The sequence below is a fragment of the Lathamus discolor genome, chromosome 2 (genome assembly GCF_037157495.1).
Source record: "Lathamus discolor isolate bLatDis1 chromosome 2, bLatDis1.hap1, whole genome shotgun sequence".
NCBI lineage: Eukaryota > Metazoa > Chordata > Aves > Psittaciformes > Psittacidae > Lathamus > Lathamus discolor.
The window spans coordinates 55,450,292-55,594,470 of record NC_088885.1 but is presented as its reverse complement, the minus strand read 5'-3'; the positions used below and the strand labels follow the sequence as shown (position 1 = coordinate 55,594,470).

General features: G+C 41.9%; 1 protein-coding gene and 1 long non-coding RNA gene across 8 annotated transcripts; one reads left to right on the top strand and one right to left on the bottom strand.

The window, feature by feature from the left end:
• Positions 1-26,199: 26,199 nt before the first annotated feature.
• LOC136009207 (uncharacterized) lies at positions 26,200-44,521 on the bottom strand. 2 transcript variants are annotated; one of them, XR_010610395.1, is made up of 3 exons: positions 44,343-44,521; positions 29,937-30,037; positions 26,200-26,486 (listed from the first exon to the last, which is right to left on the bottom strand). It is a non-coding gene; the product is annotated as an uncharacterized LOC136009207 (long non-coding RNA). The 2 variants fall into 2 exon arrangements; XR_010610396.1 differs by lacking the exon at positions 44,343-44,521 and adding an exon at positions 31,520-31,571.
• Positions 44,522-63,474: 18,953 nt separating this feature from the next.
• Positions 63,475-143,008, top strand: CTDSPL (CTD small phosphatase like). 6 transcript variants are annotated; one of them, XM_065666896.1, is made up of 10 exons: positions 63,875-63,953; positions 99,991-100,092; positions 113,332-113,486; positions 120,574-120,606; positions 123,994-124,047; positions 127,267-127,368; positions 131,725-131,781; positions 138,762-138,854; positions 140,514-140,699; positions 142,786-143,008. In XM_065666896.1, exons 2-10 carry the CDS (start codon positions 100,086-100,088, stop codon positions 142,909-142,911), a joined length of 813 nt encoding a protein of 270 aa, XP_065522968.1. In that variant the 5' UTR covers positions 63,875-63,953; positions 99,991-100,085; the 3' UTR covers positions 142,912-143,008. The 6 variants fall into 6 exon arrangements, with proteins under 6 accessions (XP_065522965.1, XP_065522966.1, XP_065522967.1 ...); XM_065666893.1 differs by lacking the exon at positions 99,991-100,092 and having other exon boundaries at positions 63,475-63,953; XM_065666897.1 differs by lacking the exons at positions 63,875-63,953; positions 99,991-100,092 and adding an exon at positions 77,804-78,083.
• The last annotated feature ends 1,171 nt before the right edge of the window (positions 143,009-144,179 follow it).

Genomic DNA, 144,179 nt, shown 5'->3' with positions numbered 1-144,179 from the left:
GGGCTCAGCACCAGATCCGTGTGGAGGAGCCAGGCTTTGAGCAGCACCACCAAAACTGCAGTGTCGGTGAAGTCTGCAGCCCATGCTCCTGCAGCTCCCATACAACCCACAATGAGCCCTGGTCTGCTGATGCTAAGTCTTGTGGAAGTCAGGCAGCGAGGAGCCTTCCAAGGTAGCCATGAGGGCATGCCCACACAACAACCTTGAGGAACTTTCCAAAGGCCACAGCCAGAGAGCACAGCACAGAAATGTTTAGTCTGTGCTGGATGACCTTGCTCTCTGGATGGCATCAGCAGCAGAGGAGTGAACTGCTTTGCTGCGGCTTGTATCCCTTGGGTCTCCACACATCAAGCTAATTTCTCTCTGTTGGTACTGCCCTCTGGGCTTGCGCAGGGATCTTTGCACGGTGTGATGCCATCAGTCCTGCCATGTGTCAGGCACATCTGGCTGCTCAGGCTGCCTGCCAGGGAGTTAGGACTGCACAGCACTAGCTTTCGTGTGAGCACACACGGTTTTGAATGCCCTGCTTCATGTGAACCTAGACATGGTCTCTGACCACTGGGCAAATGCTTTAGAGGGGATGCTCTATGTGATAACAGCTAGATCCTATCCGTGCTGTTGTGGGAAGGATTTAGGACTCAGCTGGACCGGAGCAATTCATTTTGTAAAAGCACACTGAACGGAAAGTAGGTACCATGGTGCTTCTTCATTGTCTCGTGAAAGGAAATTTATATCATGCCCCAGGAGGAGCTAATGCCCTTCTGGTACACATTTGCACAAGTCTGTATGGGCTTCTGCATACATATGGAGCAATCTGGGCTCACATGGAGTGTATCTCTGCTCTGCCATGGCAGCTTGGTTTTGGCTTTCACAGATGCCCAGCCAAACAGTGTAAGATGGTCCTCACCTGGTATCATGCTCCCCAGCTGCAAAAACCTCCTCTGGATTTCAGAGGCTACAGAAATGTCAGTCTCTGATCCAACCATGTTTGTTTTCTTTCGGTCCTTCTCCCTAACTAATTAGCCGTTGTATTTACTGGAAATAAGAGACACATTCCTGACAAATGTGGAGGTGCTGTGTTCAATGGAGCCTCTCAAGGAGGTTAGAGTGGGAGCATTTCTTGAACAAACAAGTTTCACGCTGCACCATAATCTTCAAGCTAAAGTGAACCACTGGCTCCAAATAGCAGTGGGGATTGTGACATGCGTAATTTGCATAAGACCTTCACTAAATAATCATTAGGAGGCCAATGAATATAATAGGGGCTTGGCTCTTATCAGCTTTGATCTCAGAAGTGCTCACAGAAAAAAAATCCACGTGAGCAAAACTCTTTGTCTCTTCAGTTCAATTGCTACTTTCATTTGTCTTTAATAATATGGTATTTGCTCACTCTTAGACAGCCGTTTGCAAGGCTGTTCGGATCCAAGGCTAATTTGCTCAGACACTTGGCTCTCCCAAACTGATCACTAAAACTCCTGGTACACAGAGTACTTTTCTTGAATGTTAAAGCATTTAAAGCTTTTTTTCTTTCCTTTTTTTTTTTTTTCCTGGTCCATGCTTTGAGTCAGTATTTGCACCTATTCAGAGACAGCTAAAAACAAGCTAATGCTTCCACTGGGGAATGTTTTACACCTCCTTACACAGGTGGAAATGGCACAGGGGTAGCTGGGCCACGCTATTTCCAGTAGGTCATTTTCTTGTTCTGGTCAGTGCTCAATTTAGGCCAGCCCTGCCCAGCAGAGGTATGTGCAACCACGCCACTGGTTCTTGCCTTCTGTTTCTGGGGGCTGCTTCTGGATTTGCAAAGCCTGGAGCTATTTTTGATCTGGTTTTGGCAGCAGAGTAAAGGCAAGGGCTCGTCATGCATGGCCTCTTACGGGTGCACCAGCTTGGAAACCCCAGATCTCACAAGGGAGTCAAGGGCTTGTCTGACCTGAAATCACCCACAGTACAATGAAGGCTTGCCTGGTATTCACTGTGTCTCAGCACACAAAGGAGAAAATCAGCCACTGTCATGTCCCACCACACGTGATTCCTTGGGCACCAGCCCTTCGAACATCATCAGCATCCATAGCTGCAGATGAGACTTGTTGGGGTTTTTTTTTGCCAGAGGGCATGAGACTGCTTCTGAATGGTAAATCTGTGTTTTGGGTTGTGGCTACTGAACAGCAGATCTCTTTGTTCTTGCCTTGCTGTGAACGGTGAGAAAGCCTCAAGCCAGAAGAGATCATTACATTTTCTCCTTCAAGCTCCAGGATACAGCAGACCGCATCTGTTTGAGATCCAGCACCCAGGAACTGATGGCATCGTTAGACAATGATCTGCCTGGATCCAAGGAGATGGAGCGTGGTCCCCTCCCTAGAGCAGTTGCTTACCTTCACAGTTAAGGGGAAAACAAAACCCCTTTTTCCTGGCTGGAGTTTGCCTGGCCTTGCCCTCCAGCGCCAGTTGCTATGCCTTGCGCTGATAGATTAAAGACCCCTTTATAAACCGGGTTTGGTTGTGGGTTTTCTTTTCAGGAGAAGGTACTTATGTGCTATAATGTCCTTTCAATATTCTTTCCGATAAGCTAAACAGCACAAGCTGTGTAAGCCATTCCTTCCATCCCATGTATCATTTTTGTGGCTGTTTTTGGCAACTTCCTCAATTTTTCAACTTCCTTCTGAAAACGTGGGCATCAGAACAGTACTCCGTGTTCCAGCATTGGGCTCGTCAGCTCAGACGCTGTCTAATCAGCAGGACCGTTTCCAGTGTCAGTGTCTTGGAGAAGGGAGAGGGGGAGGGAGGAGGAATCCCTGGCAGCGAGCTATGCTTCATCAAGGGCCCTCTGCTTTGGGATTCGTGCTCATTTTCCATCTACAAAACCCAGCCTCTGTCAGAGCACATCTGGTTTCACAAGCCGTCTTGCACAGAAGGGCAAGAAGAACCTCCAGGACTCCTGTTTGGGCTGCCCTGGGCTTCAGCTGGTGTTATGTTTTCTTCTGCATCATGCAAATACGCATACAGAAGGCCTGACAGCCACATTTCATAAGCCTTAAAAATCAATTGTCTGGCCTAATCCTGCTCTCCTCTCCCCCCTGGCTCTGTAAGAGGTAAGCCTGAACAACTGTAAGTCTCACGATGCTGTCCTTAGGCAAATTTCTGCCTGTCTGTATAGGGCTGCACAACTTACAACTGAACAAGAAGTTATTTATGGCAATTCCCATGTCCTCAGCAGCTCTTTCATTTGTGGATAGTGTCACCATTGCTTTACTGCCCCTGTAATCACACCAGGCCTGAGCAATTACTCTGGTTTGCAAGCCATCTGGGTGCAACCCAAGCAGCGTAGGAACAGATGACTGTGGTTGTTGGCGTCCCTATATGCAGCAGGGAGGCAGGGACTGCAAAGGTGCCATTGAAAGCTGACTGCTGCGATGTCCTCTCCATTTCTTACTGCTCAAGCAGGGTATCTCATTGCAAATAAAAAAAAGCACAAGGTCCTGTGCTTTGCTTTTGGCCCTGCTGCACTTCTGCGGCTTCTCCCAAACTCTCACATTCAATCACTTCACCAGTAGTCCTGATAAAACAGATGTCACCGATAAAGGCTCTTCTTATTCCCTGGACCTAAGACTTCCAGGATACCATGAAAAAGTCAGGCTCTTCACAGTGCTGCATGTTTAATCAGTTCATGAAGAGACAGCCTATCCAGAATGACAACCAGATAAGTCCTCCCAATACCATGCTAGCAGTTGCACGCACAAGCAAGACTGTATGGCTTTGCAAAGCACTAGATTACACCAGCAAAGTAAGTGAAGTAATATCATATTACAAGATTCAGGCTTTTCCAGTGCTTTCCTAGAATGGAAAACACTTTCAAATTTAGTTTCATGAACACCACCCTATTCACTGGTAAAGTCATGGATCACCTTCTCCTACCCACCATCAGACAGCCCCTTTTCCTTAAAAGCTCTTTTTTTCATGGTGGTCTTATTCTTTCAATGTAGAAATAAGGCCTAAAATAGGATGTTTTGGAATATGTTCTCTTCCCAATTATATCAAGGTAAACTTGACACCTTTGCTATTGAGTCTGGGTTTGCAATGGAGCAACCAAACCATATGGGGGCTCATACCCAGGCCTGCATAAACTTAAAGCTGTTGCTGAGACCTGTCAAGAAAGCCACACACTTCAGTGGTTGCTAATCGTGGAACAAATGAGTGAATTCTTCAGATCTAGCCAGCTACCAGCATGGTCACCAAAGGAAACACTGAAGAAATGTTTGAAGACCATTCTTCCATTGAAGACCAAAGTGGAAAAAAAAAGTGGAAAAAATCTTTGGAAGTGAATCCAGATTTTAGTGCAGGTTTGATGTACGTAGCTGTGAGTGCAGGCTCTGGCTCTACCTGTTGGAGCAACGTGAGATTTTATTTTTTCTCTCATTTTCTCCATCTTTATGGAGCTGAGGATTACAAAGCTTAGTGCACACAGGTGCTCTGGGAACAATAGCAGCCTGGGCTAAATTCAAGATATGCTCCAAAAAACATAACTCATCCCTGCCAGACGTATTTATGGACCTCCTCGATATATCCCTTGAGTGTCTTACAAATATTTAACATACAAATCCTCATGCTTCCTTCCTCTAAGAGGCTGTTATTGCCTAGACTTCGAAAGTAAGGAAGCTAAGACCGAGAGGTGAATAAACTGGCCAAGATCACATAGGAAATGTATAATCCTTGTGGTCCGGACACCCTTGACCAACAAAACCTTAACTTGGCTTCTTGCCCATGGCAAATAAGAAAGCGGAAAAGTTAGAGTCATGCCTTTAATGGATAGTTTCCACCATGTCATGGAGGAGCAGCTTTGCTGGCCCATGCATGGAGCGGCACAGGACTGGTGTGTCACCATCCCTATAGTGTGAAATAAATCCCATGGACACGCAGCAGGATGACAGTTTTCCCCATGCAGGAGTCCCAGTGCAATTGTCCTAGGAGTATGGTGGAGCCTTCTGCACATTAATTTTATTTTTATGAGGACTATTACAAAGATGGGTGCTTTTGTCCCTTCCTATCCATCCGGGTAAAAGGGCAACCTAATAAACCCCTCTGCATGCCTACAATGGCTTTGCTCTGTTTAAAACTGGCACTGGTTTAAAGTTCACTATCTCAACTTCTTCTCCGAGATGACAGGGAAAATGGCAGCGCTTGGAGGCATTAGTGGCTGGAGCACAAACTCGGGCTGTCTGATTTTCATTAGCACTAACAAGCGTCAAGCAGCTGACGTCCTGCTTAGGAAAATGACTGTACCTCTAAGTATTCATCCCAAATGGATGCTCTAGCGGAACAACAGGCTCTGCAGCCTTGGCTTTCCCAGCTCTGCAAAGGGACTTAACTCTCCCGGTTTTTTTCTCCTTTTGGTCTGTTTTGGAGAAGATGACATTCAATAACGAGCCCATGGATGATTTAGAGTCTGCTTTCCCAGCTCCCCCAGTCAGGTCAGAAATCTATTTACTTCTTTATTTAAACCAACCCATGGCTCCTGGAGCTCTAAACTGTATGCAAATTCTCTCTCTTTTTTTTTAAGATGACTTTTATGAGTCTCTTATCACTGCAAGGACCACTGAAAAAGCAAAAGACGCTCCAGCCCTATGTAGTGCAGCCACCCAGGAAAAGTACCCCTCATATGTTTGTCTTAAAAATACTCGGAGATGTTTTTCCCCCTTGTTAATCTCAAGATGCTGTGGGGTCTGATTTACAATGTTTGGGTGTTTTAGAACTTCTGGGAGGAGGAAGACAACAAGAGGCTTGTGAACTGGCTTCTAGTGAAGTTGGGGAGATGACAAAAAGATGCTAAAATTAAATGCCAGCAGCTCAGGCAGGTCCCTGGTGCTGCAGCAGGAGCTGTTGCTCTGCCTGCAGAGGAAGAGCTGGGTACCTGCCCTCACCCCTCAGCTGAGACAATGGTGCTTTACTGACCCTGCACCTCTGGGCTATCTGCCCCCCTACTTCTGCACAGAAAAGCCTGTGTGTGGTGCCCCATGGAGCAAAGCCCTTGGGGGAGTCACTGCCTGCAGCCTGGCTGACATATTCCCCTCTTTGTAAGTGGAGGTGCCAAGGAGATAACTGGAACAAGTGGGAGAGAAAGGGAGGTGGGTCTATCTTCTGCTGTAGTCCCACTTTGACCACTATGTTTGGTCCACCGAGCTTGCACCCTCAGCTGCATGCACTCAGGGGTCCTAGAAAGTTGTTAATTGAGCTGAATGGAGAGAATTTATTACTGCAGACCAGTGAAAATCAAAGAACTGCTTAACAGAAAGCTGTGTGAGCTCTCACCCTGCTTTTCAGTCAGCAGCTGTGGCAGAATTTCCCCCTGAGGCTGCTGCCCGTCCCACCATCACCATCAGCACTTGCCTCACCTCCTGGTGAGGGGTGATTTATGGTCTCCACCATGCACCATCACCACTAGATCTCCAGGGCAAACCTGCTGAGCTCTGCAGGTCTGGCACAGTTCATGTTCGTAGCTCATCTCTGCCAGCGGTCGCTGACATTAGTTTTCACTGGCAGCCATAGCTCACACTGGAGTGCAGAGAAATGAGGCCATTGCACCTTTCAAAGCAGTGTGGTAAGTGCAGGGACAGTTTTATTCTCTCTGAAGCCAAGCGAGCAAGAGGCAATAAATAACATCTCCATCCAGGGGAAAGGCAGATGTTACATGTAACGGGGGAATCTAGCCATGGTGGTGAGTAGCCGGACTGGCTTCCAAGAATAGGCTGGAGAGATGAATAATAACACATATATCTTAGCTAACTGGCAGCCATGAGAGGCAGCACTTGGATCTATATGTTTTTCAAGAGCATATCCTTAGATGAAGAATATTTAGTGACAGTCCAAGGGGACAGCAGGCAAGAAACTGATGGTTTTTCAATATCTCTTTGTAAGAAAAATAGAGTCCATGTAGATATACTGGAAGTGATAAATGCCAAGTAAGGAAATGCCTGAAGAGTGAACACAAAGGAGCCAGGATGGAAACAGTAAGTTTGCCTTTGTGGTGAGTGGCAGGAGATGGCTTATCAAAGGGCTTTAATCATTCATGTTGAAGTAGTACCAAAGAAACAATCAAAGACCAGAGTACCAGGCTGTATACATCCTGCGAGATCTTCCCTGCACTAAAAGTTGGTGGTTTAAGGTAGCAAATGAGAGGTGAGGGATAGAGACAGGAAGACACTAGGGTCTAACAAGGGAGGAGCTGGTAGCTCCTGCACTGTAGCACACATTTTGCTGTCAAGCCCTGGGCTTACAGAGGGCAAAAGTAATTTGCTTGTGCAGATCTCCTTCCTCCTGACAGTGAGAGGGAACAGGGAAGATATTTGTGTGATGATGTAAGAAGGAAGGACCAGCATGCCCATTGCAGTGACATACCTACACCATACCCTCTCCGTAAGGGCTCCACTCCTCCTCTTGCAGAACTCAGTGAATGGCATGGGATGAGCTAGCACTCATCTAGGCTGGAGGAGAGAGACCAACAGCCCTAGTCCTGGGGGCATCCAGGCACAGCCCACTTCTCTGGATGCTTTCTTCCATATTCAGGACAATCTTGGGAGCTTATGATAGGTTGAGAGGCCACGTTTGAAACCAAGTTGGTTTAGGCAATAGTAAGAGATCCATTCACATCAGATGTAAGTGCTGGTAAGGAAAGATGAAGGGGAGAAGCCACTCAGAAGCTTGCAACTCTCTTAAAGAGAGAGGAGGAGCACAGTAAAAGGAAAAGAGCTTAGCAGTGAGATGTGCTCTCTCCCTGTCTGCTGGCAGGACCCATGGTGCTGAGTGATGCAACCAACACATCCTGCTATCTGCCAAACTTCCTCCCTAAGGAGCTCCTATTGAGCTGCTTTTCCCTTGGAGATGTCCGTGAGCCACGTCAGCATTGATCCTGCATGAATCTGCAGGTGACAATGACCAGGCAAAATATCCTTGGGATGTTAAAGCCCTAGGCTTTAACAGTGTGTGGATACTGACCTGCCTCTGGAGCAGCTTGTGTTGCTCCTTTGTGTTATCCACCCTGCTTAGAAGAAGAGGACACAGTCCTGCTGGGATGTTTCCAGGATCATCCTCTGACACTGCCACCAGCTGCTCTCCGTGTCCCACAGGCTCTTCCAGGCTCCTGTGTCTGTGGATTCTGAACCACACACTCATTTGACAAGACATCAAGTTGGACACTGCCATTTTGGTTGTTGCACTAAGAGAATATTATCATCCTTAGAGATGAATACCCGCATCCCAAGTTCAGTTTGTATCAGAGGGCATAGTCCAAAGAACCAGGGTGAAAGTATCCCTATTTCCAGCTGTGCTGCCAACATGTTACATGCCCTTGGTCTATTCATTCAAATTCTTCATTTTCCCCATGTATATTGGGGGGTAAGGATGCCACCTCCCCTGAAACTCTGCAGAAACAGGGTCTATACCATGTAAAACACACTATGGTGGAATGCAAGCTGAAATGCTTCTCTGCATATGTCTCCATTCGCACCAGGGCTCACTTGGAGAAGGCAAAATCATAAAGCAGCCAGTATGGAAGAGAGAGAAATCTAATATAACACATTTTTTAAGACAAGTATCTGACTTCTAGAAGCCAACAAAGGATGTTTAATGACAGACTGAACATGTCCTCTGTCCCATGCTGATCAAAGAAAAGGCTGAAAAAGCTCTAATCAAATACTCGTGAGCACTCTTTTCCTACTGTAAAAATGGAATTTAATTAAAAATGGAAAGGCAGAGACTCAGCTGACTCAGTGGGACTTTGGCCCCCTCCTCCCAGAGCACTTGAGAGCATGTTTTAAGTCCCAGCTGATGGCTCTTGGAGTATCAGCTACTGGCTGGCTCCAGAGTAGATTGCCCACCATGTTTAAGTGCTGTGCTGCTGAGGGATGGATTATGCTTAATATTAAGCATGTGCCAGGTATCTTGCCAATTCAGGGCTTTTCTGAGGAGGTGCTGGTGTCATTGTTTCTCTTTGGAGCCTGTCCCTGTGCACATGTGAGCAGACATATCACAGCAGTCTGGAAGAGCAAAGCGTTTTGCAGTGTTTTTCCAGACAGTAAATTCAGGACAAACTTATTTGGTTTGAATGTTTTGGCACTTGAGAATGTAAAATTCTCCTGTTTCCATTTTCCTCTGCTTTCCATTTAGAATAATACCAATATCGAACTGCCTGTGGACTGAGCTCTCCTGCCTTTGGGGAAAATAAGTCTATAAGTGGGCAAAGGCATTTGCAAGAGCCCAGTGCAGCTGTAACACATCTATAGCTGCATTGCTTCCGGACCATCCTGGCTCCAAATTGTCCCCATGTATCCAGTGCACCAGCCCTGGGATAACAGAGGCTTATAGTAGAGGTTCCTGTGTTCATTCTGCTGCTGAAACACCTCTTCTCAGACCCTTAATGGCTCATGCCTGTCAGAGAGGACTTCCAACCACCAAGGAGACAAATGGAATTAACAACTTGGACTCAGTCTCATGAGCAAAGGCCCAGCTGCACAGTCATGCAAGAGAAGACCTGTGGGAGCCTGCAGCAGGACAGACAACCTATACGACAGATGGCAAAAGCACCAAAGAGCCTGCAGAGATTCCTCCCCAGGGTGATGGTACTGGTTGCCCGGAAGGATGCTCTACTCCATTTTCCTGTCCTGGGGTGATTTCAAGCCAGCTATTGTCCGTGTGCAGAAGATGTGTTTAAATCCCAGTTGAAGGTGCTAAGATAGCAGGTAACCAGTGGCTGTGGGTTCCAGGGTGGGATAACAGCCTGCATCTGAGGGGTCTAACTAGCAAATCAGACCGTCCTTCCCATGCTTTCTGCCTGCCCAGCTTGATAGCGCTCCCTTCATGACCTGTGCTGCTGCTGAGCCAAACGCTCAGAGTCAAACCCCAACACCACTGTCTGTCCTTGAGGGACACTGGAACAACCTGCTTGATGTGGAACGTCAAAATTAACACTGCCTGTATGCTGCTGAAATGTTAACGCTTCTATTAACACACTTTATTGACTTGCTTTTAACACCACAGGTGGCTTTTCAAGAGCTCAGGCGTGAAATCACATCCACTGCTTAGTGCTTTAATTATGGAAATGGCCAGAGCAAGGGAGCACATTTCTGGAGCCACACTCTCATGAAAAGCAGGAGGAAGGCAAAGCTGCATGGTTTTGTTTTCTGAGCGTGCATATGGAGATCACGAACAAGAATGGGAGTGGATGCCTCCCCACAACCTGGCTCAGATTTTCCCCAAAATTTCATTCCCATGGATTATCAGCATAAATGGACCCCATCATCCCCATGCAAGAGGATGTGATTCTCCTACCCCTCGGTGCCTGTGGGGTTGCATCCAAGCCTTGGTTTCCATTACACAGCATCCAACATCGCTCTTTCTGTGTACCTCCTACTGCCTGCTCCAGAGGCATTTCACAGTTTCTCCTGAGCCTTCCGCAGGCACATTCCCCTCCGTCCCCCTTTTTCTCTTCCGCCAGCACTCAGCCTCTGAGGGAAAGCTTTTCTCCTGTGTTTTTATCTGCATACCATTCATCGCACTCAGCCCTTGTGCTGTCATGCAAAACTGCGAGGAATGAACCAAGTGATAAAACATCCAGAGCCAAAGCATGGAGGCTACAAACCCCCTGGTTATATTTCAAAGCCATAAATTACACCTTCATCAATGGGTTAAGTAGGTCATTAAATAGTGAAAACACTGGAAAAAATGTTCAAAAAGCAGCACCCCTTCCCCTCCCTCCTGCAAGGGACCTAAATCACAACCACGTTACCTGTGTGCTGGGACGTGGTCATTTATGCCAGGTATTTTTGGCATTGCCTCAGCTATGGTTGTAAATCTGCATTACTCTGGCTAAACTGACACCCTGCCAGAAGTTTGTTATGGGATAAACTGAGTTTCCCTGCTGTGAGGATGTGGGGTGGATGGCTGGTACGTGGCGGGGAGGGTGGCAGGGGTTGTATGCGTCATATTGGCTTGAGTTGGAAAGTATCCATGTCGTCTTGGATCCATTTCCATAGCTACTGTCAAGCTCAGGTGCTGCTTGACTCGGGAAAGTACTGTCCCCTGAGCACAAATGTGGGAGGAAGAGGTGATGAGCATGTCCTGTGAGTTAACACAGGTAAGGACCAGGAAAAATTGGTCCGTGGGTACAGCCTGGTACTTTCCAGTAAGTTAGAGCTTATAAATCATTTTGACAAAATAATTAAGGCATGTATGTGCTGTAATTTATAATTCTGCCTCTCGATATTAATACCCTAGACCACAGTGCCTCCGGATATAGTGATGTATAAAACCAAGGGAAAACCAGTTTGAGATACATCTGAAAAGACTGCTTTTGCCCTTGCAACATAAAACCCCAAACCCAGAACAACTCCAGGTAAAAGTACTACTCTGAGTCAACGCTGCTGTAGGTCGCATGACTCCATTACAGCTGAGGTCTGCTAAGATCAGTCTCCCTCATGAGTCAAAAAGTGGGCCTTTGTTGCCTGACTCCATCCTCTGTGCTACTTCAGTGGGAATCATGAGGAAGACAGAATAAAAATGGACGTCACAAATAACCACCTTCTTAAAACCATACAGTGTTAGACCAGAGAGAAATCCTGCTGCAGAGGAAATTGAACAAATGCACACATGGACTGAGACCTACAGCTTTCAGTGATAGGCAGACATCAGACCATCATCATGTTCATCAAGTTCATCAAACCAGACCCCATTCTGTGAAGGCCAGCTGAAACATCAGAAAGATGTTTACTATTTGGCTTTGCTTAATACAGTCATAAAAGGGAGAAATAAAGCAACTTAGCATCAGACTTTGGGTAGAAGAGCATTTGCCCCGGGGGTTTAACAAGTAGACGACCAAGAGAGTTTGGCCAGAAGGGAATGGCTCCTTGTTAATGTGCAGTGATGAACCACATAGGTCTTCATGAGCTTCTGTTTTTATTGTGGCCCCTCTGAGGGCTAGCTCAAAAATTAGGAATCAAAAATTATTGCTGGAGACTATTTTTCTGTGGAAGGAAGAGGTATATGGGATTCAGACATACCCTCAGATCTTTTCTAAGAGAAAAAGATGCAGTTTCCCAACAGCTTCCTCTAGGTCATCCTTTGAGGATGCACCATATGTACCTTGAGATCCCAGCCTTCTGAACAGCCATGGCAAGAATGGAGGGATGGATTGGTGGTCCCACCTGGGCTGTGCCTTTTCAAGGAAGGCAGAAGGGAGCAGGATAGAAGAGGAAGGGGGGCTCAGCCTGCTGTGAACTCAGGACCCAGCCAGGAGATGACCACCATGTGCCAAACCAGCAATGCAGGCAGAGCAACCCAATAAACTAGGATCTATTTAAGTAGGAAAATGAGACAATCTGGCTCTAAATTATTTAACTGACCCAAATAACAGCAGAAAGACTAGGCTGGGAGCTTCATTTTAAACGTTTCCCCTTTTTCTGGGGCTAGACTTGATCAGTTCTGTAATATACACATTCAGTTTCCTCTCCCCTTCCAAATCATCTGCCAGTGAGTGACATTTCAGTGGAGTGGCATCCTACTGGTACATAAATGAAGCTTTTATACATTCTTGGAAGAGGTAGTCGTCTTCTGAAATTCTTGGAATTCAAGTCAAAGATGAAAAAAACCTTATTTTTTTAAACCTGAAAAACTTTTTTTCCACCTCCTAACAGATGCTCCATGCAAATGTTGAAATAAGTGTATTAATATCAAGCTCAGCCATCTGTTTAAATAATTTCTCAGGGAAAAAAATTGCAGCAAGGGTAACATGAAAAATGAAGCTGGGCAGCAGGTTTCAACAGGGTATGTCCCGTCAGCCTACATGGACTAATGAATGGAGGCAGCTGCTGCATGGAGCAGTCCCACATTCAGTAGAACTGGTGGTTTTCCAGGAACAGCCCCTGATGCTGCACCTTGCACTGCTATCGTTGCAAGATCACCCTCTATCAGTTTTAATTCCTGCAAGGCCAGATGCTATTCAGTTTTCCAGATTATAAAGGGCCTGATCCAGCATCCAAAGACAGTCACCTCACCTCTCCATCCCAGTGTCCCATTGGAACTGATGGAGAGATACAGGCACTTATAGGATATGAACCATCTGCCCTGCTTTGGGATGAGCTGAATAATAACCTGGACCCTTGGGCAGGTGTGCAGGAAAGCTAGAGGGCAAGGGAGGAGGTTCCCAAATATCCTAACCTTGCTGCTAGGTGCGATGGAGGACGTCAGAGCCAGGTAGGCATCATGCAGTGTCCTGGAGGCTGTATAAACATTGTGGAGGTCAAACTTACTCCAAGAGCAAGGCTGGGGGATATGCTCCACTTCGGAGTCCTGCATTCCCATAGGGCACAGCACTGATCTATCCATAACCTGCATATTTTGCCCCCAAACCTGTGGAGTCCCCCCCCCACTGGCTCCCCATGGGTGCTTAGCAGTGCTGGGGAGCGCAGGGTGAGTGAACCTGCCAGGTGGGAGAGTGCTACCGTACTGCCCACGCCATCAATGCCAAACAAACCTCCATCAAGGCAAAGGCTCATTAAAAATAATCAGCATCCCTTTCAGGCTCCAGGAAGCCATGCTGCTGAATGGAGCCGCTCTGAATGTGTGCAGATGAGGGGAGCAGCTGTGCAGTCAGTGCGTGTGCAAGCACGCTGGGGCTGCACATCCCCAGGGCTGGTGCCTGCAGCCCACAGGGGATCTGCTTCCATCTCTACCTCTCCCACCGGCTGTGCCTGGACCTCCCTCTCTGTAAGGCTGAGGTGGACTTCGGTGGACTTCAGTGCACTGATGTCTCCCAATGGGAAGAGCAAGAGGAGAGGTGGCTGTTAAGGTAGCATCACTTTCTTGTTCCCAGTGTGCCTCCATCCACATACTAGGGTTTAGCATCAGGCCCAAGCACTTGACTGAACTCATCCTTGATGGTGCTGAAATGAGGATGGGGAGCAATATATCACCTGAGCTAAGACAGGGAGCTGAACTGACTTCCACAAATCCTCTCTCTCCGGACACAGATGAAAGGAACAAACAAACAAGGAGACTTTCCTCCACACACACCTTCTTCAAAAATTCTCTTATAGAAGATGCTGGGGGCCATATGGTGACCATCAGCAGTATGTGACGTGAAGGGTCTCACCCAGCCTGAGAGACAGGTCCTCAGCCATGGCAGTGGATAATGGGATGAGTCCCACACCTGCAGTACCCCAGCAGACAGATGGCCACGCTCTGCCCGTCACCCCCGCCTCATTGCATTAACCCAGTCCAGACCTAGTCAGCTTATTCCACTTCTTGTTTGGGGCTTTGCTACTATCAAAAGGAAAGTTCACTTGTGAGATGTGTGAATGGAGCTCAGCACCAGTGACTTAGGATGTGGGTGGTGTACACAGGTCCTAGCACAAAGCCAGCCTTGCTGGCCATGTCTCTGCCAGGACTTTCATGGACAGCTATCACTCCAGAGCAGAAATTTTCTGCATGCTTCTGGGCAGATCAGACAAGCATTTGGGAGGCCAATGAGGCATTAAGGAACTCCACTGGGCTTAGCTCCCAGGCTGTTTTTCTAGCTTATTTTTGCCTTGGCTCATAGCTCCCAAAACATCCATCTACCCTCAAAGCCCAGGCAGGTCTGCAGGAGAACGATGCCCTTGGCTTATTTCAGGGAGGGCATTATTCTCCCACATAAAGGTGAGTGCATCCTTAGTCTATATTCAAAAATAAAATGGTGAGGGTTGGCTTTCTGCTCTGCACGGCTCACATCCTCACCTTCTTGCTATCCCAAACAGGGCTGCAGGGTCCTGCCTGTGTGCTGTGAATGAGGCTGGGTACCGTCTGCGGGAGAATTGATTGGTCTGGGGCAATGCACACGGCATGGATCATGCTGTGGATGATCACAGCCCTGGTCTTGCTAGGTTAACAGTCCAGACATAGACAATGTGTTTTTAAGACACGGACAAAAGCCCTTAAAAGCCAATACTAAAAGGCCTTTTCAGGACTCTCCTGCATATTATAATTTAAACTTTAGCCCTTGCATTAGTCCAGCATAGTGTGCTACAGCTTCATCCTCGGCAAAACTGAGCAACAGCTGTTGACCCATCCCTGCTCCGCTCTTCCCGGTGCTGAGGGGCAGAGCAGAGTCACACAGACCTTGCTGAGGCTAGAAGTGGATTTACACTCAGTCTAACCTCCAAGTGGCCATCATGAAGGAACTTCCTTCTAGGGCTCATGGCTCATTTGAGGTACATTTCAGGTACAACCTCCTATAGAAGCATAACCTTCCAAAATCTTTATCAAAAGACCAGAAAAGCTATCTGATTTTTACCTTCCTTCTTCATAAATGTATAGTGGGTTAAATCTGCAAGATGCCAGTGACCCATGTTGGGGAAAACGCATTTGAAGCTGCACGTGAAAGTAGATACATACACAGTATTTCAGTTTGCAAGGATGGGAAACTGTGTCTTTTACATTACTGTCTTTGATCTCCGCGATGGGCTCTCCTTTTGGAAAGCTGAAACATCTGCTTCACTTTCTGGACTGCCTGCCCCATGGTACCAACCTCAGAATAGTGACTGCAGTGGTGTCAGGTAGAAGAAAATGACTGCTAGTTCTGGGGAAACAGTGTTAGTGGGACCTCACATCATGTCTAGAGCAGTATGTCAGGAGAAACGAGGCTTGCACCTGAGGACTTCAGCAGTGCCATTTTGCCCTATGCTGTTGGGAAAAACTGGCCAGTGCTGTTATTTCTGTGCTGTAGGTGTCTTGCACATGTAAAGGAGGTAGGCTACCTTCCAGAGCCACCCCAGACTCTCTCTCTGTGAATGGCCACCCAATGCTGGATCCAGTTTGAAGATCCATATATTCCACCAGCATCTTACGGGTGTCTCTAAACCCAACCCCTAAAACAGAGTCTCAGGTGGGACCTACCCTCAGGTCACCACCCCATGGTGAATCCAACCAGAACAGCAGCAAAGTCCTCCAAACATGAGTAGAAGCCACTCATAGCCATGAGTGTAAACATTTTAACCTTCTCCACCTCCTGTCTAGTTTGGCATTTGAATCTCTCATAACACTGTCTAATGACACTGCTTGAGTAAGGCCAGTGCATCACCACAGAGGACCCAAGGCAGGGAGATTGGAGCAATGCAGCAGCATATCAGCCCCATTGGTAGCAGCACCACGTGTGGGGCCATGCGATTTTCAGAAGAGTAGGGGCACCTTCCCAGCTAACATTCAGGAGAGCTGGCTTGCCAAGGGAGAGCTTGGCCAAACCTTTGGGGCCCAGAGGAGCCATGTTAACACACACACCGCACCATGTCTTCTGCTCTCTCTCTAGGGAAATAGCTGCTAATTACCAAATTCCAAGGCACGGTCCTACCCATGTCTGGGTGACAGTCAGGTAAGATGCTACCCTCCAGAGGGAGATGTCAGTTTCTCTCTCCCAAAGAAAGAAAGAGCAGAGAGGAATGGAGCTTGCACAGAGACCTCAGTGATGTGATTCCAGCCACTTGCAGTGAGTCCAGCACCTGCAATCCAACCCCAGCCAGTGGCTGTCCTCCTGCATTGCATCTGCTCTGAAGAAAGCCCCATTCCATCTTCTTTGCTTTTAGCTGCAGAAGACAGCTCAAACATCTAGTGTGACTCTGGGGCTGAGAAACGCCAGAAATCAGAGAGGTGAGAGAAGCAGTAGGGAGCCGCTTTTATTTGCTGCAGACACAGAGAACTGGGAAAGATGGAGCTTTCCTGCCCAAGGATTCTTTTTTGTTTATTGTTTTTTTTAGATGTAAACTGGACAATTAAAGCATTTCCCACCCTGTTTGCAAAGGAGATGAGCATTTACATCTCGTCCTCTGGTGCACTCCTGCTCAATGCAGGAGAATGCAGTTGCCATTCAAAACCACCCCTGGGGTTTCCCTTGTAGCCAGAGCCCTGTCCTTCATCACAAACTTCTCATTTACGCCAGTACGGACAAGAGTGATTGCTCATGAAATAACAGCATAACCCAAGAGGCTCAGCCTCTGTCTGCAAATGCATGTAAGAAATTTCCCCTGCGCACTGCAGCTAAACCGAATCACTCTGGGCTAAGACAGAACCAGTTTTCATCAAATATTAAGCAAGTGAAGGTTATTCTGTTTTTTGGCTCATTTGGGGCTTTCTTGATCTCTAGCCATACAGGTCTGTTCCCCTTCCATAAAGGTGGACAAGAAGATGCCTAAAATCAGTGCAAGAAAGGTTCCTTCCAGGTGAGAAGTCCTGGGAAGGAGGATTATTTTGGTGCCAAAGCTGCCACTCAGGCTGTCACACACGTTCCTGCTCCTCCCCGAGCTGCCTGCTGCTGATCACAGCCCCACATCCTGGCTGTGAAGTCGCTGGTGTCGCTTGACAGGTCACCAGAGCCTTTACCTCATCACTCCTGTGAGTCATCTTGACTCCTTTTTTATAGAGCAAGGACTGCCAGTCTGGAAGCAGGAGAGCACGCACAGCGATAACAGGACCAAACATCTCCCCTAACATTAACAGCAGGTGATAGATTTTCGGTTGCTACCTTGTTTTCCCCTGCCCCATCACCCCTTTGACAGTGTGCCTCCAGTGCCCTTTGCTTTGTGTTCCATTGCGTGTGGTTGTTGTTTTTTTAAAGCAAATTAAAAAGCACATTTTACACCATTTGCACATGCAAAAATAGCAAAGGGAGCCTTGAACAGAAGCCGCATTATGTTTGGAGCGGATTCCTCCTGCCAGGCATGACGTGACGCTCCTTTCCAAGTCTTGGCGTGTTCCAGAAAGGGTTCATCCTTCCTGCAGGCACTCAGGATGGCCAGGTCCAGAAACCCGACTGCTCCGCTCACACTCCTGTGCAAACCTTGTGGGCAGCCGGCCATGGCATGAATCACAAGCCCCGCTTGCTTTTGCAGGTTCAGGCTTCTGGTGGGATAGAGGCTATTTTTGTCCCCTCTTGGCTAATCCAAGAGAGGTGGGTTGTCCTATAGCCTCTCGTTTAACCTCTTGAGGGTAAATCCCTTTGTCCCAGGTTTCCAAAGCCTATAGAAATTAAAATGTATGGTTTTGTTATTCCAGTAAAGGGTAGATAAAACCAGGCATGTTTAATTTCAGCCCCTCACAAGGAGGTGCCCATGGAGACCAGAAGGAGAGTAAGATATTTACTGCTTCAGGCTCACAGTCCCTAAAGCCCAAAGGTACCACGGGCTGTGACAAGCTGACTGGGTCTGACTGTGAGCACCTACTGTTGAGCCACTGGGTGCTCAGTGTTAAAAACCAGGCCCTCCTGGATGTGTGATTCATCTGGCATATTTTGGACACCTACCTCCTGGCATTCACTAGATCTCCATGGCCTGCAAAAGGAGATCACACAATGAAATCCAGTGCTGTTGGCCATGAAGGGCATCCCACCCTCTGTGCCTGGGAGAAGAAAATAGAGGTGATAAGGAGACACCAGCATGGGAGCTTGGTCCCATCCCCATGCAGGAGACTAGAACAAACCAGTGACAGCATCTACACAGAGCCCAGTGCAAGGGGAAAGGAGACCCAGGCAGCAAAATATCTTAGCAGAGCTCTGGACCTTTGAGCACATGAAATATTAGGATATTCCCTAGCATTGAGTGCATAAATATTAGATAAGCTACAGTGAGGAGCAGAGAGATGTCTTCGCTGTTAGCACCCTGGGGCAGGGAGCAGGAATGGGGCTGTTGTGTATACCCGGATACAGCCTTGTCCCAGGCACAAAAATACCCACAGGCTTGGACAGCATCCCTTGGGGTGTTCTGCCTTAATACAGCAGCTCTTTGATAGAGGCTGGCCCTGAGGTTTCCTGCTTGTTGTCCAAGCTGAGACACTTAACAATTCCCATATAACTAATTACACTCCAGTTCAATGCCTCGTAGCCTCTGGTACCATTTCTTATGGTAATTAGCAGCACCCAGCAGGGAATCACACATCTCAATGCATCTTTCATTCCCCTCACCAGGACTATGAGATGAAGACCGCTGAAGGGAGCTCTCCTCCGTGTCGCATGGAGATGGGAGACAGGAGACATGCTCCACCACACAGCTCAATTTGCTGCAGTCATTTTGTTGTGGTACCAGAAGTAACTGGGTCAGTGGGGTACAAAATGTCATTTGTCCTTGCACATAGCAGGAAAACTCCCAATATGAGTTATGGTGTGAGCTGGTTGCTGAAGGAACAGACGTCCTTTCTCCTTGACCACAGACTTCCAGCCATGTTCCCTATGGTATTACTATGCTTCAGTGTTTCCTGAGCAGCTCATAGCACCTTTGGAGATCTGCCTGTGCACCAATTTAGTCTAGATCCATCTTCTGCTTGTCCTGTGAGGGATGGCTCAGCTGGCAGCACCTGAAGCCCCTTGATGGCACATGAAATCCAAGTAGCACTGATGCACGCACAGGTGGAGACAAGCAGCCGCTGAGTTTGCTGCAAAAGCATCGCATCTTAGCTTCGGTGGAGGAGACTGGAGGCAGAAGATCTCCAGCTGGCATGATCCCAGCAGTTCCTTGGCACTGAGCACACAGCCTGTGGCATTGGCTTGTATACAGCTGCAGCTGTGAAGCAGAGGTGCCTGAAGCCCTGATGGGCTGAAGAGCCAGTGGAGTGAGTGTGGGTCTCAGCGGCTGCAAGGTCATCTGCAGAGATGTCTCCGGCATGGTCAGAAGGAGTTAAATACACCTCATTGGGCACCTGCAGCCAGCACACCTCTTCTTTCAGCCAGGAGATGGTCTCTAAGGCTCACTCCCAGATTTCTTGGCTGGTGATCCCTCAAACCAGATCTTCAGTTCCAGAGAAGAGGACACTGGAACAACCCCATAAGGGCACTAGAGTCCTGGGAGAGGTGGAGGCAACTTGCAGAGTGGCAAACTTGGGTGTAGTGTTGGAATGAAAGCTGGAGAGCACAGAGTAAGGAGCATTGGTCTAGACCTATTCTCTTCTTGAAAGAGGAGAATTTCCTCTTCTCCAGAAACACAACCTCTCAGTAAGTACCTGCAGCAAAGGGGAGCCATGGTCTTTCCCTTCAGACCTCTCCTCCCATGGGGATCTGCAGGGACCTGACCATCTATACCAGCTAAAATCCAGCCAAACTATTGTTGGGGTCCTGGAGAGTGAAAAACCCCCAAACTGCAGCCTGCAGCTAGTTAAAACCCACTGATACGCACAGGCACCCGGAGCACAGGGAGGCCCTGGGATACCCACTCACCAGTGAGGTGGCCGGGTCCTGCCATGGCTCCCTCTCCATCTGGCTTAGAAAGGTGCAGTTGTTCCCTCTCTCCACCCCACCCCAACAATTTTGTTGTTTTCTCCTTGGATTAAACAAACGCTGTGGTGTTTCCAGTGTGACTAATTCCATAATGACAGCAATACCCCCTGCCTCCCGTGCAGCCCAGGAAGGTGCCAAGCGCCATTAACGTGCTGGTACACATTGCTATTGCATAATCAGCTGGATCTTCCCTGGGGAAAATGAGCTGAATTAGTCTCTTTCACTGGAATAGCAGGGACCAACAGGGATTTCCATGAGAGAGATTGTTATAAAAGGAAAATCCATATGATGCCGTCAGAAACAGTCTTGAAAAACTGCTGTTGTCTGGCAAACGCCAAAAAGGAGTCTGTATCTCTAACACACGTTTATGTGGCTGTGGAAGTGGAGGGGCTCTTTTCTTCAGGCCTCCCATGCTTCATACGCTGTTAGTCTTCACACACTGCTGTTCATTTCCTCACTACAGAACTGAACCTACAGCAAAGGGTGCAGTGGGGTTTAGTCAACACCACTTGAGTCAAATTGAGTGGAAATGTGCCCTGTGTATCTGTTCCTCATCCTGGGCTGCTAAAGGAAAGTCTGGACGGCCCTGGAACTGCCCCTGGAGAGGCTGAGCACACCACCACACTCCTTGTAAGGCTTCTGCATGATGCTTTCCTCTTCAGATAACCCATCTCTGCAAGGAGGGGTGGGAATGTGGTGTGATATGTGGCATGTGTCTGTCACATCCAAAGAAAAGGACTGGCTTAATCTTTGTCGCATTATCGCAGAGTGATTTTGGGCAAGTATCTAGGTACAGAACTGAATTAATTATTCTGTTTTGGCAAGGAAGATGCTACACGTGAAGTCTTATTACTGATGCATTGCCATAGAAGTGTGTGGCAGGAGGGAAGAAATCTCACCTGCAATGCTTACTATGTAATATCCTTCCTTGTGCCCGAAAATTGAAAGCCAGTGACTGGAAATGCAGCCGAGAAAGGCTTTAACTTCCAGCCTTAAAGTGTTGAAAACTGACACACCTGATGGTGGATAGTGAAGCATCTCTTTAATTTCATTACAGCTGCCAGCAATAACAGCCTTTGTTGGCTCTGATTTCTGGGCTGGCTCTCCTGAATCAGGGGCAGGCAATTCCCCATCCTTTCCTCCTGGGATTCATGAGGTTCCGGGTACTGTGCTGACGTTCCCATGTACTCCCGCAGTCCCTCTCTGCTCATCTGCTGAATTTCCCTGACTTGGAAGCAGCAGCCCTGTTTATTATTAATAAGCTGCTATACGTGTGTGAAAGTCCCTGCAGCTCCCTGCAAAATGAACCTCCAGATGCAGATTTTATATTGCTTCCCTTGGCCAGCTTTTCCCTCTCTGCAGAGCGCAACAAAACCAGGTTTCCAGCAGCGCATAGAGGCTAAAGAGCAAAGAGGCCCAGATCAGCCTTTGAGATCCTTCTTTGCTTGTGACCAAAGTGATGGCAATCAGTTTGGTCACAAAATTGGATCACTTAATTGGAAGTGGTACATGGATTATTCCGTGCCCACCACAGCTGCTGTTTCACAGCCTGAAGAATGGTTTGCTCACATCAGGTTGATTTGGGAGATGGATGTTGATTAGGATGTCATCCAAGTAAATCCAAACCTCACGTTTAATAAGAGCATTCATTGTTTATCAAATGCTTGTTGAAGAACTTAGCAATGCTTTGTAAGCATGATTATCCCCATCTAACAGAGAGGAGACAGTGAAAGGCAGACCAGAATTGGAACAAGCACAGAGCTGGGACTAGCGCTGAAATCATGACTCCCAGCATGGTGTTTTTCCCTGTGATTCAGGTAGGAAACAGGAGGACAAGAAGGGTTTTAGGTGAATCTTTTTCCTGGGGAAACAACAGCCTTCCCAGGTTATCACCAAGACTTTCATTTTTCATTCTTTTCCAGCTCATCCGGGCTGGATGAATTGTCCTCCAGTGTAAGCACCAGAGCTGCCTCTGATCCTGTGCTTTCACACGGCTTTGATCTACAGCACAGCAGTTGCCCAGGGCTTTTTGTTGAAGCAACTGAGCAGAGAGCACTTAGTTTCCTCTTCCATAAAGAAGTTTTCCCCAGGCTGCAGCATACACACGTCCACAGAGCCATTGCTGTGTGGGACACACACACATTCAAGCTCTGCGCCATGTTCCTGACATCCACTTCCACAGTTCCTGCACTCTGTTTGAGCAGCATTGGGGATGTAAAATCCCCGCTGTGCACAGAAGGACCCTGGGCACGTTTTGCACTCTTTCCTGTTGAAAGGGGAGGGGATGGTTAATACGATGACTGCCTGGACAATGTCAGGTGGCTCACACACACACATACCCCCTTCTTCTCAGAAATGGAATGTTAAAGGAAATCAGATTGACCTGTACTTTATTCATCGCCACCATTGCTTGCTCTGCCTTGTCAGAGATTGATTACTGTTCATAGTATTTTCCCTCCCCGGACCTCAGTCAAGAAATACTATAAGGCCCTGCTGTCTTTTTGGAGACATGCAATCACAGGGATATAGGCAATTAGCCAGACTAATTCCTGATTACAGAACAGAATACATGGCCAGTGATTTCTGAAATCTCACAATCAGCTGTTTCAAGCGGCTGTAAGGTATAATACTGCTCATATAATGACTGAAATCCATCTAAAACACCGGAAGGATCCAATCCCTTCTCTAAGGGATGACTCTCCATTCCACTGACCTTCCTCACAGATCTCTTCCGCACACTCTCCTCCCTGTACCCGGGAGACCTGAAAGCAGCATTCAGGAGCAAATCTTCCAAGCTTTCTGTAAGCATGATAGAAATACTCCCCTGATTTTGAAACCCAGGGTAAACCAGGGTAACTCCAGATTTTCCAGGCATATTTTTCTTCTCTCTTTGCTGACTTTGCCACACTTTGTGGGTATGCTTAGATAAGGCATTAACTGATTGATACAGGGCTGCCTGGGAAAAGTCAAGTGAGAAATGTCTTTCATAGGACATCAAGGTGGATTCAGTACTTGACATCACAGAAGAGCTGTCACAGGACTTATTTGCTTGGTAAACCAAAGGGGAAAAAAAAGAGATGAAGGTGAATACTGAAGTGTAGTGGTTTATACTAGCCAGCCCTGACGATGGGATATCCCCACCAAAGCCCGACGTGTCGATGCTAAGGCTACCTCTGCAACCTGCTCTGTGCTGCTGCACCCCTCAGGGTCCTGAAGCTGCTGCATGAAGCCCTAAAATCTCCCTCAGTGCCTTCTCTTAGGGGCTTTCTCTAGCATGTAGACCTATTCCCAGAGGATTATTTCCCATATCCTCATCCCTATAAGCAGTGCTCCTTACCCATTAGCTCCATGGCGCAGGAGCTGCTACCACCCTAAGCAGCCCACAGTCCTCTCACAGGAGGGATGGTCTCCCTAAAACCATGGCCACCCGCAGCCCCTCTGCATGTGCCGGCACTCTGCCTGCTGCATATCCCCACCGCAGCCATCTGACAGCGTGGCACCGTGCCCGCTCACAAGCACCATGCCAGCATCCCTTGGTCCCCTCTGCCAGCCTGCTCACAGGGGCTCACAGCAGGGGTCCCCTCATGGGGTCACCAGCCCCTCCAGGGAGTCTGCACCCCCAGGTAAGACGCATGCAGGCAGCCAACAGAGGCTTTCCGAGGTCTCTCCTTCCCTTTCAACACCTCTCTTCGCACGAGGGATGCTCGGAGGAGGAAACATATGTGTGTTTTTCCTAGAGAAGCAGCGCACCACGTGGCACCTCTTTTGGACATCTCCGTCACTTGAGACCTTTCCCATCCTTTTTATTCCTGTACACGGTGGAGAGCTAAGCCATTCTGCAAGCGTAGGTTATTTTTAGAAGGCTGCACAGCAGAGACACCCTTTCACTAGCCAAAGAAAGAAGACACCAAATGGTCCTGACCTTTCTTTCCAAGCCCCCATGTCGAGCCTGTGCATTGAGCAGAGTGGAGGGTGGAAGGAGGGAAGGAAGGAATTTGTGTGTATTTGCTTGGCTGACTGCCTTTGCCTGGGGCTTGAGTTTATGTAAAGAAGATGAGGACACCACAAGGGGATGAAGGTTTGTTGGTCACCACAGGGTTCGGAAGCTCAACTGACAAGGTCATGGGCTTAAAAACACTTTCAGACACCTCCCCAACAGGTCTTTAGGAATTGCTTCTCCTCATTTACCCACAGGCCAACCTGAACATGCTCAGTGACTACCTAGAGACTCTGTCCTTACGTCACTCCAGTGCTGTGGCAGGAGCAGCAAGGCCGTTCTGCATGCGTCTTAGCCATCATTTAAAAAACCAGACTAATGCAGAATATCAAGAGGTCAATCTCTGCTTGCGGAGTTCTGAGAGGCAGATAAAAGGAGGCCCTGTGCAGAGCCTGACTTGTCCTTCTCTTTATTTAAATAAAGTCTCATCCTGGCGAGGTGCAGTGTTTATTTCCTCACTATTTCATGTCACTGCTCCCGTAACTGTACACTGCTGTGACCAGCTCCAGCTGGAGAACATCTTGGCTGCTGTTTGCAGGGTGGTGCTTAGCAAGCAGCCCAGCTCCATCACACCAGCCCACCTCCCTTCCCTTCCAGACCCTTGACGGGTGATTGCACAAGGCTGGGCACTGCAGCCAGGGTGGTAGATCCAGACTTGAACTATGAAGGTCTGGTCCCTGCTTTTCTGATGCACTTTGGGAACAAATCACTGCCATCCCCTGTCCCTCAGATTCACAGCTGTAAAATGGGACTGTTTCTGTTAAAATGATGTTCCCTGGGCATGGAGCAGGGTCCTGCAGTATCTGCTGCTACACAGACATAAGAAAGGGAAACTCTGGCTCCAACAAACTTGCAATTTTAGGACAGGCAAGAGCACACCAATGCTCATGGACAGAGTAGCAAGATACCTGCTGTGCCTTTTCCCCCACCTTCATAACGTCCTCGCCCATCAGCACACAGCAGTGAACACAAGGAATCACAGGCACAGCAAAGGACTCGAGCGCGCACCACAACTCAGATAGATAATTAATATCAACAGCCTCTCTCTATCAGCCCCAGACCTTGCTTGGATGTGAAAGCCACGCCAAAGAAGCCTTTAGCATGGCCGGAGCTGCTGCAGACAATGGGGAGGCCAGATCCCCAGGAGGGCAGCAGGAGGAGAGGAGGAGTCGCTGCTCCTCGACTTGTCAGCCCTCCCAAGCATAAGGGCGCCTTTGTTTGCTCCTTCTTCAGCCTTCGGTTACCCAGGGGGGAGAGGCAGGAGATGGCAGAAACCTGGGATTTTCAAACATTTTCTGAGTCAGAGGCAGTGGGAGAGGAGGAGGAAAGATTTCCTGCACCCAGCCAGGATGAAATAAACAGGCTGGAGTGTGTGCAGGACTTGCCTTGGCTCAGAGCAGAAATCTCACCTGATAAACACGGGGTAAACTTGCCTGTGCAAACTTGAGGTTCCCCTTGGTGATCTCCCCCTGAATCCATCACAGGCAGGACCTTGCCTGGAGGCAGCATCAGCCAAAGCCTCATGTTAGCGAGTGTCACAACAGGAGCTGGAACTGTTCCTGCTCACAGGCAGGGATGTGCAAACCAAGTGGCTTCCCACTGGCCCTGGAACAGTCTGCCTCCAAGCCACTCTGAGCTGGGGGTCCCCTCATCCTGCCGTCCCTTCTCCAGGTCCTGCTTGCACCAGGGCTGGAGCAGATGGAAGTTTTCTGGCCTTAGGATATGCTCTGAAGTGGAGCCTCCCCATTTCAGAGGTTTGTCAATTTGGGGATTTTTGTTTTCCCCAGTTATTTGGGAAAGAAGTTTTACCAATTACCTCCTCTGCCCCCTCCTTTTTCTCCTGTGAAACTGTTGCATGGGACTGGAATTTCCTGAATGTTGAGATTTCATCTGAACATCAGGAGGAAGAAGGCAAAAGTGCCATTAATTGTCTCCAATTTCTTTTCTTTATCAGGTATAAAAGAGCAACCAGAAGCTAAACAGACATGTCAGGAAGTATGTTCAAAGGGGCTGCTATCATTTAATGGATGAAATGATACGGAGTTTCAGCATGAGGTTGAATTGAGGATGACGCTGGCAGAGAGCTCCAGGACCCTTTTTCCAGGTCAGAAGGAAAAGCTGAGGATAACTGTGCTGACTTTTGATTCGGTCAAATGTTGCAGTGGCTGTTCCTCACTTGTAGTCAGCTAAAAGGCAGGAAAAGCAGCTCCAAACCTGAAGAAAAAGATCGCGTGCCTGAAATCTTGCCTGATTTTTCCCAACTGTTATCATCTAGTCTAATAAAAGACAATAACTCCTCCTCCCAACCTTGCCTTGCTCAGAGCCTGAAAACACCAGAGCTTCAACAATGCTACTATAACAAAGGGAATGAGTCATTCATCAGAGCAAGCGTTTCTGCTCGAGACCTTCAGAAAAGAAATCTGCATATTCATTTATTCTTGTATTTAGCTGAAAAGATCTCTTACCTGCACCGAATGATATTAAAAAACCAAAACCAAACCACAACTGTGGCTTCTTGAAATTCAAAATCTGGGTGCAAATGACGGAAAGATCTATCTGCACGAATAACACAGTTTTGCAGCCATAAGCAGAACAGTGGGAACAAAGGACTTGCTGAAGGATTATAGCCAGAGCAAGCTTTGGGGAAACCACTTCAACAGATAGATGGACGTAAGGATACCCTAACATCAGGAAATGGCACCCAAAAACTGACAGAGCCCAGTTTTCCTGAGCACACTGGGCAATGAGGAAGCTGCTACAACTTCATACCACAGAAACTGATCGTCTGCAGACAAAGGAAGAAAGCCACATAGCTTGAGGCATTTTCTCAAGTGACAGAGATGTGGTGACCACAAGGTGGGCATGTTGTCAGCTGCAGAAGTTTAACACCACTCCAAAACCCCCTTTAAAAATGGCCTCTAGTCTACAAGGCAAGCAGATGTTCTGGCTTAAAGGCATTTCCTCGGATCTTCATAAAGCTTTTCTTTTTAAAGTGGGATCCATGCTATTTAGTATCACTAAACACTTGGGTATGTTCCCAGGGTCAGCATAGCCTGGAACTGCAGCTCTGCAGAAAGCCACTTCTCCGAGCGGATGCTGCTGCTGTCTGAACAAGGTGTCTTCACCCCAGCACCTGAACAAGCAGTGGTTTTGGGTAGCTTCAGTGAATCTTAATTGCCCCCGTCCAAAAGTAGTGACCTCAGCTCTGCTAACCATAAAACACTGCTCACTTCTTGGGCTTAATGGTGTGTGGCCTGCCAAGGAATCTTTTTTTCTTCCTTTCAGAGACAATCTGTGGGAATTTATTGGCTTTTTAAAGCTGTCTGATCTTTCAGTGAAGGAAACTAATGGAATATCAATGACACCAGGTATTTGTCACAAGTATCATTTGTGCAGGAAATATAGGTCCAGCTCAGGAAAGCTCTCCCGCACATGGTTAACCGATTCCACGTGCAGGTCCAGGCGACAGCTTGAATCAAACCCATGCTTCTCTGCATCTGCAGGCTTATCAGTCTCTACCAAACACAGAAAAGCAAAAAGCATTCCTAATTCAGTTAACTAATTCAATTTAAAACCCCGATGAGGACAAGGCAGCTTGAATTTTCATGGGAGGTTGAATTTAGGACAACACCTTTGCAGCTGGAAAGAAGACTCTGGCTGATTTAAAGCACCTTCTCAAAATAGCAAGTAAAAAAAAATTTTTTAAAAAGATGAAAATATTTATTTTTCTATTTTTTTATTGCCATCTCCTTTTTTTTTTTTCAGCTCTAACTTTTCACTGAACTACAGCCCATTTGGTGAAAGGCCTGCTCTTTCTTAATCCCTTTTTCTGACCAGTTAAGAGTTATCTGAAAGAAAATGCTACCTAAGAAGTGCCGTGATAGATGTGAGGTTTGAACAAAATACAGCTTTATAGACACACTACATGCTTATGGGGTCATCTACCCCATGTGAAGGGCTTGAGCCTACTTTTCTGAAGTCTCACGCCACAGGGCACCATCAGAGCTGTGATCAAGTCCCCAGTGCTGCGATGTGCAAACATCCCACACTCAGGCTCTGGGTTTTGGGACACAGATCTGCTTTCAGGTTTTCCCACAAGCATTAAATCCAGCCTGGGGTTTCAGGAGCCTGCTAAGGACCATGCCCAGCAGTGAGCCTTCCTGCAACATGGTGGAAAAAACTGCTCCCAAAAACATGAAATGTGCCAGAAAGAAATAAACAACATGGCTCATTCCTCGGATTTTTTGGAACAGTGTTTGGATAACAGGGGATGGAGGCAAAAAAAGGCCACTTTTGTACTCAAAGACTGCAGAAATGTTCAAGTACCTGAAGCTTCATGTTAAATTAGTGCAAAACATGGTGATCTGCTGCAGGGTTTTGAATTCAGCTACTGCAAACCTCAGGGGAGACGAGAAAGGGAAAGTGCAGGTTCTCATTTGGACCTATGCCTGAAAACAGTGAATAAATTAAGTCCAGGATCCTCTAACCCCAGGAGTGTGTCAGGAGAAGCCTTCGTATGAAGGCAGCAGGAACTTCCTGCAGAGCTCTGACAGCACCATTAGCAGCAGGTCTTGATCAGGCAGGGAACAAGAAGAGGAGCAGAAGTAGCCAGGAGGGGATTATTTGTTGGCTCACATGAGGCTGAGCTGCAAAAGCCTCTGGCACTTATATTCCCTTAGACCTCACTTAAACCATGACACACTGTCCCCTGAACTGAGCCCCCAGTTTGGTGCATTGATGCCACTGCTTGCATTCATCCACCAGCCCACTGGGGAACTGCCCCTGTCTTGCTCAGTGAGCTCCTAGCACTTGCCTGCCTTCCTAGGGAAAAAGGGCTGTGATGGGAGCAGGGCTGGCCCAACATCCCTTTAATTCCTCCGTTCCTTCAAAGGTACAAAGAAACAAGCCAAAGACCCAAATTATGGTGGAAAGAGGGTTCCAAATGTAAGTTTTTTTCTTGGGTCAGATACTGTGACTGTGTGGTCTGGGGGTTTTATGTATTGATCCTTAAATCAGAGCATGGCAGTGCTGCAGGTTCACATCTGAGCTGTCTCTGGGTTTATCTACAGTAACTGCTGGCAGTTCCTGAAACAGAGAGCAAGACAGAGAGGGAAGGCGAGAGCAAGCAGGAGGGAGATCTGCTACAGATACTTGCACACTAGAACATCACATGAGCATGTTTAGTATTTTTCCAGTATTATCAGGGGAAAATATCATCCAAGAGGCATAATTATATCTTAGGTTCCCTTTTTCTTATAGGGCTTTTTAAGCAGTTGGTTTGTTTCATTCTTCTCCTTTTTCTATTTTTGAATTACAGGGTTTGCAGGAAAAGGAGGAGGATGACAGTTAACACAAGAGAAAAGCCATGGTGCTCGAAAGGAGAGAGAAGGAAAGAGATGCTGCCATTCCCCACCATTTTGGCAGAAACCAGCATGGTTTCAGCCGTGCTGCTCAGGTTTGTCTTGCACCAAGTGTCTTCACTGCTCTCCAGACCCTCCAGTCCAACCTAAAGGTCCAAGATTCAGTTACAGACACCAGGTTCAGGCAACTGAGTTTCTCCTGTAGATGGAGGCTTAGGCAGCTGGCTCACATTAAGACATTGACACAAAAGCAGCTAAATATAGGCCTTATTCTGCAAGCTGACTCCCACCCATGTTAACTTACAAAGGGATTCTTGCCTGATGATCTGTCAAAGGACAAGACCTTGGAAAGTGAGAAACTCTGTGGGTTCCCATTATCCCAGCACATCTGGAGCTCCAGTTTCCCTGCGAACATCCACAAGAAGTTGGTTAAAGCAGCTCTGACAAGTCGGGTATTTTGCAAACCTCCATCCTCACCCACGATCACCACTGGCCCAGGGGACTGCTCTGCCTTTTCCCTATCACCGCTGTAATCATTTTGTGCTGCTTCACTGGCTCAGTGCCGCAGCTGGAAGGCAGCAACCTTTCCAGCTGATGCCAGGGGAGCTGGGAACACAGCACGTTTCCACGAATTAAAGTGCCCAAAGGCACCTAATATTGCACACTCTCTCCTTCTAGGCTGTCACCACAGTAACAGGGGGCTGCCCAAAAATAATCAACAATACAATTAGGAGCCGCTCACTTGTCATCTTGTAATTAGCAACTACTCAACATTTTGGCTGAAAAATTATACCAGCAGGCATTGGTAGTGGGTGTTGCAGAGGACAGTTTTACGTGATACACCTTGTTCTTTGTCACCTGTGGGAATCTGTAGTGCATGGAGGACAGATTCCTTCTCATTGCCACGACGCTTTCTGTCCCAAAGCATGAGATCCAATTACAGCAGAGAACCATGAAAGCTATTATAGGTCATAAAGTCACTGAGGTATGAAAAACTCTTATTTACTGTTTGAGATCCCAGCTCTAGTCATTGCCTCCTGTGGCACAGACACCCTACAACAAGGAATTTCTCACTATTTATTCTCAAGGCATGGAGGGAGTAATGTTTTCAGTGATGTTTTTATTCCTTGTTCCACTGACGAGCTCTGAGAGCGTTAACCTCTTCAGTGTGGATGTGCACTCATCTACCAATATCAGAGGGACGTCACTGAAATTAGCTCTGTTCTTCAGGATTTGTCAAATTGCAATTTTACTAAATGCTTCACTGCTTGCAAAGTGACAGTCCTGACAAAGCTAATGCCATGACCCCATTGGCTTCAAAGCAGCATGAGCAGACCCCTTAGTCCCTTTGTCTCCTCAGAATTTGCATCTGCTGAGATACATGACACAATCATTTTTGGTGCTGTTTTTTTAAAAGAATACTTTGTGTTTTCTGAGAATTTCAGAGCTGTGTCTGGATCATGTTTTCAAAATTTCTTCCATATTTACAAGGTTCAGAAGCCCTTTTTGATGTCTGCACTGATTTACTTCACTAAGCATCAGAAGCAGCACTCAGTTTGGGGGTGGGGAACACATGGACCAGGTATTTCAGGTCTCACAATAAAGCCAGGTGAGACAGCAGTGCAAATAAGCTGCAGGGCTACAGTGAGGACAGAGAGAAAGGACTTCTCATGTCACTCTCTAGAGGGGAAAGAGCCCAGTGAGTGCAGTGGTTTGAGGCCTAGACCTAGCTGGCCTGAGGGCTGAAAGGGTAAGATGCCAGCCAGTCCAGTAAGGATTTAGTAGTATCAGATGTTCTGGTCCTTCCTGTACAGACACCTTGTGCCATCACAGAAGATGGTGCTCAGAGCCTGGAGGAGCTAAGAGAAAATATCCAACTGATCTTACCTCATAAAGCATTTATCCCAGTTCATAAATCCATGTGTCACTGTTAGGCACTGTGAACTGCTAGAAAATACCAGCCCACATGCCCAGCAAAGAGGTGCTGTTTTCCTGTATGATGACAGCCATTCTCAAAGTAGCACCACTGGGACATGACACCACGGAAGCACACCTGGCTGATGAGCCTTCTTGACGAATTAAACACCCACTGTCCTCCTGTTTTCCCCACAGAGGTCCCATTAGGATCTAAGCAACAGTCAGAGTTGAGAATGCAAAGACAGTTATGCACTGGAATTTAAACAAACCATTAATTACAAAGATATTCTGGCAGATGATGGCTCCAACAATGCTTATTACAAGAACCTTCATCAAGTTATCTGCTTTTTCATGTAAGCAGAGGTAACGATCTTAACTCAGACGAGAAAAATAATTAAAACCCATATAACGAGATGTTTTATTAATGACATTCACATCTCCATAGCTCTAAGAAAACTGGGCAAGCTGATCCTGCACCACAGCTCTCCATCTAGGGTTCATATTTACCATCACTTTAATAATGACTTGTTAAAAGTGCTATCTCATTCCCTTGGGTTGGCTTAAAGGAGGAAACAAAGGAAGTATTTGTTTATTAATGGAACCCACTGAGGAGCAGTTCTGTGGCACAAGGTGAGGTAAAAGAGGAAGACAAAAAAAGCACTGCAAAGTGGATCCCTGCTTAGCTCATAGGTCTGTTATTACAGAAGGGCCTCAGCAACACAAATTACTTGAAAAAATAGTTCTCCAGGAAAAATACTTCCTCCTCCTAAAAAACCCACCTTGGTTTCTCTTTACAAACCTAGATCTGTTCTCAGCTAAGCAGTGTCAAAGGTCTCCAGTGGGAGCAGGAGCAGACACATTAGGGAATTTGCAAGGTTCAGTGAACCTGAGTTCAGCGATGGGACTGCAGAGCACAGCCCTGGGACATGAAACTTGCTTTCATTGCCCTTCAGAGAAAGCATGAGGTTGATGTGTCTGAAAATTAAGGTTCTTTCCTGATCTCTGACCAAACCCTTCACAAGACAAGCTTTTCTAGACTGCTCCGCCAGCTCGCCTCGGAGCTGCCTCCAAGGACTGTATAGGGGAGCATCCTCTCCTCCTGTGCTCCTCTCTTCAAATCCTCAGGCTGGCACTGACAGTGAAGCCACCAAGAAGATGACTCACCAAGGTGCGAGCACCTTCACTGAACTCTAATTTACTTAATTACCACAGATTAAAGCATGTCTAACTAAGGATAGGTGTTAGATCTGATGGGGACGCAGTTCTTACCCTGTTCACACACTATGTGGCTGGGCAAGTCCAATGTCCCTCACATAGTTTCAGGCTTTCAAACTGAAATATTTTCTTCCTCTGCCAACAGAAGTTCAAAGCATACATTTCACCTAAAAGATGAGGGTATAGAAAAACACAGTTTTCAGACCCAAAAAAATATTTTAGAGGAAACTTTCTCTCTGTCCCAGGTATTTACATGAATGTGCTGTGTCCCAGCAGAGGTTCAATAGCTGTGCTTACGAGTCTGTTGAAGAAGCAATAAAATATTGTTATGAGGAATACAGAAGGAAGCTCACTTGCCATGAGCTTACTGCCCAGCACAACCATAGCTCTGCATGGAGACCAGGAGGGACCTGGACCCTTCTCTGTAAGGACTGCTTTGCTCCACTCACCTGATCTCTGTTAAATGCACAGCCTCAAGCAGTGTGGACCTAAAATCAGTCCCACATATTGCTGTGTAGCCTTGCCTGAGTCACTTAACCTCCCTCAGATGCACATCATATGGCTAGGAAGGCAGGGATACTCCCTTTCTGCCATTGTTTGGCTGATGGGATTGTAAGGTGTCTAGCAGCATTCATCTACTACTAGGAATGGACACATTTCTGACATTCAAATAAATAATAATAGCTTCTCTAAGGCACTTATCATGAGCAGATCTTGAAGTGCTTTCTAAAAGGTGTAAAGTTCCATTATTTTTGATTGGTAAATGGGGCCTTAACCCTGCCAGAAGTGTTTAGAGACTATTACAGTGCCTTTCATCCATACAGTAAGCAACTGAATTGCCTCATAGGATCATCCAGGGCTGAGGGCCACAAGTGGCTCATGACTCATTCATCAGAGCACTTTCACAGGCATGTCTCCCTGACCTCCAGGAGAGCCATGCGCCTGCTTAGTTTACAAACAAGCTTCAGAAGGCATCTGCTGGGCTGGCACGCTGGAGGAGCTCAAGTTTCGCTTCCTAAAATGATGAAGCGCTTGTTTAAATGCTCATTTGGTTGGATGGTGCTGTGAAGTTGTTTAACCCCACCAAGGTTTCACTATCAGAAAAGACAAAATAGCTTATGGTACAATTTGGTTTGTTGGGTTGTGGGGTGGTGGGTTTTTTGCATTTTTTTGGTAATTCCAACAGCAGAAGCGCTTGCTGAACACTGAGATGAGACGAATCAGGGCATTTACAGGGCTGCGCAGCACAGTGAGCATCACAGGTTGAGTTGGTAGGATGCAGAACAACCCACAGTGTTAGCTTTCTACTTAGAGGAAATGAGAATGCTACAAGGTCAGGCTGGGAAAGCAGGGTGCTGCGAGCACCATCTGTGTTGCAAATGCAGCAATGCTGAGGGAGCAAGAAGCAGTCTATCAGCCAGGAAGAATATGGGGCCAAGGCCAAAAGTGGGGATATCTGCCCAAGAAGCAAGAAATCTCTCCCTCAGCAGACCCTGTGGGCTCAGAGCCTCTAACAGCTGGCAACTGGGATAATGCAGACATGCAGTGCCTGTAGTGCCCTGAGCCATAGTCAGGGAACCATGCAGAGGTGACCACCATGGTACATTCATACCTCCTCAAGGCCCACCAGCCCACACATGCTACAGTGAGACCCCAGCTCTGCGGGTGCTTCATTGGGATGCCAAGCCACACCAAAACTGCATCTTTTCAAATCAGAGAGAGAAAGAGCAGGGAGAGCACGTCTGCATGTGACCTGGGTGACACAAGCCTGCAGGCACAAATTACATACTTTACAAGTGACATTTGCTGTCATGGGGGGAGATTTGAGTGAGGCTGTTTAAAATTCAACTAAACTCTGCCTGGAAAGAGGATGGCGTGTGGTGTTCTTTTCTTTTTCAGTCCCCAGGGTAACACTGTGATGTTTCTAGCAAGGAAATCCCTCTTCTGCTCCCAGATTTGGGGTTCGCCCTAGGGATGGGATTCACGTGTTGCACATGAATCTCTGGCTGCTTTGCAAGCTCCACGCCAGAATCGCTGTCAGTAAGCACCATGGGAATTGATTTATGCCATCAGTGTTAGACAAGCTAAGGTTACAAAGCTCAGGAGTTATTCAGTAGATTTCCCCTACCAGCTCCACTGTGCAGGTGGAGAAACAGAGGCACAGTGATTCATGTGCCTTTCCAGTGCACACAATAGTAACAAGAGGTCATGATAGAGATCTGATCACCTGGTTCACATCATCTGAACGGTGTCCATATCCTACTTTACACTACCTGCAGTGAGAGTGACAAAAGAAATGATAGCCATGCTCAGAGGCTCCACCCGGGATCAGAGGCAGTGAGTAGTGGTGCCTTAGAACTCTGTTCTGTGTTGTCATTAAAATTTTTCTCTTGCTTGATGTGCAATACCCAGCATCAAGGGACTTCTCTCTCCCTTAGCCTCTAATCCTACTGGCTTCAGGTATCCTATATGCCTGTCCTCTTAGCATCAATCCCAAGGGACATGAGGCCAAGATCTTAACCAGTGAAGTTGATCATGGTGTCAGGACCCATTCTGAAGGAGATGAGACCATCTGCTAGCTGCACAATTATATTCAGCCTGCTCTCCTCTGAACTTTCCTCATTGCCTCTTCTAAGCAGTTGCAGTTTCAAAGGGGGAGACAGAGAAGACCCAACATCCTGTTCCAAAATCTAGGATAAAAGAAGGCATTCTGAAGAAAGTAGAATGCTTCAAGAAAGGCATCTCTTCTGGGCTATGCTGAAGCAGTAGTCAAATTTAGAGTTGCTTCCACCAGGAGAAATTGTAGGATCAAGATCTCCACAGTGAAATCATGTTCATTGAGAAAGTCCTTTTTTCCTCTAGAAATGGTGGAAAAGATCTGAAAGCTGTTTCTGAGTTCACAGCTTCAATCCATTTTCCAGGTAACTCAAGAAGTGAAAGTCAAATATATTATCACTCTCCTATTTTCTCAGCAAATGCTAACAGTGTTAATGTGACTACATTCACTGAACATTCTCTCTATAGTTTTCTGGTCTTTCTGACTCTCTTTGGACATATACATAGTGATATACAATTAAACTCTCCCTTCCATAGGTGGTTTGCACATAGTTTTGCTTTGATTTGTCATAGATGACTGTATTGCAGTGATGTTATTAAGTCAGTTATCTCACAATACGGAATTACTTAATAATTTTCCCCATTTGACCTCATTGACAGAAACAATGTGTTCAACCATGTGTTATGTCAGCTCTTAAGAATTTTAAGCAATCTTGCAAGTCCTTGAGCAGCTCCATCTCTTTATTTTGTCAACGGGATGATCAGAATATATGACTCACCACAGTGTTAAAGGATCCTTCAGTCTACTGAAGAGAATCAGGACATAAACTGAAGCCAGAAGTTCAAATCAGGCAAATTCAGATGAGACAATTACCAGTCACAGGAAAAATCTATCAAAGATATTGTGGGACTGCCTATGTCCTGAAGACAGAATTCTTCTGATTAAATGCCAGACTTAATATATCTACAGGGAAAAGCCAATGCTGACTCCTATCTTGCTATGCACCTTTTAGTCCCTGTAGATATCTAGTCTATGTGGTCAGGAGAACCAAAGAGTTATTCTTGTCTTCTTAGAGGACACGTCTAAAACTGGGTAGATGAATCATGCCCTTGGAGTGCACATTTCCTACTACCTATGGTAAAGGCAGCCAGAAGCAGCCACGTTAAACATAACTAGCTATATTATGAATGTCTAGTTAGGAGAGAAAAACTCCAGTTTTAGTGCTCAGCTCCAAACAGACGTGTCTAGCACTCTTTGGATATGTTTGGTATCTGCACGCATATCTGCTGGCAGATATGGTAAAAGACCTATGCAGACTTGCACTTCTCTGGAATTTCATGCCGTCCAGACCTGGGTCTCCTTTAAGTCTTTTGTCTTAATTAAGTCCTAATGTTCGCCACTGCAGATGTCAGGTATCCTGGGTATCAGCTGTTTGGGAAATCTGGAGCATCTTGCATAGCAGTCAACAGAGTTGTTCATCTGACCAATGAATCACTCTCTGGGGTTCACTGATGAATGAACAAGATCTCCACTGACAGCAACTCAGACACTCCATGTGGGCACCATTCTGCAGACACTTGCATCTAGCTGTCATCCTCTGTGAGCTGAATCCTACCCTTTGTATCATGCAGGGAGCTCCACTCTATTGACAACACTTAGATATCTCACACCTCTTGAGAGTCTTGGGGGTATCTTGCCCAACTTCTAGCAGCTGCTCCAAGAGGCGGGGAGCCTGCAGGCCTGCATCATTTCCTACCAGACCTGTGTGGATGCCCCGGATTCCCACAGCATTTCAAAACAAAACCCCACACACCTCCATTTAGGCAACTGAACAGTGCCACGCATGTTTTCCAGGAACAGACACATTACTCACGAATGCATTTCTGGATACAACACGGAAATACGTGGGTGAATATTTATGGCATGTGTACACAAGTGTTCAGATTCAAAGATCAAATGGTGTTTCTGGCCATAAAGTTTCTGAATGCTCCTTACCTATCTTACAGGATGTTTGTTTTGTTCAGTTCATTGGTGTATGGGAGACACTTTTACCGTGCTTTATCACAGCATCTCAAAGTGTAAATGATTTATATGAATACCGATGTTTATTCTACCAATGGGAACACTCAGTGAAGTTAAATAATAGTCAAACAAAATGCACTAGGACAGAAAACCACAAGCTGCATTTCATACATGTCCATAAACAAGCTCATCTTATCAGAAAAAACAGGTCCAAATGTGTAAGGGACCAAAGCAAGCTCTTGATTACACAGCTTCGAGTCCATAGCCAATGTGACTATTAGAGTATTTTCAGATAAGCAAGTTATAATCCCTGTTGGCATGTGTGAAATAAGGAATTGGTGGCACTCATTAAGAAAGAAATGGAAAAACATGAAAAACAATGTAGCTTTATTAGTGCTGCCAGTGTTGAATCATTGGCATTCAGGGTTGTGGCCAGGCTGGGGTGAGAAGGCATCTAATTTGGGTGCCCAACACCGGCAAATCCCACTAGGGAAAAATGTTAACCCTCTTTCCTGGAAGCAAGGGGGAAGGAGGGTTAGAACTCAACTGCTGCAAGGAATTCCCTTTCTCCACACTCCCTGGGAAAGCCATCCCCCTTTCAAGCTCCCCACCCCATGCTGGCCAGGTCATAGCACTCTGCTCTCAACTCCACAGGCTGTCTTCAGCCTTATCCATAAAGGCTGATCTCCTAAGATATTTAACCCCTCCTTTCCCAGGAGGGAGGAAAAATCCTGGCTGTTTGGAATCTGATGACAATATTCTCAGAGACTCGGGGAAAGCAGAAGAGGGCTTCAGCATTTTCCCCGTCTTCTTGTGTCCAAGCCCTTCAGGTGCAGACTGGGATCAAACTCTGGCTCTCCTTGCCAGCAGCAAAAATAGGAGTTTCCAGCAGAATGTATTTGCCCTAATTGTTCCTGGCAGGCATTTCACCGTCCATCTCTCCATAGGCAAACCGGCTACCAGTCCCTCCGCTAAAACCACAGCAAATGAGGTCTGGAGAACGAAACTGGAGATGACAGGGAAAGCCTTAAATGAAAAGGAAGAAAATAAAAACCAAAACCTGTGGCAAGTGCATAATCAAGTGAACCGAAATGCCTGTCCGCACTACCAACAGCAGGGTGACAAATCTGAGAGGCAGAGCAAGGGCCCAGCAAACCGTCTGAAATTCAGCACCCTACGATGAGTTGCTGGGGCCAGGACTCGACTTTGGGGTGGCTGGATGTGGAAAGGACAACCTACTGCCACCTGCAACTCCTGCTTTCTTCCAGGAGATGCCGGTCTCCCGACTGATCCAGCACTAGAGGGTAACAGTGAGTCAGGCTGCTGGCGCTACATGACTGACACAAGTCTTGATGATTGAGACAGAAGGGCTGGAAGTGATGAGAGGTAAGAGAAAATGAAGGGGCAGGTTGCACCCCCTTGCTGCCCTTCTCTGGGGCATTTGTGGGCATGGGCTTCACCAAGATGAGAGAAGCAGGTGCACTGGCAGGGTAGCCCTGTGTGCTACACAGGGAGAAGAAATGAGGCGGCATGAAAATTGGGTCACTGAGCTTCGTGGAAATGCAGGGCCATGGGGTGGGAGCCCAGGGAAGGGGATGAGGAGCCTGGTGGAAGGCGCTTTGTGCCCCACACAGGATAATTTTGGGTCAAGAGCCTACTTACTGCTCTGCTTCTGCACACAGAGCAGGAGGTGTTTTCACATGTTATTCTCAAAGCCTGGGTTGCTTGTATTTAGCAGCTAAATTACACCCTTTTGAACACCTAATGCAACAGAAGCCCAGTGTAAGGTGCAAACCCACAGCTTGCTGCTTCAGTTCAGAACCTCATCTTCTGGACGTGTAAAGCTCTGCCAGCCACCTGAGCTGCCCACAATGGCAGGAGCCAGACCTGCTGCCCATGTCAGTTGGCATCGAGCCTAAGACCTCATGCATATACAGAGCATGCAGCAGATCAGCTCTTCTTGAACAGTGCTTGCATTCCCTGAGGGGCTGTGCCCGCTCATGCATCACTTGGTAAAGTTGTAGTGAATTATTTTTATCTTTAAAGCTCCAATATTTTTTGGAATCTTTAATCAAAATTGTAAAGCCTAAGAGTAGGTTCTCCAGCAATTGATGTTAGGTATCTAGTGGTTAGAAAGAACCAGCAGTCAGGACTCCTGGGTCCCATTTTCAAATCTCCCACTGACTCTTTGAGTGACCTTGAAGAAATCAATTAATTTCTATGTCATTTTCCAGACAGGTAAAAATGAGGAGATAATTCTTCCCCAGCTCGCTGGGGGATTGTGAGACTTAATTGTTTGCAGGGCACTTTGCTATCCTCACATGAGTGTAAAGGACTTTTACTATACTGCAGCTGGAGGACGGCTGAAGCTTAGCACGGAAAGCCATGAGTCCTTCAGGTCTGGATCTGCAGTGCTCAAAGGGCACATGTGTCTGCTGCAAGGAGAAGAACCACTCAACCCCTGTACATAAGGATAGCAACTTTCCAGCAGGGAAAAACAGCAGTGCTCTGCACCAGGAGGTCCGGCTCTCTCCATCAGCTGCCCTAAGGCTTTCATCAGCTCTGGAGGCTGCTGTCTCATTGCAGTCGTGTTATGGGGTCAGAGGAGGAACCAGCTGCTTCCACCCAGAGCCATTCACACACATCCATCGTGCATTCCCCTGGCTCCCAGCTTTGGCACATTTGCCAATCCTCACCAGTAGTGTGCTGATACCTCACCAATAGGGATACATCAGCAGCTGGCAGCCCTTCAGCATCCAGCCACAGCTATCAAGTCCCATCTGGGCTATCAGCTGCTTTGTGAAGATTACCAAAAAATCCTTTAGGGCCTTCACTCTGCTGGAAAATTGAATATTTTCACATACAGAAAGAGGTGATCCTTTCGTTCTATTGCAGCTCTCTCTGTTCCACTGTTGAGGTCAGTGGAGCTGCGTCAGGCCAAGCCAGCCTGCCCTGGGGTATAAATGACTCCTGAAAGAAATGATTTCTGAGTTTATATATGTGTATATACGTGTAAGTTTATTTTTGCCTTGAAGGAAAGCTTGTCACTGCCCTGTCTGCAGAGCTGATCACTGCACAGGTTTCCCCGGGCAGAAGAGAGGAAGAGGAGCTGCCACCAGGGAACCCCATCCAAATTAACCTACTTACCAGGTGACTCTCCTGTCTGCACTGGAGAACGGCTGCTTGTTTGCTTTAGGCCATCTCTGTGTGAGAAGTAACTAGAGATGAGTAAAATTCATAGAATTTCTGCTCCCAGGGGAAATTTCAGCCTTTGGTTGGTTCGCATCCCAAATCAGGCCAGTTCAGCAAAATGAAATTCTGGTTGAACTCACTTGAAACAGTTGGACTATCCCTGGCAAAAAATTGGAATCTTGGGAAAGAAGGGGGGGGGGGCGGAATGGGGGGAAATGTTCTTTTACTTACAGGAAACTTCCCTTTTAGAGAAATTGTATTTTTCACTTGTTCCAACCCCAAACTCCTCCAGAACAAATGCCAGGAATTCTCTCATCTATTTATACTCAGTTTGCTGTCTGGGTCTTATTGTACCTGGCATTTGCTGTGCTATATGACCGTGTTGCAAATAATACCAAGAACATTTACGTCGTGGAAGTATTGTGGAGGGAAGGTTTCCAAGAGCCCTTTGTTAACCTGTTGTCTCCAACCTGCAGGGACTGTTCCACCCTTCCAGCAAGGCCCCAGAGCCCTGTGGCTTTTTGAACACTGCATCTACAACAGCATGTGTATATTTTGGGGGGGCTAAATGCTCTTGCCAGTGGAAAAAAAAAAAAAAAAAAAGAAAGGCAGCAACACTGTGAATTTCTGTCAGTTTTTCCAAATGAATTCATTTAGAATTAAAAAACATACGTTGCTTGAGATAGATTGCACTATGAAATGTCTCTGTGTTCAGAGCTTTCCTTTCACTTTGTTTTCCTTGTTAATGTGAGAAATGCTTAGAAGTGGACTGAAATGTTCTCTGGGATTGAGTGAAACTTCCTTAGTAGAACAGGAACAATATAGATGTGTATAATTATCTTTCACCATTGCCAGCAAGCCATAACATCTCTTACTCACCTCATTGTAATTGAAAGCATCGTGGGACACTCCATTAAAACTGAAGCCGTTTGCGATTGGCTTGAATCCAAACAAATAACTCTTAACTGAAACTCTTGTTTTTACACAAGGAGCCATGAAAACATTACCATCATGAATATCTGTTGGAGCTTACTTTGGGGGACAACTGCCAAATGGTGATTCTGAATCTAATCTCATCAATCCTGCTGTAATCATAGGTAAAATCAGGTCCGTGGACTGCTGTGTTCTTGGTATTAAGCTAATGTCAACATGAGACAGACTAGATCTGGGGTGAGATTCGTCTGACTTCATGTAAATGTCTGTATTTGAGTTCCCTTTGCAGTCACAGAAATCTAGTTATGACAGTCGATGGTGCCTATGGAACAACTTGCCTCCTCCTGAAATAGGTGTCTAAAACAATTTGGCTAAACCACACCTTGAAAATACTTTCGTCTCTACGTTGACTGCAAAAACAGCCCCAGGTCACCTGCTCTGATGGAGATACTGAGGGTGTAAATGTGCAGGAAGGAATGCAGGCGCCTAAATACAGGCATCTCATGCCTTTTCAGATGCCCTGGTGTATCTCACCTGGCTTCCAGTTGCCAGTTCAGAAGGGCACAGGTCTCACACAGGTTCCATCACCTATCTGCCAGCCTCATGCAGATGTCCTGATAACATGGGTGATCTCAAGTGGCACTTAATGGCTGATTCGCTCTCCTGAAGTTGCAGGAGATGAAAATCAGTTCCAGAGTTCTCAGGATAGTCAGACTTGGAAATGCACAATGTGGAAGCTCTCGTGATGGGACCATATTTCCAAAGATGTATCACGTAACAGCAGCCTGCAGCATGACAGTCCTACACAGATTTTTGGGAGGTTACCCAGCCGAGTAATTCAGTCTCTTTACCTTATATAAGACACATGGCGAGAGGAGGAATTGCTGTGGAGACTGTATGATGCTTTCTTGAAAGGTCTCTGAAATAACTTCCAACCTTTTGCTGCCTCCTGTGTAATCACTTCCATGATTTTCCTGCTGACAAGTCACACCTCTTGCTTTGGAGGGGCAGTGCCAGGCCAAACTGCCCTCCCACTTTGCAAGGGCAGAGCTTGCTTGCATCACACTAGGAAGCAGGAGATTTACACCAGTGGGATTGCACAATCACCCCAGATAAGATGAAAGTAACATGTCAGCAGTGTCTATGTCTTTATCTCTGTAGGTAGGACGTATAGGAACACACAGATCTTTGTAGGGTCAATAGAAAAAAATATCTCCCCCTGCAGTTTGTCTGGACATGAGTGGTGTAGAGTGGATAGCACCATTTGACCCTGTGCTGTTTATCTGCTAACAGACCAGAGCTGGCACTGCTTTAAATTACGCATTTCCCTTTCACTGTCATTTATAATCAACAGAGATATTTTATGTTTATATAGCTTCTTTCATCCTAAGGATCTCACGGTGGGTTATAAGGCATGATCTAGATGTGCTCTCCTGTTCTGCAAGTAGACTGGCTCATGAGGACATCATGATGGGCTTCATCCAGGAAGAGCCTGTCTGGGCATTCTTCCCTGGTGGCTTTTTTGCTCAAGGATGTTCTGGTCAGTGGTGGTTTCACAAGTAGTAATGGAAAGAAACACAACCATTACATTCAGATTCCCCTGTTACAAAATACTTCCTAGAGGATGGCTTGTGAGAGAGATATGCCTCGGGGCAAGAAACTCATGAAAGCGTGATTTCTGCGAAGGGTAGGTGTAGGTGTTTTAGGGACCAAATTCAGATCACATCTTGGAAAGAGGACAAATCCATCTCCAGAGATGACTGAATGAAGTGAAAACAGACTAAACAATGGTTTGATTTTAAAACCCTGAGATCCAGTGAAAACTACATTGTAAGTCTGCGGGTCTCTAATAAAATCTGGAGACCTCAATTGTAGATGTCTATTTCTGAACTCATTTGCTAGACTCCACTAGAGTTCATGAAGAAAACCAGGGTCTTATAGGGCATAACCCAATATGGCACATCTTGTAAATGTCTGCTTTCGGATGAGGTAAATTCCTAAACTGAAAAGTGATCCAGGGTGACTACTCAGAAGTAATTGTCTACACTGCAGATGTCTAAAGTGAAGAGATACAAATCTTACCAGTCCGTGCCTTGTAGCAACACCCGTGAGCCCAAAACAGAGCAAGGAATCTAAACAGTAAACAAGAGTCCTTTGATCTTGACCATCACTTTTGTGTCCTATCAGAACAATGGAGGAGATCTAGCAAACAGCACTGGGCTCTTTGTTGCTTTGCATCCATATGACAAGCCAGAGAAACAGGCCTTGCCAGACAATCCCTCTAACAGTAGTCAGAAGGTTGCTTAGTTTAATTACCCAGGCCAGAAGGTGGTATAGAAATCAGCAAGTGCAGAACCACTGATTCACACATACCCAGAAATAACAATCTTGATATTTAGACCACTGAAGTAAAAAGAGTGGGCTGGAGATAGGATGAGAAATCGTAATATTTAAAACATGACCTATTTTAATGTTTCTTATAATGACAATTGTGAAATTACAGGATGAGATGCAAGTTTCCTATTTAGCAAATTAAAGAGAGGTTTCTGGGCTTTCCAGGAGCTTCAGACAGCTTCAAAACCAGCACAGATCAAAACTAAACATCATCCAGACTAATCACAGTCCTGGTCAGAAGAACAGATCTAAGAATACTTTCTCCAAGCAACTGATTCACAATTGATGGGAGTCTTTCCACTGACTTCTCTGGGTTTCGGACCTATGTGGAGCTATTTCCCATTAAACACAGATGATCTTAGCCTGGTGCCTACAGCTGCTAATAGAGGCAGCGTTTGCCTGTCTGCATTCCAGAGCTAATGCACATTCCAGCCCCTGCAGAGGACTTTGCCTCACCTCCGACGCACAAGGTCAACTCACCTTTGATCCTCTGCATTGGTGTAAGGCTATCCGAGGAGGGCTGCATAATGACTCAGCAGCTCGCTGCCTGCTATGTTTCTCTCTTTAACTAGATTTTTTGCTCCAGTGAGGCTGTTCTCAGAATGGCTGAAGCTCACATGCCCAATCTTGAACCTAGCGAGAGCACAGTTACTGAGCAGGTGTAAAGCTGGCTAATACCAGTAGAACGCGTCTCAGGCATGCGTCAGGCAGGCTGATGTGTCGAATGATTGTTGTTGTTGCCACGGGAATGACAACACAGGAGAACATCATCACATAACAGCAAGACAAACTGTCACATGTCAGCAGGGCATCAGCTTTCACCCACTTCACCTCAGCTCTACAAGGGGACCGTGATTTGGAGACACTGTGCACATTTGGGAGAAATTTTCATATCAACTCGATGAGGCCTGTTTGTCCTGCTAAGCCCCAGCAGTGAAAGATACCCCTGAGGTCATGCGACACATACCAGAGTCTTAAGATGGCCAAAAACCACAAGCCAAGTGACCAGTGGAAAGGCAAATTGAGGAGAGGGCCTAAGAAATAGCACATAGACCAGGTATGTCAACTACTTTTTTAGTTCCCCACTACCTCTTGTGGAAAGGAGTCTGGATATCTGTTTTCCTCTCAGGATTGTCTTATGATGTCAGCCTAAGCAACCGTGTCACTTCCACTCTCTCCTCAACTGAAAGTCTAAATCACACAGTTGCCTCAACACCAGCCAAGCCTGAGAGGTCTCCACATAACCTAGACCAGAAGAGATGGACATGAGTCAACATGCAACCTAACAACTCCATGTGGGCCACACTAGAGACCTTAGTAAAAAACTTACCTAGAGTCTTGCAACAATCACTACTGCTAGTAAAGTCCCACTGAACACTGGCCAACATACCACTATGTCACATAGCTCTCTTGAAACACCTTTACGAGGACATAGCTCTGAAGACACCACAAGTACCCCCATCTCACTCGCTGCATTAGTTCTCCCTCAATATGAACCATCATTAAGTACACTAATTAGTGCTGTTGGGAGCTCTTGAGAAAAGCATGGACAAACACTGAGCAAGTACTTAATGCCAAAAAGCCTAAAATATCTTGGCTTTACCTAGTTTGTAGTGTTTTGTAGTACCCAACTTTCAGCACAGGGCACAAAAATAGCTTCCAATGATATTATCACTTCGTTATAATGGGCTAAATTCAGCCCTGAGGGGCTATAGAAATTAATGGACTTTAGCCCAACATGTGGTTAATGAGAATGGTCTATTTCGAGCCCATAAGGTACCATACTTCTGCCACTACAGATTGTCTGGGAATAATTCACCTCTTAGGAGACACTGTATTCACTTCCAGCCCTGGCTATGTTTCCTCTAAATAGAGGCAGCAAAAATAGACATCAAAATGAAAAACATTTCTTTCAAACTCCAAATGCCTCTGGCTCTGATTTTGATCTCTCGTGCGGTAGAAGCTCAAGTGAGTGGAGAGGTTTATTTCTTATTTGTGCCAGTAAAAATGAAATGGGCCCACTATGTTTAACACTGCTTTAGAATGAGGAACATTTAAGACAGTAGCTATGCACTTAGAAAATGTTAACCCTGGTTAAACACGGCTAACCTTTACTTCTTCAGATCTCTTCCTATGGATAATGTCTCTGCATCTTCTGATTTCTGTAACCACCTAGTTTCTAACTTCCCTGCCCATATTGCTAAATCCACCTCCCTAGAAGCCCCATCTCTAGAACTTCAGAATCAAATTCATCCAGCATCAGATTTCTACTTCTGCACAACAATGTCCTCATCTCTAGAAAGCATGTAAGCTCATATTCACCTGTTTAGATGAATATGTGTTTACCTGTAAGAAGAAGTGCATAAGGATGCTTTCTTGGAAATCTTAGTCCTAGCCCCCGATTTGAACTTAGCCTTTATGTCTTTGCTGATGGTGGTCATTTTGAAACAGGGCACAGCCGTAGAGGCTCAAAATACACCCTCAACTCTTGCATCCAAATTCTCCATCATGCCCTCTATTTTCCACAAACATTGAAAACTTCCAAAAAAGCAGAATGCTCCAGGAAGTACTAAACTACAGTTCAAGTGGTGTCAGAGCTTTCAGTCTTGTCATTTTTCATGTGGATGATTTGCATAAAAGATCTCATATATTCCCTCTTCCTCTTAAAACTTTTCTCATCTTATTCTTAGCTGAAGAGGTAACTGAGGAAGGATCTGCCCTGAATATTTGAATGTAACCTAACAAGTTTTAGCTACGCATCTTCTGGTGGATTAAATTTTGCCAGGGAGAATTTTATGTTCCAGACACCAACTATCAAGTCTGTCTGTGCTCATACTATCGAAGTACTTCAGCCTCCAGAAAAGGGTGACCTCATCCAAGCTGCCTATGGGGAAAGCTCCCTCATCCATGTGAACTTCCAGACAGTGACTGCACACTAACAGCACTAAGTGGCCTGGGCCAGGGATCATTCTAACAACCAGGAAAAGTAGAATGCAAATTATAGGTGGTCAACACTTTATTTCACTATTGTAGATGCATTCTTTAAAACCTTCCCATCATCACCAAAAAGCCCACTGGATAAACTATTTCTGGATCACTTGCTTTCAGCTTACAGGTTCTCCTTTTCCTAGAAAGAAAGAAAAATGTTCACTGATGATAAAAGCTGTGCCTAAGTGGAGCACTTCCACATCTTTCCTCTGGGATAAGCTTACAATTTCATTCCTACCACTTATAACCTTAGCCCATCAGACTTGTTGACTTTCAGCAAGATAGCCAAAGGTGGGACTTGGGACTGTTAAGTGTGGACTTGGGTAGACTACAGCTATGTATACTCGGGCTTTCAAAGGAGGCTAAAGAACTAAGTGCCCGGCTTCCTTCAAACTCAAAGACTCTACCTGGTCTTCACTAATACAAACAGTACCTCCCAGCAGACCACTCTATGTCCCAGCAGAGATGGAGGGGAGGACAGCTAAGGTATTATGTTTCATCTTTTACCACCTCCAAGCATACTTCATTAATTACTTGGATCACAATGAAATAAAGAGCTGATTTGAGATTCTCATCTCCTTAGTCATTTGTTGACTTCTGATAAAACCAAGCTTTGTCTTCTTATCTCTCTTTGCCAAACAAAGAGGCCAAGGCCAGCAAGTGAACCTCATCTTTCACACTACTCACCGGATTCAATCAGTCACGTATTGTAGTTGATCATTACATTTTCTAGATAACTACTTGCCCTCTATTCTATGATACAAAAAATGTTTGGTGCACTAACCAGCATTTAATGGGAAGCAGAAGAAAAGACAAAACTCCACTGATGATATATCTTTGTTATCAGTTTCATCAGTATAAAACTGGCAATAATTTCACAATGTGTTTTGAACATAATCAGCAGGAATAACTTGTCTCTCTAGATGAAAACACAACCTTTATCCTCAATATACAGACATTATACTGCACTCTCTATGGAATGTTGTGACATAAAAGTTGCCCAATGAACAGACTTCACCACCTTGTATCGTTATGATTTCTGAATCCTCAAAATATGAATCTATTCTTCCTTCAGGAAGCTTTGAACCCACACTTAATCCATTATACAATTCGTATTAAAGGCCTAGCCCTTCCTCATGGATGCTCTATGTTTCTTGGGAGCTACCTCTCAAATATAACCACTATCAGCTTCACTTTTCTGGCTAACATATCTGCTCATATCTGTCAGGCCTCTCTTTTGGAAGATACTGGACTTGGAAACAGGCTGACATCTTCAGCCTAGTTTTTAAAGTCACAATTCCTAATTAGTCACTAAATCTAAGGGAAAATGGAAACATTAAAGACTTTGAAAATCTACTTTAGAAACCTCATCATCAGTTCTGAAAATCTTAGCTTTGGACTGAAGCCCTCATGATGGAAAGACACCTGTACACATTTGGTAGTAGTGATAAAATTTTGCTCTCATTTATAACAGCATAATTCTGCAAGCAGGTTTAGTTAGTCCCTACAACTATTTCCTTTGGCTAAGTGCAGATTTATACATATGTAACAGATTATGACCATTCTCCCACCCCCTCCAAAGCTTTGGCACCACATGTATTTATAGTATTATGTATACAATGCCAACCTCATGAAATTCAACAAAACAAAGTGTAAGGTCCTGCACCTGAGTTGAGGCAATCCCAAGCACAGATGCAGGCTGGGCAGAGAAGAGATTCAGAGCAGCCCTGTAAAGAAGAACTTGGGGGTGTTGGTCGATGAGAAACTGAACATGAGCCAGCTTCACTGTGCACTTGAGGTTGGCCAGAAAGCCAACCATATCCTGGGCTGCATCAAAAGAAAAGTGACCAGCAGGTCAAAGGAGGTGATCCTGCCCCTCTGCTCTGGTGAGACCCCACTTGGAATACTGTGTGCAGTTCTGGTGTCCTCAACACAAGAAGGACATGGAGCTGTTAGAGCAAGTCCAGAGGAGGGCCATGAAGGTGATCAGGGGGCTAGAGCACCTCCCATGTGAAGACAGGCTGAAAAAGTTGGGGCTGTTTAGCCTGGGGAAAAGAAGGCTGCATGGAGACCTCATAGCAGCCTTCCAGTACCTGAAGGGGGCCTACGAGGATGCTGGGGAGGGACTCTTCGTCAGGGACAGTAGCAACAGGACAAGGGGTAATGGGTTTATACTTAAACAGGGGAAGTTCAAGTTGGATATAAAGAAGAAGTTCTTCACTGTGAGGGTAGTGAGGCACCGGCACAGGTTGCCCAGAGAAGCTGTGGCTGCCTCATCCCTGGCAGTGTTAGAGGCTAGGTTGGGTAGGACTTTGAGCAACTTGGTCAAGTGGAAGGTGTTCCTGCCCATGGCAGAGGGGTTGGAACTAGATGATCCTTAAGGTCCTTTCCAACCCTAACTATTCTATGATTCTATGATACAGTAAGCAACCATCGTGTAAAACAGGAAGGCAAATCCAGAGAACGAATTGTTGCCAATAGCAAAGAACTGGTTAGTTAAAAGGGTGGTTAATGGTCTGAACTGAGTAGTTAACAACATGTCAAGTGGCTTTTGAGAGAATGCTTGTATTTAGTCAGTGGTCAATTATTCACACATAAATTCATTGGTTTCATTTCCTTGTAGTCTATTTCCTCTACTACATATTCATAATTATCTTCTTATAAGTTCTCCTCCTACAGTTACTGATTATTCTCTATGTTCACCACATACCCTTTTGTGCCATATAGATGGTGAATATTAATTCCCATAGAGAAGAGGGTTTTTTTATTAAAACTATGTTCCTTAGAAAAAAAATCACGCAAGAGCCATCAGTTAAATGCAAATGACATCAATCATACTTCCACTGTTCCAAAAGGTTGATTTAATCAGTACAAAGTCCACAGGGTTTCAGCACAGGAACCATTCACACACATTACTCTTTATTTTTCTGGAAGATGCACTTACAATATCTGTATCTGGCAATCAAACAGTATCTCAGCTACTCTGGAAAAAGACGGGCAAAAAGGTGTGCTCCACAGGATGTGCTTCTGAGTAATCAATAGGAAGACATCTCAGACTTTGCATGGTGTCTTCACTCCTCTGCATGAGTAGGATAAGGTACAATGAATGGAAGCATTTGAAAATATGTGAAAAATATGTGAAAATACACCATGAAAAATAGGGGCTTAGATTCTCTGGGGACTCAAAACTATTAACCTCTACAGGAGACAATCAGGTTTCACACCTTTTCAATGAGGATATTTTCCCTTCCTCCCCAACCCCTCCCCCCCCCCCCCCCAAAAAAAAAAAAATGCATTAAGTTTTTAAGCAAAGGGAGTTTTTCTGCATCAACACTTCTCTATTCTGTTTAGTCAAAGTAGCTGAGAGGGAAGGACCTGGTCACCGAGAAACTTGAACCAGATGAAGAAGAGTAGTCTGGTGAGTCTTACAGAATTCAGTATTTTAGATCTTGGTTTCAAGGGAACAGTTTAAGAAACTTGCAACTCCAGAACTGGATATCATCAAATATTCATTGCATACACCTATACGTTACACAAGACTCAGCAGCTACACATGGTCATTCTTACTGTAGTTGCACACTATTGTATGCTTTTTTTTTTTTGTTACGTGCCTCTTGCCAATTGTGTTTTAAATACCTATTTGGCCCTGAGCAAGAGAGGAATAGTAAGTTCTGTGGTAGAGCAGTCTGTTGGTCCAGAAGTTGGATTGTCTCCTAGAGCTATCTCATAGATCTGCTTTCCAGAATATCAGCCAGACACACACAACTCCCATTAAAGTAATTGATTGCTCTGCGAGCTTAATATTTCAATATCCCAGGATCTATAGATTACAATACAATATGCTATATCATAATATATAGCAAATAGCATTGAAGTCATTTGGCATCAGTTAAGTAAAGATCAAACAGAAGATAGATATCAGAGTCCAGAAAGAGGCACAAGGGATATGTTAGAAGCCAGTAGCCAGCAGTTCAGAGTTTAACCCATCTATGATATTTCTGTGAGGGCTGCAAGCAGAAAATCCCATCCCATTATCTCCAGAGAAGGAAGGAGGATTGTGAAGAGAGAAGAGTGAATTATTAAAGGATAGGCCAAGTATGACTGAGAGCTTATTAAAAAGGGAGGAGGATGGGTAAGTGGAGAAACAGCTTGCTAGTCTGGTTCTATTAAAACTGAAGGCCAGATCCTCTGTGTAAATTAGCATAGCCCCATTGACTCTTGTTGACTGGTTGACTTCTCTGGCTTTATGGCAGTTTACTGGCTGACATTTTAGCCCACTAACTTGAAGCACTGCATGTTTTCTTGTGAGCTTGGTGTTTGTTCTGTCCCACATGCTTTTTTTTTTTTTTTTTTCTGACAGAACTGACAAAATTTTGCAGCTGAAACATCTGAGGAATGATATCTCATCAAAGATGGATGTTTCCATGGAAATATCTGTTTCAGATGAAGTTTTTTGAGTCTTTCACAGATAAAATATAAATAACTGGTTGGACAAGTTTTCAATAAATCAAAATAGAAACTTTCCTGGAGAAGCTGAAATGTTGTTTGGGTTGCATTTTTTCCTCTCTTTTCTCTAATGAAGAACATACAATGCCTGAAGAAATGACCAAAATGAAAATCTGCTGAAAACATCCAACAGGAGACAAAACCATGTATCAGGTTATTCCCCCCCAGGTGCCCAGATTTATAGCCCTGAGGGCAGAAAGACATGATGAGGAGCTGGTGGCAGTGAATGCAAGGCAGAGAAGGGACTGATAAGTGCTCCTAGCATCTCTCTAAATGAGGGCCTATTCTTCTTTCTCCCTCTTTTCCCTGCTCCTCCCTTCCCACTCATTGCAGCTAGTGCCTCAGACTGTAATCTGCTGGAAAAAAAACCCAGAGCAAGCTGTGCCTCCCCTGCACCAGCCGTTGCTGATAGAGAGATCCTCTGACATGAATCTAGAAGGCTATTTCTTCCTCATTTTGAGCACTGATTTACCCACATAAATGGACCAACATTTAATCATATGGGAAATATATTCAAGGGGTGAAACTGCTGTGACTGTTTCCCAAAATATGATCCCAAGGAAGAAGAACTGGTTATGGAAAGTTATGCACTGAAAATGATTTTACAAATGAATATGTTAAATAAAATGCAGAGTTGTTCAAATACATAGAGGAGTCTGACCACAACGGAAGTTGGCAACTATATATCTGAGAGCCTTCACTGGGAGTCTCAGCCCACGAATACTAGAGGGAAAAGGAATACATCCAGGATCCTGGACATAACCTACCATGCCCACATCTGTGAGTACTTCCATGCCCCAAAATAGTGCTGGGAAACCACTCTTTGGAGGTCTTACCCAATGTGTGTAATGACAGCCAAGGCTGTGCTTTATAATGCAAAGGTAGTATTGAAGATAAAAGATTCAGTTGAGTATTTCCAGGTCTTTACCTTACCACTACTACCCAGAAAGCTCTCTGTAAATGAAAAGTTTCAACTTAATCCCTGCTTCTGGAAATGCAGTACCAGCTTCCTTGGCACAGTTCAGTATGGAGAAAAATTTAAGATGACTCCTACGACTGGGGAAGAGAGCTACAGCTACCAGCTGCTTTGAACATTTGCAGAAGAATACTTGGGGACTGGGTTGCAAATACATCGATATATTCCAGTTTCCAGGAGCCTGAAGTATGTTTGGCAATATACAGGAGAGAACTGCTGTTGGTGTGAAACCTCAGCTGGGAGGTTGGCTAGAACAGTGCGTAATCCTACACACGGATGAATATGGTCGTGCTATTTTATTGCTGTAGGTAAGGTCCCATAAAGAATACAACACTTGACTTACTTTTCCCATATAAAAAATAAAAGGTATGTTTAAATCTTTGATTAGCTTTAGGCAGCATTTAGCTACTGACCAGTGTGGATATCCCATCTAATGGAGCTGAGGAAAAGACATGCAGATTTATCACCGCTGACAAAGTGGTTTTGTACAGCAAGTGTTAAAACACGAAAAAAACTACTTATTTCAGTGGAGGCAAACTCCAGCTTTTCCTGTGAGCTAGTTAGGTGAGGTCAGCCAGATTAAAAAAAAATAGTTTGTTAAGCCATAAATGCAATTAGAATCAAAGAGACTGCACCAGGGATAGGTGGTATTCAGTGAGTGTGAGGGGTTGCCAAAATCTGACTCTGAATAGTTTTGATTAACGAACCTGAATCTGAATTGCTAGAGAACTGTTCATTTTGTTAAGCCATTATTCATGGCCTGCGACTGGTCATAAGTAATGTTCTGCATCCTGATGAGAGGATTGAAGCTTACATGGGAATGATGAATGCCTGACAGCAGATAATGAATAGTGTACTTCCCTCACAATTCACAAATGCTCTAGGGTTTCTGAATTGTAAACCACCGGGCCAACTCACTGAACAAGTACATTGAAATAACATTCCCAAAAGCAGCAGGATTTCAGCTCTTTCTCTATGGGGTAGAGTTTTATTTCCCTAATCATCAAAGCAGAACGGGTCAAGCAGGTGTCCTAGAGCTGCTTGTTGCTTTTGTCTGAGACCCAGGCAGTCTGCAAATACAACCCAATCCCTCAGCCACAAATTCCTCCCCTGTGAGGTCAAAACCCAACTCTCTCAAAAAGTACTCACTCCATGACCTGGTCGTTTCCACTTATAGTTGGAGATGCATTAATACTTGCAAATAATAACCCACACTAGTACACAAATAGCAGCCAATGGAAGCCAAGTAATTCATTTATCAATATATCAGCCAACAGACTGTCTTAATTATTTAACTATTCTGGTAAAAGCTAATGCATAAAGAACTTAAATGGTGCATGGATCTTGCACAGGGCCTTCAGCCAAGGGGAAATTTCACACAAAACGCCTGGTGGTTCAAAGTCTTCTCTGCATACAAATGGAACAGAGTACGCATCTGCTACATGGACCTGCAGGAGGACTTGCCAGGCCCAAAGCATTGCAAATGATGCTTGGACCAACACATTACAATACTGTTTTCCAGTTTTATCATAGTCTCTAAACACCGGTGTCATTGTTTAAACCCACCTGGTAACTCAGCACCACACAGCCACTCATCCACACCGCCCTTTACTCCCCTCACCCTGGGCGGGATGGCGAGGAGAATCAAAAGAATGTAAACCCCATGGATTGAGATAAGAACAGTTTAATAACTAAAGTACAATATACCACTACTAAGGGAAATAACAAGCAGTGAGAAGATAAAACCAAAGGGGAAAGAGAAACAAAAAACCCCTAAATAATAAACACAAGTGATGCAAAATACAATTGCTCACCACCTGCTGACTGATACCCAGCCCAACCCGAGCAGCAATCAGTCTCCTCCAGGTAATTCCGCACAGTTTATATACTGGACATGATGCGTTGTGGTATGGAATACCCCTTTGGCTAGTTTTGGTCAGGTGTCCTGGCTCTTCTTCCTCCTGGCTTCTTGTGCTACTCCTCACTGGCAGGACATGAGAGACTGAAATGTCCTTGATCAGGGAAAGTGCTACTTAGCAACAACTAAAACATCACTGTGTTATCAGCATTATTTTCAGACTAAAGCCAAAACACAGCACTGCACCAGCTGCTAGGGAGAAAATTAACTGTATCCCAGACAAAACCAGGACAACCAGGATGACTTTTACCCAGTCATATAGATCTCCCCAGCTGAAGCTAATGCAAGCATGTGAGGAAAATGTTTCATTCATTTATTTTATTAAGGGAAAGAGAAATGTAGAATTGCTGTCAAGAGAAGCTTGGAGAAAAACGCCTGAGAACATCAAGATACACGTGTTGCAGCTGAACATTTGATAGTCAATCACATGCAGAACACTTTATCCATGACAGACAAGAAAAAAATTGTTTGGCTTGAAATATTTGTACTTCACAGGCTGATCTTTCAACCAAGCTGAAGAATCAATTAATTGAATTAACATGGCATATCAGTCTCCAGAGCACTCAACATTTTGCAACTATGTGAAGTCTGTTGCTGTGGCAGGCCTGCCTACACATTTTCAGCTAATAGAGCTACAGTCTATGTGCTTCCATTTACAGCTACGTCCTTGCTAGCTGTAAATGGCAGCAATGGCACTCAGTAAGTTGGTGGCTTGGGACAGGCTTCAAGCAGGGAATGGCTCACGGGAGAATCACGGTTCAGCAGTAGCCTGCTGGGATGGCAGCTCCAAAAGTAAACAAGCAGAGGCTTCCTACTGACCCAGCATCAGTGACAGCTTTACATTTTTTTAACAAACGATTGCAGTTTTATGAGGCAATAGTACACACTCTGCAAGTCCTTTGTGTCTGCTCATGGGGCTGAGTTCCTGCATCCCACTGGGCCAGTCGGTGCTTCTGTTTACAGCGGCTGGCTGAGATGACCCGGAATTATGGACTTTGCCTGTCTTCCAGGAGTAGTACACAGCTTATCGCACTACATTCCTTCCTGTGTCTTTACCAGGTTGATTATCAAGATCTTAAAGGACAGCTTTAATCTCAGACTGGACAAGTAGCAGACTGGGTAGCCCCAGTGCTGCCACTGTAACTGCCTATGTAATCTCAGTTGAATTATTCTTATCCTAGATTGGTTTGGGTTGGAAGGGACCTTAAAGCTCATCTAGCTCCAACCCCCCTGCTATGGGCAGGGACACTTTCCACTAGACCAGGTTATTCAAAGCCTCACCCAATCTGGCATTTTCCTACTCTTTCAATCCTTTGGTTTTCCACATGAAATTATATTTCCTTTTACACTTCAACTGTAAATCTTTAGGCTGTGGGTCACTTCCTACCAATTTTGGTACAGAATCCAGCACAACGAGAGTAATTTTGAAAAAATTATTATCTTCGTATCATCATCAAATTTTTTTATTAACCTTGATTTCATCCTGGTTGTACTATATAAGTGCATCTTCCAGATGCTTAGACCATTCTGTTACTTGTAGATATTTATCAAACAACCTGTTACATGGCCCTTTTACTGGAATACAGAATCTACAGTGAAAAGCATAGGATATTACCCCAAACAATTTGTGGATGGCCAGTGTCTCCTGCTTTGGGAGTTGCTAGGAACCAGCCAAGCAGCAGCACCTCCATTAGCTTTGCATATTCAGACAAGCAAAGTTACATGGAGCTCTTAGTGTCCACTGGACTCCTTTTCATTACACAGACAAAGACAGACACAGGCGGCAGAAGGAACAATTAGAGAAAAATACTATTCCCAAGCACAGTCACAGAGTTCATTTAAATTATTTCTTCCTTTACTCAACAAATGCCATCAAGTGTTTTTGCAGCTCTCCAGCAACCAAGTGCTGAAGATCACCCCACATTTGAAATGCCCTGCCAGGAAGTTCTCCAGGGGAAAGCCACTAGGATTGCAAGGCTAAGAGGTTTTAGGAACTTTGTCTGACCACTTCCTCCATCTACCCTTCCCCCTCATAGCTTGTGTATGGAATTCATACATGCCTAAGGCTCCCTTTCATTACATCTGCAGATACTCTCTCCTCACTTTTCCTCACTCACGCTTACCCACTTTGACTCTCATTTCTGTATTTCCAGCCACATGGACCACGCCACCACATGAGAAATGCTCTTTCACATTCTTGATGCTCTCATACTCCACTAACAGCCATGCAAAGAAAATTTTAATCAAACAAGTGGTCAGAGTGGCAAGTAGGCATAGCTCCAAAGACTTCAAAGACAGGTTGTGGTTTTCATGCTAGCATTTTTTGTGGTAGTCATTCACTGCTCGTTAGGTCTAGTATCAGCCTCAACCAATCAAGGAACTTCACTTTCCAAAGCCAGCTCGTAATTAAAAAGGAAGACCAGTAGACTCTCAATGATGATGCAATAATGTGTTTTCAGGTGCACTTCTAGGCATGAGGCCAAAAGCTAAGTTACCATTTATGCCATTTGAAATGAACGGCATAAAATTAGTCACTGACTAGAGCTTCTCATTGCAATTCTTAATAATTTTGACTTTATTTTCCCAACAGCCAGCAGGTTTTTTTCTGAGAAGCCTTTTTTTAAAAAAAAATTAGATGGCTACTTAGCATGACTATCAGTTGACTCAGATGTCAGGACACTGCACTTACAAGTGCAATTTCATGTTCCTTACTCCTCCTTTTCTGTTTCTCAATTAGGCTAAATTCTACTGCCTTTATTCATGCTACTGCTTTATTTCATAGCTCATACTAATGATTTCGGTAGTGACTCCTTACCACTTCAGTGTGTCAAGATGACCTGAAGGCCTTGCTGAAGGCTGTTTCAGGCTTTTGTCATGCCTTTCTTATCCCATTTGATCATCCACAAAGGCAGGACTTTCTCACAGCTCATCAGCTGGTTCCCCCAGAACTGGTAAATAAATACCTTCCCATGGTTACTGTGCTTAATGGGAAAGCATAACTGCATCACTAACATGGCATGCATCTACTGTCGCTCTTACCAGTTTTGCAATCTCATCTCATATCTGTCAGTAAGAGTGGTGTCTTGTCTCAAAAAGACAAGTTTTGTATGTCACAACGGTTGTGTTGGTCAATGCCTCACTGAATCAGGTATTACGCTGGTATTTCGCACATCTGGGGGATAAACCACACACTTTTAAGAATGAGTACCAGCAATTGAAATGATAATTCAGAACAGTTAGATAAGAGTTATTGAAACATTGTGTACCTATCCTATTACCCTCCAGTGGAAGTCCAGCCAATTCAGCAGCTCACTTTTATAGCTGTGAAGATACCCACCTAGGCAGGTGCATGAGGTAGAGGTTAGTTATGGAACCTCTTCTTGGAAATCTGTTAGGACATTTGCAGTATAAGTCATGGGACAAAATCAACTGCTTACCAATTGTGTCTCATAATATCAAGAGTGCAAAGTCAAACCCCCAAAAGACTGTGAATTCCAGAGTTAAGATGATCATGACCTAGCCTGGAAAGGACAAGCTGCTACACTTGATGCTATGTAGCCTTAAGGGAATGTGCAGTAACTGGTTACCCCAGTGCCTTATAAAATCTACTCCCAGGCTTTACACAGTTGCTATTAATAGGAGTTATAAACAGACATGGAACCATAACACAAGATTAGCTGTTATTATTATCTGTTTCACAGATAAACTATCTGACAACCAGTAAAACTGAAATTGAAACCAAGCCTCTACAGACATATTGGTAGGAATGCTACAGCAGGATACTGGAGAACAGAGCGCTCACAATGGGCAACTTGATAAGGGCAAGGCCAAGTTTATCTTATTCTACCGCTATGCTCAAGAGAAACAGAAGCATAATCAAAAGTGAAGTCCTGCTACTGTTGTCATGTCTCCACTGTGGTCCCTTGATGACACAGAGTTCCCATCTCTCATTTCTGACCAACAGCAAGAAGTTCTAGCATTGGATATGGTCTAAGGCTGCAGATAGCCTTGTTGTCTTGTAAACGGTTATTTCGGGGCCTGTGGCATTGCTTCCCTAGCTTGAAAGAATCAGAGTAAGGCATAATCTGGTGTAGGCAAAATTATTTAGCCTAAAGAATTTAAACAGCTGCCTTCAGTCAGCTGGCTTTGACCAAGTGGGAGCTTTCTTGAAAATGTCTCTGCTAGCTCAATTCTGGTGGCAGTTCACTGCCAACTCTGAGATCCTGATGAGCACCTTAGGGAAGTAGATACTGTTTAAACTCAACTGCATGAAGCAGAAGAGGAAACAAGCACACCCAGTGTGGGTGGGAGACTTGGACAGTCTTTGAGAAGGCTGCAACATAATTTGGTTGCTTGCAGGCTCTCTTGCAAAGGTGTATCATTTGCAATTATGGAAGACTTGGAGGTCACAAGGTAATGAGCTCTACAGAGCCTTCCACCTGTTGGGCACCCCCTGAATTCAACTCAGCACCAAAATTACAGCCAGGTATTTTAATAACATGTTCACTTCAGCCAGCGTTGAGCACTTTTCAGGCATTGTTTCTCACGTGGGTGTCTAGCATCCGGCATAATTCAAGCTCATCTTAGTTGGGTTCCTTAATTAAAGTTTCCAGATTAGAAGTCTATAGGAACTTGGGGTCAAACATAAACTCTTAATATGAGAAAAAAAAACCCACACACTTTGGCATTTATTTAACCCAAGCTAAGGACCCACATTTTCTGCCATCATATGCACAGTGAAAAGTCAAGGAGAATTAAAAAACAGCCAACCAGCAACAAAAAACAAACCCAAGAACATAAAATTTGCTGTGTTACTTCTTCCACAAAAATCCTTTTATTGGGGACCAAGAAGGGAGACAATTTATGTTACAGTGTTTGAACAAGGGTTTCATGAATCTTTCTGGGCTTGACAGTAATACCATTTGCTTCCAAACAACACAGCCTGAAACAGACAACTCATAATGTTCAAGTTAGGTATAGTTACAGTTGACTGACAAAAGGACTTAGAATGGAAATTTTTATGCAACTGTTACTTTATGAATTGCTGCCAGATCTGAAGATAATACTAAAAGCAGCCATTTTCTTCTGATTGATTTGGTACTCTTTTATCCTTCTGTGAAATGACAACAGTAACCTCTAAATGAGTTTTCTCATTTCTTTTTGCACAGACAAAAAGAAATAAATACACCGTATTCAAAGGCATAACATCTTTCACAGCACTTGGTGAAACAGAAAGTGATCAAATAAATACAAATGAACTTAATAAATTCTGATGTGTGCATATACCGCAACTGGTATGTTTTACTTCGGTCAAAGCAGAGTCCCAGCACGCTTAATGCTCTGCAGTTTTCTCAGCAAAATCTCTTACGCCATATCAAATAGGTCACTGCGTTGGAATCACTGCTGTATTTTAAGTAGACTGTGTTAACTTTATGAATGCATCGTAAATTGGGAACTCCATAACTTTGTATTGACACTGTTTTACTGTTGCAATTTACCATTGTAATGGCACTATTTAGGAAACAATGAATGAACTGCAATGAGATAATTAATGAATAATCTCCATTACTTCTAAGTATACAAAGCAATAAACAGCTGCCAAACCTGATTAACAGCTGAAGCAAAAACATTTAATCAATCTAATAAACCATTTATTGCAAGAATAAGTGGCTTACACTAACGATGAGACATCTTATTGATACAAACTGCAGTATTTTCCTCCAGGATGCAATATCATGAGGAGACCTTGATTGTTTTTCCATTAAAGTCAAGGATAAAACTCACATCATGGGCCCAGGGTCAAGCCTCCACTGAGCTGATACCAATGAAAATAAATGTTTCTTTTTAATGTAGAACAGTTCTTCTAAAAAACATTCTCCCCCCCCCTCCCCCTTACAAAACATCCTATGGCATTGAAAGGGGGACACATAGTGGCAAGGACAAATGTCATGAGTCATGAGGAAAAACTGGGTCTCCTACTAGCTTGTACTGCAATTTCCTGCAAAGTATTGTTTTGTCTGTGCCTCCACCTCCTATCCGTAACATGGAAATGAAACCATTCACTTGTTCCATGGGATTACTTAGGATTTAGTTTATGTATTATATAAAGAAACATAGACAGAAGATACTATACACACTTCAGAGTGCCTCTAAAGCAAAAGCAGAAATGAAACAACATGGATTGCTCACAATTCTGTTACAACTATCTCATAACTAGTGCAGGAATGTGAGTGAAGAGGGTGGGAGAGTCTGGACTGCACTCTCAGGAGGGACTTGTTTCCCATCTTAACGGTGGTGCTGCCAGTACAAGTACAGCCAAACTTCCTAAACTTCCACTCTCCTTCCCACTGCCCTGCAGGAGCATGGACTTTCTATGTCTCCTAGTGCACTATCAGTCTCCTGCTTTTCTGTTCTCCACTTTACACTGGAGGGGTCGGGAAGCCTGCGTAACAGTAGTAAAGAAATGCACAGGGAGAGAGATTGTCTCCTGACATGTCCTCTCACCCTACTTCCACTTTATGTATTGCCATAAATAGCAGTTCCCCCTCTAAACTGAACCACTAAATTCATTAGCAGGATGAATAAACAGCTAGCAGTTGGACTGAAGTTTTACAATGCCAGTTGCAAAAACATTATTACTAACATTTAAAACATACATAACACATTGGCTCAAGGTGAACACTGTATTTGTCAAGCCTTACAAAATGTGCTTTTCATGAGACATTTATATCTCCTCATCCCTGCATAGAAAAGTCACCAGAGCACATGTTCTTCTACCATGTTATAATTAACTGCCTTTTCCCTGCAAAGAAGTGGAAAAAGGTTTTGGTGCTGGATGATTCTTGAACTTGCTCTGAAGCAACCCTTTTGTCTTAATGCTAGTAGGAAGCTACTTTGACTTTATCCGAATATAAATATTGATATCGAAACTCATACCAAATAATAACAGAGGTATGAATTTATTGTTTCAGCAAGAGCTTCCATGCAAATTAACCCTCAGATAATTAAAAATGCCTGAAGTGCCTGGGCAGGTAAAAGATCAAACACTTGCTGGATTACAACATAACTAGCAGGGCGATAAAGCATCATAATAGCTTAGAAACAGGAGCTCACAACCTTTACAGGTAGCAGGACTAATTCCACCAGCCAACATGTACTAACTCCTATTCATCAGTGCCCGATCTAACCTGTAAGGGACTGTTTGCAACTGCAAGACTCCTGTCTTGAGAAGCAAAAACTAAACAGCAGGTTGAAACTTGCACAATTAGATGCAATGCAAGCAGTGGCATTGCACTCATTCCCTGTGCAAGTGTTTGTCATAGGAGCAGGACGGGCAAACCTAAAATACAAGTCCCAGAAACCTGCAATACTGGTATCTCTGCATGTACTGCTGCTTAGGGAGTGCTAGTTTTGGGAGAGAAAACACAGATAGATTTAGAAAGGCTTTTTCTACATGGAACAAATGCAGTGATTTGGAGACTCACAGCAAAATGTTTAAGTGTGTTGACCGTAGGAACACACTGGGAGTGAAAAAAGGCCCCAGAGCTTTAAGTAACTTTCCCCAGAAACTAGATGGGGCACTACTGCAGGTGAGAAATTCCTCGAGGCTGGGCCCATAGTCTCCTTCTATGGAGGAACAAGAAGAACAGCTGGTTGCTGCCACTGGAATTAAACGCAGTAGTCATTTCCACAACCTAGCGCAGCAGTAGAAGTGCCACGGCTTTGCTACTGTTAAGTAAAACTGATCAGAACCACATAACTACATACATATTTCTGAGGCACACAGGCACTGCCTTTCTCTTTCAGGAAGAAAAAAAAGGAAAAGAAAAAAAAAAAAGACATAGTTGTAACCAATTGAATTACTGCAATTCATGTCACACACCAGCTACGGGAGGATTTTCCCATTAGTTAATGCAATTTAAAATACCTGTCCTTTCGTAGCAAGGATGCAATAGAAACCTCCACGTACATCAGATTTTTACTTTCCTAGGAGAGAAAGGAGGCTGTAATTCCTTATTCACATCAAACACATCACCATGCTTTCTTAAAGGCTTCCTCTTGATTTTACACGCTGACAGCCCCATAGAAGAGCTGTTGTTCTGGGTTTGCTCCCCCACCTACCTTCCCTACATCGTGCCCAACACCCAGGCTAGAGAGCAGCTACTTGAGGAGGGTGGGAGGAGCGGGGCATGCACACTGCAGCCCGTTTCCTCAGGCACCAGCGAATAGCAGCATCGGGAATTCCTGGAGAGTCAGACATGCTTTTTAAGATGCTCTAGGAAAAAAAAAAAGAAAACACAACAGCCTATTTGCTCCCAGAGAGGCTGCCAAGACTGCCCTCGGTACTGTCTAGCTATACGCTTGCCACTGAAAAAACACTTCACAGCCACCTGTAAAAACATCGTGCTCCTCAGCAGCCACATCTCCTCCTCAGTTTATACCCGCTCCTGAGGTAAACCGGCTCGCCCGACCCAGCACTGCTACGGGACAACTCCCAATACGAGACATTCCACCTCAACCCCATCCCACCTCCCGAGGCGCCACAGCCCCGAGGGCCCCCCAAGTGAGCGCTGGCCACGCCCCCTCCCCGTGGCCACGCCCCCTCCTCGCCCTCAGTACGCAATAACAACGCTGCCCTCGTAGCCCCGCCCCGGTGTAGCCCCGCCCCCCGCCGTGGCCCCGCCCCCTTGTTTACCGCGCCGCGGGTCCCGGGCGCTGCCCGCTGCCCGCCTCCATGTTGGAGCGTCCCGCGGCGCGGGGGCGGGGCGGGGCGGGGCGCGGGCCGCGCCGGGCGGGCTGACAGGCTGCGATCGCGGCGGCGGCGCGGACGGCGGCGGAGGGTTGTGGCGCAGCGCGGGGAGCGCGGCCCGGCTCGGCCCCTTTCCCCTCCCTTCCTCCCCTCGCACCGCGCTTCCCTCCTCGGCGGCGCACGGCGGCGGCCCGCGACCCGGGAAAGGGAGGGGGGAGGAGGAAGAGGAGGAGGAGGAGAAGGAGGAGGGGGGGTAGCCCGGCGTCGCTCCGCCGAGCCCGCAGCGCTGCCCGCGGGAAGGGGGTGGGGGGGAGGTGGGAGGGGGGCCGGGGGACGCGGGGATGAGATAAGCGCGGAGGAGGGCGGTGGCGGAGGGGGGTATGTAGGGATCGGGGGCTGTGCCAGGGGACGCGCTCGGGGGAGGCCCCGCGGGGCGGCTCAGCTGGATGCGGGGGGCGGCCTGAGGTGGGGGCTCGCCGCGGGGGGAGGCGCGGCGCGGCGGGCCGGGGGCACTTCCCCGCCTCGGGAGGCGGCGGGGGCTTGGAGGGATCGCTGCCCGGAAGGGAGAATTGGATTAATCGCTGCTTCCTTCTTAAGGGGGGGTTGATTTGCCGCCCCCCTCTTCCGTGAAGAATTGGCGCCTGGAGGAGCGGCGGGGGCTGCTCTACCGGAGGGGCCCCTGTGCGCGGTGCTCCCCCCCCCCCCCCCTCAACCCTCCCCCTTCCCGCTTGGCTTCGCTCCTGGAGGAGTTGGGTTTTTGTTTTTCGTTTTTAAATACAAATCTGCGTATTGATTTTTAAACAAACAAACAACCCCCCCTACACACACGATCCTGCCTCTGGGAGGGAAATAGCCAGGTGGAATCTCACTCTGTTTCCATGGACAACCCGTCCATTATCACCCAGGTGACTAACCCCAAAGAGGAGGAGATCCTGTCCTGCTCTCAGGATAAAGGTGAGCCGCTTTCTCTCCTTCTGCATGTGTTTGCTGGTTTCTTGTTTACTTGTGCTCTTTTTCGGTTTGTTTTTTTTCCTTTCCCTTCTTTTTCTTTTTTTTTTTTCTGGAAATATCAGTTTAAGAATCCACATAGCAGCAAGTTGCATTCTTCAGTGACCGTATAATCCTCTCTAGGCTGCTGGGAATAGAGGAGGGCTTGTTAGGTTTGGGTTGGGTTTTTTTTTCTTGTGGGATGAAGGTATTTGCATGGAGGTCTCCGAAGCTGTTTGCTTCGATACAGCTGGAACTTGTTACAGTGTTAAATACGGAGTTTAATCAGCAGTTGTTATTTAAATGAAATACTCCTGCTCCTTCAGCGGCAGTGAGGTAACTTTGTAAGGTGGTGGTTTTGCAGCTAGTGTTCTGCTTCAGGGAAAGGATACCTGTGCTGCATGTGTTGGAAGGTCTTGAAATCTCAGCTGTAAAGATTTTAATTCCTCCTTGCTTCCCATTCTCTCTCTGCCTCCTCACCTTCCCTCCCCCGCCCCCCCCCCCCCCCGAATTTCTTGGAAAAAGGGTGTTTCCTGATTCCTGTCTCTGCTTTCCTGTATTTCTCCCTGCCTCACATTGAAGAATCTGTGTAGCTTTCAGATTTGTTGTTAGAGGATACTTGTGAAAGGATCTTGGAAAGAAAGGCTATTTCTAAAAGCTGGCGGTATTTACTCTGCAGATAAGTAGTCGTTGCTTGCGTAAGGCATCGCACTTGGGTTGTGTTTTACTCCAAAATAAGATGAATCCAGTCTGGCCAAAGGAGCTGCTTCTAGTCAGTCTAGAACTTGATTGTACTTAACCTTGTTTCCTCTTGGAAGCTTGGAGGGGTCCTTGGGCTTTGAGTGGTTGTGTCCTTGCAGCGGGCAATGAGGAAGGTACAGGTAAGCAGCAGGGTTCAAGTTCTTGGGAGCTGTGGGAGAGGTTTTGTAAGTTATTTGGATGTTGAGTTTATGCTTTGTTGCAGGCAGTGCTGGTGAAGCAGGGAGAAAGGATGGAAATGAGAAGTAGTGTGGCATTGTAGGTCCCTAGTAGGTGTGGTAATAGACCTCCCTATTAGAATAGTCTTCTGAAAATGGTAGATTGATATATCTCCCCACAAAACTGATACTTTCAGAATCCATAAAGCTTCTGGTTTTGTATGGCTTGTCTTATAAACAGCGAGGGGGCCTCTGACATTGGATAAGTTGCTCCCTGTGACTTTCAAATGAAAGGTTGTACGGGACGTTTCCATTCTCTCATCTCGCCGGTGTTGACTGCAGAAGTAGTAAGGAGGTAGATTTAAAAAATAACAAAAAAAGCCATCAGTTTGGGGTGTGTTTGAACCAAAAAACTTTTTTTTTTTTTTTAGTCAAGGAATGCTCTCATAACTCTAATTCGTATCACTTGTGAAGTGATAGTTCCATGGCGAGGCCTTTTTTGCCTCAAGATTTCTGATGTTTTCCTCTGTTTCAGCAGTATTGAGCATGGGGTATCTATAATAAATAAGGTGCTGTTGCTTTGCCTGCAATGTCTCCTATGACCCAGTTTGGAGTAGACATAGGTGACACTGTTCTCAGATGTTGTGGTGGTCTTAATGGGCTATGTGGAATGGAAGAGCTTCATTAATATTGTTAGCAGCTGATTGAAGTTTTAGTGTAAAAAGGCCAGTTGAGACAAGTAGAGGAAAATCTCACAGCTCAAAATAAGAGTAAGCATCCACATCAAACAAGTGTCTTCAGAGTCCTCAGTGTGGTGAGCTACGCTGCATAGCGAAAATATGCATATAACTTGCATAACTATGCAGTAACTTGCATAATATGCATTGTATTCTTGCTGTTGGTTTGTCTTTGGCAGAGTATCATGATGATCTTAATTATGTAGCAGGGGCTGCGTGTTTGCAAGGGTGGGCTGAGTCTAAGGAGGGTAATGAGTTTGAGATGAGAAAACTTCAGGACAATTGTAATGCAGGAGGTGGATTAATTTTTTTTTTCTGGGTTTTTTTGCTGTTTTTTTAAATGTGGTTAAAGTACATGCTTTGGATTGACTGTGTGCTCTGTGGTGAAACTCAAATCATGTCAGAGCAACTTTTGCAGAGAGAGGACTGCAGGTCTGTCTGTTCTGGGCGCTGGGAGGAGAGTGCTGGTTGCTCCTGCCTCTTCCACTACAGGTTTTCCTGCTGCTCGAGGTACGGAGCTTGTGAAAACCCGTTGGGCTACCTGCCTTCCTTGCGTGGTTGCATATCGTGTCACCCAATTTTCTGTTAGATTTCTTAACAGTTTCAGCAAAGTCTTGAGGTCTGGTGAGCTCTGAGAGAGCCCAAAGCTGAGATGAGGAATACAGATAGGTTCCTAGGGGGAGAGTGATGTTTCAAGCGAGTCTTCACTGCTCATTCAGGTTGAACTGACTGTGTTGGTACAAATGGCTAACCAATATGTTAAGGTATAATGAACTAACTCTTTATTTAACGAGTACAAGGATCACTTGAGCCTATCTTCAGAAATTTTGTAATACAGTGAATTGCAACAGCACTGTACTGTGTAAGCAGACTGTCCAGTTTAATGAAAACCTCCTTTTTCCTCCAAGTCTTAACGTTTGGCTGCCAAAATGTGTACCAGGGTACTAAGTGGAGTGTTATAGCTTCAGGAGTCGGGATTTTCTTAGGGGTTTTAGGACCTTCTGTTGGTGTTTCTCATGGAAAAAAAGTATTTTTTTTCTTCTTGTTAGCATGGAGAGAAGCAGTTTTACAGTAGCTAGACAACTGCTAAATAATACATGTGTATATCTTCAAGTGTTTGATTTGTGGTTTTTTTTCCCCCAAGATTTTTTGAAGCTTTTATCAGCTGTGAGTCCAGCATTTAGCTTATTTTTTTCTTTTTTTCTTTTTTTCTTTTTTTTTTTTCCCAAATGTATTTACTTTTAAAAGGAGGACACAGTGCAGTACATGCTTATGCCCAATTTCCCTTCTGCAAGGGAGGACTAATGGCAAAAAGCAGAGCAGTACTCTGGGTGTGGAGTGGTGGTAGGTTTGGGTTTGTTTTTTGTTTTTGTTTTTTTTTGTAAAGTAGATAAAAATGCCAAAATATTTTCTTGCTAATCCAAATGTATTAAAATTAGCTTTGAGATAAGTGTAGCTGTGACAGCTTGTTGAACAGGAGCTTGTTAATGCTAAGATGGAATTGTTAACTTTTTTTTAAACAAATGCTAAAAAATTTCAAAGGTGGAAAAAAACAGACTTGGTACATGAACCATTCCCTAATAAGTTGCCACATGGTGGTGCACTGTATTTAGTTGTCAGAATGAAAGCTGAATGTGGAAAGTTGCCTCAGTCATATTTTTTTTATTATTTTAACGTTTGTTCAGTAACGTTTGTTCTGAAATGCCTGTGGTGTTCATTCTCCTGGAGGATTTGGTCTCTCTCTGTGTCATTAGATTAGTTCCAGCAAATAGAAACTGACATTCTCCCAATTGGAAGGGGTACATAGGTGATTTCAAGTATTTTGAGCACTAAATGGAGAATTTAAGTCCATGTTATTTTTATAAGTAAGAAAAATCATAATTCTTTGCAGAAATGTTTTATGTTGTGGTCTTTTGGCACTTCTGGAAATTGGAAGCATTAACAAGACTTGTAACTTGAAATTAAAATGGAGACTTAAGTATGTCAAAAGGGGTTTATCGCAGATATAACAAACATGAGCAACTAAGAAGCAGCATAACAGCTACAAATTAAAACTGAATATCTGAATCTCTGTATAATAAATTCTACAGATAAAATCACTGTTTATAAGGAACATATTACTACTTACTAGTTAATTGAACAGTGACCTCTAATGTAAAATTCATGCAGTTAAACCTATAGAAAACAGTGCAATGCTGGCAAGTCCTTGCACTGAGTCTAATGCAGAGGGTTTGACTGTGGATGGGCAATAGGCATTCTGTCCAAAAAAGTGAGTTTCCCTTTTTTACCTCCATGATTTAATTTGATCCTAATCAAATAATGCAAATTCCTGTCTGTTTCTATGAGCCAAGTTAAGTAGTAGCGTAATAATAGTCCAGCCCTTCTTCATGTATTACGTTCAGGCTGTGGTGTTGTGTTTTTTTATCTTCAGATACATCTCTTCTGACTTCCATAACATTCGTCTGTCAGCTGAGCATCAATTTTCAATTATTTAGAGTAACTGAATGCTTTAGTGTCCCTACAGAAGTGTATTTTCTTCTGCAGTAAATTATTTCAAAAAGGTTCACAGTGAAACATAAATCATTATAATTTTTTTTTTATGAGCAGTGTAATTCCCTGAGGATGCTTGCACAAACAAGCAGACCTTTTCCCCCTCCTTTCTTTCAAATAACTTTGGGGAAACAACAGCATAGAGACCATTATTCATTATAATTTAAAATAACAAGATCTTAAGTTCTCAAAAGCCCAAATAAGTGTCTTTAATTGTGTCATAAATAAAAGGCATTTTGAAAATATATGGAAAAGTTTTTAATATTCTTTGTTGCCATTACATCAGCAGGAGTCAGAGTACTCAGACCCTGTAACATACTTAAATGTTCCTGAGACGTTGTTTCAACAAATTTTTATAATATTTATGTCAGAATTGTAACTTTCAAGTAGCATTAAAAACACTCCAGCACTACTTTGGAATGAGAATTGCTTGCAGAGGGTAAAATTTTAAATCATTAACTAATGACATAGTTGTTATATGAAACCAGAGTAACCATACAGTAGGTTTTATGTTCCAGGGAGACTGTAGTAACCTGTAGTAACCCAAGATTTGATTTAGGGTAGCAGGTAACAAGCTGAAGTATACTGGCAGTAATGTGAATGATAATTTACATAAATATCCAATATTCAGTCTGTAAGCTGCAGCGTTATCATTTCTTCGTAGCACACATCATCCTTAATTTGTACTTGTTTCAGTGCAGTGATCTAACTAAAGTGTTCAGAAGTTTTAACATGCCTTTAAGAAACTAAAGTTGACCTACATTTTGTCAATTCAGTGTTCAGAAATGCAAATAGCATTTTTGACATAATCAGTAAAATGCAGTGTGATCGATGCTACACTTCAGCTTTCAGAATTTAATCTGAACATTCCAAATAAGCCTCCGGATAATGGCTCCATATTTGTTTCTTTAAAGTGATAGGAAGTGAAATGCTGAGCAAGTGACAGCTAGGAGAAATGAAACTCGCTGATTTGGTCAGTGGGGGTGGAAGACATTGTTTCCATTTGCCTGGTAGATTGGTGTAACTGTGGGAAGCTTCATCATTTGAACATGAAAATGGTTGCAAATTAGTTATAGCCCAAAATTTTTATATATGTTGAATCTTAAATGGAAGCAAGAGTGCCTTTGTTTTCTGTTAAATTTTGAGCTGGAAGAGTTGTTTGCCATGACCACTGTGGTTGGTACTTTTTCATTATTATCCATTAAAATATTACATTTTCCATTAAAAATCCCGTTTCAGGCACTCGTGGACATAGAAATGGTAACTTGAGGAGTGAATTTGTCCATCACTCAATGCTACCCGATGGAGAATTTCAGCTGGATTACTTAGATTTGAAGTGTTTCCATCTGCAAGCGCTAACATTTACCTTTCTTAAAAAATAGGAAAAGCAAAGATAGGTCTAACTCTCTACATTCTTACATTTCTTCCCTGTGAGGCCCTGGCACAGGTTACCCAAAGAAACTGTTGCTGCCCTGTCCCTGGCAGCGTTCGGTGCCAGGCTTGATGGAGCTTGGAGCAACCTGGTCTATTGGAAGGTGTCCCTGCCTGTGATAGGGGGCTTTGAACTAGGTGATTTTTAAGGTCCCTTCCAATCCAAACCATTCTATGGTTCCCTAAATTTTACCCACTGTATAGATCAGTTGGGCAAGATGTGAATAGTCCCTCCTTCTCCCTGCCAGGGAGATATACGCTGACGGGAGGGAAGCAAGGCATATAGATGTGTGTAGGACCAGGAAGAAGAAGAGAGGTGCCAAAGTGCGCTAGCCTATTTCCAGGACAGAGCTGGGGATATGAAGTCCTGGCTTTTGAGAGCTGCTGAGCTCATCTGGGGGTTGATAGTGGGACAGGGAATAGCTTCAGTGTTTACTATGTGCTTCTGACCCTCTGACCCCATCTGTCCTCATACCACTCCTGGGCACTGGGTTCTCTCACAGTGAAGTCCATATGTCTCTGCCCCCCGGCTTGGTGGGTTATGTGTGTTCCGTTATCCCAGTTCATAAGTATATCCAGAAAGGGGAGGAATCTCCCAAGCTGAAATTGAAGAACGACTGACAGAGCTAATGAGCAAGCCTTTAAGATGTTTAAAGACCACATCTGGATTGCGCCTAAGAGTTATATACCATTTTGACTCCTTTTGACAGTGGAGACCAGCTGGAAAATCTCACAAAAGCACTCAGCAGCATCTCCTAATTTTTCATGTGTCTATTCTATTGAAGGATATTGATACAAGCTGTATTGTTAGTGCTCATCTTCCTAGACAGGAGGCTCAAATAGGATGATACGGTATCGGTGGGTTTAAATGCTGTACTGAACTTCCAGAGCTTCTTGTAGGGTCTATGGGCAGGCAGAGGGGAAGGATGTCTTTTGTGTTCTAATGTAGCCAGAGACTTTAAGAGCTTAATATTGGAAGTGTTCATCTTCTATAAATTCTACTTTTGCTGGAGTTTGACAGGAACTCTCTTAATGTTTACTTGGAGAGGTTAAGGCATAAAATGGACATAGATGCAACAAGTGCAGGAGGTGTAAGTAGCATCTAAATAGATCAGAGTAAAAATATATTCCATGTGGTCTACTGTGATATAGTTTGGGCCTTTGTTGTACTTCTAGAATGTTTTCTTTAAGACAAAAAAATTGAAGTGAGTCCTATACAGACCAGTCCTTTCCATACCAGTTACTACTGTATAACATAGATATTAGATGCAAAATTCCAGCTTTAGACAAATGAGCAGGGAAGGTTCTGTGTGTGGTGTTGAGCTTGCATAAAGTTTGTAGGCTTTATTCAGTATGTTATCAAAACGATCACTTGCATAACGGTGCCACATCTTGTTTTCTTTGTACAAGATAATAAAGTATGAGTTGTAAAAAAGAAAATCCCATTATTGGAAGTGATTTGCTGTACTAGATACTAGACTTCTGTTATCTAGAAAAATTATTGTAAGTTAAATCTGAAGAAATATACGGTAGGCTTGGATTCTAAGGATGTCAAGGGTTTTTAAATAAGATTTTTTCCTCATTTCTTTTCGCAAGGAAGAGCCATTACTCTCTTGTGAATACTTATTAGTACCTTTAAAGCATGACAGACAGGAGCAAATAGGGTACTGGAGAATATATTTTGTACTAAAGAGCAACCCCAAATGAAGGATACCTGATCTGTCAAAATGTATGTGTATGTAGCTTTTAAAACTATTTATGAAAATTCAGGACAGTTTTGTAGGAAATATTTCATGAATGTCAGGCTGAAGTTAGAGTTTGTATATTGATGGTTTTATTTAAAGTCATTTAATCTCTGGTGAGTAACTGGGAAGCCAGTTCTCTCAGTTGTTTTCTGCCACTGTTTCAAGACCTCCTTATTTGGTTGGTAGAAAGCGATACATTGATTTTTATTCAGTGCTGTGCTCTTCCCCACCCCCTCAGATCTCTTACTTCCTGAGTTGTCATCCAGGATTCCCAGCAGAATTAGCAGTGAAACTAATCTTGGCTGTTTCCTTTCCTGCCGTAATCAGCAGTAAAAGTTTAAACTTTCTGGTTTATTTGATGATTTGCAAAGCTTGGCCATCTCCTTGGTGTATAGCATTCCTGTCCTCGCCGCTGTGAGTCAGAGGGAGAGATGTGTCTTGAGCACTTGGGGATGAACACACCTAGCCTTGGAAAACATTTTGGGGTGGATGGATCAGTTTCCATCTTCATAGGTGTCAGAAAGAAATTCTGCCACAATGATGCTGTTACAGTGGACATATGTAGAAGAATTCAGACATGTTTCTTTGAAGTAATATTAGTAGGATAATATTTTAAAGGGTGTGATTTTGCACAAAGTTGCTCTGAGCATATGTTTAACAATTTGCATGCTGTGCTGCTTTGTTTTTGTCCACAGAAGCTGTTTTGTGTATACATGCCTGAATATTTACCTATTTGCATTGGTTACCTCTGAAAGGACATACATGTTACTGGGGATCTAATGATCAGAAAGCTTTGGTGAAGTTCCAGATGGTAGGCACAGGTTCTGAAGTTGTTCTGCAGTCTAAGGTTTGCTTGAACTGTGGAGCTGGAAATTCTTCCTACTGGTACTTCAGGTAGAAGTATTCCGCAAAGGTGTGGTTACTAGTGACACATTCATAAAAGATACTTAGTAATATATACTTGCTTCAGCGAAGCACATTGAAAGATGTAATGTTTAACATCTGGGGAAAAACGAACTTTTAAGATTATAAAGGATTTTGGTGAAACTTCACAAAAGCCTTACAAATTCAAAAATACAAGCTTATAAACTAAAATTGGTTAGAAATCGATGTTAATTTGATGAAGCAAGGCATTTTGGGAAAGACAATGTAAGCATGTACTGGAATTTTTGGACTAAAGCCTTTTTTATTCTCTCCCTTGCTATATTTTGCCTTTTTTTCTGCCCACTATAAGTTTCTGGATTTCAACAGCTCCTTCTTTGTCCTGTGATGATGCTGAAGTTTAAGGGGCTCAGAGGTGTTTTCCACCACTGGCTGTGTCCTGGGACAAGTCTGGTATGCAAAGCTGTAGTAGATGTTTGGAGGGTGAGATGGTGCGGTGATGAGGAGCCCTGGACCACGCTGCATGGACAGATCAGCCCTTGACACTTTGGCTAAAATGGTGTAGGAGCTATCCTATAAGGAGAGACCTTCTCTGTTTTTTAACTCCTTGTTAAAATCTAGGAAGAATAGAGGTCTTCATCTTGTGTCTGGTGTAGGATCACTGCCACTGTGTAGCAGCTTTGAGTCTTAAAGCCAAGACATGTATTTCTTCTTCATAGCAATTGGTTGAAAACCTTGAACGTTGTGTTGTGTTTAAAGGGAGGAGGTGCATGAAAAATAACCATGTCATGGCTCTTTCCACAGTACAGCATAGGTTCAGAATTAAAAGCAGAAACGTAGAATCATAGAATGGTTTGAGTTGGAAGGACCTTAAAACTCATCTAGTCCCAACCCCCTGCCATGGGCCGGGACACCTTCCACTAGACCAGGTTGCTCCAGGCCCTGTCCAACCTGGCCTTGAACGCTGCCAGGAGTGGGGCAGCCACAACCTCTCTGAGCAATATCCCATTTGTGAGTATCCCATTTGAGTAAAAAAGGCATTTGCCTAAAACGTTAGTTTAAGAATTAAAGAAAGAAAAGGAATAGAGTACTGGATGCAATCTCCAGTGCAATTCATTTGCTAATTACACATTGACATAAATTGAAAAGTCCCAGAAGGAGGGGGTTTACAACATAACTGTAAAACAATTTGCATCTCTATAGAGGTCTGTGCTTATCCACAAAGGAATGAGATTTTAAGTGGATTTGTTTAATCAGGTTTATTGGGAGTACATAGTTCTGGGACTCCTTCTTCCTCAGATTTCAAAATCTCATGTCTTTCTAGAAGATTCCCTGTTTTGTTGATACTGATGATGTCAAGGAAGCAAGTAGGGTGAAGTTTAATGGAGAATGAAAGTGAAACCTAAAAAAAGTCCAGGAAATGTCCTCCTTACTTTTAGAGTGTATTGAATATTTGAATGTTTCTGGCTCCAGATTATCATGGGCAGTTTAATGCACAGTTTGAAATTGTAAACACTCCAGCAAATTCTTTCTGTCTGTGTTGGAAAGGATGCTGATAACTTAGACACATTAATTAGTATCACTACAAAGAGCATTCACTGTTAGTATTATGATAGTTACGGTTGGGTTTTTTTCCCCTCTAAGTCTTTCAGACTTGTTGGTACCCACGTTACCCTACAGTTGCCATGACATTTTCTTTTCTAAATGTGTCATGATGAGAAAAGGAATAAAAATTTGAAGAAAACCGGAAATCAAACTTGGCAGTTTGAAACAGCCATCTGTTCACGTCTCATTACGGTATTTACTTGTAGTATTGCGCTGCACTTTATTATAAATCACCTGTTCAATATTGTTCTGGCAGGCAAATGAGCTCTGAGAGTGGAGTGTTTTTAAAAATGTCACTACCTCAGTTGTTTTGGCAGTGATGGTTTCTTAATACCTTGAAATCAAACAGTTGTTTGCCTTAGTAACAATATGTAGTTATTATTATCTCATGTATAAACCTGTAATATTATTAGAATGAGAAGAATGAGCTTTCAGACAGAACCTGCCTCAGCTGCAAGAAGCAAGTTTGACAGATTGCTAAGGACCAGGTACGCCTAGATCCATCAGTGTGTCCATGAGATGCAGAGCAGTGCTCAGGAACTGTAATACCCCATCTCAAAAAAATTGATGAGATCAGCAGGAGGTTTTGCTTTAAAACTTCTGTTCAAACTGTCCTTTCAGGAAATGTCCTAAATAGAAATAATGAAGCTCTGCCATTTCGTTTTGCACTGTGTAATATGTTAGATAAGCCCTGAAGTACAAAACTTCACATTGACCTTGTGCTGTTGTAGTTCTGTTCAAATAGAATTTCCACAGTAGCGAATTCCTGTTGCACCAGGCGGTTCTGATTCTTCCCCCCACAACCCAGTAGTGTTTCTTTTACCAAACTGTTCAAGTAACACTTGCAGTCTTCGTAAGTTGTGTATCTAAAAATTTTTACTGGGGCTTTCCGACATAAAAGCTAACTCTCCTGTGGTCCTAAATCCAAGGAAACCAAAAACCAACACACACAGAGAAACAAAAATTAACCCAAACAATAAATTTCCAGTAATATTAGCAGGGATTTAAGTGTGAAAAGGAAACTAATAATGAAAATGTCAGAAAGTAGCTGTTTGATGATGACCAGAAAGGCACAGCAGTACAATTTGTAGCAAGGTAGCCTGGCACTGTACAAAACACTGCCAACACCTCGAGAAAGTGGGACGTTGGTGTACAAGCATATACATTTGTCAGAGTGGTGTTTGTATTAAAACATAGAAACTACATTGGTTTTGTTTTGGAAATGTCTTTGGTGGGTACTGAGGGAATATAAGAGTATAATATGGCTGGGCTGACTCATTGCAGAGTATGCCGAGATAGTCCTAAATCCAGCATGTGGAGGTTAGTATCTGTTTAGTTTAGGCTTTGTTTATCCTTAGTGGTGTGGATGGGGGATGTTAGAATTCACTTTAAATACTTTTAGAAGTCCATAGGTAAAAACTTGTCATTTTTTCAGCAGATAGTAATGCACCTACTTATGAGAGTGCTTGATGGTTTTCTTTTGCTAATGGTGGTCCAGGGTTGAAGTAAAATGTTTCTATTGGCCGCTTTAAATTACCAGATGGAGTCAAAGTGTTTTTAAATTATTTTCAAGTAATTGTCAGCCTCATACATGCTGCTCTTTTTTTTTTCCTTAAAAAAAAAAAAAAACCAAAAAAAAAAACCCCAAAACAACAAACCTCTGTGCATATTTTATTGTAAAGATGATTTCTGAAGTTCCACTGCAGGTGGGCTTTGTATGATAGCCTTCAAGTAATAAATGGCTTTGTCTTCTCTTCTGCTGTAGTAAAGTCAAGAACAATTCCTGTTTTGGATAATAATTACACAGTTTTGAATTCCTCACAATTCTGACTGGAAAACAGGTTCACAGCTCTCAACTCCTTAATACCTGATTAGGTATAGTCAGCTAGCTGGCTGTTACAAGTAGTAACAGGAGTAAACAAGCTTTCATGCTTTAATTAAGAGCATATGTGCATAGCAACTGTGATTGTCTGGGACTCTGTATCCTGTATTTTCAGTTAAATAGCTGATAAAATGTTGCAGTTGTGGAAATGACTACCAAGTCCAGCAGGCAGGTGTCTTTGAAAGCAGTTTTGGTTTTGCTTTCTGTTTCATCATACAAAACAACCAAACATTTCTTATAGTTTGATGGTGTTATGTTTGAACAAAATAAACATTGAATATTTTCCTAATAAGGTTTTTGTTTGTGCCCACTATTCAGAAACATCTTTTCTCAAGTTCACTAAGTGGCAAACCACCTGTAAATTCTTGTTTTTTCTTTGCAAAGTCTGCATGGGTTAACTTCTCTGTAAACAGTTGTTTTGCTGTTAAATAATAGTGAAAACGTATTCAAGAGAGTTGAATATGAGCATGTTAAATTCTTCATATGTGTTCTAATGAAAAGGAGCATCAAGTATTTACTAGGGAAGTTGCTTTTTAATTCTTCTAGATAAAAAGTAAAACCATCTCAACAGAATGGAAGACACTTTTTTGGCCATGTTTGTGTAAAACTGACCACTAACACCCTTCCCTCTGGATCACATCACATCTATTCATATCACTTCCCAGAGGTTAAATGCAGCCCTTGGAACAGTCACAGGAAATAATACCAATGTGCTTCTAAACCATGACCACCTGTTGGTCGAAGTTGCCAAATATGCCACTTTTCTTGATTACTGGGAGAACCACATGTAATTATTCTTGTCCTGTGTGGAGCCAGGAGGTGCTGGGAGGTGCCCACAGCCCCAGCCCTCATTGCCTATCTTGTACTTCCTTCCCTGCTGGCTGTTTTTCTTGCTGTGTTTATTCACAGATACTACCGTGTGTGCATTTCAGCTCTTCCGTCTTTTCTGAGGCAAAGCTGAGCCAGATGTTCTGTTGTCCCTTTGCTGCGGATGCATGACTGAAAGAGATGATGTGCTTGCCCATCTTTGCTGTTAGTTTGGTAATATTTTCTTAAAAACAACACTTTCTGCCATCACTAGTATATTAAGTACAGTCATTTGCCTTGCTTGGAGGAATTCTACGTAACACAGTACTTAAATATCTAGTAGAACTTTTTTGGTCAAGTGCTCAAGCTGTTGCTAGCAATGCTTTACATGTTTTTGCGTCTGAAAAATGGGAATGCTGCTATGCCATACTGGGTGGGCAGGAGCTTTAGCCGATAAAGTTAGAGGTCAGGGCATCTTCCATTTTTTTCAGTGTGTTCGAATATTTTTGTGTTTTTTTTTTTTGGGGGGGGTGGTGCTTGTTAGGAAAAAATCTTTGCTCAATAAAAATTAATGGGCTTTGTAATGTGTGTATGTAAATAATGTGATTTTGCTTTTATAATTGATAGAGGAAGCACAGGCACTCGTAGGATGCAGTTAATTGTACGTCTGTAGTTACCTGCTTTAGGATGACATGAATGCTGTCCTGGGGACTTGGTTAACAATGAAGGAAGTGTGCGCAGTTTTCCGCTGACCTCTATGTGTGGCTCGCAGCAAAGATAGGTGGAATGGAGTTCAAAATCCTGATTTGACAATTTTGTCATCTGCTCTGCATTCTCTATGTGCTGCACTGAAATGTAACCAGGGATACGGACTTGCAGCGTGCCACCATTTATCTGTAGCTTCTCTCCAGAGGAGGAGGAGAAGAAGAGGGAAAACTTGGCAAAAAAAATCTCAGTTGTTGTTGGTGTTCTGCTTCTCTAAGTTTAGCAGCGTTGGGGGTGGTTGTTAAAATGGGCTCTCCAATTTTGAAACCCGCTGTTCTGAGCAGCATTAGGTAATATGATTCTTCAGCCTGCTGGAAGTGCATCCTGTGCTGCAGTTTCCAAACAAAAGACCTGGCTGGATTTAATCAGTAACTTAGTAAAAACTGAAAATATCCTAAAACTTTCCCTGTTGGAACCAAGAACTGCATAGTTTGCTCATTAAATAAAATGCCTGGAGCTTATCAAATTGTGACTTGTGGAAGTTTACGCCATACTGAAATCATGCTTCACTCCACAGAGGCAAACCTGATCTCAGCATGAGCAGGGGCTTGTTGTTTTGCAACTGTAGAGAAGCTTCTCCTTGTCTGTTACGCAGCCAGGAGAACAATATAGAGGGTTATGGAAAAGCTGCGTTATTCCAGGGGCCTTTCTGATGGGTTTCACAGTTTCTATAGGATGTTAACACATCTCCCATTGCAAAAAGCTGCAACTGAATTTGATAAAATATCACCTCATCTAATTCTTTCCCTGATGGATTTTGTCAGCTGGCTTCCTGAGTGAGTATCCACCAACATTTTTATATGCTTACCATTTGGCAGTTCCACAAAATCAGTTTTAATTTTCTGTTTCTGAATTAAATAAGTATACTTGCAATATTGTGATCCTTTGCTTAATTATTTATGAAAAATCTTTGTAAGAAACTTTTCGCTCCCTGATGTTCTGAAGTGAACAGCATCAAAGGGAAATCAGTACTCAGTTATGGAAGGGGAAGGGGATTCATTCATCTGGAATGATAGCTAATGTTGGCTTATAGAAGGATGAGGTGCTGTGGTGGAAGAAAGGGAAGAGATCACACATACATGAGTATTTTGAGTGGATTTTGGCTGGATTTATTGTCTATACTTGTTAATAGTCCAGGGTACTGCTAAGGGGGGGGGAAAAAAAGGACCAAAGTCTGTATCCCATTGGAAGAACTGCTGTACTTTTTTTTTCAGCATTCAGGAAGCATAAATTTGCTGCCCTCATCAAAATGAAATTTTCATAGCTCTTTAAGGCTGTTGATATCTTTTTATAGATTTCATACGACTTTTTCAGTGGTTTGGGTTTTGGCTTCAGGTTGCTCTCATCAGTGGAGGGAATGGCAATGGCAATGGCAATAGAGAAGCCTTCACAGAGGTGTGTGGCCGTGACAGGGATGGGTGGGGTCTGGCCAATAGTCTGCTGGTAGGACTTCCATTTTCTTAGTACCCATCTTCCTTCTCTAGTGAACTTCAAGCTGCAATATTATGGGATCTTGTCTCATCCCACAGGTATGCATGGCTTGGCATCTGTACAGGACTTTGTTTGTGTGAGCTTAAGCTCTAGTTCAAGGGGAGGCATTTTAATGCAGGTCCTTGCTGTGTGTTTCGTGTTGGGAGGCTTGAACTTGCAGCCGACTTTAAACTTCTGTTCTGAAATTCTACTTTAGGACCGGATTAAATAATACTGTAAACTCAGCTTTATGCTCACTGGTATGATTTTAATGGTGCTAGTCTTTGATACTAAGGATAGAATCTAGCTCGCTGCTGGAGCTTGACACAGTAAGATTCATGATGAAAGTTTGTAACTTAAGTGTTTGCAAGGCACTTAGCAATTTGTGAGATGCTAACATTTTTCAGCCTTTTTCTGTGAACCGTGATTAACAAGGTGGTATTTTATTTCTACTAGCAGGCTATGGCATTGCTTGCTCTATACCTCTGTTATTAATGTCCCAGGAAGTGATTTAAAGGAATGAGGATGCCTAAAGAGTGAGGGTCTAGAAAAAGAAGATAGAATGATACTTTGTGGGTAAACAGAAAACTGAGAAAAACGTTTCTAACATAAAACTAGAGGAAAGGTGGATGAAAGCTTTTAAAGAATTCAGTGTGCTCTAAATGTCAGTTTTAAAAAAAATCACCTTTCAGATGTCACACAAGCTCTTTTTAGGTTTTCTTATTTGGCAGTGTAGTGTTTCAAGATAAAAATACTAAGCTTTAATTTTCTGCTACATAAAAGAATTAAAAAGGAAAGGATTATTGTTCATACAAGACTGGCAGACTAATGTTAGAAAGGATTTTTTTTTAACTAGTATTTTTATTAACCCTTTAGTGGTATTTCAGCTGTTGCAAATAGTCATGTATAAATCTTTAAATAACTGGGAGTTAGTTGTTACATGTGTATACAGGAGCATAAACTACACGTAAGTATGTTATTCATCTGTAGGTAACAGGATTTGTTATTGTGAATAGGGGTTGGCCAGTCTCGTACCATCATACCATAATTTAGGTCGGAAGGGATATCTGCAGGGCTGAAGATGCTCTGAGAGTTGTCCAGTCAAGTTTTTAGTATCTCCAAGGATGGAGATTTCACAGCCTGTGTGGGGCCTTCTTCTGTTCTGTGATTCCTAATATTTAGGAGGAATTTATCCTGCTGCAACTTGGACCTGTTGCCTTTTCTACTACTATTCCAGTGAGATGGAGTCTCACTCCATCTTCTCTGGGTAGCTGTGCCTGCTTAAAATGTTAATCTAGATATGCAAAGCAGTAATAAAATGATTGTCCAATGTTTCTCTCTTCCTTAAACATTTCTTTATTCACTTAAATACGATTCTTCTGCAAAAACCTTTCCCTTCCATTATGTTTGCAGTGGTTTTAGTTTAAGGGCATATACTAATCTAAACCATTTTTCAGTTTAGCATAATGATCTCTTGAAGGTACTTCCTCTACTGTGCATGCACAGTTTTTAAAATTCTCTAGAATAAACAAAATCCCACTTTCAACTAAGTTATAGTATGTGTCAAAACCCCCTCAAAATCATTATGTCAAACAGGAAAATGGAAGTTGAGTACATTTGAAAGGGATACTCCTCTTTTCCAGCACTCCCTTGTTAAGGATTTCACATGCTGGTTCTTGAGACACCATACCCAAATTACTAAGTATTTTAGTAAATAACATTCTGTTAATCCATGAACTTTTTTTAATCGCCCTGTAACATATTCAGAAAAACTATTTGGATAAGGGTGAAGACAAAGGCAAAATCAGGCTGGCGAACACTAGTGGTTTTTTTATGCTCATGTGTTGTACAGTGTTGTATGTCTCAGCCATAGTCAATCTCCCTCCTTTACCCCACCAGCCCCCACCCTTTTATTGGGTTAATTTTCTCACAAGAGAAGATGGGAACATATGGCCAGTGGCAGAGAGTTCTGCCAGAAGATTGTGTAACTGTGGTTTTACATCTTGAACATGTTAGATCATTGTGCCTTAGGCTGATAGCTGCAGCATAGAACCACAGAATAGTTCAGGTTGAAAGGGACCTTAAAGCTCATCCAGCTCCAGCACCCCTGCCATGAGCAGGGACACCTTCCCCTAGACCAGGTTGCTGCAAGCCCTGTCCAGCCTTGAACACTGCCAGGGTTGGGGCAGCCACAGCTTCTCTGGGCAACCTGTGCCAGGGCCTTACCATCCTCTCAGGGAAGAACTTCTTCCTCAGATCTCATCCAAATCTCCCCTATGTCGGTGTAGAGCCATTCCCCCTTGTCCTTTCACTACATGCCTGTGGAAGAAGACCCTCTCCAGTTTTCCTACAGTCTCCTGTAGGTATCAGAAGGCTGCTCTAAGTTCTCCCCAGAGCATTTTCCTGGAGTGCTTTTTCAACCCTTTAATTCTGCCTGTTATTTCCTGTGCCGGTTATATCTTATGTTGCCAGGAAGTTCTGTAGGACACAAGAGATGCAAATGTCAGGCTAGAGTCTGTATCCTTCAAAATACTCATCTTTAATAAACTTACTAGTATGTGCAGCTGACATAAGTTGGTACTAAGTTTCCTTGATTTTCCTCATCTGTAAAAATCAGTGGCTGATAGTCGTGTCTGTGCAAAGGTGTAGCCAGAGCAGGGGTTAAAGATTGCAACAAGGGACAACTTACCCCTTGCAAAATGCTCTTCCAAGGTTACAGGAAACAACTGTAAAGACTAAATAGTGATTTTGTTTGGTGGTATTAGTGCTGGGGGTTCTTTGTATTTTTTTTTTTCTAACTGTTGCGGATAAGATGATCTTTTCCCTGCTGCTTGAATTTAACTTTCCCAGGACACGCGGGATGACAGTATTTTTGTGTACTGCATTTTGCCCTAACTTCTTTTAGCACAGAACCTGCAGAAGTAAAATAGTTTAATGCTTCATGCAACATAGATTCCAGAAGAGAATATATACTCTTAAAAATTATCTTAGCATTTCATCAGAATACCATGAACATTAATTTTCAGTACAGAAGATTCAAAAAAAATTACAGAGTAGGTATTCCTGTAGAAAATCTGTACCTCTTTAAAAAAAAAATCCCTCTTGAGTTCTGACTTCAAAGAAGAAGAATATGTAAAATTCATTTTGTATCTCCCCATAAAATTCTTAACATATCCTCTCTTTAGCTTCAGCTTTACCTTTTGCAGTGTCCTTTGTTTTATAGCTTTAATGCAAACTAGTCCATAAGAAGCCAACTCATCCTCTTCTTTAAACTGCATCGTAGTAGCAAGTTGCTTATATTCTGTTAATTCTGTCAAATAAAACAATTTGTGCTAATTACTGCTTTGGTTTCTCACATTATTTGGGCATACAGCTCTATCACACTCAATAGCACATTTTCTGATTGTTAGTTTGTTTTGGTGACAGTATTAGTGTTTCACTTCAGTGTTTTGCTTTAAGATTAACATATCATTAAGCTGCATAATAAGCTACAGTCTTTATTCTCATGCAGTGAAATGACAGGGGAAGGCAGGGCATAGCTTTGCAGTTTATTCAAGAGAAGTAAAAAAAAAAAAACCAACAAGCCAAAACCCAGTAATTTCTGAAAGTGGATTAGCCAATTACTTGGCACTCCATGGAATTGCAAGGCCAAAACTGAAGCATTTACAGTAAAACTCATGCTCATGGAGGTGGATTTTTTTTCCATCTTTGCGAAACACCAAGCATTTGTACAAAAATAATCCACGTAACTAGTTTTGCATAATTTGGGGACTGGTTTACTGGCAGTATTTGGTATATTTTTTATTAATACATTATGCTGTATGTCTCTGGTATGATGACTAGAGGTCTCTTTAATAACTGCTGTTTGGTAGATCAACAGTTAAAAGATTCTTTGCTTTTGGAGGTCTCTTTAATAACTGCTGTTTGGTAGATCAACAGTTAAAAGATTCTTTGCTTTTGGAGGCAAGAAGTTAATCTTTGACAGCATATTTCTGTTGTGTTGCTGAAAATCACTTTGTATGAGAGCTCTGCTACTATTTTCAGTGCTTGTTGTGGGGCTCTCTTCAGTAAAACTGCTGTCAATGATAGCTCTGTGGAAGCAAAAATAGCAGCTAATCAATGTGTGTGTTATCCACAGTGTTAAGCACTTAAAAGGAAAACAGGTTTATAAATAAAAAATATCTCTCCAATGAGATGTGGCAAGCTGCTGCAGCCTCATCTTCTCTTTCTGTGTGCTTGCCTCTGTTTCTGGACATAAGTTTAAAAAGGAGTTGTGTTGGGTAGAAGAAACGCGTGGTCTGGGGTTTTTTTCTTAATGCCCCATAGGGCTTTGCCTTTAAAGTGGAATTCCATGTGGAGTAGATCGTGGTTGTTTCTCTTCTGACCTTTCATCAATGGTGTATTCTCTTCACTTACTATCTTGACTAATACCCCCAAAATCAGGGCACTAGGCTATCTACTGGCAGTTCTCCACATAAAATTTAGTGTAAAAGCATTTGGAAATCTGTACTTGGAAGTATTTCAGAAGAGTTGCTTGAAAAGTTCTTGAAACATAGAAGGTCTCTCTTGGCATGGAGGCTTAGGATGCAGTCCCGGTAGAAGTGCCAACAGGTCTGCCACTGGTAATCTATTGGATTCTTATTTCCTAAAACAAATAGTGTGTTTAGAGTGTGGTTAATTTTTACTTATTACATTGCTGTCCAAAAAACACTGTGTTCTCAATGCACACCTAGTTTTTATTAAAACAAGGTTACAGCCCTGTTTTCTAAAAAAAGGGGTCATCTGGTCAGTTCCTGGAAGTATATCGCGTCTGACCTCTTACTGCCATCTTCATAAATGACAGTGGTTTTCTTTACAATTCATCATTTTCTCATGACTCTGTTTTTAACTTCATGAGCATACTTGTAGAGCCAAATATGCCAAACAGATTGTTAATTATTGCGGTTGCTTTTACTGGAGTGTATAATGAGACATTTCATGATGGAAAGGTGGTTGCATGTGTTTAAAACCTGATAGATGAACATGTCGCCATTGACATGAAGCATTACAAGTGCGCCTGTAGTAATTTCATTCATCACTACAAATGTGATTCTCTTCATCTGCTTGGCATGCATATATATGCAGAGTGGCTGAACAGATTTAAGCATGCCTGTATGTCAAACGATAGCCTAGTTTGAGCACGGTGGTAGAAACATTGATGTTACGAGAGTTTGCTGTACATTTAGGGGCCTCCTCTGTTAGCTGTGCTGAATGGTGACGATGGTTATTGCTTGAAACATGATGGGAGCTTCTTAGTGTCAGTATATGCTGCGAGCATGTTTGGTCTTGAACATTGCGTTTCCTCTTTGATTTGGAGTCCTTGAGCTCTGTAGTTCATTTTTTTTTCTATATATATTTTTAATGTTTAAGCTTCCTGTTACTCTGAACATTTGGACATAAACAAGACTCTTAAGAAGCTGTGCATTTAAAAAGTAAAAATCAACCCGGGACAACCATAATGTAATTTTTATCTGTTCTTGTAAGGATGCTTAATAATAGTTAAAACTGTTGGTGGTCAGTTTATATTCTGCCTATAAGAAAAACTTTAAAGAATTGCGTAGGTGTTTCACTGACCGCTGAGCCTGTGGGCCTGTGTTTTTCCTAATATGCTGCACCATCTTCAAAGATGGATTAAGAAACAGTCAGTACAAAACTGCATGAAGTATTTTGGTTGGTTGGTTGGGCTTTTTTGTTCTCTTCAAGGCATTTGAGTTCAGAATTAATTTAGAAGAAAAGCTTAAAACAAATAAACAGAAAAACCTTCACTAAAAATAAACACACCAAACAAAAATACTTTTATTTCTGTGTGATTAGTCACAGAGTGAAAATGCTGGTCTTGGTGACAGCTTTCATAAAGGGAGCTGGACAGCTTTGCAACTCAGGCAGAAAAGGCTGAAGTCGAGCCCTCATTTTCATCAAAAGGGGAAACATACCCTGTTGTGAGAGGTGCTTATATGGGGATTTGAGCAGAACTACAGATCACTTTGGTGTGTTCCTGCATCTCTAGCGCTTCCTAAACTCTGAAAAAACAGCCTGAAATTGTCTTGGTAAGACAGAAAGATTCATCCCTTAAGGATTAATTTGCACCTCTCTTAAAATGACTTCCATACTTCACGTAGACATGAAGGTTGGTTACAGCAATTATTTTTTAAAAAGATCGGAGTTGTGCAGTAGTGAAAAAGGACTGGTGTGATGTGAAAGCTGTGGCTGTGAAAGGAGGGGATGCAGTTTGGGCAGAGTCCTTCCCCGGTGACAGACCACTTCTTTAAGCCGCACAGGAACTTTGGAGATCTTTGAAGATGCTGGGAAGTGATAGTTTGTGGTTTGCACATACGCATTGTAGGGTGGATTAAGATGTACTTCATATGAACAGGAGCAGTGAAGATTGTAAGTTTAAAATAATGTTTGTGTTTGCTGTTCGGAGGCTGCTGCCCTCTGCTATGGTGCATCATAACAACATACCATCAGTGTTGTCCTTGCTCAGTGTAGCAAGTTGGCTTCAGGAGTGCTCTCTGTTAGGTGGTAAAGCACCCAGAGGCTTTGTGATGAGTCTTTATGACACATTAATTAAATATTTCAACATAATTTATGGAGTTACAAAGAGTGAGATAAAATGTTAGTAATAACAAAACTTACTGTCAAGTAGTAGAACCAGAAAGCTTCTGTAGTGGCCATGTTCTGTAAAAGCATATCTCTTCTGGCTTTAAAGTAACATAGGGGAGATTCAGATTAGTTATAAGGAAAAAATTCTTCACTGCAAGGGTGATGAGACACTCGAGCAGGTTGTCCAGAGAAGCTGTGGCTGCTCTATCCCTGGCAGTGTTCGAGGCCAGGTTTGATGCGGTTTTGAGCCAAGTGGAAGGTGTCCCTGCCCATGGCAGCAGGATTGGAACTAAATGATCTTTGAGGTCCCTTCCAAACCAAAACAGTTCTCTGATTCTATCACTCTTAGCATAATAGGCTGTAAAAGTGAGCACTGCTAGTGGTGTCAGTACAGTTACATTGGGTTAGATAGCTTTTATTGGACATGTTTGCATCCTTACTCTGCTTTTGCTGAAGTACCTGACCACATCTTGCAATTAGCATGTGCCTTATGTTGTGTGAGTCCCAGAGTGATTCAAATCATGGAAGATGGTGTGGAAATTATTTTTGTAGCTAGACCCTTGGGGAAGGAACGCAGCAGAGGACATTGTCCAGCACATCCTCCTAGCTTTCCAACAGGCTTGATATAGGAAAGGCAGACAAGAAATTGTTAAAGATGTGACTTTGAAATCATAGGTAAGGAGGCACCAAAAGTACAGGAGTGGAAGGTGGCTTAGAAAGGGTGACTCTGAAATGGTGACATTCATCAGAGGATTCAAGGGGAGAAGAGAGAGAAAGAGAGCAAAGCCATTAAAATCAGTGAGCTATGAGATGGCAAACCTCAATAAACTCTGAGAAGTAGGAGACATGACTCAGAGTTCTTTCAGATGTAAACCTGAAAGAGAAAGAGGATTTAAGATGAGATGGCAGTTTAACAGAGTTTTTTATTATGAAGACAAGCACAGACTGTCCCAGTTCAAATGAAGGATAGAAGTTATAGTAACTCACAAACTTGGTAAGTTTTTCCAGCACAAGAAGAAAGGAAGGAAGGAAGCCTGCAGAGAGTCTGACCTAGTTTCCAGTAGGGGTGATTTGAGCAGGGCTAAGTATAAAAGATTTTTATTGTTGCTTTTAATTTTTTTCAAATTAATTTTTCGTGTCCTTGTGCCTGCCAGAACATGCACCTAGCAGTGGCCATGGGGAAGACGCAGAATTGTTGAGTATTGTAGTAATGAAAGGAAGAAAAAAGATTTGGTCTTCCTTGCTCAGCAGGAAGAGGAAGTAACCAAGTTCTGACCCTAAAATATTTTATTAAAATGGGGGAAGGGAAGCCTCTATCAGTCTTTGGCTAAGACTTTTATTGAGAGCAGATGGCAAATTAAATCAGTGGATGCTTAGTGGCTGGTGTGAAACTATACAACTTCAGATCTGTGAGCTGTTACCTTTAACACCTTGGGAAAAGTAAATAAGCTTCTAAAAAAACCTCTACAAGAATGAATGTAATACTTAAGCTGCCTTATTCATAATTTCTAATTTTGGTTCTCAGAAAGGACCACAAAAACATAAGCAGCACTGCAAGAAACCAAGGAAACTGATAATATCCAGCAGATTTTTCTTTTCAAAAATAAACCATGTCAAAGAAACTGAACTTATTTCTGTAACTTGGTAACAAGGGAAGGAAAAATTAGTAGATTACCACGAGTTGAAGTGAAGCTTTTAAGACACCAAACTAGAAAAATGTGGTCTGCATATACACTGCTATAAAATGGCTGCAGAAATCTTTGTGTAATGTATAAGTAATTCAGGGCCTTGAAAGGGATAGAGCAGGTCTGTTCTAGGTCTGGCACTGGTCAGTCATTAGCGACCTGGATGATGCAATGGGGAATATACTGAATCCACCAGTACTGAAATAAAAGACGTACTGGGTGTTTCCACTAAAAATAGAGAGCTGGATGAACTAAATGTATATCCAGTGTTTTTCACGTTACTTCATCAGACTATTTCAAGATTTTTGTGGAATAATCCACTGCAAAAACTGACAAGAAAGGAGTTGTGTTGCTAGTCTGTAGAAAATCCTGAGATATTTGTAGTAGTTGGATTTGACACGCAGCAGTAAAAATAAGATATATGCCTGTTTACACATTCCAACATGACAGCTGATTTGTAAGCGTGGTGAAGTCGTCCTTCTGTACCCCGTTTTGGAAAGACTTCTTCTGAGCTGCTGTGTAAAGTTTTGAGCAGTGGATTTGGATTTGAGAGCTTTCCAAGGAGCTGGGAGAAAGAAATCAGAGTAGTAAAGCTGACCTGCAGTGAAAAGCTAAACAGAGAACTTTTTCATCCTGGGGGAGGGGAGGGTGAGTGGGTGGGTGGGTGTCCTGGTTTATTGAGTTATGTATCTTTCCATAGTTTCTGTGACTGCAAAATTTCAGTAGTTAAGTGTGATCTCTGCTGCCAAACTGTGCTGGTATTGACATACATTTTTTAATACAGAAAAGGTGTCCTGGTGTGGTTAATTCTGCATGTAGTTAATCTGTGTAGAATCGCTTCTTTGTTCCCACTTCTCCTTGCTGTTACATTATTAGCCATTATGGAGATCCCACAGCCATTTCTATGTAGTAGAACATGGAAGAAAGGATGAGTGTTCAAAAACATCAGGTTCATTCATACCGCTGGCAACACCTTGAGTCAGGAAGCCGAAGAACCTATAAGAAATCAATTCAGCTGTCACTTAAAGCAGTAGCCCTTCTTCCCTCCCTTTTGAGAAAGTACCTTTTTTCTTAGACATATTAAATGCTTTTTGTGGAATACCTCAAGAGACTGATGGGTCCCTAATACGTCTTCATTTTGTGGTGGCCTTTGCACATCCTGTGGTACTTTTGGTGAGTAGCTGATTTTATAGAGCAGACCACAGTCATTTGGAGATGCTTCAGTTCCTTTTGATGAGGCTCTCAATACAACAATTGGTGTTTAAGTCAACAATAATTGGCTGCTGTGCTGTCTCCATTTTAAATACTATAAAATTATTTAGAGTAAATCCAGTAAAAACTGTATTTTAGTCAGCAACTGAAGGAGTTGTGAGTCTGGAGACTGGATAGTCCTACCCTTCTTAAGTGGCATGTATACATTTAATCAAGTTGCAGATGGTTTTATATATATAGTATAGCAGTTTTACTTAAGGTCAATAATTGAGGAAGCACCAAAATAAATGGAAAGGGTGGCAGTGTCCTGGGTTTAGCAGTAGCAGTCAGTTTTTCTCCTTAGTAGCTGGTGCAGCGCTGTGTTTTGACTTTCAGCCTGGGAGCAGAGCTGATAACACCGATGTTTTTAGTTGTTGCTAAGTAATGTTTACCCTTACTAAGGACTTTGTGAGTCTCATGCTCTGCCAGCAACCAGGGGAGGCCAGGAGGAAGCAGAGACAGGACACCTGACCCAAGCTAGCCAAAGAGGTATTCCATACCACAGCACGTCATGCCCAGGGAGGTAACTGGGAGTTACCCGAAGGGCACGGGCTCTTCGTGGGGGCTGAACTCATTTGGCGGTGGTATTGTATTCTCTTATCCTGTTATTTTCTCTTAGCACTATTATCATTGGTGGTAGCAGTAGTGATTTGTGTTATACCTTAGTTACTGGGCTGTTCTTATCTCAACCCGTGGGAGTTACATTCTCTCAGACCATTTACAGCATCATTTGAGAGTTTTGAAGTTTTTGAATGGCCTTTTAATACTGTTGAGACCTGTTTGCTGATTGCAAAGGCGGGGGGGGGGGGGGGGGCGGGGAGGAATGTCTATTTCACAGGTTGACCACCCGAGAAGGAGAAAAAAGACGTGTAATTGCTAAGCACCTTTATTATATACCTCCCAAAGTATAAAGGTGGTGACCACACTGGGAACATAAGCCAGATCACTTTCATGATCAATGATTCTATTGTATTACAAGTCATTACCATAAAGTACAATGAGACAAGAACCTTAGCCCAAGCCCCACACTTGAAAAACACTACCACAGCAAATACCGGCTCTAAGAAAGGTACGATATACTGAGACTGTGAGATCAAGAGGAACAACTTTGAGAGCCAATAAATCAGCATTGTGACGAGTGACTATTAATCTAAAACAATGAATGCTTATCACAAGTATGGTTAGACACACTCTAGTCAGATCTGTCGTTATCTCAACTCCTCGTGCCCCATGTTGAGTACCAAAAAGAACTGTCGTGGTTCAAACTGAACCACACAGCTCGTCCACTCACTCTCCCCCACACTCCCGGAGGGATGGGGAGGAGGATTGGGAGAATGTAACTCCCACGGGTTGAGATAAGAACAGCCCAGTAACTAAGGTATAACACAAATCACTACTGCTACCACCAATATTAATAATGATAGGAGAAAATAACAAGAGAAGAGAATACGATACCACCACCAAATGAGTTCAGCCCGCACAAAGAGCCCGTGTCCTTCCGGGTAACTCCCAGTTACCTCCCTGGGCATGACGTGCTGTGGTATGGAATACCTCTTTGGCTAGCTTGGGTCAGGTGTCCTGTCTCTGCTTCCTCCTGGCCTCCCCTCGTCGCTGGCAGAGCATGAGACTCATAGTCCTTAGTAAGGGTAAACATTACTTAGCAACAACTAAAAATGTCGGTGCTATCAGCTCTGTTCCCAGGCTGAAAGTCAAAACACAGCGCTGCACCAGCTACTAAGAAGGAGAAAACCTGACCGCAACTGCTAAACCCAGGACAGGCAGGAAGGATTTTTTGCTCTATTTTAGACCATGAAGTTCAGGAGGAAGGAATTGAGGAAGCTGTTGGAAGGGGGCCACAAGGAGAAATAACTTTATTAAACAGTACGTTTTAAGATACAGAAATTTGGTGCTTGGTTGGTTGGGTTTTCTTCTCCTGTCGAACATACTGGGGGGGGGGGGGGGGGGGGTGGATCCTGGCAATGTTGTAATGACCAGGAGAGTGGAAAAGGAGATTCACTCTCTTTGGGTGAGAAAGAACCAAGCTGTTCAGAGGATGAAAAGGTCCAGTGGTAGAGTCCAAGAAACTGCCGTGGACTGAGCAGGTGGAGCAGTAGGAGGCAATAGATTCCTTAGTGCAGAGAAACTCAGCTGCTTTCAGACTAAGAGAAGATAAATCAGAATTGTAGACTCCTTTCTCCCTTTACCCCCTTGATCTATTGCCGTGGGTTCCCAGGCTGCTGTAGCCAGGCTCTTCTGCTTGGAACCACCTCTTCCTTATCTTACCCATCTCCCACAAGTCTGCTATTGCTGCCACTTCCTCAACCCTGCACAAAAGCCAGTGAAAGTGCTTGAGAGCAGCCGTATCTGGCTTACGTGAAGTGACTGAAGTGTAATGCTGAAACGTGAACAAAGATACTTCGATATCCGTGGTTATCTGGTTGTCGTGGTGTTGCAAGGTTTGCTTGTACCTTTAGATTTGGATTATCTGCTCTCTGTCTCGGTGAATAATGTTTAGCTTGTTTGTTCAGCTGCAGGAATTTGTTAATCTTTCTCTCCTTCAGAAAGAAAATTCAGGGAGAATATGTTTGTAGTGGTAGCTGGAAGAGAAAAGATCTGAATGTTGAGGATTAAGCTTGAGGCCCCAGCTTCCTGTATAAGGGGAGAGGAGCTCACGAACCCGAGACGCCAGCCAAAAGGAAAAAGGGTAATGGACAGACGTAGCCCATGCTGTTTGCAGCACTGTGTGCCAGCAGCTGCTGGGTGGACTTCCTGCTGTGGGACGCAAGTGATGTCTGGGGCAGGCACTGCCTAGGCAGAGCTGCCCTTTCACTGTGCTGAACCTGGGAGCTAGATTGAGGGCAGCTCAGCAGATTGGCAATTGGGTTTTATTTCTGAGAGGTTTAGGTAAAAGAGCTCCTCATATGGATTTTATTATTTAAGACTAAAGCAAATGTTGAGAAGTAGGGAAGTAGAAGTTTTTGGAAAAAATAACATGAGGGTTTCAGCACTCTAATTGAAGAGCAGGAGGTTTGCAGGAGGCTGGCTCTTGAGCACACTGCAAAAGTAAGCAACTGGGGATGATGATTCCAAACCTTGCTGGGACCTCACTTCCTTTTGGAAGTTCAGTTAGAAATGTGTTTTTTACAGGGTTTACAGCTCACTTCCACAATTTCTGATGTGGGAGCTCATCACCAAGCAATGTTTGCTAGGTCTGTACAAACCAAGCATTATAGAGTCTTTGTTTCCTGTGTGTTGCACCTTAGATTTGCCTTTTTGTGGGTAAAGTGAAGAGCCATCTGATAATCCAACCCTGAGTGAAATCTTTAAATGCAAATAACTTAATGAGGGTTTTAAAAGGATTTATAGGAAATTAAGTAAAGAATAAAGTTTGTAATTTCTTATTCTCTTGCTGTGATGATGATCAGAGTATCCCAGTTGATGTGGAACATGATACCTTAAAGAGATCTTTTAAGGATAATTTGGCTGATACTGGCTTAAACCTGTGGTTGCAGCCATACAATTTAGTCCATAACATTTCTACCAGTTACCTTAAGAAAAATTACTCTTTATCTCTTCCCCCATTTCTGTTCATCCTTCCGGCAGAGGCGACGCATAAAATTGAAGACAAAGTTTGTATTTGGTGCATTTGTACTTTATTCTGCAGATTTTAGTGCGCATGCTCCTTTCTCAAAGGACACTTTGTCCAGTTCTTCAAGTGTTGTTAACTTGTTGGTCGCTTCCTGGAAATGATACTTGAAGGCTCCAGGGAATTGAACTCTGCGATACTGTGTTCTAACGCAGCCTTGACAGATGCAAACACTTAAAAATACTTCCATGGTAGCAATTTAGTTGGACTCTTGCTTTCTGATTTCTGAAACATCTGGGTTCATATTCCGCAGTTTGTTTATTTTTATAGAAGCCTAGGAAGGACTAGGAAGCCCGATACTGTATTGGAGCCATCAGCCTGCAGTCAAGTTTTAAACGAGCAGCACAAGATCGATGTGGCCACTCTTCTTAGAAGGACTCTTCCTGGAAGTTTCCATCTTTTTAATAGGCAGTTATTTTGCTCCCCCCTGCTCTCTTACATAATTTTTTCTGCTGTAAATGGTTTTGCTTGTGGGATTTGGTTTTATTTACATATGTTATTAGTAATGTGGACTACAGATGCCTACTTGAAATCAGGATTCTCTTGTCTCCTTCATGTAAACAAACTGGTTTTCATGAGTGGCTGAAAAAATCTGTTCCACTTCAGATTATAGCAGTGAGTTATGGATGAAAATGTATTACACTCCTTATTGTGGATATGGTAAGCAATTATCTTTTTTGATGGCAGTTACATCCCTATGCAGTATTGCTTTAGAATTGCTCTGATAAATGGTGAACTATTTTGTTAATATTGCTTAATTATGGAAAACAACAGTTGATAGCTTACCCTTATTTAAAAGTGTGCATGAGCCTTTTCAAAGTAATAGAGCAAATATAGTACTGCTTCTGGAAGCTTAAAAAGATTTGTTCTCTGATATTAAATTTTTAATGTATTATTCATGAGGAAAGCAAAGCTGAAAGCTTTTTTTTTCCCCCTCAGTAGAAATGAACTTGAAGAATACGTTATCTATATAGGAAAAAAGAAATGACGTAATAAAATCTAACTCTTGCTAATACTGGAGTGGTGCATGCAAGTACAATTGGAATTTCCTCAGGGAAAAGAAACCAGAATTTTGTTGAAAATAAGCCGATATGATCGTTGAATAATTCGTACTATATTACTGGAATTCAGTTCCTAAGAGTCAGGGTAATTCTAGCCAGAATGTGCTTTTTAGAATGACAGAATGACTGTATGTTGATGTTACTTTAAACTCTGTGTCTAAGAATTATTACCTCTCTGGTTTGGATACAGGGCTGGGCTGCATATTTTCGTTACCTGTACCACTTTCAAGCTAGTTTTTCCAGGTGTGTGCATATGCATGCCATGTATTCATGCATGTATGTGTATCCTGTTGGTTTATTAAGACAGGCAGAATGTGTGTGAGCTTTTTTATCTATGGGTTGTAAATGGGTTTAAAGAGACATGTAAAGCTTTTTAGCATTATGTAATACAATAAATTTTTTCGATATGGAATATTTTAAGCATGGTACAGACTTAGGTTTATAATTACTTTTTCTGATGTACTAGCACTATAAACAAGTATAAACCAAGTGACATAGTATTTAGTGATCTTTCTCATTTTAACTTTTCAATGTACTTTCTTATTCCTAGATCATGCTTGGTGTAGTTGCCTGAAATGACTCAAGGAGAAAAAATACCCAGTTGCATGTTTAGACAAGAGCTCTTGCTTGAGATACGTTTTTTCCATTGCCTTACTAGACTCTTCTGCAACAATTACTTTATTAATAAGAAAAATATCTGTAATTAGTAATATCCAAACACCAAACACCACAATTGTATTTTGTGGAAAGCATAACTTAAATTGTTACTTAAATGCTAAGGACCTCACCTAGCAGTATTTCCTAGATATGGTTAATGTCATTTCTACACATTGGGTAAAACAGTGCATGATACCACTTCAGGAATGTAAGCTACCTGTGATAAGAGAATAAAGTTAGGCTATTACAAGCTAAGTACTCCTCTAGACCTTACTATTAAATTATATGAGCACCTCTAAATTTTTAATGTATATTATTCAGCCCCAAGCTCCTAGTGAAAGGCTGTTTGTGTGCTCTACCTAAGGATAAAAAACAAAGCAGGAAATGTTGATAGGTGTTTTTTTACCCTGGGTTTAGGAAGTTTTTCTAAAGACAAGGAACCACAAAACATAGAAAGCCGCTTGTGCAACAACAAAAAAAAAACAACATGGGAATTCGTAATGGAGCAGAAAAGTGAATTTAGTTCTCTTTAGACTTCAGCTTGTTGTACTTGGTGGTGTTGACCTTTTCTTCTTTGCTTTGCAGTATAGCTGTACTATTAAAAAGTACAATGCAGTATTGTTTTCTGTCACTTGATCCAGAGTTTAAGGAAACCTCAATTCTGTGTCCCCAGTTGTCACTTGGAGCAGTTAGTACCTTCTGGTATTACTTGTTATTGTCTTTGCTTTTAATGGAAGTATCCAAAACTTTTGGTTGCAAGACTGTGAAATTGCCAGTGACATAAACCACAGACTAATACAGATGTTTGTACTATAACCAGAAGAAAAAGAGGAGTGTCACAGATTTGTAGAACTGGCAGTCTTTTTAATGAAGATGCACCTATCTTTGGGACTCAATAGAAGACTTAAGATTGTGGTGGGAAACTTAAAACCTGTGGCCAGAAAGCAGGCACAAACATTACATGAGTGTTGTAATTACTTCACATTGTTACCGGAGAGTGGTGAAGCGTGTTTTAACATGTGGCTTGTTGAAGGTATTTGGAAATTACCTCGTCCCTCATTAAAGGAGGGGATGAAACAGGCTCTTCAGTGCTTGGGCTCACCTTTAAATGTCCTAGGTGGTTAAATAGATTTTTGAACAGTTGAATTTTTTCAAATCAGAACAAAAAAAAAAAAAACACAAGTGTTGTGAGTAATGTGTTTGCTGAAGTACTTACTGCCTCAGTCAGTGTCCAAGCCATCCTCTGTGTGAAAAAAAAAAACCACCTCTTCACCTCTTAGAATCATAGAATAGTTAGGGTTGGAAAGGACCTCAAGATCATCTAGTTCCAACCCCCCTGCCATGGGCAGGGACACCTCACACTAAACCATCCCACCCAAGGCTTCGTCCAACCTGGCCTTGAACACTGCCAGGGATGGAACATTCACAACCTCCCTGGGCAACCCATTCCAGTGCCTCACCACCCTTTTACAGTAAAGAAATTCTTCCTTATATCCAATCTAAACTTCCCCTGTTTAAGTTTTAACCCATTACCCCTTGTCCTGACGAAGAGTCCCTCCCCAGCATCCCTGTAGGCCCCCTTCAGGTACTGGAAGGCTGCTATGAGGTCTCCATGCAGCCTTCTCTTCTCCAGGCTGAACAGCCCCAACTTTCTCAGCCTGCCTTCATACGGGAGGTGCTCCAGTCCCCTGATCATCCTCGTGGCCCTCCTCTGGACTTGTTCCGAAGGAGGGAGGAAGAGGAGAGAAAAAACTGCTGTGGAGGCTTAGAAGCTTTGTGGTCTTAGAGCTGATACACATATTTGTAGCAAGAAATTTTCCATTAAACGTCATCAGACTTTTCTGTATGATGGCATTTTTATTGCAGCATATTAGGGAGAATTTGTGGGAGTCTGAAGGAATCATGAAAACTGGGGTACACTTGATTGGTGCAGGAGGTTTTATTTGGTGTCCAGTGTTCCTGATTCAGCCTCCTTGAGAAACCTCATGTTAAGTTCTAGTCCTACAATCATAGAATGATTTGGGTTGGAAGGAGCCTTAAAGCTCATCCAGTTCTAACCCCCTGCCATGGGACACTGACACTTGCCACTAGACCAGGTTGCTCCAAGCCGCATCCAACCTGGCCTTGAACACTTCAGTGATGGGGCAGCCACAGCTTCTCTGGGCAACCTGTGCCAATGTCTTGTAACCCTCATAGGAAAGTATTTTTTTCCTAATATCTAATCTAAATCTTGTCTCTTTCAGTTTAAATCCATTCCCCATGTTCTTATCAGTACATGCCCAGAGATCCTCTTCTCCAAGCTGAACAACCCTGACTTGTCTCTACTAAGAGGTGCTCCAGCCCTCAGACCATTTTCATAATCTCCTCTGGACTCACTCCAACAGCTCCACGTCCTTCTTGTACTGGGGGCCCCAGAGCTGGCTGCAGGACTGCAGGGGGGATCTCACCAGATCAGAGTAGAGGGGGAGAATCCCCTCCCTCGACCTGCTGGTCACGCTGCTGGTGATGCAGCCCAGGATACGGTTGGTTTCTGGGCTGAAAGTGCGCACTGGTGGCTCATGGTGAGCTTCTTGTCAACCAACACCCCCAAGTCCTTCTCCTCAGGGCTGCTGTCAGTCTGTTCTCCACCCAGCCTGTAGCTGTGCTTGGGATTGTCCTGTGTTGTGTTTCGTTTTTATGAATGTTTTTCCATTTGTATTTTTGATACGCAGATTAGTAGTTTGGAGTGGTTAGGGGAAATAGTTGCATTGATATTGGTAGAGGAGCAGAAGGCTTAAATGAAGGGGTTATTTTGGACATTTTTAGGATAACAAGCTTGATAGATTGTTTCTGGTCTTGGCCCATTCCACTGACTTACAGGAAAACTAAAGTGATGGTGTTGGGAGATGGTGATCTTTGACCTAACTGTAAATGTCTGCAATATAAACAGCTGAGTATTCATCAGGGACTCTCAGTGGAGATAAGCAAGGGAAAAATTTGGCAGTTTTAGGGTGGATTCTGGTGTAGACAAATCAGATTAATTATACCATATGAGTGCCTATCAGCTTGGCTTTGTGAATGCTGCCTGTGGTCAGCTGGACTGAGAACTGAGCTACCAGGAGGTTAAGGAGAATACCCACAGAAATTACTTCGGCTCTATAATGTTATTAAAACAAAAGAAATAATAGTTCTTTTCAATGTGGAGACTCATGACCACCCAGACACTTCCCACCACCAGTTGTCTGGGTCTTGGCAAGGGATTTTTGGCAATGTGTTTGTTAAACAAAGTAAGGTCTGGTGTGTTTATTTTGTAGGGCTGGAGTTCTTGGCTTGTGTTTGGGCCATGGGAGGAGACTTGTGCCTTCGTTCATGTGCACGTACATGTTGTTGTAGAGCTCCTCAGGAGAAAGGGGGACATCTCTGTAGCATGGCATGGGTTAGCTCCAGATTTTTACTGTTCATCTTTGTTAAATTTTAGTCTGGGAAAATCCGGTTCGGTCATGCATTTTTGTCATGTTTTCCTCTGTCCCCAAGAAAAATTAGATCCAAGAAAGGCGGTAATGAAGCTGATACGCAGCTATTTGTCCTCCTTGTTTTGATTATGTAGGAGTGGAAGAGTTGCCGGGTATTTATCTTGTTTTGCAGCAAGGCATGCAGTCACATACAATATTTTTCTGCTTCAGCTCCATATAGCTTCAGGAAATTAATTCAAATGCAGAAGTTTGTTTAGATTTTAATAATTCGTTGAATAGGCTGGGGCTGGGCAGAAGAAGCTAAATGGGCAGGGAGAGGCTCTGCCTGAACTGATAACACTCAGCCAGCAGCCAGAAGAAAGCTTTTAAAATTGCTTATGCTATTTTGTAGTACAGAACATAATAGTTATTATTTGGGCCAAAAGGGATTTTTAAAGCTGTTAGAATAAACAATGCACAGAGAGGTGGCAGGTGTCTGAGGCAATGCTTTCCACAGTGCAAACATTGCTGCACGCTGCCGGGTATCCCGGAGGTACCCATGCGGCTTTCTGTTAGAAGCTGTTGTTGCCATCCCCCTCTTCCATCTCAATTTGAGTTACGACCCACATCGCAGTAGGGTCTGTTGTATGAACACCTTCATGCAGAGTGGGTGCAGGCATCTTAACCGCAATCCATCGAAGTCCGAGTCAAAGCTGCACAGAGAGCGTAAAATCACTGAAGAGGAGTGATGCGCAGTGTTGGTGATGGCTGGGGCTGTCTAAGGTTAGAGCTTACTATTTCTGGGAGATGGGAAGGGACAAATCCTGAAGATGGCGTTCTAAGTGCTTCAGTAGGTATAGACTTCATATGATTAATATGAAGAGGTATTGACTTAATGCGATTTAACAGTTACGGGCCCATATGCATGGGATTTTCCATCTCAGCTAAGTGCAGCAAATGTAGCAGATTGGTCGTCTGGTTTGGGTTCCTGCATGAGATCAGCAGCTGCTTCTCTTCCCTGAGCCCAACTGGGACCTCTGCTATTAGAAGTGCTGGTAATAAGACAAGAATCTTACCTCTCTACAAGATTAAGAGGAAGAGCTCTGCAAGTCCTAGGTTTTTTAAGTGCCAAGAACAACAGGACAGTAAGATCTGTTTAATGTAATTGGTGAAAGTCTGGCTCTTCTACCCCAAGAAAGAATAAGATGAATAGCAGTGGGGATAGTATTGTGTCATCATGTGCTGAATAAACTGCTCACCCTTGCCACTGCAATAGTGATGAAAGAAAACAGCTCTATTTTTGCCAGGTTGGGCAGAGACCAGCTGATCTGGAAGTGTTCTTCATAAACAACTTGGGCAAAAATGTAAGCTGAGAGAGGCTGGGACCTGGGCAAGCTGTAAAATTCAGAGCAATTTCTGTTGCATCATGCCTCCATTCTCTCTTACAATCAGCACAAAGGCACATCCCAAAGATGTAAACTAGGAAGGAGTTTTAATTTTGCTAATGGGCACAGGTGCTATTTTTACCTTCTACTTTGCTAAGATCAATATTTGGCCTTTGTTTTGGGGAGAACAGGAACAGTTTTGTAGAATGTATCCACATAACTACAAACGTCATCACTTTCGCTCAGTAAACAACAAAAAGTTAATGTGCACTTTTGGGTTTGGAGTTTCTGTTTGGTTTTATATTGGTTGGTTGGTTTTTTTAGGGTTTTGTTTCTTTTTGGTGGAATTAAGGAAACAGTTTATTTTTGACTTCTCCAGACTTGTAGTCCTGAAGACACTGGTTAACATCTTCAGTTGTTAACGCAGCAGTCATTCATGCTTTATCATGACTTATGTGTAAAATAGTAAGTGGGTAGCTTTCTGTTTTATAGGATTGTTAGAAGTTAAAGCACATTAAATTGTGTGCATTCCTTTGAGTACAAAGTTTAGGATATTTCAAATAGGTCAAAAGTACTTTATGTTCTGGGTATTTGGAGAAGTAATTAAACATGTTTGCAGCTGTTCCAACCTGCAGCTGAACTGTCAGCTTGTTTAAGGCACCAGAATGCTTTTAAAAAAATCCCCCTCCTGTTAAGTTTAATGGAATAAGAAAAATTAATTTATTTTCATTTTTTATTATCTGAATTTCTGAACTGGCAATAAGCTGTGGCTTTGTTCTAGAAAGGGATTGCTGGAAGTTGGACAAGTTGCACTGCTTTTTATGTCAAAACTCTAGTAGTTTTATCACACAAGGCTTACAGTTTCCTGTATCTTTTGTTTTAGCTTTCTGAATATTGTATTTCCAGGTGGGAATGTGCTGCTTTTGATGTTCTGGGAATGCTGCATAGGTAAAATAATCTTGAGTCCAAAGGAAAAGGTCAGAAGAGCTAGGAATGAATGTTTTTTGATTTATTTCTTGGAATCAGTTGAAAGTACGCTTACTATTAAGGAGTACCTGCAGTCCGTGCTCTTACAGGGGGTGCTGGCATTGGCAGAATTGTCTTGTAGACTGTGATAGTTACTATTTTGGGCTTTTTAATTCTCAATGAGAAATACCACCTTGATTTATTTATTTAATATACAAATTACAAACTTGCTGAATGAGGTAAGTCGAACGTGTTCTTAAAGGTGGTTTTGATACTTAGCTCAGCTTTGTGTCTTGGTACTTATCCAGCCAGTGGCGAAATAAAACTCCGTTTATCAGACTCCTAAACATATTAAAGTAATGGCAGATGTATATTGGTTTTGGCTGTTCCTTCCCCTGTAGTCAGGGTTTTTTTCTGTAGTTGATCAGGATTCAGACAGACATTTAGATGTTTTAAACTTAATACGAGTACATTACGCTTGTCTTTCAGAAATGACAGCATGTATCCTACTGGCCTTTTTAAATTCACCCCAGGGAAAAGGAGTTTGAAAGCAAAGGAGAGCAGGCTCATGCTTCACCAGGGCAATGCCAGGTATTTTAGAAAATAATTAATGAGAATTTGCAGTGTGCTTTTTGTGGGGTTTTTTTTTTTACTTGCCTCTTAGGAGCATAGCAGTAAATGCTGTTACAGAAAGATGAACTACAGCTTAATTTTTTTTTGGTCAGAGGTATCTGGCAGTGCTGCTCTACTGCAGGTGCCACTTCCATTGTATTGAAAACCTGCAGTGGTTGACTTTGTAATTACTTTAGATTTAATGTAGCTACTGAATATGTGTAGATCTTACCAAAAACTTAACTTCATCACAGTTCCTTCTAGCTTAGCTGGTATGGGCAGATGCAACAGCTTGAAGAAAAAAAACAGCGACTAAAATTGCAAACATTTTTTCTCTCCATATTAAATGTTCATAAATGCTGTAAGTATTAAAAATTTATTTATGAAGGTTAATCTAAGTTTGGGTAAAATCTACTCCATGGAAGCTAAAGCTAGAGGAGAAATTACTTTAGCAACAATTCCTCTAGGTCAAATTCTGTCCCAGCAGATACACTGAAGTGTCTTCTTGATTGGTCCTTAAGAAAACCATGCAACTAAAAATGCAAGAATTAAGTTTATAATCAAAATCTGATGCTTTAATTTTGCTCCCAGAAGCACGGGATTCAGATAACCTGCTAAAGTAATACTAGCTGTAACTTGATTTCAAGAGAGTTTTTAGTTGTTAGAGGTACTAGTTTTAGATTATATTAATGACAGAAGCACAGATGATAGTGATTTAGAGAAAGTTTGCTCTTCACATGTGTGGGGTTCCTCTTCCTTTTTATCTGGATTTCATAAAATAGAGATATTTGGGGAGGGACAGGGAGAAACAGGGAGAAATAGTAATTGGTCCAACTAACTACATCTCTATTAAAGTGAATGGCTTTTTGGAGTTTTGCAGCTTCTGTTTTTTCAAAGAAAGAAGGTAAGTATTTCGTAAGTAGTCGTGCATGTTCCTTACTCCATTAAGACCAGAGTCTTTTCCAGAAATTACATGATTTAAATGGCTTGGGTACTATAAAAAATGTTACCAGAAACACCGTCATTTAAAATGTGTACTTTAACACAGAGTGGATGTTTTATGAGAACTGTACTCGGTATCCACAAAAGCAGTGGGTTGGGAGAAGTAAGTAGTAATTGGAAATAGGCATCAAAGGAGCTATAAAAAAAAAAGGCATCCCAGTTTTGGGTTTGATTTACACTATTAGGGATGTATCTTTTGGGGAGCAGACTTTGGATGAACAATGTCCCTGGCAGGAAGGAGAACTGTAGCTTGTCCCAAAATATCCCCAGGGAGTGAATGAAAAACTCATAAGGTGAAATGGAGAAACAAAACATTTTCTTGCGAGGGAGCACTCTAACAGCGTTTTTGTGAGATTGATCCGTTAGAGAAGATTTGTTCCTAGGAAAGAGATGAGAAAGCTTGCAAAAATAGGCTAATACAGATTTGATGTCTTACTGAAGTATTTGCTGCAAAAAGTACAGTTGGGAATGCTGCTGTCTCTATGGGAACATCTTACAGCTATATTTAGGAAAAGTAAATTAAGCTTAGTCTCCTCAGATGAGTGAGGGTTTGGTATGGCTTTGGTTGGAGGTTTTGAGGGGAAAGAGGATAGAAGAATGTTTTGGTGAACCCCCTGTTTCATACCTTTTATGTCAAAAAAGAGTATCAGAAGTGTCATCTGTGGTTGGGTCAAGCCTTTCGAGGCAGGAGGCAGGAAGAAACAGCTTAATTTCACCACCTTAGGTGGTGAATTTGGTCCTTGAGGGGGAAGAGAACCTAAACTTCTATTTTAAACTGAACAAATTTGATAAGGAAATGAGCCAGTCATAGGTATGGTGCCCAGCCATATTCGTTAGGTTTGGATCATGCTTCAACATGAATAACTAATGGAATGGAGACTAAGATGTGCAGGCAGTGGATTTAGCTTGGTGTTCTGCACACCGCACTGTGCCTGTGGAGCACATAAAAAGGGGCTTTAACAGCTCTTCAGTAACTTCATCCTGATTTCATGGCATAGCTACCTAAGGAAAGTGAAGGCTGGGGTTGCAGAGGCCATGCATGTGTCTGTGCCTAGTGCGGTGCCTGTACAATTGTACAATGTATAATAAATAGGTTTAGAGAGTGTTTTCTTTGATTTGTTTTTCACATGGTTTTGTTTAATCAGCATTGATTCAAAGACTGGGCATTTTATTATATCAACTTTGAATTAAATTAATGTTTGGGGGAAACTGCAACTGTTAGAGTTGTGTGATGGCTTCAGATGCCAGACTGCTTTTCCTATGTGTTAGCTGCTCTGCATTTGGAGAGTTGTTCTTTTCTGCTGTTCCCACCATGTTACGTGTCAGCACAATCCAAGGCAGAGCAGATCCGTTACTGTACATAGTTTTGCTCTATAAACACATGCTTGTTTACAGTTGCTTCACTGCCGTTTTGACTCTGTTCCTCTTCCGATGCCAGAGGGTATCAGCCGTGACTAACAAGGCTCTGAGATGCTGCCATTTTGACCCCATGTGCTGCTCATGTTTCCATTTGTTTGTTTCTTCTTTGCCTTCCTTCCAAGCATTTAACAAATTATTATTAAATTTCTTCCAGAATTTAAGAGGCCAACCTGGGAGCAATTCAAAACAGTTGAGAAACACGAACATGTGATTTGGTTACTAACTGTTACTTTATGGTTGAAGACAAACTTAAGTGCTGAGTCCTTGTTTGTTAGTGCTGCACATAAAATGGAAAAGAAGCAATCCCCTTTTTTTGCAAATAGGGTGTTGTGGGTTTTTTGGTGTATAAAACCTAGTTCTGATTGACTGTTGCAGCTTGACTGTAAGCTGCTACTAATATTTGGCAAAACCATCTTGAAATGTACACTATGACGCACGTGCAGTTACTGCTTATTTAAAGCACTCTGCAGAAGCTCAGCATTGCAGATTTTGATTCTTTAAACTGGGAGGTCTTTGCTGATCCAGCTTCACAAAACTGTGACGTGACATACACCAACATCGCAAATGCATCGAATTCTTTTTATCAGCAGAAGAGGCCGGTTTGGTTTCATGGGGCACATCTGCTGGTGAACTTTGTGCAGTCTGTCTTGGGTTTTTTTTTTCCCCCCTCTTTTACTAGAAGAAAGGTTTGTTTGTTGGCCGCCTGCTCGGGGCGGGACAGGAATGTAATGCATGCACAGACTGCACAGTATTTCCTGTTCAACTGCCGCTCCAAACCTCGGCACTGGGAAAATCTCCAGATTGAGCAGCTCAGTCCTTTCTCAGACGATGAAGAAATGCTGCAGCTTCTGAAATACTTCGGGGCTTTTTTACAGAAAATATATCTTTAAAAAGTGATTCTTCATGGTGTGCTTTAAATGTATCAGATTCTATGGATATTGCTTTTGCAATATTTACAGATTACTGTGTCTGAGACAAAACATTAAGCTTCTGGAAGCACTATAGGTACAGAGAGATGGCTTCATAATGTTACTGCAAAAAGTTATGTTTATTTTGTAGCATAATATATCTCCATAATGTTGCCTGTGTAGTTCAGTTAGCTTTGGTTTCCATCCAGCTAAAAACAGTAGTAATCTTTCGGCACTGGGAGCTATGTTTGCATTATTTGCTCTATTTTCTTTTGCCTTTAAACTGTTCTGAAGCATCGCTTTTTCATTACATGAATTTTACTTCAGAAGTGAATCATAGAATCATCAAATGTTTTGGGTTGGAAGAGACCTTAAAGATCATCTAGTTCAGGCTGAGAGAGCGGGGCTTGTTCAGCCTAGAGAAGCGAAGGCTCTGGGAAGACCACAGAGCAGCTTCATGAAGGGTGACTAAAGGGGACCTACAGCTAGAGAGGGGCTATTGACAATGGCAGTATTGGCAGGACAAGAGGTAATGGCTTTAAAGTGAAAGAGGGTGGATATCAATGAGATATTAGGAAGACATTCTTTCCTGTGAGGGTGGTGAGGCCCTGGCACAGGTTGCCCAGAGAATCTGTGCCTGCCTCATCTGGCAATGTTCAACGCCAGGTTGGATGTGGCTTTGAGCAACCTGATTTAATGTAAGGTGTCCCTGCCCATGGCAGGGGTTGGAACTAGATGGCCTTTAAGATGGAGTATTTTGTTGTAGCAAAAGGAAAAAAACTTTGATCACATCTGCCAACAAACATTTAAACTCCAGTGCTGCAACCTTGCCTTGACTGTAGTGTGAAAAGGAGATGGGGGGGTTTATTTATTCTTAATTTTTTTAATCTTTTTTTCCAGGTGGCTTTGGGCCTTTGTACATGTGGCAGCTCTGTTACAGTTTCAGACTACCACCTGTGAAGTGTGGCTAGCTATTTATTTTATTTACTAATTTTACTTACTTTTCTTAAGCAGATGTATATTTTGAAAATTTATATACATTGGCTCCCCTGGAATGTGTGAACTGCTGCAGCTTGTCTCAGAAAAAGCATATACTAGGAAAAGGCTCAACTGTGAGCTCCATGTACATGTGCATAATGCATATATGCGTTAAAAAATGTTGTACATCCTTGTAGCACCCTTTTTTGTGTACTCAGCAGTTGCTTTGTCCTACATGAAAAGGATGTGAATAGGTCAGCCTTGAAGACCAGGATATGCATAGTCCTTGGTGCACTCTTGCAGGTTACCAGTGCTGATGGGGTGAGTGGATGACAGCACAGGACAAGTACCAAGGCTCTTCTTTAGCTTTGAGGAGAAGCCAGGCAAGGATGGATGGGCGCATTCGGCATCTGTTTAAACACTGTCCGGCTGTTTCTATAGAAGGCAAAGGTACAGCAGCTCCCTGGCTCATCTTGCTGGAGTTGTTACTAGAGTGCTGCTGGAGGTAGGCATCTCCTCACTTCTCCTTTGTATTCTCATCCATCTTCTATCCCTGACTGTTCCAGTGGCAAACATTAAAATGAAAGTATTAAGTGTTAATTAGTCTGTTCCTGGATCACAAGGAGACTTCAGTCCTTTGGAGATACTTGGAGTAGCATGTGCTACTTCTCAAAGTTGAAAGTGGTCTCAGTGTAGCCCTGTCAGCTTGTCGAGCACTGGAGCAGGAAAGGAGGCAGAGAGTGTCCACACTGTTTGATTTGAACTTGATGGTATTTCACCCAGAACATAGTTCAGCAGGTTAATTATGTTGTTAAAAGAGTTTTCTGACTTTCCCAGTTTGTTACGAAGTGTGAATGCCCCTGAGGCAGTGGCTCTGCCTTCATTCTTTGAGCTGAATAAATGCAAAGACTTGGGCTGTCAAATACATTTCTTTTAACACAGTATTTTCTAGTAGCAACCCATCTTAAGTTTTTAGATACTGCAGCAGTGTAAGCACAGGTGTGTTAATCATAGAATAGTTAGGGTTGGAAGGGACCTTAAGATCATCCAGCTCCAACCCCCCTGCCATGAGCAGGGACATCATGGCTTATATGAGAAGCTGACACATAAAATACAAAGGTTATACCATGGTATGTAAGTATGTCCAACCAAATCTCAGTGTGCAGACTGAAGGGTACCAAGTCTTTTATGGTTTTGAAATTTGCCTTGGGATCCATCAGGTTTTTTTGTGCTGTTTTCAGGGTTTTATCCCTCCTTGTCAGTTAAGAGGCTTCTGTGTACAGCTGGTGTTTTTAACATTTTCTAGCTGTTTCTCATGATTTATCACAGCCTTGTACAGAGTGCAATGCTGGGTTCTCAGTTGTGTATTAGAAAAATTACTTCAGAATTTCACTGCTTTTGATCCTTAAACAATGAGTATCTGATAACCAGTGGCAGGTATTTAATCCATCCAGATTTGAGGACTGCAATGAATAATTTATATAGGGCAAAGGAAGGAAAAAAAGCATTCTAAGCTGCTGCAACAAAAATGTTTCTGAGGCTTTGTTTGGTTAAGTAAAGGCCTTTTTTATTCCTGCAGCATTAGATGTCATGAGTTGACATTTGCCCCAGTTATGTTTCTCTTTTTGTCCTAGGTACTATGTGAAAGTGTATTGTTATATGACTTTTGCAGGTATGGAAAGCAAACTGTAACATTCTGATATCCACTAGATAACTTCTCTTTGAATGAGATAAGCTGTTCTTGCATAACCATTTGATCTTAGCGTACAGGTGTAACTTCTGAGCTTGTTTTCCAAAACATCGAATGGGCTAATGAGAGTAATGTTCAGTTTCCCCTAAAATTCCATAAATCAGATTGACTGTTTTTTCAGATCCAAATGCAGTGACCTACTTGAAATAGGTTAAAGTCAGGTAAAGAACAGATTATCTCAAAAGCAAAACCAAGTTACTTGTTTATTGTTTCCTCATGTCCCCACCTGTCTTGCGTATTTCAGCTTTTATTTCTCGGGCCTTTTCCATGTGATCAGCTCCATCCAGAGCAGACTATTAATGTAGTGCATGGGAAAGGGTTTGGCAGGGAAGAAGAGTTAAATGTCTTAGGAAGTTTTTCTTTTGCTCAACTAGTCTGGAATCCCGCCCTTCAAAGAAGTAATTTTGGTGGAAAAAACAAAATCTGAAGTTTCTTTAATTATGTTTGGGGTGGGAAGAGAGGTTGCTGTCATCAGTTGAAATGATGATTCTGGGGTATATCATGTCGAGTATAAACAGGGCAATTTCCTTGGGTTATACATATATCAAGGTTAATCCAGGTATGGGTGGTTGTAGCGGGTATGTGACAGTGCCGTTATTGCTATGTTTTCTCCAAAGTTTACATGGAAGATTAAACCTTTCAGTGGTAAACTGCAGAGAACTTTGGTTTTAAAGGCCATGTGGGCATCACATGCAGATTTGGCATCAAGTGTTGTAAAATAATTCCTATCCTGGTCAATACATCACAAATATAGGAGCCCTATAAGAAAATTTAATAGTTTTCTGCTACTTAACTATTTCTAGCGCAAGTCCTGTAGGATATAAAATTTTATTTTTTTCTAGTAAGATCAGATACAGCCTTTTAAGAAGGTTAAGAAATTATGCATCTCTAATCATGTATAAATTTCAAAACTGCTTCCTTTTGAAGAAAGGCTTTGTTTAATACCGCTTTACTCTGACTTGTATCTTTCCATTTCGTATTATAAACAAACTTGTTAGCAGAGAGCTCACGATACACAGATGTTCATTTTATTGCATTTAGTGAGTTCATCTGTAAAGGCACGGAAAGTCTCTTCATTTCCCAGTTTAGGGGGAACTGGCTATGGCATTCATTTAATTAGGAAAAATTCAGCTGTAATTAGCTCACTCGTGAACTGCAGAGGGATGGGCTGGATCAGGAATCCTCCAGTCAACCAGTGGTGTCTTCCTGCAGCAGCACAGGGTTCATTGTACAACAGCAGCACAACAAGCTGGGTTTGTAAATTCACACAGCTATAGCAAAATTTGATGGAAGAAACACTGAACTAAACTTCTTCAGCATATAGTACATGAGGGAAGAGCTTTGTCTTTACTGCGTAACTTGTGCTGCTGTTGGAACTGTCCTGGTGGAAGAAGAACAGCTCAACCTTTCTGCCTCTAAAGGATGGTCTGAATGAAAGGAGGTTTGAGAAGATGATGTAGGTGTCTTCTATTAGCATGCTCTTGTATTAATTTCTTTTATAATGCTTGTAGTAGTTGGGGTTTGTTGTTTTGTTTCTTTTTTTCTTTCTGTTCCCTTTGTATAACCACTAAGTATGGTTGTGTATCTTCCATTTAAACTTACGTCATTGCAGCGATTTATTTTAAAATTTGCCTTTATCTTTCCTTGAGCCCATCTCCAACCTTAGTAATGCTGTGGGTTCATTAGGACTTTCTAGAGGGCCTCGATAAACACAGTTCTGTGAACCATCTTTGGATTCCAGAAACTTGCGGGCAATTCAAGAAGTAACGTGGGCGCAAGCAGTGGGTAGCACACAGGTTACAAGCTGTGAGGCTTGTCATTAGAAGTAACGTCTGGAAATTGTAGGTGAGACCCTGCACTTTCAAATCAGGGGAAACCTGCACCAGAGGGACTTTGCTCCTAGACAGGAAGAACTGCTCCTGTTTCTGACCTTGTCTGCAAATAATCTATGACAAATTTAGCTAATTTGACAAAGTGCTTCGGTGAGGGATATTGCAGACCTCCAGGAGATCCCTGGAGAAGAAGTTGTTTGTAAGGGAAAGGGGTGCAGATTTGTTTGTGTGTGTATATGAATGTGTGTGTATTTATGTGCATCTGTCTATAGATTTAAAACTTAACTGTGAAGAGTTGTAGGAAGGTGACATGATTTTGAATTACTAACTTCTGCAATAGCAGATAAAATTAAGTGTGGAATTTTCTGCATGGGAAGAGATAATTCTTGACTTACATTTGCAGTGATACCTGGAATATCTACTAATGAAGAGATCTTAGTGTTATAACAGAACTTCTGAAAAATCACATCAGTTTGTTGTAAAACTCAAGATATGAGGAATTACCAGAAAAGTATGAGAAAAAAGCATTTTCTGGTGTAAATTCATAGTGCTCATCTTTCATCCTGTGCTTCTTGTCCCTCTCCTCCTGCTCAAAAATATTAGAGATGGTGCAAAAATGAGAAACAAGTAGGGTCAGAGTTAAGGAGCAGCTAAACTGCTGACTGACCTATGGACCTCCTTGCCACAGGATACTTTTGACACTAGAAGTTGTTTAAAGTGTGATGGGACAATGTCATGAAAGAGGAATTTGTTGAGGACTGTTGCATACTCAATCGATGTCTTCAGGTAAGAAGTCAGTCCTTAAACTGCAGTTAGAGTGCACCTGGGGGAGTGCTGGGGGAAAGCATCTCCCCAGTCTTCCTTGCTCCTTTCTTCACCTCTTCTGCAGATATCTACTGGTTACAGTCTTCACAGATAACATGTTGTCATATGGTGAAGTTGTTTTGCCTGGGCTTTCTTGGTGCACAGAGTTTACGTGTTTGGTATGCAGTGTTCAGAATGTAAAAGGTCACTTAAAATTGTCTTAAGCCTTCAGTGGTGATAGGGGTAATGAGTATAGTACTTCTGTGGATGTCCTAGGAAATCAGTTCCAGAAATCAAGGTTGTAACTTCCAGAAGATGGAGATGAAAATAAGTCCTCTAAATTCCATATGCTCACTGCTGCTCAGACTTGGAGTTTAGATAATGCAGCTTACCATTCCAGTATCATTGCTACCTGCTCTTAACTATGAAGCTTTTAAGGAGTGACAGGTTCTGTCCTCTGCAGGTTTTTTCTCTTTAAAATTTGCTGGCATCCAGAGTAGCTGAGTTTAAGGTACTAATTCAGTATTAATGCTTCTTTACACCTTCAGAGTTAGTTATATTTGTGCCATCACTGCTTTAAGAAAGGCAAACAGCACATGTATTGGGACAGTGTAACTAAGGAAGGAGGAACTATTTTCTGTGGTGCACATCACTGTTGTAGTTCCTAAAAATGAGATATGCAGATCTTTTCAACATACCTGTGTGTGTTAATACAGCATGGCACATAAAACCACTTGAGAACTTCCTTACTGCACCCTAAAATATAATCTATTAAGTTGTAGTAAAGTCTTTATAATATAGTATTGAAAAACCCCAAACCCTCATCTCTTTAAAATAACATCTGAATTGGTGGAGAGACCTGTTGAAACACAGCTGTGTTATGAATGGCAAAATTGCAAGATGAAAAACAGCATGGAGGATTCTTTTTCCTAGAACAAATATTTCACTTAGTGAAAGCAAGTGGCCAGATTTAAAATGTACAATTTGATCACGGAAGACAAGTATTCTTTAAAGAGTTGAACAAATCAGCATCTTTTGTCTGAGGGTTTTTTTAATGTTTATTTAAGACTATTTACTGCCTCTTTCTGTCATCTAAGTAGGAAAGATACAAACGTTGGTTCTTAAGTGGTGGTGATGTTCCTGCTTATCTGCTGCACAGCTGAGACTTTAAGTTATGAAATTAAAACCGCTGTTGTAATTTATACCTGATTGAAAGGCTTTCTGCAAACAGCAGCTCAGAGCCAGGAGGTGGAAACAGAACTGAGTAACCCCTAGAGATGGGGGCGGGGGCAGGCCAGTGTAAGCATCTCCTGGCCATGTGCATCCTCATAAAGCCGTAACCATTGGAGCCCGTGTGACATCTCAGCCTTCTCTCCGTTAAATGCAGTAGGGTTTATTGGGCAGAATGCCTCTTGAAAATTTGGTACTTCATCCCATAAGCTGTTAACATGGGCTCTTTGCACATCCAGCCAGTCCTGGGTTTGATCTTCAGCGTTACAAAGTTTGGGGCAAACAAGACGTGGCTTAGGTAAATTTTTGCCTTGTATATTCTTTGTATTCATTAACCTCCTGAAGACTAAGCTCAGGAGTACTCTGCAGCACTTCTTATGCAAACATTTGGTAATCAGTTTTTCTTGCTTAACGCTAATTTTTTACTAACTTGATAGAAATGTTGAAGACCTACCTCAGACCCAGCCTAGAATACAAACTGGACTTTATTATAAAATGCAGTCTTGGCTTTTGGAGGACTATTTCGTGCATAAAAATTGTTTGCAGAATGAAGCTTAATGTTAATGGTCTTGTACCTTACTAAGTCCAGGAAAAAGAAAAGCTGGCGATGAATGCTTTTTTCATTCAAAAAAAAAAAAAAAAACCAAGCATTTCTATTTTAAGCATTCAAATATGATTATTTGCTGTCAGATTTTTAAGTAGAAGCTGAAAACAAAATACTAAAATTATTAAAAGGTTTCTTTGGCACCAGCTATAGGGAGCAGGACACAGCATTATGCTTCCCATTATAATTTCAGCATATTTCAGTGTTCAAGATCAGAAAGCAGTTCTCTCTGCCTGAATGATACTGCAATAAACTTCCTTGTGCTTGGGATTCGAGTTCTCTTGAGAGCTGTTTTGCAAAAGTCCGTCATAGCTGCATAGGTATCCTTCAGGGATTTCTAGACACATTTCTGCAAATGTATTGCAAACAGAATGTGACATTTTGAGAATGAGTCTTTTACTGTAACTTGCAAGAGCAATGACCACAGTTTTCTGGTCAACTGGAGTGTTGAAAAACAGTGTTTAGATTGGTTTTTGGTTTACAAATGTCTCTGAAGAAACAGTTCCTTAAACACACAAGACGTGCACAAATCTGCACAATTCTGATTTCTTTTATCTGAGCACTTCTTTAATGGTGAAAGTTAAAAATCATTTTGGTTTTGATACAAGTACACTTCCTTCCTGTTAACAATTAATAACTGAACATAAGCACTGCTCATTCCCTTAACACGTATTTTGACAAATATGGGAATACGTACTATACAGGGAGTAGAACGTTGGTGTTGCACCTGTTGGACACCTTGCAAGTGCTTTGAGAGGAAAAGGTATTGATGGGTAGTTTATGCCAACCCTACATAATCAGAAGATCTTATGTTTTCAGAGAGTGCTTGGCAGTTCACTCAAAATCTGCACCATGAGGCTTTCTTGTCAAAGCAGGCACATGTACCTGAGCACCTTCAAAGCATGGTGGTATCCCGTAAGTTTCCATAGGGAGATCTGTTTCCATCTCATGCACAGTTCTTCTTTCACTGAAGTTTTCTTTATAGATTAATAATTGTGTTATTTGTATTTCTGTTGCCAGTTGCCTTGATTGCACGAGTTATTTGTCATGCAAGAGAAGGCAGATGTATGTGGCAGTTCCCTAAATCTGAGGAAGAAAGGAAAGATGGGTCATTATATATTGATGTGTGTAATGGGACTTACTAAGAATTTCACTTACCCTCTAACTTTGGGATAGGGGAAGTGTTCTGTTCCTTCTAATGCAGAATGTAAAGAAACCATGTAATGTGTAGAACCAAGTGGATTAATCCACAGCTTTGATAGGATCCTTTTTTTTTTTTCTCCGTGTAATCCAGTTTTTAAAGTTTGCTACTTTAAGGTGGGCTGCTGCATAGCTGTGAAAAAGGACTTGAAAATAACTTGTTTGGGCATGTACTTTAAATCATCTGTTGACTCGAAAAGGAAGCCATTAATCTCTGTAGGCTAAAATATTCCTCTGCTTAAGGATAAGAAGGGTAGGTGGGTCCTGCCTAAGGTGCAGCAGGGGGGTGCCTGTGTCTGGCTGGGGATGTGTGGTGGTTTTGCACAGTATTCATGGTAATGAGCAGTTACTTACACGATTAACATGACGTGGTTGCACCTCATTGTGTTGGTGTGATAACAAGCTGAGTATTGATTGCATTCAGTACCATGTGTTGCAGTGGTTCAGATAAACATCAAAGGCAAAGGGGTGCGTGAAGGGCATGAGATGAAAAGGGTACACCTGCCTGGCCCTGCCCTGGAAGAGTGCTGAGTCCGTCAGGTAGGGCGCTCCGACGTAGGAAACACACACTTCTAGTTAACAATAGATCATTAATCATGGTGATCAACTCCAGTATTACTTAAAGTATTCCGAAAACTTTTGCCAACTCATTTTATTTTGATGTGTGCTCAAGATCTATTTCTTAGGAGTTTGAATCTTGGGGAAATCACTGAATGTCTTGCGTGCGTTTCTTTTCTCGAACTCGTATCTACAGTTCTTAGTCTTTAAAAATGCTACACTTGCTTTTCTTGAGCTGTATGCAATTTTTTAGCAGTTTGGTTTTGTTATTTTGTTGGTTTTTTGTTTGGTTTGGGTTTTTTTATCCTGGAATATCAATAAGCAAGTTGAAAAGAACAGCCAGGACCCCTGACTTTGTTTAGTGACGCCCTCTCCAGATTTGCTTCTGTAGCCAGTGTTACAGCCCACAGTGCTGCTGTCTGTGTTATGTCTTTTCTCCTCCACAATGTTGTCAAACAGTAACAGAGGAAACTTTTTTTGACCCTTGCAGGAGTTTGTGTTACACACATGATCGTGTATTAGGCTAGAAAATGTGCCCAGGCATCAGTAGGCATTTGTTGCATACTCTTCTATTTTAGATCAGTTTGCTTCTTCAGACCAGAGATGCATTTAGAAGCAGTTTGTGTAATTTACAGTATCTAGTCTGGATGTTTCTAGGAAAACTCAAAGTGTGTTACCTTAGTATGGCAAGAGCTTTGTACAGAGATCCAGGTTGATTAGTAATAGACTAACATCACCATGTGAGTTTGACATGAAAATAATGTGTTGAAACATGAGGGAGGGGATCTCAATATGATGGAAAATCTCTGTGAGGCTATCTTAAGACTTGAGAAGGACTTCTGAGGTAATAGCCTTAAATTCAGTCATAGTCTGGAAAGCTAGGTCTGTGCTACATGGATTTATTTTTCTTCTGGTTTGTTTTGTGTTTCCTAGTGTCCCAATGTAATATCAGCTTGAAGAAGCAGAGGAGTCGAAGTATCTTTAGCACCTTATTCTGCTGCTTTCGTGACTACAATGTCGAACCACCATCTACCAACAGCACCAGTGCTCTGCCTCCTTTGGTGGAGGAGAATGGAGGACTTCAGAAGGTAAGGCCTTTATCTTACTTTGCTCTTATATGGGTCTTTTGTAAACAAGGTTTATTATCTCTCTGCTTCTGAAGGTTTGCCTTAATAGGCTTCCCTCATGGGGAGCATTTTATTTATTATAGGGAAAAAATACTATTTTGGTGGGGAATTGCTAATACTATCTAGTCAGCTGCAATTTAAAATTGAACTTTTTTTTGTGAAGGGTATTGGCACTATTCATTTGATAAGCAGACATCATTTAAAACCTGAATAAAACACTAAAAATATTTAGACTTCTCATAAAATTTGAGATGCTGAGTTGTCTGTAGCTTTGGTTCTCTTTCCCAACTACAGGAAGGTTAAAATGTGTCCACTGGAGTGTAGTGGAACCTCTTTGAATGGCAGTTGAAAGGGTTTTCAGTGGCATAAAACCAGTTTAGAATGGGCGGAACATAATCATTTGGACCTTTTTTCTAGCCACTTCAGAGGTGTCAGCTTTGGCCATTTTTCCAGGTTATTAAGTTTTGTTTACCTAATAAGTCAAATTAAATGATAGAATTTTCAGCAGTTCAAAGCACTGCATGTGAGAGTAGCGTGTTGCTTTCATTGAGTTTTAGTAATTATATTGCTTTAACATATTCATAAAATCAAAAACACAAATGGTTTTACGTTCTCTTTAAATCTGATAACACTGAGCATTTGTGTTATGAACCAAAGAATCTCAGTTCAATATAGCAAGCATAGGAATACCATCTTTTCCATACCACGCTGTTTTTCTGCACTCTCAAAACTCTGCTAGTCCCATACTCTCACTTGAAACACGATTACCCTTGCACTTTTCTAGGACTTTAAAAGCTTGCAAATATAGGATTATCCATGATGGGGAATAATAGCAGAAATGGAAGTGTTTCTTTTCTTTTCACCCTTCTGCTCTTCAGAATAATTTTTTATGTTTAATTCAGCTGATCTTTTTCTTGCCTTGTCCAGTCCATTTTATTTTTGTTTTGAGTTTTGCTGGTTGTGTTTTATTTCTGAAAAGCTCAGGAGAGATCAGAGGAGCTGTTTGGTGGGGGAGAGGAAAGGAAAGCAAACTAAAGTGATGGAGGCTGAGAATATGTGTGGAGGTAGAGTCTGAACTGCAACGATTCATGCTGAAACTGCTCATGTAGTGGTGAAGTGCACTGAAATTCTTTTGCCAAGAGCAGTTGAATGTGTATTTTTAGACTTATTTTGCCAGCCAAAGTACATTTTTACTGAAATGAGGAAAATCTAGTCTGGTTATGCTGAAGGGAAAGCTGAGTAGTGTGTAGTCTGTGTGCACATTCTCACCTGAGAAACAAGGAATGGGAAACTAGTAAGATTTCCCTTTCCACTGTGCTAGGGAATGGAAAGAAGGAAGGCTGCTAATGGGAAAATTAAAATTGGGAGAAAGTGGAAGTTCATGACAAAGAAAAACAAAGAAAACAAGTTTGCTTTTTCTTTAGAAAATGTGAGTTAAAATATTCGAAAGTCAGTAGTTTTCAGGCTGCATTTTGTAAGGCACTTAGTTACTTTGTAAAGGTATCTTACGCCTTGAGCTAGTGATTGCATGTACATTCACATAAGCTTCCATCCTCACTCTTTGCTACCTTAGTAAACAGTTTCGAAGTTCTGCAGCAGTTGTACACAAACCCAAGACAAAAATCACAGAATTCGTACAATTACCAGACTACAGCTTAATAGAGTTAAAAAAAATAAATAAATAAAAATACAGGAATATGTTTGCATTTTCTTTAAATGGAATGAAAGGCACTCAGATGCTTACAAATTTTTGCAGAAGAAATCAAGCATAGCTAAGCTTTTGGGTGGTTCTTAAGTGAGTGGAAATAAGTCTGTGACTCTTTATTTTGAGTGCTAAGATGGTTAGTGTAAGTAGGAAATTCTTCTAAAGAAAGTAAAAGAGATTGAAGACTTGGGTACATTTGAGTATTGTTACACTGTCAGGCTAGTTGCTTTTTACCAGGAGAGCTGTGTTTTAAAACTCTGCAGGCTGGTTGAATTTGGTCAAGTTACACTAAGCATCTTGTTTAGATTCAGAAGTGATAGATAAGTTGGGGGAAAGTACATGCAGCAGTGGGCCTCAGTTTCTAAATTGATAAAATTAAATATCCAGGAATGGCAAAATTACTTCGTGTAGGAGAGAAGGAAGCCTGGCAACACATTGCTTAAACTCCTCTGCTGTTTAATTAAAGCTGATTTTGCATTATTCTGACTGCCAGGTTAGAGTAGTTTAAATTCTGTTGAGCTGCTGTTCAAATGGTCACTGACTTGTATCTGTTATCTTTTCTTTTTTTTTTTTTTTTATAATCTATTAATTATCACCTCACAGGTGGGCTCTGACTCTGGCCCAGTCAGCTCATGTGCTGTGACCCTTTTCTTTAAAAATGGAAAAAGAAAATTGCACAATAATCGTAAATACTTACCATTAGAAACTAGTGTAAACTGGCTTGGATGTACTTTCATCCTGTCTTTACTGTTCAGTAGAGTTGTCACATGAAAATCAGTGACAAAAACTTCAGAGGAAGGGAAGGAATGGAGAAAGCTTCTGCTGGTTTCACAGGAATTCAGTGTTTGTTCTGTGTTGATTCTGGCATGTTCTTGACATTTGAAGTTGATGTAACAAGCTAACTTCCTTCTAATTAGGAGTCTCAGTTATTTAAATGCTAACCTGTTGGAGGGAAAGCAGGGAAGAGTATCTTGGAAATTGAAAACACAGTTCTGAAATATTATTCAGAGTAATTGTAATTTTTATTATTTTGCTGTATTAGAAGAAATGATATCAGTGCTTGAAATAAATCAGTGCTTCATTTAGTATCTTGCCAAATAATGTGTCTTGATTATGCTTGTCAAGTCACTTCTTCATAGGATTGGAAGAAACACCAATCTGAGCATGTTTTTGAATAAACAGGGGTTTTCAAGTGCTGACTTCTGTTAGGGAAAAAGTAATAAAAAAAAAAAAATTCCCCAAAACTTCTTTAAAATATTGAGTTAATTTTTAAACCTTCTACTCACAGAGCAGCTGCTTGTCCAAGTGTGACTTTAATTCTGGTAATGAATGGTCCATTCTGTCTCTAAAGTTTCAATACAACATTTTTTCAATAATAACTTGTATTTACTGAAACTGTTGTATATTTGTTTTTCTTAAAATGCAGCAGCTTTTTAGTGCAGCAGAAAAGTGTATTCTAAGATGCAGTATCAATTACAGTGGGTATATCAGCCTGTCTGCAGCTTGGATCCTGAGCCAGATGTGTTATTGGGAGCACATAATGTTCAGAACTCATGAAATCCTTGCTGATTTTTTTCCTGCCTTCTCAGCAGCAGGCAGCTTACCAACACCTCCCAGCCAGGATTTTATTTTTAGGGGCCAGAGTGTTGGGAGAGGGAAGTGGTTTTTGTTTTCCTCTAAATAAATTCAAATCTCAATTTCTATTCTTCAGTTAGCAACTTGACTCAATTTGTGTATTTTCTGGACATGCTTCTTGATTTAGTTTTCTGTTTTTTCTGGGTAAGTTTGTTAGTGGAGTTTTGGAGTGTTTGCAGACACAGATTTCATCTGCAGGTTTCAAGGAGGGACCTAGATAAACGTGAGAAATGTTGGATGCAAACTAGCTCTTTCTTTTCCCTTTGCTTTCAGTCATGTGGTGGGTGAGGAAGCTCTGACAAGTCTATCGACACTTTGCCATTTCACTTACAACCCACTTCCACTAGAATCATCTTTGCTTTTGTTTCACAGTTAGATCCAAATCGGGCAGATGGCTCGTGTTCAAGATGAAGCATGAATGAGGAACAGGTTTTTTATGTTGGTTGGATTAGAGGAGAAGGCCCTGATCCACACCCAACAGGGAAGAAGACAGATTTAGAAGAAGGTTTATTCTTGGGGCAGCAGCTGCCCCTGCTGCTTTCCCTGTAACAGGAATGAAGCCAGAAAGGTCAAGTCCTTGAATTTCCACCTCACCCATCCCAACCACTACAAAAGTTAGATCTCCTTCTTCACACTGCTTTTTTGCTGCACAATGCTGTCATCTCCAAGGTGATGCAGGAAAGCTATTTAGATGACCTGTTGTTATGTCTCCAACACTCTGCTTCAGGGATCTCTATAATACAGTGCAGGAAAAAGAATCTTACCTGTTTCACAGGAATATGGGTCACCAGAGCAATAAATATAGCTTGCAGGGAGATTATTCTTGACGCCAAAGGTAGTATCTCCTTCATCCAAGAGACATAGAGGAGCAACACAAGCATTGACTCTGACGGGGAGACAATGTCATGCTTTCCAAACAGACATGGAAACCAGTCTCACTCTCCAGTGTGGAGGAAGATAATTGAGATTAATGTAAATAATAGTACCCTTTTTCCTGCTTAACTTCATTGGTCAGAACAAGAAAATTCCCAGTGTCTTGTATGGCTGATCACCATCAGCATGTGGTATGGCAGGTCTGTTTAGAAAACAGAATCCCCCTTAGCGATGTTTTGTTCCCCTCTCTCTGCTTACTCATTCTGAGCTTACTTGCCTCCCCAAAAGTTTTCTATATTGAGACAAAGCTCAATATTCCAAAGCACTAAAAGAGTATAAAATAGCAACTGTATTATTTTTTTAAAAGAACCTGTCATGGTCTGATACAAGCTTTGTGTTAAAGAAATGAACGTGATAAATCTGTTCTGATCAGTAGCTTCTTTAAAGGGGTTATTCTTTAAAATGAAATAGCTCCTTATCTTTGAATACAAGCTGTTCTAAAAAAAAACCCAACCAAATAGCATGGTCTGTCATTTGGTGCTCATTGATCCTATACTCAAGTGTAGACAGACAGCATTAATGAACAGACGCAGTACAGAAAACGTTGTGTGCCTCAAACTAAAATTACATAGCTAAGGGAAAAAATAGGAGTTATCGTTTCATCTGTATATATTGTGCCATGAAAAAAATAAACCACCTTATTTTAGTGGCTGAACAAATCAGTTCCTGGGTTATCTTAGTGATACAATAGGGAAATTTTGGCATTCTAGGAACAGCTTTGTCCTGTTACCAGCATCAGGAGCTCATGTAAAGTCTTCAACAAATGCAGTCATCTGTCATCTCTTTCAAACGATACTGTTATGACCTATTTCCCTTCCTGTTCCAAGGCATCAGGAAATGAGGCAGGACACTTTTTAAAAGTTTCCCATACCAGGCTTGTTTTTAAAAAGCATTTGCTTGCTCATCAACGCGTACACTTTAGCAGCAGTATTTTGCCTCTGTCTTTGTTTGTTGTTCCAGTTGCTGTCATTACCATTTCGATTTTGGCATAGATATTTTAAGGGTTCCTCTTAGGAGGACACTTCTTCCTTGTTTTTTTTTTTTTTTATTTAAGAAATTCTGCCTGAAAAATAAAGCAAACAGTAATGCAAGTCCTTTAGCAAGTTAGATTCTGGATTCCCACAAAAGTCATCAAGTTTAACAGTAATACCATGGGGTACAGCTCTTGCTTCAAGATATTGCTTAAATAGAAAGCCAGTTACGCCACAGTGAGTGCCTTTTGAAGTTTGTGGGAAAACCTAATGTGATACACAGCTATATTTGTGTCCACAATTGAGATAAGCTTGTACCATAGCTGCCAATATGCCTCTACTCTCATGTACTGTTTTCATCTGTTGGCAGAAGAGAAGCTCCAGTTGTATTCTCTACCAGTAAACGCAAAAAATGCCTTTAAAAACAAAACACAGGTTTACAGTCTGTGTTCTGCCTGCGTAACTGCCTTGATAACAGTTAGCTCACCAGCTAATCTGACTGCCACCTACTCAAGTAGTTTCTGAAATGTCCCGTGAACTTCAGATTATGTTCCACTAACAGGACATTAATGTGCCAAATTACATTTTTTTTTTTTTTTTTAATTTTTGCCACTTTCGTGAGGAAAACTTGGATCCTTATCGTTTCTTGTGTTTGCTTTTATAGAAATCAGGTACTTTTTACTAAAGCATACTTCTTGATAGGTCATGGTAGTGGCTGCTCTCTAGCTGCTTCATCAGCTTCTCTGGATTTTGGTTAAATGTTACTAAAAGTTTCTGCTGTTCTAGCAATAAAAAAAGAGGACTTAAAAAATAGCATCCAGATACCTTTTGTTTGTCAAGGATGTGTCAACACCATGTTACACTCCAAAACAAGTGCACAAGACTTTTTCAGCTGGAAGAGGATGTTCTAATGTTGAAAATGGCTCTTTCAATAGATAGTCAATCTGCTGGTAGTCAGAGGCCTGTGTTGTCCAAGTAATTAGAGGGTAAAATCTGTTACCTAAGCTATGTTTGGGCTAGAAGGGTCAGCTTCCTTTTGTGTCCACCAGAAAACAAGTACCTTTTTAAGAGATTAGAAAATACGGTTCCTACTTCCCAAAACCTCGTATACTTCAGTCGATGACCCCTACCAGCTGTTCTACATTTGGAAGCTGCCTTTGTGTCCATATGTCAGGTCCCGGGATGAGAAGAAAAGGTCAAGTTGACCAAGACTGTCTTGCCTTCTCCCAAATACATGATAGAAGTGAGACCATGGGAAGAACACTTGATACTGTTGCCTCTTTCTTGGTGAAGGAAGAGAGATTCCTTGCATTAGTTTGAGAATAGTTTCTTTCTTGGACATTTTGCTGTTGCCTAACTGAAAATGTTTTTTCTGAGGCAGTTGTCTCTAATGAAGTTAACTTCAAGGAGTGAGCTCCTGCCCTGCTACCAAGATCTATCTAAGCCTCTTGTTGCTGCAGTGAAAATAGACTAATATACCCATTAGTAGATTTTAAAGCTGAAAAAAGTTACAGTAAATACAGGTTCTTTCTTATTATCATCTCTTATTAACCATAGCATGGGTTTTACCATTCCAGTCTCCTAAAAATCATAAATACCGGTATACTAACATCATTTCAGCAACTAAAATGCAAGATCCTGGTTTTATTTTATTTTTTTTTCTTTTACCCTGGTTTCTTGAATACTTTGAACCTTTGGTTTAAAATGTTTGAGTGCTACGTTTACTGCTTCAGACCTTTGTTCTACCCTTTAAAAGCCATTACCCTTACAGTGATTTTTTTGTTTGTTTGTTTTTTTTCCTCAGGGTGACCAGATGCAGGTCATGCCTATACCAAGTGTATGTATTTTTATCCCTTTTTCTTTTAATAATTTTCATAACTTTTGCTTTGATTCATCTTATGTTGCAGTCTTAACAGGTCTGTTTTGTGTTGCATGTTAATAAAATGATTTTATGTTCTGTCTGTAATGTAGACTTGGAGATGAACTGCATGTGTTGTATAGGGACTAAAAGAAGAGTTTGGGGTTTATATGGGTTTTGTATTGGAGCTCAGTTAAATTCATTTCTGGATTTTTTTGTCATTTTGAAAATGCCTGAAGTAGCATGAAAGTTGTACTTGCTTATTTTAATAGAGACAAAAGGTGACTTATCAGCACTATGTGAGAGACAATTACAAAAACCTTTCCCTCTAATTTTTCCCTGTATTCCAGTTGAAAAGAAGAGTTAGAAACTGCGTGATTTGTTTGAAACAAGCCACTTTAGGAAAACAGAGGGTACACTGACCATAGCTGTATTACTGCACTCTTTGAAGATGATGCTCTCAGTATCTGCTGCTTTATGGGCTTTAATATTTGTGCTTATCTTCCTTGGATTAAACTTGGAATGCTGTTTGGCATCTGAATTATTTTTCAAAACTAAATAAAAGGAAAGAAAATAAGTTCTTCAAGCTGAGGCTTTGAATTTAATTAAGTTTAACCTTTTTTGGGCAAAAAGCTGCTCTTTTTTTTACTTGGGTTTGTTGTTTTGGGGTTTTTTTTAATTCTTCTTTTTTGCTCTCCTTTGCTGTTTATAATACTTCATTATTGCAGACTTTTCCAGGAAGTGGCAGTGCTAATGTGTGGACTTACTGACACAGCCCACTTTCTTGAGATATTAGTTAGCTCTAAAGATGTGACTGTTCCCCAAACCACCTTTTTGGTTTTTTTTTCCTCTTTCTCCTTCCTTCTCATGTAACATTACAAGGCCTCCCATAAGAGCCCTGTCCATGCTGCAGTGCAGTAGTGTCAGGAGCTCGCTAAAACTGTGTCCCTCCTTCACTGCTTTTCCTTGGATTCAAGGACTGTTATTAATTAGTCTTTACTGCTTACATATTATTTCTAATATGAAGATACTTCTAGTACAGCTCATGTGTATGTTTGCATACATACATGTATGTATACGCACACATGTACATGCATATAATTTGTATGTATGCAAGTTTGGGAATAGGAAACTTTGGATGTATGAAAATACTGATTTCTAAATTACTTCTCCTTTCACGTCAGATTCTGTTTGGTGACTGTAGTTGCCCTACTAGTAGTTCTTTGAATATAAAACATGTTCTGGCTGTGTTCTGGCCTGGAATAAAATTTTGGCCAAGAGCAAGTGTAGGTATTAAAGAAATAAAAATTGAAACGGAACAGAATTTTGAAATAAGAAATGAGCACAGCTTTGTGAGGTACAAACATGAAATGAGACACTTTAACAGAGCAAAGACAGTGTTCTGGAAAAGCAGTGCTCTGTTAGATTCCGTAGTGGTAGGAAAATGAACAATACAAAAGGTTTTTTCTGTTTTTTTAGTGCAACTGTTACTTTGCTGACCTGTATTCCCAGCACCCTAATAAGGCAGTCATGCCATAGAGCTCTCAATGAGCAGGTGACTTTGAACGCACTTGTTCCTCTTCTCCAGTGCCATCTGATGCCTTCTTCCAGCAGGACATGAAAGTGTTGTCAGGCAACCATCACCTGCAGGCAGTTGTGTGACATTTACTGTCCAAGTATCAAAGTGCTTCTAGCTGTCAAACAGAAGCCAGTGAGTATTAGTATGTAATAGTCTAAATAAAGACAGAAGTGGGCTGCATACCAAGGAAGTGGTAGGAACAAAGATGTAACATTGTATTAGAAAAATGCCTAAAACTAAAGCAGTTCTCTTCGCCATTCTCGCAAGAGCTGTTTGTCCTGAGTGCTGCAGCCCAGAGGTTCGCTCTGAGAAAACTCTTAGCCATGTGTTTAAGACCCATTAATGCATAAATTCTTGATGCTCTGCTGCACAGGGTCATGAATGAGAAACAGGCTATTTGAACTGTATATATTGTACATACTAGGAGATATATTTTCTAAAAGCTTGGTCAGAATTAAGTTAGATGTTTACTTTTCATAGAGCTCATTGCACGTATGATCTCTTCAAATGTTTAGATAATTCCTTAGCGACTCTGAAAAGAGCATTGCCCACTCCCCACTCATTAAACTTTCAAGTTGAAGCTTCCAGTCAAAATACAAGGTTTTCATGCATGTGTAAGATCTGTCAGCCTGCTGGGGTCACACGTTTGAAAACTTCTGTTTCTTATGTACATATGTGTGAATTAGTGAAGTATATCTGCTGTTCAGTCTGATTTTTTCTGTATTAGTTGCATTTAATTTAAAAACTTGAATTAATATGAATTTTCAGTTGGTTATTGATAGAGATTACTGCTAAACCAGAATCATTCCAGCTTCTGCTTAGGTTGTTCAGAAGACAAACTGTCTGACTCTTGGGGTTTGGTTCTTTTTTCTAAAGATGAACTTTATCATTTTTGTATCTTGTATTCCGCAACTGTTTTCAGATAAGGCATAGATTAAACAGCAGCATAATTGATTTATTCCCTAATAATGCAAAATGATTACTTTTTAGGGTTAAAATAAGCACAAAATCTGAAAAAAACCCAAAAACAAAAAACCAGCTGACACAGTATGATAGACTTGACTTAAAAATATAGGAAGTGTAGTTCAGGATGCTTGTGCCTTCATGGCATATGGTAGAGGAATAAAAGCAGACCCATAGCAACTTCAACACTTGTTTTCATTTTTTTGAACAAAAAGGTAGATGGAAATACAAAGCCATACTCATGGACCTTCTTCAGTGAGTTGGAGTGTCCATTTCCTTTGTTCAGTTAAAACCCTGGTATTGAGGAATATACCAATATTACTCCTCAAAGTTTACGTAGAAGTTAAGTCTCAGCACTGGGATATTGTTTTTTTTTTTGTCTGTCCTCGCCTACACTTAGACAATTTCTTGTTACAGCTTTTTCTAGAATAAATTTTGTGAACTGCCCATTTTATAACAGACTCTAGCATCTTTTGACAGCTGTTTAAGTGGGAATAATTTATCTTCTATTAAAGTATTTCTGTGCATAACTGTTGGGAGAAGCTGTCAGCTATGTAGAGTGCAACTGAAAGTGTGAATTGAAGGGAACATGAACAGCAAATTAATGTGCTGCACTTAGGCTAGACAACATTTCCAGTATACAAAGAAAGGGCTTATTAATTCTGACACTTGTCTCTGTGGGAAACACGGCCCTACAGGGAAGAAAGGTTATGATTGTTTTATACAGTAAATTTCTGAAAGGTTTGTGTTGACCAGCTGTTTATGCTTCAACCAAAAGTCCTGTTTCTTGCCACCACCACCCCCTTTTTTTTTTTTTTCCTTAGGGAATATACTATTTCCACGAGACTGAAGCAGTGCAGCAGTCGTTTCACTACAAGGTCTGTTAAGCTGATCAGCCATGAGACCTGGCTGGAATGCATAAGTCCCGAACAGTGACTAGTTTTAAAAGCTTTAACTTGTATACAATTTATGTCTTGTTGGAATTGAAGACCAAGCTAGGACTTAACAGTACTGAGATAGCACGTGTTATTTCTCTGCTGAGTTCTGTGGAAGTCTGCAGTCTTTGGGAGAGTATTGTATATTAAATGAGTTTCTGTTAGCCACAATTAAATACTTCTTCTAATCATCCTAGATATCTTTAAAGCTACTATGTTTAAAAAAGGAAATTACCAAAGATCCGTAACTATTCACTATTAACTGTGATGGAAAGCTGGTAATTGGAACTCTTCTTGGATATGTCTCCATTAGTGAGGAAATTAAAATACAAAATTGAGTAATGCTTGTTTCTCTCTGAAAGGTTTGATACTCTTAGCATGTGGAAATTGCTTTAGATCAGAAAGCTTGAACAGCAGAACAAATTAATTGGTACCGTAGGTACAAATTGTTTTAAGTTCCTAAAGCCTCAAAATTGTCATCCTTGCTCCAAAGTCCTGCACTTTATGTTTAGCAGCCTCTTATATTGCCTTCAGCATCAATGTAGTTTCCCTATCCCTTTTAGATTATCAGGGTGGCAGATGTGTTTTCAGAGTTGGGGGTAACAGAGATACAGGTTTTAAAATGGAATATTTATTTCTCCTTATCTTCAAATGTGCCAACTGTTGACCGTGTGTCTTTGAAAACAGGATCAGGTTGAATTCAAGAAGCCAAAGCTTTAAAAAGAAGTGGGAGACTTTCTCCAAGAGGAACCTTGAGGTGTAGTCTTTAGATGAAGTTAGGTCAGTAGTTATACATTTGCTCCAAAAGCAGTACAGGAAAGGGAGAGAAACTCCAGCAGTAACCAGTGTCTCTGTATAGATGCTGTGGGTAAGCTTGTTTCTTTCCCAGATGCTGCTTTTGAGAAAACAGAGCTGTAGGTGAATGAACTTGATGAGCATGGACTGTTTCTCACCATGCAGTCGTGGAATTCAAGTTCTCAGAGTTGAAGGTTCTCACATTTTGTAGTCCTTAGTGTATGTCCAGCCTTTTATTGATAACAGGCATACTAGTTTCCAGATAAATAACAGATATCTGTGATAAAGCAGTGCTCATATTTTTCATATGCATGTTTTTATATGGAAGAATATATTTTTTTAATATATATTTTCCATACCTACAGATACTTTCAGTTTGAAAAAAGAATTCACATAGCAGACGAAATTGCTGGCTTTGAACTGTTTGTGCATGTTAATCTAGTCAACAATTCAAACTAGATACTAACAGTTTTAAGAGTACAAAAATCAACTGAACTTTTTTTTTTTTTAAAGTACTCTTAAGGTTTCTTGGGATGTACCTACTTTTTTGTCGTCTTTATAGACAAGAAATCAGTATCAGAACATGAGTTCTGAAAATTATTGTGTTTAAATGGGTTTGATATTTTCTTTCAATAGGCTTTTGATCTATTTAGGTTGCAAGTATGGATCCTTCTTATTATAAAAAATTGAGGTGGGATACCTAAGTACCTTTGAAATACTTTTAAAATAGGGGTGAGAAACCAAAATTCTTTAGATCTGGTCCTGGATTCAAAAAGCAGAGGGAGAGCTCAAGCAGTTATTGAAGTAGTAATGTGTACATGGGACTGTCTATAACTTAAAAAGGCTGTCCTATAAATTTCAGCCTGGGGAAGTTACAGTGATGGATGGATACTTTATAGGCATTAAGCAGAACTTTTGTTTTTTATTGAAGGTCACTGTTAGATGTGCGCTGAGAGAAAATCCATTGACACAAGCAGTTTTTAAGCAAGGCAGTTTCCATTTTGTTACCTGAAGAAACTGTTGTTGATGTTAATTGTAAAATATCTAAATCAATTTCAGTGAGCATTCCTAAAAAAAGTCTCCCAATAACTTATACTTTAGCTAAAGACACTACTATTTAAGTCCAGAGTCTCATTTGTTAGTTCATTTAAACAAGAGCTTACCAGGCATCATTGGCCACTATCTGTCAATTTAAGAAATCAATCAGTGCTTAATAATCTGATACTCTTGGGTGTTCAGATGGTATCTGACTCATCTGTTTGTCGCCTGCTGTCTTTGAAGGAGTGGCCTCAGGTCTCTGCAAGCACCTCTACAAAAGGCTGCTGGAAAGAGCAAAAATGTGATAGACTCTTCCTTACCAGAGAAACATTGTCTGAACAGATTATAAGATAGAAAAAGAATAGAGTTCTGTATCCAATTCTTAATTAATTTAACTTGCTCTCAGTCTTGAGCTTCTCCCTACTGATAACTTTTCTATGAAGCTAGTCATTTTCCTTTATCAAAACCCCCTTCTCTAAGGAGTAGCCAGCAGCATTTCTGCTGCAAATGGAGGCATTCTCTCCCATTTCTGTTATTTCAGGAAATACCCAGTACCAAAGTCTAAAGTAATATAACTGTATTACAAATGGAGATGTTAAAATGTGGAATGAACAATCAGAAGAGTATGTGGCTTTCTGCGTTGTTTTACAGAAAAAAATTGTCAATTTGTGTAATTGGTACCAATTTATAATAAGGGCAGCAAACAGTAGAAGAGCCTAGTTTGGGTTCTTTACTGCACTTTTAATACCTTGATTGGAACATAAGCCATATAAAAGCTGTTGGTCAGCACCCACACAAGTGGTAAAAATGAGAGTGGAGACATGTCCTGGAAGATAAAATTAATAATGGCATCTTCCTTCAGGTTTGGTTTCTCCACTTCAGCATCTTTCATGGCAGACAGAAACAACCATTTGTGTAAATGTCCATCAGTGTGATATGGCTGGAAGTATCACTGACTGTGAATGAGTTGACAGCAGCAACCAAAAGTGAGGCAGTTAGGGAGAGGGACACTGGAAAAAGATATCATTGTACCAAATGTCTTGTTTTTCTTTGGGTTTTTTTAGCTGGTGGTGGTGGTTTACCACGTGAATTTCCAGTGCTTTGGATATCATACTGAACAAGTTTCATTTAAAAAAAGAAAGAAAAGTCTGAGTATTGCATGAGCCATTGATTTCCATACATGTACTTGCCATGAGCCAAGAAATACATTTAACTTAGAGTCATGTATATAAGTTCCCAGTAAAAACCAGAACAGTAATGTTGGCAGAGTGCCCCTTCAGTAGATGTTTTACTGGTTTTTGTTGTCTTTCTCTTTTCTTTTTGTTTTAGCCACCAGCTAAATACCTCCTGCCAGAACTGACAGCATCAGACTATGGGAAGAAGTGTGTGGTCATTGATTTAGATGAAACTTTAGTGCACAGTTCATTTAAGGTAAGTAAATTCAAAAACGATCTCTTGCAACTTGAACCTGTCAGTGAATGTTGTAGGAACTGTTAAGCCTCTTAACACATTAACCCGTCTTACAGGCTCTCCTAGGATGCCTGGTAGTTCTCATTGTTATTTCTATGAATATTCATCCTAATTTAGCTGTAAGGGAGTAACACAGACATTACTATATACTTGATTCCGAGAAAGTCACACTGTGATTGCAGTAAGGCCTGGAATAGTTACACTCTTTATAGCTTTAAATGGTAACTGTTCCTGCAAGAACCTGTATTGTAATAGATACAAAACTTGCTGCTCTGAAAACACATTTTACTTTTGATGTTTAAATGATGTTATAGTCTAGGAGAATGAAAACTCAGCACAGTTTCATGCTAGGTAGATACACCTCAACCTAGTAGATTTTGACACCAGTGATTGCTGTGCACTGTTGCTGGAGAAGATTGCTTTCCCTTTCAGGCTACTGTCCCTATGGCAGTAAGTGTTTTTTAAGTATTTAGCTTTCACAACAGGAAAGCAATTAGCATTTAGCTGTTGCTGATGAGTCAGTCATCTTCTAGAAGCAACTTATATAATCCTTCAGATTTCAGCATGTGGTGGAAGTAGTGGTATTTTTCTATTGTTTAATTAAGGCTAAAATTAGAATAGGAGAATTCAGAAATACAAGTAACTTAAATTGGCTCAGAGTACTCATGGCTTTTCTGATTAGCAAATGTCAAACATGATAAAGCATCTGCTAGTTTCATACTGAATGGAGAATTTATAAGAATCAATAGTATATTTCCTTACTAGTAGCAAGCTAGAGTTACCACCAACTTCATTGTCTTCTAGTTTTGGTTGCACTCCATTTTTCACTGCTAGCATAAACTCAACATTTTAATCCTTCAATATTTAGTTGCCAGCATTTAAATATGCAAACCATAATTCATGTTGTGGTTAGAATTTGGCTACACCCTGTCTTTGTTGACTTAAAGAAGACCTTATATGGAGATACTAGAACAAATATGTCTGTGCCTCAAACCGAAACTAAGATTCTTCTCTATCTTTATTGTGACTGACTGTATAGAACAATTTGTGGTGGTGTACAGCAACCTCACTTTCAGATCCTTGTCTTCTATACCCAGACTGAACTTTGACTAAAGACTTTTTAGGGATAATAGAAACACAGCTGGATTGGGAAGGGGTGGGATGGTGCTTTCCTAGTAAAATAAGAGTCAAAAAGTAGGGAAGGAAAGCTGCATTTAAAAGTCCACATTTACATGAAAATAATGAAGTGTTAGGCTTGGTGTTAACTGAAGTGTAAAAGTAAAAGTTGCTTTCTGAATTTTGTGGGTAACTTTGTACTCTAATTTTCCTGGGTTTTGAAACAAAATGAGATTCAATTTAGGTGGCTTTTCTCTTTTTTAACCTTTTAACAGTTTTAAAGAAGTACATGTTTAATGGTTGACATAGTGTAAATCCTTTCTTGTAGGATTGAGGTTTGCCTTTATTGCAGAGTGCTTCCGTAACGGGCTCATTTTAATCATCCCATTCATTCAAATGATATTTAATGTGTATTTAAATGATCTTAAATAGATATTTAAGAAAAATCAAAAGATTATTCTGCTTGAACTCTGAGTAGTTTTTTGTGCTAGGGAAAAAAACCTGGTACACTTTTTTTTTGTGCGAGTTAAAACAGCATTAGGCAAATGTTGGAGTTTGTGCAGTATCAGAGTCTTAATGGCTACGATGGCATTATTTTAATGTGTGAAGCCCAGTAATGGGAGTATTTAAGAGAAAACCAAGTGTCAGAGGAAATAGCTTTAGTTGTTTAGTGGCTGGCACTGTTGGTGATGCTGTTTGGATTTTGTTTCATAAAGGGAAATACTTCAGCTGAAGTAAGTCCATTGTGGTCATCAAAAATGACAATGGATTTCTAGAAGAGCAGTGGTTTTAATACCTATATTCACACTTCTCTGCCTTGAATAATCAAATTTATTTTTGCAGTTTCTTTCAGGTTTTTGTGGGTTGGGGTTTGGTTTGGGTTTTTTGCCCTCCACGAGAACATGCCTGCTCTCCCAGGCAGGTCCCTACTTAAAAGCTGTAAAAGCATACATATATTTGTGAATTTTAGTACAAAAGGCTTTATTTAAAATGCCTGGTATTTTAAAATTCATAATCCTGTTATGAAATAGGTTTCATATTTCAAATGCAGAATTTTTTTTTTTTTTTTTGACACAACCAGAGACGCAGGATATTTAAAGTGCTCTTTTATGAAAGCAGTAACATCTGAAGGAGGGTAATTCTTGTCTTTTTATGCCCCTACATATTTGTGAAGCTTTAAGGAGGTACTGGTCTTTCATGTTAAGTGCATATTAAAGGAATAAAGTTTGGGGTGCTTTGGCAAGAGTAAAAAAGGAATAGATAGTATAGTTATCATTCCCATCATAAAACAATAATAGAGGCAAAATTCATAACTTATTGAATCAAGGAGATGTAAACATGCTTTTGTATGAAATGAATTAAACCACATGCAAGTCTGGAATGTAGTCATATTCAAAACTGGCTGTGAAACACTTTGAGAACATTTAAAACTATGAAGCTTTTTCTTAAATAGAAACTGTTCTAACTGAAGATTTTCAATGGGAAATACATTGCCTTCTTTTACGCTCTATCTCTGTGGTTCCCACTGTAGGCATGTACGTGCTTCACGTGTGCAACCCCAGAAACCTTTGTCCAGCAAGTTGCTGCTGAGTTTTCTCCTGTCTTCCCATCATGATGAAGTCCAGAACCCCAGTCCATGCTCTCTTCCTTATGGCTTGTGCCAACAAGAAAGCTACGTAGTACCTAAAGTACAAGTGGGGAAAGCAGATAGGTAGTTGAGAGTAGTTTGGTTAGTGTTAGAGTCTAAGGGCGAGTTTTATTCGTTAGCACAAATGAAGTTGTCTAAACAGAATGTGGTTTTCTCCAACACCTGGTTGGTGTTGCTGCTGTTAACTTTCAACAATTAGAAAGTTCACTAATAGCTGTAGTTTTATCAGTGGGCTTCAAAACCTTAGCAACTTGCAGTGACCTATTCTTTTTCTGTTGCTACAGAATGTTTATCTTGCTTGAGGGAGTCATGCATACATAAATTCTTCAAGTGTGTGCAAGTCTCTTCAAAGTATGCACAGAACTGGCACCCACTTGAAAACTGGTGGCTGACTCTGACACTTCATTTGGGTTTCTTTCAAGATTCAGAACATTTTTGTGTACCTGTTCTGTGACCATCAGAGATGATGCAGAGTATCTTCTGTCTGAGGGGCTTCATGTAGGTAACAGAAGGGAGCCTCCCTCTGTCCTTTTCAGAAGCAGAAAGGAGAATATGTCTTGGAAATAGCTCAATGTCAGCTAAATAAAAAAAAAAAATCTGGATTGTATCTGCATGTGTTTGGGGAATTCTTTAGATCATTGTAGTGCAGTGGTCATTGACAGAATGGTGTTTTCCAGCCTCAGCTGTCCTGGCAGTATGATTGCCAATACTGGTTGGTCAGGACAAGTAGATTCAGTGTAGCTTCTCATTTGCCCTCTGACACAGCACTTGCAGATGTCAAATCAAATAATCTTCCTTCTTACCTTGCTACTGAGAGAGGGTGTTGCCTTCCATAGGAATTCTTATGGTCATTTTGTTTCTCTGCGTTCTAAAGTAATTTTACTTGACCAACAGTTTTTCACAGTAAGTCTTAAGAAATAAGTTGTACTGAACATGCTAGAAAAGTGGATTCAAAGACTTTGACAGACTGGACCTGCCCTTCTGTTTTGAATTAAAGATGCAGTTTTACATGATTATTTTGATTAGTATAGCATGTTCTTGAGGGATCATGTCCTCAGAATCAGTTAACTATGCAACTTAGGGCTTGTTACAGTTCCTGATTCAAATATAACCATTAGGTATTACTTTTATCACTGTCTTTACTTTGAATCAGTTGCTAATTGAAGTCCCAAAGTAAAATAAATGAAGCACATAGCTGAATTTCTTTGCCGTCATCCACACAGACCTGAGGAAAGAGTTAATGCAAATAGATGTCTTTCCTGGTAAACACACTTGCTGGTAGAGTAGGGGCTATTCAAGCAGTAAAGTATATTATGCTGTATGATGCCTCAAAATATGAGAGAAGAGGGAAGTTCAGTACTTGGTGAATACAGCTGTGTAAGGCTTCTGACTTGTGTGTGTGAAGGGTACACACATGGAGTGTATCTATGTAATCGGTAATGCTTATTAACTTGTTCCTGAGAAGCAAGTACTCTTCTCTTTTACCCTCTCAAGGTTTTCTCTCTGATTATCTTGTTTTTAATGTTGATTTATTTCCTTGTCATTCTTTCTAGCCAATTAGCAATGCTGATTTCATCGTTCCTGTTGAAATTGATGGAACCATACATCAGGTAAGTGCCGTTGTTCCTTTATCATTGTTCTAGTAGTGGAATTGTCCTCTGTGTCACGGAGGATTATCTTTCTCTGTTTGCTGCTTTACATTCAATAGCTTGCCCTTTTCCGAAATACAAAAGCTGTGTACCCTGGAATGCCTGTCATCCAGACAGCCATCACTGTTTGATCAGGTGTGTAGTTTGTAACTATAAACCTCAATTTTAACTTTTTCAGGTTTCCAGAATAGCTCTTTCAGGACTTTAATGCTTGACTCTTTGTCAGTTTTAAAACATTTTCGAACAGGAAATGATCGAAGAATGTGTTTTCAGACATTGCTGGGCCTAGAAAAAAATACAAATACTGCATTTCTCATTCCCCCCCCCCCCCCCCCCCCCAGAGAAATGGGACTTAAATTGGCTTTAATGTCAGTCATGCGATTCATGTAATTCATGTGGACAAAGCATTATAGAAGTATTAAGGAAGAACAGACATTTCTTAGGGGTTTGTGTCAGTCTTTGAATTCCATCCCTTTTCTTCCTCTAAATAATTTTAAGTTCCTCTGATAGGACTTTCTATATACTTCAGCATCTTTAAAAGCTCTGCACAATATTGTGAAGAGAATAATTATTTGTCCTACTTTTTAAGAACTTCAGTTGAGACTTTGTGAAATGGTTTTCAGTAAATGCAAAACACCTATAATTTGAAAATCAGGCCCCTTTGTGTATCATGGCTTGGTGTCTTTAATCAGTAGTCATTTCTGAAAACTTTGAATGGACTAAATTACAGTGCCATGCATTTTACTCTTCAGACAGACATGAAAGTTCTTGCTGGAGACTGGTTATGCAGGTTAATGTGAAGCTGAGCCTTTCTGGTATATGAATCGTGCGAATTGTTTGAAACATCTTCTGTTGGCTGTTGTAGGTTACAGATAATGCGGTTACTAAGTTGCAAATCTGCATGCGATTTAATGGAGATTTTAAATATTTTTTAAAATACTGTTTTTTATATGAATTACCTGGACAAATAGGTTCATATTTTGATCTTGGAACAATTGATATATCATAAAGATAGTTCATAGTTTTGTTTGATTTCCTGTTAAGAAAACTGCTCATGTAAGTGTCACTCTTAAAATAATTACTAAATACCAGTCAGTGGACTGAAACGTGTTTTAAATTGATAGTTGTTTTGACAGTTTTTACACTGTGCCTGGTTTATGTAGAAAAAAAATCAGTGTCTTGTGTACTTAAACCTGTAATGTTCACCAGAGCTGAATGCTTAAAACATGTAAGCGATGTTTTGGGAGGTTTGTATTGTGATACTGTCGGTCCTCATTTGATGTGGGCTTTAGTTGTGATTGGTGCCGTAGTGCAGACATTTTCTCTCTTGAAACTGCCTAGAATGCTTTTGAAAGGGAATTAAATAGTTTGCCTAACAATTTTGCATGGCTTAGGGTTGTGATCATTCAGCTTGTCAAGATTATGTATTTGCATCTTGAAACAAAACCCAGTAAAAAGACTATTTGGGCTTTACAGTCAAGCGCTTTAAAAGCCTGTTACTTTTCCCTTCCCTACTGCAAACTTTGAGATTCTTCACCAGACATAATGCAGTTAGGTTCTCAAGATGCCTGCAAATGGGGGGGGGGGGGGGGAAGAATTAAAAATCATCAAAGGGAATGTATTTGTGCATACCCTAAATGTGAAGAGGAAGCAGGATGCTCTTGATGGAGAATGTCAAGTGAAGTTAGTCTCTGACTGCTTTGCTGGAGACTTCCTATGTAATTTTCAAGGAAATTGCTAAATCACTTTGTCTTTCAAGTTCTAAATCACCAAAATAGGTAAATATCTTGGTTGCATCTGGGTGGTAGAAATGAAGTTAATTGTAAGGAATTTGTGATCCTTCAAATAAAGATATGGTATATATGGTATGCAGAATAGGTGAAGTTTTGGATTCCTGTGTTTGTAATACTTCTGGAGGCTAAGTAGTGTACTGTCATCCAGCAGTCTTTTGGGGCGTTTTTAACTGTTGCAATCTAAAGGGCAAAAGCGGATGTTCTGGCTTAGCCTGATGTGCACTAACACAGGCCAGAGAGCTTTGACAACTGGATCCCAGTTGAAACCTGTAATTTTTTTATTCACTTAGGGCATAAAAAACCCAATACTAACAATCTTTATCTGTTAGAAGGTCATATGTATAATGCTTGTCCATTTTCCTAAGCAGTTTATATACTCAAAAGGTTATTCACTGGCATTGGGAAATACTTCCACCTGTTTACAGTATCACAGGGTATGTGAAGTGTTGTGGGAGTGTACTATTCATAGTGTGTATCCCTACCTGCTTTACCAGTAAGCCTGGTATCTTACCAAGCAGGAGATCGCTTGACAGACTGTTGCGGTACTTGAGCTCTGCCTCAGACAGAACCCCATGGAAAACAAATGCGGAACACCATTTCAGAAGTGCCCATTGAGAAAGAAATCTGAAATTATATGAGATTCTTCAGATCTTCTATACCAAAATTAGAAGTCATAGCAAAATCAGTTGCTGTATGCTTGAAAGAGTTCTGAGAAGACTGATTTATATAATGACTTTAGTTCATGGTAAACATGGTCATTTTTTGTTGTACAGCAGAGGCATTCGAAGGGCTGTCTTTAGTCTGGGGAGCTTATTTTCCCTTATATCATTTGTAATCCATAGGTCAGAGAGACTCTTGTTCTTCTATAAGGGGGACAATTGAAATCAATGTCTTAAAGGGCGCTTGGATAAACCAGCTTCCCTACATTAAAAAATACTTTTGAGAGCACCCTTTGTGTCTCTCCCATCTTTCTTTCTCTAGCTTAATTTACCTTGTCTTTAGAAATTATTTGTCATTTTATTTTGCAAGGAAATAACTCGTGTGGTGGCACCTCTCGTCTGTTACGGGGCTTCAGATGCCTGCAGGGACTGTGCCTGTCTACCCGTCTGCAGGGCAGCTAAAGTTACAGGAGATGAATCCCACGCTTTGTGTTGGAAATGATGGCACAGATACAAAAGGGCATTTCTAATGCAAGCTGACATTCCTCTGGCCAGTTCTCTCTTTTCTCTTTGGGTTCTCTGAATAAAAGGAAATCAGAGCTGGTCCCCTGCTCACCAAATTGTAAGTGAGAAACTGTGGGAAGTCCAGTGAAATGTGTTGTAACTGAGAGTGCTCTTTAGAGGAAACTTATTGAGGGTGAAAGGAGTGGCTGGAGAAAGATATTTAACCTGTTTGGTACCCTTGACACAACTTCTGTGAGAACGCAGCCTCTCTTTTGCAGCATGCTTCCCATTTAACAAGTGCAGAGCAATCACAACCCCAGATTAGAAACCATGTGTTAAATATAGCATTAATCCCTAAGGAGTACAGATTTGTGGAGTGTGGTTGTCCTTTGTCTATTGTCCAAATTCACTTGCAGTGCCTTTGTGCCTTGCTGTTGGTGACAAAGAGTGAAGAGGGCAGCTTGGAAGAGTTTGATTTGGTGTTACTTGGAATTTCATTCCTGAATGTAATTTGTTTACTGAGTAAAACTTAAGTTTTAAGTTTTTGGTGCTTGCTTTGGGGGGGGGGGGGGTTGGTTTTTTTATTAACAATTTCTTATTTTCAGTTGAAAGTTAAAGAAATGTTTGGCATGTATACTTTGAATGTAATGTACAAAGTATTTTTTATTGGTGGGGGAAAACGCTGTTCAAATAATGAACTTCCTTTCTATAAAGGACAGAATTGGTTGATTTTCTTACAGAAGGCTGTGGCCTGGTTCAAGTAATCCAGGATAGGCTGTATCCATTCTAGCTGGCCTATTCTTGGTTACTTGCACTGGGAGGCAACCAAAACTGTGGGAACCAGAAAGACAAGGCTCAAGGATGTGTGTTAATTTCAGCTCGCTGTTAAGAAGATCACCCAGCCCACAAAACAGGAGGGTCCAGGAGCTTGAGTTGTCATTGGCAGATTTCTTTGTCATTGTTGAAGATTTTGTTATTGCAAAGCTGGTTTCAAAAGGAAATTCCTTGTGTTCTAATTAATTGATTAAAATCAAGCTGGATTTCTTTTTGTTTTACAAATACAGTCTTTTTAGGTTAAGACTGCTTTGAGGTATAGAAAATGTATGTGGAAATACCAAATGCTTGAAAACAATTAAAGATAATTACTTGTGCTCTGCCATTAGCATCTCTAAGTACAGAATCCTGTGAAAACATGCCTAGTGCCTGATTTGTGCCTACATTTTAAGAGCAGGGTTTATTTTAAATCTATTTTTAAAAAAGATTGTGTTCCTCTAACTTCTTACTGTGATAAGGAGGAAATTAGTGAGCGTGCAATACAGGAAAAAATGGAGTTGGTTTTTTTTTTTAATACCCTGAAGACAGTATATAAATCTCAGAAAAATGCCAGGAGCCAGTTAGTCTAGAGACTTAAACTGAAGACATCAGGCAACGGAGGGAAAAGCCAAGCCACAAATAACCATGCTGCATTGAGATTCAAGTCCAGCCACTGACAAAGTAAAGGGGAAAAAATTCCAAGTGAGGAGGAAGAGGAGAAAAGAGCTGCACTGTCAGCTGAAGAAAGCTTTCTATGTGAAATAAGCCAAAGAGATTTTGTAGCCCAGGATACCAGTACACTTGCAGTTGCTTCCAGGGTCTAAGTAGGACTTCTCAAAAAAACTTCAAGGAAAATAAAAGAGAACAACCAAAGTATTAAGATCTGTTGTTCTGGAAAAAAAAAAATTGCAAATATTTGCATTTATAAGCGTATATAAGCCCACTCCTGTCCGCAAGCCTGTGGTTAAGGAGCTCTTGGTTTGTAGCTACTGGGTTGATATACTATATGCTCTCCTTATGGGGGAGGTGAGTTATGTTGCAAGCAGCAAAGTTCATATCCTTGGCTTGAAGTTTGTAATTACATTCCAAGTGGAAATACTTTACTGACAGAGGCATAGATAGGGATAGAGAGCAAAGAGGAGACTTCTTTTGCTGTGGCTGTAAACACTAAGGTTTTAGAAGGGAAATTAATACTAAACTCCAGCACTTACTATCCAAGACTGACTTTTAAGACTCTGTGTCCTTTTTGGTCCCTAAAAAATAAGTATAAGGCTATAATTTAAGGCTGCAGACTTACGTACTTCATTAGGAGCTGTAGAGTTATGGAGCAGCTTGCATCCTGCTATCTTTCCTCTTATAACTGGCAGATGGGATAGTCTCTTTCCCAAATACCCAAATGCAGAGGGACTGCAATTGTCTTTCTACCCGTGTCTTTTAAGTTGAAGATGTAATTTGGAAAGGAAATGCTAGAGAATAACTTCGTGTAGTAAGATTTAAGTGAAAAATTAATTGCATTGTTATAGGAGAGGAAATTACTTGGTTTATGCCTAGTGAAATACAGGAAAGTGCTGTAATTATCTGGAAAGAGAGTGGTGTTGGAGTACATCTGTTAACTGCCTTTGATAACGTCACATTTATTTGATTGGTTAGGTGCTACGGTGTTTCAAAACTACAAAATAAATCTTGGGTTATAAATTATCTGTATCAAAGTTTGAATGTATTGTTTGAATTTGAGGGGCCAGGAATACTTCATAGAAATAAACTTGAAGCAGATAAAGTCTTCATGCTGTGAGCTGTATGCTACATAGAAATGTTAATTACTTTTCCACTTTGCTTCCATCATGAAGGTACAGCTCTATCATACATGCTTTTAATAAAACTTTGCTTTCAGAATGAGGTTTTCAGTTTCAATTTTGCAACTTTCTTTCTTCTTCTGCTAGAGGCTTTTATTGTTGCATTTCAGTTCAAGCTGGAATTTCCATATTTTCTCCTTCAGGGTTTTTCTCTGGGTCCCTGATGGTTTTTACCTCTTTATTAATATGAATCTAGTGAAACACATACAACTAATCTAATTCTACATATGAAAGAAAGCAATTCCTGGAATTGCATCAGTCTTCAATTCTCCCTGAAGTCAGTTCTGTGCCAGGCTTCTCCACTTGAAATTTCTAGTATTAAGGATTACTTGCCAAACAGAGAAGTTAAAATGTGGCTGGTGTTTTCTCCCAAACTTTTAATCCAACAGCAACAACATAGATAAATACTGTTCAAGCAGACTCCCCTCTTCTATATTGTGACCTATTTCTAAGTTTTCTGAGCAGCAGTTACCTTATCTTGGTATTTTCTGTGAACACCAATGATCCTGCTTGCTCTAAGAAGAGAGGCAGGGAGGCTCTAAAATCTATTAATCATGTTGTTGACAGTAGGCAACCAAAAGCTGCCTGTATGGTTGTCAATGCAGAAAGGCAGTGTAGTGTTGCTGAAACCAAGCTGCTCCAGAGGGGAGAGATCCTAAGTATTTGCCATCTTTCTGGCAAGGTCACAGTAGAAGATGCTGTAGACCTTTGCCACCAAATTATGAAAGCAGCATTTGCTAGAAGTTCTGCATGGTGCTGTGAAGGTTTTTGATGAAACCTCTCTGCAGAGCTGGTAACTATGTAGTGAGATATGGTGTTTGGCGCCTGGAATGAGAAAAAAAATTAAAGGAAGAATTAGTCACAGGAAGAAAACTGTTCACTATTATGCAGTTCCTGTCCTCATAGAGGTTTTATGTGATTTATTCCTTCTGTAAAGCTCTACAGGACTGAAGACGCCAGCACCAAATTCATTTTGGTTGAGAGATCTGAATCCTTGTTTTTTGAGAAGCCCTACTGTCACTCTTTGCCTTTAATGAGATTTTTCAAGAAGCATCACTCCAGATGATGCACAGTATTTGCAATTGCATAATCAGCATGGGTCTTGGCAGCCCGTGCATTCAAATTCCTCATTATTGGATGTCTACTTTTATCTTAAATACTTTTTTTTTTTCTTTACAGCATTTCATTTGAACTGCTTCCATGTTGACTTTTGTTTCTTCAAGCGTTTGGATTATAGGAGTGTATTGTTTTGATTATTTTCTCTTCTCTTTCCTTTTACCTTAAGGACCTTTTGACCTAAATAGTCGTTATCATTCCAGGTTTATGTATTGAAACGACCACATGTGGATGAGTTTCTTCAGAGGATGGGAGAGCTCTTTGAATGTGTACTCTTCACAGCCAGCCTAGCCAAGGTTTGTTCTGCTCTTAATCTCGTTAGCCCATTCGGTGCTGGTCAGCGGCCTTCTGGTTGGGTTTTCTATGGATAAATATTTCCACAATTGGTACTATCTTAATTTTTCCCCTTCTTTTCTGCTTCTTTGTCTGACAGTGTGTACTTTGTCTGCTAGTGTGTGGGTAAGTGTTTCCATGGTAACCCCATCACATATGGGCTTGTCTCATAATGTAGCCTCCATGCATTGCTCATAATGCCAATATGAAAGGCTTACACAAGTTACCATGGTTATAGTGAGAAATCAGAACAAATAGCGTGTGAGTAAAGCACTGTATTAAAGCTGGGCATGAAATAAAACACACTGTATTTAATGCTATCTACACGATCAACCAGTGATTCAGAAATTCACTACATCTGAAAATTGGAACGTGTTTTCGTTCTGTCAAGGTACAATTGCAATCTGGAGTTAGAAAATTAGACATTTTGCAAAGCTTGAATCATCAACAGGAATATTTTGTGCCCTCTGGTATCCAGTAGCGGTAGTACCTCATAGGTAGTTTTGTGGTAGACATATCAGTAGTAGACGTCTTAAATTCTTCACTTCTTTCAGTGCGGTGTATTTGTGGTGTCTTGTTTGTAAAATTATATTGCTTATTTCTAAATAATACTATAGCATAGTAAGCTTCCACTTCAACCTAGTGTAGAGATGGTGGAAGGGGACAGGACCCTATTTGATCTGCTTTAGTGCCCTCTTATCAGAGAATTCTTTCCTGCAATCTGTTTACCATGTTCTGTTCAGTCACATTATGACTATTAGGAATGCAAATCCTAAAAAAGGGAACAATTTCATACTGCAGTTACATGTCTTTCAGTTTTTGTAGTCAAGAAAGATGATTGATTTTGACATCAATTTTGTTTTTCAGTTTAAAATATAGGAAAGTGGTAACTCCTATCCTGCAAAAAGAAGTTGTAACTACCATTTTCAAGTACATGGTTATTTCATGTTACAGTTTATTTGGATATTTTTCTTTGGGCGTTTTAGATCAATTGTTGGATTTGAAGCTGTGCCTCACTTAAAGTATCATCTTATGTATAAAATGAGAATTTCCAACTATTGTACATGACTATTTTTCCTAAGAATATCTTTGTCTGATCTTTTATGGCCCAATTATGCAGTTTGGTGATCTTAAGACTCTTACTGACCCAGTTGCTCCAAGGGTATCATTTGCCAAAGCTACATCCAGTTGAGATGCATTCATTGCGGTTTATCTTCAGAGGCACGTAGAAGTGAATTGATTCCGGAAATGGCTTCATATAATTTTTCTCTTAGCATTGGCTGATTTTATGGTAATGATAAGCAAGATCTCTGGATCCATCAACTTCTAGGTAACTCCTAGCATAACTATAAGTTGGCTCTAAGAACAAAACCCAACTGATAAATCAAAGAAAGCATTAGAGTGCAAGTTAGCCTTCCATAGAAAGATAACAATCCTACTTTTGCATTCTGTCTCTATTAATCGCTTCAGATTTGCAGGCATGTAAGTTAATTAACAAGGAACAGGGAAGAAATTGAAGAAAGAACATTTTATCTGAAATTGTGGCCATTCTTTTGTATAGTTCTGTGCGTTAGCCTTATCTGCACATTGCTAACTTCATGTTTCTAACTTCTATTTTCAAGTATGCAGACCCAGTAGCTGACTTACTGGATCGATGGGGTGTGTTCAGGGCAAGGCTCTTTAGAGAATCCTGTGTTTTTCACCGAGGAAATTATGTGAAGGATCTGAGTCGACTGGGACGTGAGCTGAGTAAAGTTATTATAGTAGATAATTCCCCTGCATCTTACATCTTCCATCCTGAAAATGCAGTAAGTATTCTTACTATTCGAGGTACTCAAGCGTTACTTTATCTTTCTTATCCTTGCCCAGACTTCCTGATTCAGAAAATAGGCTTTCAGAATGCTAACATGTATTAGTTTCTGTTTTTTCTTAGACTACAGGTAGGTTCTGTGTTCACTGGTAAAGGACTAAGGCAAACTGATCTTGACAGTGTGTCATAACTGTGACTGTCTGCTTTCAGTTTTAGCTATTGGCCTGAAATCAGTTTTTAGAAACACCAAGCAGTGTAGAACCTGAAAAACTAAAGTAGCTCTAAAAAGCAAAGCTGCCCTCCAGCATTATCTTTTGTTCTTTGGAATGGTGATTTCAGAAAGAATGGCTTTTGGTACTCCATCTTTTTTTATTATGTGAAAGAAAACATTTTATTAGACAAGATAATTAATGCTTTATTGGTTGCTATCTGAGTTCTGTATTCATAGCTAAAGGGAATTAAAAAAATCAGGATCCTACTGTGGTGTTATGCTTCTCTTTTAAGTATTTTTGTGAGAAGTCGCTTCATGATTAGAAATGTTAGTGAACAATTTCATCAAGTTTTAGGAATAAGGATAAAAGGCAAGCAACAGTACTTCAAGGGAGAATAATTTGGAGCCATGCACATTTTAACTGTGTTTCGTATCAGCTCCAGAAGCTGTGGTGGAATGGTCTGGCACTTGTTCCATCTATTGCTCCAGTCAGTACAGATGCTCACATCTGTTTTGTAGCTGCCAGCATAGCAAGCTGAAACTCCCCTTAGATCTACTAACGTTTAAACAACCAGGCAGTGCAGTGTTTTCTTTGATGTTTCTAGGCTGCCTTTTCTGTGAACTGTTAAAATTAATGTAGGAAATTCTTATCAGGAACACCATTTTGCATGGTTGTGCTGCTCTGGGATAGCTTTTTTATTTTTAACACTAGCTATTTATCTCGCAGCAGTCAGTTTTTAAGATCAGATCCTAATACTGTGGTGCCCTAAGTGATCAGGTGAAAACATTTTTCTGGTTGGTGCCACACATGGCTTAAAGTTGCTATTTATAATTACCAGGAGCTGTAGCTGTAATTTATGTTCATGCTTAAAATTAAAAATCTGATCCAGATCATCACTTGCCATCTCAGAATTCAGTGCCAGGAAAATAATGAGCTGTAGAAATTTGGGAGATGAAATTAAAGGCCTTGTCAGAGTGATTCAATCATGTATAGAAAAGTGCTGCTGGCTAACCGATTTTCGAGTCTCTGCAGAAACCAGAGCTTGTAACAAGATCCAAGATAGTCTTTAAAAGACCTCAGTATACTTCCATAGTAAAGATACACGGAACTTCTTCCCTAAATCCAGCCCACATATTTAAGAAGTGTTATTATGTGCGTTATTTTCTGAACTGACTTGCAAGGTCTTATATTTTAATCGAGAACTGTTCTGCACTCACTGTTTAAATATTTCCTCTGCAACGTCATGCCAGAAGGGGTTGCTGCTGCATGCCTGTGTTTAGTGACTCACACTGATAATACTTAGGAAAAAAAAGACTTGCCTGTAAATAGTGTCAGTACAGCTTTGTAACCCGTATCTACCTTCTAGTTTATTATGAACAGAATATCAAGGCTGCTGAACAAATTCAGCTGTCCAGTGTTGGGTAGTATAGGTTATCTGGACACGTAGAAGGTCAGCTGTATGTCAACTGTTTCACAGTTTGATTTGGAAGGTCAGCTATTTTACAGTTTGATTTGGTGGACTTACTAATTAGATATCCCTGTGAGGGTGATGAGCCACTGGCACAGATTGCCCATAGAAGCTGCAGCTGCTCCATTCCTTGCAGTGTTCAAGGCCGGGTTGGATGGGGCTTGAAGCAACCTGTTCTAGTAGAACGTGTCCCTGCGCATGGCAAGCAGGTTGGAACTAGATGATCTCTGAGGTCCCTTCCAACCCACACAATCCTGTTGCTTGAACCTGGTGCTTGGCTTGAATGCTAATGACCAGCACTTACTGTGATGGCAATGAGTATTACAGGGCACCTACATAGGCAAAACTCACGTGTTCTTCACATCATGAAGTCATCTTAGTATTTGCTGGTTGCTTTGTTTCAGGTGCCTGTGCAGTCCTGGTTTGATGACATGACAGACACAGAGCTGCTAGATCTTATTCCTTTCTTTGAAGGACTAAGCAAAGAGGAAGAAGTTTACAGTATGCTTCATAAACTCTGCAACAGGTAGCCCTTAACTTTGACTGACTTCTGCTACAAGCAGATAGAGGCTGTCTCCATCTTTTTCAGCTCTTTCAAATGTAAGCTTTGGGGAGGTCACCCCTGTCAGAAGTGCTACTCTTGATCTTCCTGTTACATTGGACACGAAGGACAATCATGAGTAATGCTGTTAAGCCTTCAGAAGCCTGACTCCTAAGGTCATGTGTTCAGACTACTTTTTTAAAGGAAAAAAGAAAAAAAGAAAAAAAAAGCTATTTTAAATGGGACTCTTTTAATGAATTTCATAAATGGACATCTTTTACTGGATCAGCTTTTCTTAAAACATGCCAAAAAAGAAGCTTGTATTTCAGCAGTTGAATTTCTCTCCCTTTCTTCCCCTCCCACTATGCAGACAATTTTACCCCCCTGCTTAGAGCAGTTGACCTGACTCTGAATTTTTCTTACAGAATGAAGTGCCTTTTTGAATGTTATTTTAAGATAAAAATTCATTTTTGTATAAGACGTATTTCCAGACATCTTTTAGTCTTGTATTGTCTAAATGCTTTAAAAGGAAAAAGGAAAAATTTTATAGAGCACTGTAATATATAACAAAGGAAAAAGTTGAAACAAAGATGCTGGGTTCCTGTCTCCACGATGACATAAAGTTGTATTACATTTTGTCATTCTCAGAAGGTTTCAGCGTTTGTGGGAGGGGTGATTTTGGTTAATTACATGGTGGTTTCACTGATGATTTTGGGCACAGTTTTGAACATATCTGCAGTTGTTTGAGTATTAGGGAATAATGGAATTGAGAAAATAAGGTGGCTAATAGATCTAAAGCACCTTTTATTCTAGACAGATGAAATTCTGTTGTCTCTGCTTACGCACAACTGCCATGCCTCTCGTTTTTTTGGAAAACCATTATCTTGGGAGAATGGGGAGGAGATCTATTTATTAGTTTTAAGATTCTTTTCTTAAAAAAAAACCACAAAAAAAAATCTGGGTAAGCTGGATCTGTATTGAGCTGGTTTGAGTACTTTTTTCTTTTAATTGCTGCTACCGTATACTCACCAAATGGAGTTGACCATCGGCTGTTAAACTGTTTTTGCCACTGTGCCTGTGCTATGAAACATTTTCTGTAAGCTGCAGACTTGGGCAATAAATAAAATACAGGCTTCATAACCCACCCCAATGTATTAATCCTATGGTATCTGATATACCAGAAAATTCAGTTTAAGGTGACCTGTAAAATATTATATTTAATCTTTTTTTTCAGTTGGGATGAAGCCCTCTCCTTTC

Excerpts from the sequence above, each read along its gene's own strand:
- CTDSPL (XM_065666893.1), top strand. The coding sequence starts at position 63,878 with ATGGACAACCCGTCCATTATCACCCAGGTGACTAACCCCAAAGAGGAG. Across the intron at positions 138,855-140,513 it reads TCACAGCCAGCCTAGCCAAG|TATGCAGACCCAGTAGCTGA; the intron begins GTTTGTTCTGCT and ends TCTATTTTCAAG. Across the intron at positions 140,700-142,785 it reads TCTTCCATCCTGAAAATGCA|GTGCCTGTGCAGTCCTGGTT; the intron begins GTAAGTATTCTT and ends GCTTTGTTTCAG.